We start from the raw sequence: 144,179 nt of genomic DNA on the forward strand, positions 1-144,179 counted from the left end.
TATAAATGGTTGCAATAAATCCCTGACTAAAGAACTCAAAGAATAAAATGCTTAGCACAATCTCTGGTGTGTAACATATGTTCAATATACACATATGAAAGAGAAAGAGTAAAGTGGAAGGGAAGAAGGGGAGGAGGAAAAGTAGGGAGAGGGAGAAGGAGGAAGATGAGAAGAAGGCTAAAACAGACACACACGTGAGTATATATATGAATATAGGGATATGAATGTATATATTCAATCAGAATAGTTTAATTTGCAGAAAGAAGGATACATCCACATTGGCATTATCTTAACCAATCAAGAGGCTCTTTATAGCACCTATGTCTGACAGAGACATCTCTAATACCATTAAGTTTATAAAGTCATAAGGCCTGAGTGGCAGGACAACTTGCCTTGTAGCCCAAACCGAATGCAGAGCCTTTTCTTGCTCTGGATGCCACTCAAAACTGGATACGTTGGGCCGGCCCTGTGGCTTAGCGGTTAAGTGCGCGCGCTCTGCTACTGGCGGCCCAGGTTCAGATCCTGGGCGCGCACCCACGCACCGCTTCTCCGGCCATGCTGAGGCCAAGTCCCACATACAGCAACTAGAAGGATGTGCAGCTATGACATACAACTATCTACTGGGGCTTTGGGGGAAGAAAAATAAATAAAATCATAAAAAAAAAAAAAGAAAAAGTTTAATGAAATCACTATTTACAAAGATGTGACAAGATATGGGGAAACCATGAGAGATGGTGGAGTACCACAGGGCTAGCAAGAGCAGGGGGCCATCACCATCTCTAAGCTGGAAAGGGTAGGAAGAGGGAGAGATTACTGAAACCAGTGAGAGCTGTAGTTGTAGGAGAGGGCTTCCCTGGAGGAACTCTGGCCTTTGTTATAGGAATGCATAACGTGCCACCCAGCAAAGAGGCAATCAAGGGAATAAATCTATCAGCCTTTCTCTGTCCCCCATTTTCCAGTCTCCTGCCAGTGCTGGCCAAACCTGACTGGAAACATGGTGAATGCTGTTGATAAAGGTCAGGATCTTGGGGCACAGAGCAGAGTGTGAAAAGATGGTGAATGGATCTGAAAGAGCAAGTAGAGACTTTGCCTCCTAATCAACCCCCCTTCTTCCCTATTAGCATTCACTATTATTCTTTTTTTTTTCTAGATGAAAAACTCATTTCTCCAAAATAGGGTACACACACAACATCCCATCAGCTAGTATAGCACCCTTGGGTGTTATCAATTCAATCATATTCTCACCTGAAATCTAAAACATTAGCCACCACCAGTGCTCTTCCTACAAGACTGCAAATCCTTAAAAAAGAAGGAAAAGGTTGGGGTGGGGTGAAAGGGGTAAAGGGACACATATCTACAGTGGTGGACAATAATTAGATTCCTAGGGGTGAGCATGATGAAGTCTATTCAGAAATTGATAAATAATAATGTACACTTGAAATTACACAATGTTATAAACAATTATGATCTTAATAAAGTTACTGGAAAAAAAAACAAAGCAAAAAAAAAAGAAGAAAGAGAAATGATCAATTAACATAAAACATTGCTGCTATTGTCTACAATGGACAATATCCAGCACAGTATAGTCCTCTGGCCCCTTAGTAACTATGTGACTCATCACTGGAGTGCTCTGAGGTAACTGAAGCTCTCCGGAGGAAAATGGTTATCAGAAGGAGATGGGGCCAAGAAAGAATTACGTACCAGGATAGCAGGGGCAGAGGGACAAACCAGGAATTTCTGAGCTGGGTTGTCTTCAATATCAGGACCCAATTCCAGAGATGTCAGTACTGATGAGCATGCTCAAGCCCATCTTTAAAGGAAAGTAGGATCCAGACCCAAAGAAGGGACCTAGTAAAATGTAGATGAGGGAGTCGTTAGAACTCCAACCTGTTAGGCTGGTATTCAGGGCTGGGTACTAATTCTATCTGGCAACAGGACAGAAGGTTGAGTAGACTAGCCTCTTCCAGCAGCAATTAGATAGACAGGGAGCAGCCCATTGCTCATGTGGCACCCTGTTAATCAACAAATATTGGGCATTATTATGTGCCAAGCATTGTCCTGAAACTGGAGATAATGATGTTCAAAAAAAGAAAAAGAAAAAAATCCTTGTCTTTACGGAGCTTCAGTAGAAGTGAGGAAGGCAGAGTTCAGATAAATTCACTCAAGTGGTTAATTAATTATTACAGTAAAACGTGCTGTGGAGGAGAACTGTAGGGGCATATCAGGGCATGCCACAGAAGACCCAACCTAATCTAGAGTCAGGGAAGACTTCACGGGGAAATAAATTTATCTCATGATCATTACCCTGCAAGTGTAAGAGGAGAAAACCAGTTCCGGATACCACTCCTTTGTGGTGAAAGAGCTCCCAGCCTTGCCTCTGCCACGCTCCAGGCCTGCCCAGAACAGAGGACAGAAAATGCTCTGTAGGTGTGTGTGCTAACATGTGGCGGCTCCAGTTCCATTTCCTCTGTGAGTCTAAGATTTCTATGTGTGTGTGTGTGTGTGTGTGTGTGTGAGAGAGAGAGAGAGAGAGAGAGAGAGAGAGAGAGAAACACTTTTATGTCCGTGTCTGCATTGCTATTTCCTTGTTTGCTCCAATGCTGGGTCTTTAAACCTGGAAACCAACCCCAGCAACCATTAAAATTGAGTCTCAGGTACCTGAGGCAAATGTAAACTCTCTCACGTTATTTCTGCCTATCATTTCTTTCTCTTCTTGGTTCCTGTGTCTGCTCAGCTTTTGACTCCTTGTGTGTTGTGGTTAAGAGCTCAAACTCTCAAGTCATATAAAACTAGGTTCCAATTCTGGCTTCCCCAGTTACTAACTGTGGCCTTGGGCAAGTTCCTTATTGTCCCTTAGCTTCAGTTATGAAAGGAGGATAATAATAGTACCTTCCTCACAGGGCTAGTGTGAGAATAAAATGAGATGTGCCACTGGAAGTGGAAGCTCTAATTACTATTCAGTTTTTCCCCTTTCATCCCTCAGACCTGACAACAAAATTTTCTCCTGAACTTGAACACTCGTCCTCCACTAGGACATGGGCTGCAGTTACTCCGAGGTGCTCCCCACTCAAGGCTGCTTTACATAAACACCTCATGCAGCCTCATTCTCTAATACGCCAGGAGAGGGTTAGCCATGACGTTGGTGCCCACCCAGGGGTATCAGGCAGCTCCTCCTCCTCTCCCTTCCTCTCTCCTTTCTCTCTCATTCCATAGACTGTTCCTAATGTGGATAGAAGGTTTTTGTGGGTTTTTTTTTTTTTCATATTTATGGAACAATTTTATGTAAACTCTTCTTAATTTTAAAGTCACCTGAGGGGCCAGCCTGGTGGCGTAGTGGTTAAGTTCACGAGCTCCGCTTCGGTGGCCCGGGGTTCATGGGTTTGGATCCCGGGCACGGACATATGCACTGCTCATCAAGTCATGCTGTGGTGGCGTCCCACATACAAAATGCAAGAGGATGGATACGGATGTTAGCTCAGGGCCAACCTTCCTCACTTAAAGAAAAAAAAAGGAAAAAACAAGTAAAATAAAGTCACCTGAATATAATATTACACATTTCAATCTCTGAAAAAAAAACTAACAACCAAAATGCTTTGTACTAATGCTAACGTTTTTCTATGGGTCTATGGGCCTGGATGGGAACGAAACGGTTCCCCAGCCTAGGATGAGATGATCTCTTGAGGTTCTTTTAGAGATATGAAAAGCAAGCTAATGACAAAATAATGAGTTCTGCTCTTACATGATGTGCAAGGTATGTGCCCAGGCTCTGTTGATAAGTCCGAGATGTTGTTGGCTGGTATTTCAAGAAAAAAGAGTATAGTGGTCTACATTTCTTTATATTTAATTTTTTTTTAGGATTTGTTTATTTACGCTAGTTTCTTGATTTCTAGATTCAATAATAAGGCTCCTGATTATACACATATTTTTTATTTCAACACTGAATGCATTTTATCATAACACTTTTTTTAAACTTTTCATTTTTGAAACAATTTAGATTTACAGATGTTACAAAGATAGTACAAAGTTACAAAGTTAGTACAGAGAATTCTTTTATAGCTTTCACCCAGCTTCCCCTAATGTTATTACACTGTCTATGACATTTATCAAACCTAAGAAATCAACATTGGTACAGCATTATTAACTAAATTACAGACTTTATTTGAATTTCACCATTCTTCCCACTTATCCTCTTGTTCTGCTCCAGGATTCAGTGGGATACCACACTGCATTTAGTCATCATATCTCTTTAGTCTCTTCCAATCTGTGACGATTTCTCAGTCTTTCCTTGTGTTTCATGAACTTGACACTTGAAGAGCATTGGCCAGATATTTTGTAGAACGTCCCTCAGTTTGGGTTTGTCTGATGTTTTCTCACGATTCAACTGGGAGTATGGATTTTTTAGAATACCACAGAGATGAAGTGCCCTTCTCATTGCAACATATCAGGGATACATGATATCAACAGTACTAATCAACTTATTACTGGTGATGTTAACCTTGATCACTTGGTTAAGGTGGTATCTGCCAGGTTTCTTCACTGTAAAATTACTATTTTTTCCCTTATCATACTCTATTCATTAGAAGCGAGTTACTAAGTCCAGTTAACACTCAAGGGCCTGGGAAAATGAATGACACCTCCTAAGGGTAGGAGTATCAAAGAATTTGTGGGCATATGTTAAAACCACCAAAGCTTTAATAAATATTTTGGGGGAGAAACTTTGAAGCTGTGCAACTATTCTGTTTCTTTTTAAAATTTCATCCACTAATTTTAGGATTCATCCCTGAATCTTACCCACAATTATAAGTGGTGTTCAAATAGTGATTTTCTGTTGCCCTCATTCCATCTACATTTATTATTTGGAATTTTGGAATTTTTCTGTAAGGAAGAATTTTCCTTTTTCTCCATTTATTTATTTATTCAGTCATTTATTTATATCAGTATGGACTAGTAGATATTTATTTTATTCTTTGGGTTATAATCCAATGCTATTGCTGTTAATTTTGTTGCTCAAATATTCCAGGTTTGACCAATAAAAGCTCTTTTTATTTCTATATCATCTATCTATCACTCAACATGAATTTATACTGATGTCTTTGATTCATCTAACACCACATGGTTCATGCTAGCCTTCCCTCCTTCGCTTATTTGTAACTTACCTTCTCTCACAGTGAAAAACATGACTTCCAATATCTACAATTTATTTGCTTATTTGTTCAACCCTAGTATACTTGTAAAGCTGTATCAGAATTGCTAACCTGTACCCTTATGTGGATCACAGTTACCAAGTAGAATATTTGTGTTTTTCTACAGTTCTTTTGTCTTTAATCTTACAGTTTTCAGTAAAAACACTTTTCCCAAATTCCTTAGGTCAGCTCCTCCTTCCACTTCCCATGTAGTTATGTCACATATTTTTCATACAGTTAGATTCATTTGTCATAGTCAGTCTGCATTCCATCTTGAGGTCCCTTGACATTCTGATTTATTTTATAAAATTTGCATGCAGTGAAGTTTACTCTTTGTGGTATACAATTCAGTGGGTTTTACCAAATGCATAGTCATGTATTCATCCCCACAGTACCATACAGAACAGTTCCATCCCCATAAAATCCCTTGTGCAGCCCCTTTGTAGTGAACTCTTTCCCCTGCCCTAATACTTTATAATAACATTTTCAAGCAATAAAGGATATTAGCAATCAACTTGTCCCAAACACTTATATTTTATAATTTTTGATATTTTTTAAATTTATGAAAGCAATACATACACATTTTTATTTAATGGTAGAGAAAGGTATAATATGAAAAACAATTCTCCATGAGTTGTTTGCATGTATGAATATGTAAGGGCTGTTTACCTCCAAGGCTCTTTTTATCTCCATTGGTATGTTCTTAAACTACTAGATGTTTAAATCTAGTAGTCTCTCCCAGTAACTAATGGTTTAAGCCCCAGTATTGACCCTTTTATTTCACACACAAGAAAGGTGAGAATCAGAGATTCAGGTCAGACAGTTATTTATGACAAAATTTAAGGTGGAACTCAGACTCAAGACTCCCAGCCCATTGGTCTTTCTACTTCCTGGTGTTTTTGTTCAAAGGCATGTACTCAGATCAATCTGCAACCCAAATATGGATGAGTGTGAAATGGATAACTTGTAAAACACCCATGAGGTGCTAAGTAGACACTTTGACTTCAGCTGCTGGGGCTATAGATAAAGGGACATTTGGGTGTTAGAGAGGGTCTCAATCCAGATGATTTTTATTTTCCATGTTATACCATGGAGGGCTATAAAAAATCTCTCCAGGGGCCAGCCCTGTGGTGTAGTGGTTAAGTTTGGCATGCTCTGCTTTGGTGGCCTGGGTTCACGGGTTCGGATCCCAGGCACGGTACACCACTTGTCAGCCATGCTGTGGCGGTGACCCACATGTAGAATAGAGGAAGACTGGCATAGATGTTAGCTTAGGGCTAATCTTCCTCAAGCAAAAAAAGAGGAAGATTGGCAGCAGATGTTAGCTCAGGGCGAATCTTCCTTGGCAAAAAAAAAAAAAAATCTCTGCACTCTGCCTGCAGCAGGGATTTAGCAAGGATTCATAGAGAAGCTCACAGACAGAAGGCATCAGCAAAGGTTTTCTCATGGAAGTCCCTGTTTTGCAAAGATTTGAGCAGTAGCAATTCGAAGCACAACATTCTAGAACAATAAAAGCATTATTAATAAAATCTGTGCTCTTGAAACTGAACTTTGAGGAGCTGAAGAGATTGAGAAACTCCAGAATTCGTATACTAGCTGTGATAACAGGAAGGGACCCCGGGACTGGACCAGTGTGGCCCTCTGAAGCAAAAGAGATGGAAGAGAGAATGCGCAGAGTCACCCTGGCTCAAGAGGTAGAGCTGCCACAGGACGGGAACAGGACTCACGCTACCACCTCCTGGCCGAAGCCCTCACCAGCCTCGAGAGGAGAGCAGCTGCTGCAACTCTAAAACTACACCATGATCATAGCTGTGAGTAATAGAAATATGGCACGGATAGTTAAACTTTTATCTTTTCCATTGTGCAATTTAGTTTTTCTGAACTAATCCTCTTATTGCTGGAATAAAATGAACTCCTTCAAGTATTGTTCAAGATAGATGCCTGAACTGGATGGAAGATGTTAACGTGTAGTCACAGCCCTGGCTGGAGCCCAGCGTGGGCAGACCGGGACAGCATGCTCAGGACAGAATGGTGCCCAAACAGGCCTCAATTCTACGGAGACGTGCCACTCCTTGTATCTATAAAACAAAAATCGCAAGCAACAAAATCTAGAAATCCTTCCAAGTACAGCAAAATATGCATGTTTCTGGATTACAAACTGATTAGTTATGTTTTGAAATTAACTGGACGTCCCATAGGACATTCTTAAACATTCTAAAGGTTCTTGAGGGAAGGTTAAGAGAAATAAAGGTTCTTGAGGGAAGGTGAAGATAAATTATTTCTCTTCCATGTTTTCAGATACCTAGGTCTTCTTAAGATAAATTATTTCCCTTTCAATTTTATTTATTTTATTTATTTTTCCCTCAAAGCCCCAGTAGATAGTTGTATGTCATAGCTGCACATCCTTCTAGTTGCTGTATGTGGGACGCGGCCTCAGCATGGCCGGAGAAGCAGTGGTTGGTGTGCGCCTGGGATCCGAACCCGGGCCGCCAGTAGCGGAGCACGCACACTTAAGTGCTAAGCCACCGGGCCGGCCCCTATTATTTTCCCTTTCATATGTTCATCCACCCCAGGTCTTTCTCAGGGCACATTGGTCTTAACACTGGAACAAATTCCTGGGATGTTTAAGTGGATGCAACTTCTCTTTCAACCTGACTTTACCTTAAGATATCTCCTTTAAAAAAAATAATTAGCTTGTTTGTTTATTCATTTGTTCATTTAGTTGGAGTTATAACTTACATACCATAAAAGCACAAATCTTAAGTGTTCAGTTTGATGAGTTTTGACATTTGTAAATACTCGTGAAACCACAACCCCAAACAAAATATAGAACATTTTCATCACCCTAGAAAGTTCCCTCATGCTATCTTCCAGTCGATTTTACCCCACTTCCTAATGCAACCACTTTCTGGCTTCTATCATAAATTTATTTTGCCTGTTCTTGTACTTCATATTCATTGAATTGAGTAGTATGTTTGTGTGTGTGTGCGCATGCGCGCGTGCGCGTGTATCAGTAGTTCTTCCTTTTAATTGCTGAGTAGTATTCCATTATATGGATGTACCACAATCTGTTTACTCATTCTCTTGTTGATGGGCACTGGGGGTTTCCAGTTTTAGGCTGTTATGAATAAGGTCACTATGGATGTTCTTGAATTAGTCTATAATTTTTCTCTTTTTAAAAAACTTCTTATTTTGAAATAATTTCAAACCTACTGAAAGTTGCAAAACTTAAAATGGCACAAAAACACTAATATGTTCTTTACCCAGATTTAGCTAATGTAAATATTTAACCTTTGCTTTATCATTTGTGTGTGTGCTCTCTCTTTTTGTATATGTGTGTGTGTTTTCCCTGAACCATTTGAAGACCTTTTACTCCAAATTTATGGCTCTTTACTCCTAAAGAGTTCAGTGTATATTTCCTCAGAATATGGATATTCTTTAATATAATCAGAGTATAGTTATCAATCTCAATGAATTTAACATTGATGTAATACTCTATATTCCAATTTTGTCAGTTATTGACCCAATAATGTCCTTAACAAAGCCCCCTACTTCCCCCCAATACAAAATCCAGTTTAGGGTTAGCTTTTAATTGTTATCTCTCTTTAGCCTCCTTTAATCTGGACTATTTCTAAAGCCTTCCTTTGTCTATGTGACATTGACACTTTAGACAAATACAGTACTCCTCTCTTTTAAAAAAAAATGTTCCCTATTTTAGGTTGTTCTGATGTTTCCTCATGATTAGATCCACATTATGCATTCTAGACCAGAGTACTGCATAGGAGATGTTGTATCCTTCTCAGGGTAGCACATTTACAGGCATGGGACATCCATCTGTCCCACATTGGTGATGTTAATTTGGATTGCCCAATCAAGATGTTGTCCCATTTAGTCACTGTAAAATTACTATTTTTTCTCTGTTGTAACTAATATGTGGTCCATGGGAAGATAATTTAGGATTATGAAAATATCCTTTTCCTTATCAAAATCTCCTCCTAGATTTAGCATCCATTCGTGATTCTTGCCTCATTCAATCTTTACTATGATTGTTGCAAAATGATAACTTTCCAATTTGTGTACTCCTCCACGTTTACCAGTCGGCCCTCAGCATTCAACATAATCAAGAGCCCTTTCCTCTGCACTATTATTTATTTATTATAGGTATGAACTCATTAATTTCTATTTCTTCAATAGCTTATAATTGATTACTGTCCTTATTTTGGTGCACAAATTATCCCAGATTTGGCCAAGAGAAGTCTCTTCAAGATGGTTCTTGTTACACACCCCCATCATTTTTTTTTATCATTTCCTTATTTTCTGGCATAACTAGATGTTCCAGGCTCATCTTATACCTACCCTGCTCCATCCCTGGAATTAGCCATCTCTTTGAGGAGCACTGGTTCTTAGTGAGTTTTCGTTAAGAATATTAAAGACCTTTTTGCTATACCTTAAAGAACTTAGATAATACTAAAAGTATTAAAGACCAAGATCCGGGTACTAAGTGTGATCACTGCCACCAGAGTCTGCTTGCTTTTTGGCCTCTTCAGGGCACAGAATTAAGAAATATATAAGTGTACATACACATATATACAAATATGTATATACATATACCTGCAAATACATATACATACATACTTATACACACGCACTTACATATACATACACACACCACCAATACGTTTTAGAAATCATAAATTCACACCTGAGATTTCCAATTCCCATTCATCCCCTCAGGGTTCCTTCTTGTCTTCCTTCTTTCCAGATTTGGATGTCCCTTCTTCCTCCGAGAGATCTCAAGCTCCCAACAACATCAATACGTTTGCTCAATCCTAGAATATATTTTAAAATAGCTTCAGAATCACTTTGCCCATACTACTGCAATAAACAAATCTCTCAAACGAGCTCGGGATTCCCTTGTAATTCCTTCGTACCTTCCTGCCCAAGACTGAGGGTGTACAGTCAAATACTTGTTTATAAGTTACTTGGCTTCCTGCCTGCTTTGCTTCCTTGGCCCTTTTCTTCCTTATTTTTTCCTTCCAGTGTGTTTATGGTATTCATTTGAAATACAATTAGGGGGCCGGCCCCGTGGCTTAGCGGTTAAGTGCGTGCGCTCCACTGCTGGTGGCCCGGGTTTGGATCCCGGTCGTGCACCGACGCACTGCTTCTCCAGCCATGCTGAGGCCGCGTCCCATATACAGCAACTAGAAGGATGTGCAGCTATGACATACAACTATCTACTGGGGCTTTGGGGGAAATAAATAAATAAAATTAAAAAATAAATATGCTTTTTTAAAAAAAAAAGAAATACAATTAGGTTCATTTGTTTTGTTTTGCTTTTAGTTTTTCATTTTTCCTCTGGTTTTAGTGGTTGAATTTAATTTTTTAATATATGGAACATAAATATGCTTTCAAGAGCCAAAATTATGCAAAAGGTTTTCTCAGAAAAATGATACTCCCTCACATCCCTTCCACCTTATTCCCTCCCATCCCTTGTATACCACCAATTTCATTGTTATCTGGTTTCTCCTTTAGTGTTTCTTTTTGTAAAGATAAGCAAATATATGTATGTATCCTTATTTTTCCTTCTTTTGTGCAGAAGAGGCAGCATCCTGTATAAGCTTTTCTGCTTTTTTTAACTTAATGGTACCTCTGGAATTACTCCATCTCAGTTCATAGAAATCTTCTTTACTATTTTTTACAGCTGCATAGAATTGTGTGCCTGTACCAAAAATTTTCAATCCATGTCCTATGCTTGAATATTTGATTATTTTCCATTATTTTGCAATTTCAAATAATGCTGCATGAAGTAATCTTGCGCCTATGCATTTTTATATTTCTGGAATTGTATCTAATTCCTTGTACATCCAAATTTCTAAAGTAGAATTGCTGAGTTGAGGGGTGAATGCATATATAATTTTGTATTTGTATTGCCAAATTCCCCTCAAATTTTTTTCCATTCCCACAGTGATGTATGAGGGTGTCTGTTTGCCCCAGAGCCTTGCCACAGAGTAACATTGTCGGGCTTTTGAATTTTTGCCAATGTTATGGGTAATAAATGGACTTTAGTATAGTTCATTTTGCATTTCTCTTATTATGAGTGAAGTTGAACATCTTTCAGTATGTTTAGAGGCCATTTTTTATGTCTCTTTTTGTAAATTGTCTGTTTTTGCCATTTGCCCATTTTTCTACAGGATTTTTTATCTTTTTCCTTAAATTTTATAAGTTCTATATAAGTTAGGGATATTACCCCATTATCTGCAATGTAGGTTGCAAATATTTTCTTCTAGTTTGTCATTTGTCTTTTGACTTTGCTTTTGCTATTTTTTGACATGTCAAAGTTGTGAATTTTTTATTACTTATATTTATCAATTTTTTTCTTTTATTGCATCTGGATTTTTAGTTATAGTTAGAAAGCCTTTCTGATACCTAGGTTATAAAGGAATTCACCCATGGTTTTTTGTAGCATGTGTATAGTTTCATTTTTTACATTTAGATCTCTGATCCGTTTGGAGTTTATTCTGGTGTATGGTGTGAGGAGTGGATTTAAATTTATCTTTTCTCAAATGGTTATCCAGTTGTCCAAATGCCATTTATTAAAAATATATATATTTGCCCCAGTGATGAGAGATACTACCTTTATCATATACTGGATTTTTATATGCAGTTGGCTCCATTTATGGATTTTCTATTATATTCCATTGGTCTGTCTATTCATGTGCCAATACCACACTTTTAATTACAGAGGATTTATAGTATGTTTTAGTATTTGATAGGGCTAGATCCTTTCTTTTCAGCTATTCTTGCATGTTTATTTTCCCCTATGAACTTTAGGATTAACTTATCTGCTTCCACAAAAAAGCTCATTAGAGGGGCTGGCCCGGTGGTATAGCAGTTGAGTTCGCATGTTCCGCTTTGATGGCCTGGGGTTCACAAGCCCGGTGCAGACATTTGTCAAGCCATGCTGTGGTGGTGGCCCATATAAAGCAGAGGAAGATGGGCACGGATGTTAGCCCAGGGCCAATCTTCCTCAGCAAAAAAATGAAAATAGTGAGATGCTGCCTGCAGGAAAGAAAGAAAAGTATAGCTGTGCCTCTTTGCATACCAATGAGGTGTTTCAGAGAGTGGCAGCCTGCAATGTACGCCATGTTGATTTATGATAGCAAGTACATGTTTGGCAGGCTGAATCCACATCTGCAATTTAAATGACTAAATAAATAAATCTCATTATTTTTATGAGATTTATTAAACGATTTAATATAAGGATATAACTAATTAAATGTATCTTCCTTAAGAAAGCTATGCATAGGAAAGTGGACTTCACTGCCAATCCCCGATCATTAAGATGGTTTTGATTGTTTCGTTTGAATTTTTTGGTTTTTGTTTGCTTATTTTTTGCTTGGAGAGTTAGGTTCATCTTTTGGTCTATTTATTCTATTCTCTTGGTCTTAATTAATTGTTCCCTAAATGTCCCTGATAGCATCTTGGACCAGCTTTGTTCATAGTTTTATTTGTGCTACAGAAATGGATGGATATTTTTTCAACATGATGAAGTGTATGAACCTTACTCCTAAAGTCGGCCTCTTACTTAATGAGGAACTCGAGCAGCATGCGCGCTAAAGTCAGGAACAATAAGGATGCCTGCTATCTCCACCACTATTTAACATTGTCTGGAGACATTACCCAATGCAATTAGACTACAGAAAATAATCAGAGGCAGAAGAATTGGAAAATAAAAAGTAAATCTATCTATTTGCAGATGACATGATGGTTTAGCTGGAAAATCCTAGAGTAGGAATCTGCAAACTATGACTCACAGGTGAAATTCAGCCCTTCACCTGTTCTTTAAATAAAGTTTTATTGGAACACAACTATGTCTATTCATTTGTGACTTGTCTATGGCTACTTTTGCACTATAACAGCAGAGTTGAGTAGTTGCATTAGTGACCATTAGACTCTCAGCTCTAACATATTTACTCTCTAGTCCTTTACACAAAATGTTTGCCAACCTCTGCCCTAGAGAATCAATGATAAAATTATCTCAAACAATAAAAGAATTATGAAAGGTAGCAAGATATAAAATATACATAAATAACAACCAGTTAGAAGATATAATGGATGAGAGAACCCCATTTACAGTGGCAAGAAAAAAGATAAAGTATTTAAGAACAAACTTAACAAGAAATGTTCAAAACCTATATGAAGAAAATTATAAAACTTTCCAGAAAAACACAAAAGTAGATTTGAACAAATAGAAAGACATCCCTGTCTTGGTTAGGATGTTTAAACATCATTGGTATCAGTTCTCTCTAAGTTAATTAATAACCTGAATGCAATTTCAAGAAAAATTCTAATGAGGTTTTTTGTGTGTGTGTGTGAGGAAGACTTGCCCTGAGCTAACATCTGTTGCTAATCCTCCTCTTTTTGCTGAGGAAGATTGGCCCTGGGCTAACATCCGTGCCCATCTTCCTCTGCTTTATATGGGCCACCACCACAGCATGGCATGACAAATGTCTGTGCCGGGCTTGCGAACCCCAGGCCATCGAAGCGGAGCGTGCAAACTTAACTGCTACACCACCGGGCCAGCCCCTCTAATGAGCTTTTTTGTTAATCCTAAAGTTAGTATACCAGGTCAGCCAGATGCTAGGCCAGAAGATCTCAGCCTCATCCAAGATCTCCTGGCATGGAAGGGACTGTGCAGGCTGGGACAATGACACTTCAGTCACAGCTAGTGCAGATGGCAAATAAATGGAGGGCCCTCTCAATGCTTTAGTGATGTATTAGACACCAGAACTTCGACACATCCCAAAAAGAGGAAAGCCTGAGAAGATTAGGTTTATCTATTTGCTTTATATTTAAAAATCATCAAGAAAATATAATAGGTTCAAAAATAGTTCTGTGACAACTGGATATCCACATGCAAAAGACTGAAATTAGACAACTACTCCATGCCATGTGCAAAAATTAACTCAAAATGGATCAAAGATCTAAATGTAGGAGCTAAAACTATAAAACAATTAGAAGAAAACATAGGGGGTAAATCTTCATGACCCTGGAGTGGGCAATGTATTCTTAGATATGTCACCAAAAGCATAAGCAACAAAAGAAAAAATAGATAAACTGGACTTAATCAAAATTGAAAACTTTTGTGCAGTAAAGGACATTATCCAGAAAATGAAAAGACAACCTAACGAATGTGAGAAACTACTTGCAAATCATGTATCTGATAAGGATCTAGTATCCAGAACATATAAAGAACTCTTACAACTCAACAACAAAAGGACAAACAATCTAATTTTAAAAAGGCAAACGTTTTGAACACATATTTCTCCAAAGAAGATTCACAAATGGCTAAGAAGCACATGAAAAGATACTCAACATCATGACTTATTAGGAAAATGCAAATCATTACCACAATGAGATACTAATTCACATTCACTAGAATGATTATATTAAAAAAAAATAAGAGATGCTGGTGAGAATGTGGAGAAATTGGAACACTCATTCATTGCTGGTGGGAATAGACAATGGTTCAGCTGCTGTGGAAACCGGTTTTGTGGCTCCTCAAAATTTAAACATAGAATTACCATACGTCCCAGCAATTCTACTCCTAGGTATATACCCCAAAGAATTGAAAACAGACACTCAAGCAAATACTTGTACACACATGTTCATAGCAGCACTATTCACAATAGCCAAAAGGTGAACACAATGAAAATGTCCATTAGCTGATGAAGTGGATAAATAAAATGTGGCCTATCCATAAAAATTATTCAGCCATAAAAAGGAATGAAGTACTGATAAATGCTACAATTGGATGAACCTTAAAAACATTATGCTATGTGAAAGAAGCCAGACACAAACGTCACATATTGTATCCATTTATATGAAATATCTGGAATAGATAAATCCATAGAGACAGAAAGCAGATTGGTGGTTGCCAGATGCTGGGGGAAGGGGACAACGGGGAGTAACCACTTAATGATATGGGGTTTTCTTTTGAGTTGATGAAAATGTTTTAGATCTAGGTAGAGGTGATAGTTGCACAACGCTGTGAATGTACCAAATGCCCCTGAACTGTTGACTTTAAAATAGGTAATTTTATGTTATGTGAATTTCATCTCATTAAAAAATGTTCTTAAATGTAATAGATGATTTATTCACATGGTTAAAAACTTAAATGGTACACATTTATTCAGTGCAAAGTTTTCTTCCTGCCTCTCACCCCTACTCAGTTACCTTTCCTGAAGTCAGGCAATATTAACAACTTCCTGAGTATCCCTCCAAAGATATTATATTCATCTATAAGCAAATAAGTACACATTACTCCCCCTACCACTCCTTTTATGAATAATAGTATACTCTACATACTATTCTGCTCCTGCCCTTTTTTCTGCTTAACATTATATTTGAAGATCATTTCATATTAGCACATACAGAATTGCTTCATTCTTTTAATGGATGTATAATATTCCACTACATTTATTTAATCAGTTCACCACTGATGGGAATTAAAGAACGTTCCCAATTCTTTGCTTTTACAAACAAAGATGCATTATACCTATGACATTTCACTTATGTGAGAGTACATCTACGGAATCGATTCCCTGAAGTAAATTACTGGGTAAGAGAGTATGTGCATTTTTAAACTATTTTTCAGCTATTGACCAATTGTTCTACAGATTGTACTAATTTACCTGCCTCTCAGAAATAATAATAAAATATTACATAATGTGTTATCAAACTTTGGGATCTTTGCCAATCTGGTAGGTGAAAATTGTATTTTAGTGTAGTTTTATTTTGTATCTCTTATTATGTGTGATGAAAAGTGTCTTTTCATATGTTTGAGTCATTTAAATTTTTTATTCTATGAACTATATTTCATATGCTTTACTCATTTTTCTATTCAGTTTATGGCCTTTTTCTTACTGATTTGAAGGAAAATGTACCACTTGTCTGTGAACCACTTGTCTGTGAAATGAAGTGCAATTTTTTCCTATAGTTTTCATTCTGCTTTGTTTACAGTGGTTTTTTTGGTCATGAAGAAATTATTTTTAAGTAGCCAAACTTATCAAATTTTTCCTTCTATGGCTTCTGGATTTTAATACTTGTAAAAATCTTCTCCCTGCCAAGATTATAAGATAATTATTTCACGAATAATTCTTTCATGTTTTCTTCTAAACAGTTTTATGGTTTCTTTAAATTTCTTTTTTCTTTTTATTCATTCTTTAAGCAATTTGGAAGTCATTCTCTTGATTCTGTTCGGAGTAAGAGATATGGATCCACTTCTTTTTTTTCAGATGATGTGAGATTAAAGAAAAATCAGACTTGGCCCCTTCCCTTGTGATGGTTACTGTCATTTAAATAAATAAGCATTATAGGAGCTGTGACAGACATCTGAACAGGGTACACTGGGGACACTGACGAGAAGAAAGGGGAGTCCAGAAAAGCCTTCACAAAGGAACATATCCCCAATACTTACTGATAATCTGAATTAACATTCTGTACCCTTCTGGAAACTCTCTTCTATCTTGACTTCTGTGATCCTCATGCCTCCAGGTGCCCATATTACCTTTTTAATTATTCTCATTGTCCTGACTCCTTCTCCTTCCTCCACCTCTCAAAGGTAGCTGTTTCATAGGATTATATTCCACTTCTCAACCACACAGTCTTCTTTTTAATTCTTATTCAGTTCCAAGGATTTATCTATTTTGTATATGGAAAACCTCTAAATCCATATATATTTTTTCAAAATGTGCATTTGAAACTTATTATATTTGGAATTCTATATTTATTTGATTATTTGATTAATATCTGTTCCCCTTCCAGCCTGTTCTGGGTGACTGTTATGTTTTTCTCACCCCTGGCCCTAGCACCTGGTACATACTAAGTCATTAATAAATTTCGTATGAATAAATGTTTAGTATTGATCTTTTTTCCTAAGAACTAGGTCTTAATCTTCTGATTAACTGCTGGGCATTTCCACCAGGCATTCCTCTTAGTACCTCAAAATCAATTTGTTCAGTTTAGAAAACATTTGCTGAGTGCCAGCTATGTTCCAACACTGTACAGGGCCTGAGGATATACCTACTCTAAAGAAAGAAAAGCACAGTTGGGTGTGCATATGTTTGTAATCAGTATGATTTGCTTCATAAAAGTCACACATTTCATGTCAGTTATTTTTCCAATTAATTGCCCAATTTAGGCCCTTATTAGGAAATCCAGTATCTTACTCTTGAGGCTGCCTCTCTCACCTAATTCACCAAAAACCATAGGAGCTAATTCAGCCCAAAAAGGTTAGACTTATTTCCAGATAAGAGAGGGAAAGGGAACTGAAGCTTCCACGTAGTTGTTGACCGGATATTTGGCTATCAAAAATCTTTGGCTGCTAGCTGGTGTTGCCGTTGTAGGTTGGCTCTCCTCAGGCCCAAGTATCCTTGCTCCTCTGCCACGATGTCCTGGATGCACAGGTTGTAAAGTGGCTGAAGCACGGACTCCCAAGCTTTCTCTATGCTAGGGCTTTGTTTTCAAAGAACATAGGTAGTTCCTAGGAAACTGAATTGGGATGGCCTCATGGCTTAGCCATGTACTGTGCTGGAACCAGCTTTCCCTGTGGTCACGAGGCTCTGTTGTTGAACTAGTTCACCAGCCCAGACTTTCTATTTCTCCTACAAGTTTCTTTTTAGGACCCTGAGCCAGTGAGACAGGACTATCTCAGTCTAATAGAAAGGTTCTAATAATGCTGAACCTCAAAAAGAAAGAGGTTAAGATCTCAGTCTCTTTCCTCCCAGGAGGCTCTCCTGGGCAAACTTTCCCAATACTGGTTTGGGCAAACTAGGGCTATTTGGAGGAATGGTCTTGTCAGGATGTCCTGTTACATACTTTCCTTGGTGCAACGGGCACCTAATTCTCCTTCCATTTGTATCAGTAAGAGGGGCTTCTCAAGTGACTCTTTTGTAAGCAAAGAGGATCTGTTCCTGGTAACTTGAGGAGTTTACCTTGTCCGAGAAATGACTGGCAGTTTCTCTTACAGAAAAGTTTTAAGATCTGCCTCCCCAGACACCCTACTATACATTAACAGAATTATATCTGAAACAGAAGTAGTACAAAGGATGGAGTGATTAACTTAGTAAAGGGATAGGGGAAGCGGGCAGAAAAGACAGTTTGGAGTAGGAGACCATCAAAACTTTGTTTTAAAGGATGAACTGAGTTGGAAGTGAGGATGTTAGGGCTGGAAGGGATTGGTATTTCAGGTAGAAGGAACAGCATATTCAAGGCAAGAACACAGAGGCGAATGGGAGTGTGCATTTATCTCCTGGGGCAGAGGTAGAATACCTCTGTTGGAGGGGAAGAGTGCCAAGATAGGAATTCAGAGAGGTAGGCAGAGCTTATGTCATAATGGCCTTTGTGTAAGATGCTAAGGATCTTGGAGTTTATCTTGGTGATGAGGAATTAGTGACGAATTTATTCATTTGCATCTCATTATCTTCCCTGACAAGCATGTGCCACCTCTGTGCCCCTGACCTCTGGCAAATATCATTCTCCTCTCAGAAACTCAACCAGGAAATCTCAGAGTCAATTTAAAATTTTTCTTCCCATTAAAGAACAATCTCACCCATTTCACCCAATATGAATCCACCAAGTCCTTTCTGTTTGCTCTGTGCTGCCCTCAGATGTTCGTGACCTTTTACCTAGATTATTTCAAGTGTTCAAACTGGTTTCTCTGCTTGATGTTTCCTCCTCAATCCATCCTGCACACTGCTACTAGCGTGATCTTTCTTAGAGAAAAGCTGAGGTCACTATCCTTCCCAAAAACCTGCAATACTCCCTCTTACATGCAGAATAAAATCCCACCTGGTTAACTCGGTGTGTTAGATCTTCCACAAGTTGAACTCCATTAAACATTTCAACCTTTTCTCTCATTTCACACCCCTTCTTGAACCTCCATCCACACCACTTAATCATCTTCCTGAATCAACTTTGTATTTTCTTGTCTCGGTATCTTTGTTTCTATTATATCTTCTCTTAAAGTTCCTTTCCTCCATCTATTTTTCAAGGCTTGCTCCAAATCACATCTGCTGCATAACAAATTAACCCAAAATTTAGCGGCTGAAAACAATGGATAAACATTTATTATAGGCCACAGTTTTTGTGAGTCAGGAGTTTAGGAGCATCTTGGCTGAGCATTCTGGTTCAGGACTGCTCATGTAGGATAGTCATCCGAGTCTTGACTGAGGATGGAAGATCTGTTTCTCTTGGTGGGAGTCTTCAATTCTTCCACAGGGCTGTTCGAGTGTTTTCTGTGGCAGCTGGATTCCCCAAGAGCAAGCAATCCAAGAGACCAAGGCAGAAGCCACAATGCCTTTTATGATCTGGTCTCAGAAGTCACTTACCATCACCTTTGTGAAAAGTAATAAACAGAAACCTCATTTAAAATGGAGTTGGGAGGCCAGAAGTGGGAGCTCTCATGTCCTACCATGATGGCAGAGCCCAACAGGAGGAAGAAAGACTTCCTCTTCTTGCTGGCAAGAGCTCAGCCAATGATATGCTGTCACAATTTAGCCAATGAAAAGTCACTACACTTGGAACTCTCAATTCCTCCAATGGACTCTTTGTTTACAATAGCCTACAACATCCTCTTCCCCTCTGTAAAAGAATTTCTCCTCCCCTTTTTGCTGGGAACTTGCACATGACTTGCCATGGTTGCAAATCCCAAGTTGCAATTCTTTATTGATCCTGAATAAACCTATTTTTGCTGAAGAAATAACTGGCTGTCTATTTGTTTAAGGTCAACACCTTCACCATACTCTTGGTCACACAGACCAGCTCTGATGTGAGGGAAATTACACAAGAGCATGAATACCAGGAAGCAAGGATCATCAGGGACAATGTCGCAAGCTGGCTAACACAACAGCTCTTCAAGAGGCCTTCTAGATTCCCTGTCTCCTTATGCCCCTCTCCTCCCTGTTCTCAATAGCTCAAATTCTTTGAAAAGCAGAGCTCCTTGAGCTCTCTCAATACGATCACATTTCCTTAATTATTTAGTATTATAAAGTGTGCACCTGAAAAATCTCTTCGGTTAATTATCAAAAGACATCGTTTTGAGGAACCTTATTCTCTAAAATTCTAGACTCTCAGGAACTTCGTTGTTTGGAACTCACATTACTGAGAACAGAACATCCCTTTCTTGTCTGGTGGATGTATACCATCCAAGTCACTTTCACTTAGAGAAGCAGCCTCAATTTATAACGCAGAGGCTCAGATAAGGAGTTTTTGGACACAATATTCTACATTAATCTTAAATTTATGTTTCTAAGGAAATAGAACCTCGAGTTGGCTTCTCAACCCAGGTCTGATATTAACCCCTTTACAAACCCCTTTACATACAGATCTGATTTGCTCAGAGCCTATTAACTACTATTTCATTTAGATTCTACCGAAACTCCTCCCTTCCCCTAATATTATAATGACTCCTTTTTCTTCCCCTTTTTGGAGACATGCCCACAATTCCTCTGCTGTGTGACATCCTTTGCTGCAGCAAGTTAATAAACCATTTTGTTGAGTTACAAGTTTGTCCCTGGTGGTTTTTATCTGATCAGCTTTACGAACAGCTAAACATATTTGAGCTCATATTAACTAATTTCATTTTTTTAGAATCACCCATGCTTCTTGAACAAGGGTACCTTTTAGAGTATCTTGCCTAATGAGTCTTTCTTACCTTTCCTCTGAACTATAGTCTACTTCCTAAATATACCTTTCCTCTGAAATATAATCTATTTCCTAAATAGACTATTTTGGACTAACCTTGAATGCCCTTCCTTCACTGCTACAAACTCCAAGATGATACAGTCACTTTCTCCCAAGATTCTTAACACTTTTGCATTGCTCTGCAATTTATTAGTGAATTAGTAATTTTTCCTCTTGTTCCCCTAAGTGACTCCTTCTCTGGTCCTTTAGAATTCAGCTACAAAATCACCTTCTGTGTAAAGCCTTAACTGGAAGCTCTAGACAAAACTAAGCATTTTCTCTTTTGTGCTATTTGGCACTTACCACATTTATAATTTTTTTTTCATGTTTTTCTTCTCTACTAGCCTTGGGAAAATAGAGATTATGATCTGTTCATCCTTGTACCCTTGGTGCCATGCATACCTATTTACCTAAATGTTATGTAAGGTAATGAAAATGTCTACATGGCAAATGGAGAATCCTGTAGAAGCTCCACTTTAGCAAAATTTAGACAGTTGAACATCCCTAAACACACACACACACACACACCCCATCACTATATCCGGTTCTAGTGATTCTTGTAATCTGTAGGAAATTACCAGTTTAGATTGACAATACACCTAGGAAACCACTATTTTGTGGGCTATGTTAACACATGGGCTACTTTTTACGTGTGTTTATTATGCAAGGTTTTATGTACTTATTTTCTGACTGATACACTTGCTTTTCTCCAGTTTCCTCAGCTGAAGACAGGCACTAAGTTACTGTACATACACCAGCCTAAATGCTAGGAATAACTATTTCTGCATCATAGGGCCAGACAGGAGAAGAATACTATAATCCGTAAAGCCCTTCCGATTCTGGGAGTAAGGCCAGGATGAACACAACGCACGATTGTTATTTCTGAATGTCCCTTTGCAAAGAACAGTGTTTCTAAAACTTTTTGTTTGATCAAACCCACATGAAGAAATACATTTTATATCACTACCCGGGACACATAGATACAAAAGACTGGAATAAAAATTTCTCAAAACAACTCCGTTACACGTGATGCGCTCAGAGATTTTCCTATTGTGTTCTTTTTTCCCCTGGATTTCAATGAAAAAAAAAGTAGTGGTTTCCATCTACCAAACTGATTTCACAACCCCCATGGTTTGTGACAAGAGATTCTCACATATCAAGGTATGTGGGGTAACTATTTGGGTTCAAAACTGATTCAGCTTGAACTAAAAAGCCTGACTTGGCCTATCAAACATACAATGTACATCTGCTTAACCACTAAAGTAAAGAATGCACTCTCTTAAGAATGCATACTTCCCCTCCGACACCCTATTGGTAACACCCTGTTGGTCACGTCCAGATTAGTCCCTTTCCTAACATGATGGTCATGTTGATCTGCTAATTTGCAACTGAATACCGCTTTGAAATCTTCATGAAAACATATCCTGGGTGTGTTTAACATGTCTTCTTTATTCTAAAAAGATGTAAGATTGCACTGAAAACCATGCTTCTAGGGAACGCTTTCTGTGGCCTTCCCGTGTTACAATCCTCACTCCGGCTCAAGTAAACTCACCTTCTCTTAGCTATCCAACGGTTATTGGTTATTTTACATAGAAATTTGGAAAACGCTGGCTTGGAACAAGGTTTTCTTTTTTTTTGAGGAAGATGGGCCTTGAGCTAACAGCTGTTGCCACTCTTCCTCTTTTTTCTCCCCAGAGCCCCCGGTTCATAGTAGTATATCCTAGTCATAGGTCCCTCCAGCTCTTCTCCGTGGGACGCTGCCTCAGCATAGCTTGATAAGCGGTGAGTAGGACCCCGCCCAGGATCCGAACCAGCGAAGCAGAGGCCGCCAGGCATAATGCGCGAACTTAACCCTGCTGCGCCACCCGCCCACCCCTGGAAAAAGGTTTTCGATTTGTAGTCATTCTTCCCACATTTCCCGACACCTCTTAGGAGTTCCGGTCTGTTGTTTTCGTCTACTTGATTACTGCGCCCTCGGTTCTGTGTAAATGCTCTGTGATGGGGCCGTTCCTCTTCTTCCTGGGCTCCTTTAAGAGGGTGGTAACGGCCCATCACCGGGGATGGGGGGGGCGGGGTTGGAGTGGCAGGTCCCACTAAATTCCTGGGGTAGGCCAGGCCCGCTTTCCCAGTTCCCGTGAAAGCCTGGGCGTGTGTGCACGAAGGCGGGGTACAGAGGCAGCAACCAGACCCCGGAGGAGTGACGAGCAACGGACCTCTGCTCGCGCCTTCGCGGCGCCCCGGTCCCGGCGACCCCAAGAGAGTCCGCGCGTGCGCAGAGCGCGTCCCAGGACTGTTCCGGCCTCCGTGACGCCCGCGCGCGCTCCCGCCGAGCCAAAGTCCGAGGTGGTCTCCGGCGCGCGCACGGCGCGGCGGCGCGCTCCAGGGGGCGGTCCTGCGCGGCCGGCACCGCCCTCACTTCGCGCGCTCTTCTCCTCCCAGTCTACTCCGCGCTTCCTGCACTAAAGCGGTCTCTGCCGCGTCCCGTTCCCCGGCTCGCTCGTGCAGGCGGTGCCATGGCGGCCTTCAGCAAGTACCTCACGGTGCGAAACTCCTCGCTGGCGGGGGCCGCGCTCCTGCTGCTCTGCCTGCTCCACAAGCGGCGCCGCGCCCTCGGCCTGCACGGGTAAGAAGGCCCACGGCCGCGCCGCTCTCCCGGGCCCGCGCGGGCGCTCGCCGCTCGCCGCTCTCTCTCTCTCTCCCCCCGCCCGGCGCCCGGCACCCGGCGGACGAGTTCCTTTCCCCCGCGGGGTCAAGCGGGGCGAGAGCCGGCTGGCCTGCTGCCAGGCTCCAATGTCAGGGTGTCCCCGCGGGCCTGTCCGGCCCCTCACTCTGCCCCGGGAGTGCGATGTTTCTCCTGCGCCCGCTGGCAAATCTCTGCCTCTGCCCGGAGGCTGTCGCCCGCCCACCGCTTCCCCAAACCACCTCCTTTCTGTATCAACTTTCTGAGTATGTTCTAGTTGTGCTATCTCATCTGCTGACAGACTGTGAAGGATTTGCGTTGTGGTCGTGTGTGTGTGATATGGGGATGGAGATTGGACTTGCCAGGCGAGAGGCTGTTGGCTGAGGCACTTGGACGAAGGTTTGCACGATTCCCTAGTGGTTGCTGTTGAAAGACTCCAGGATGGTTCATGTGAACTATCCTGGGTCCACTTGGCAAAATTGCCTTCTAAAGTGGTGTCCCCGTGGAGTTGGTCAGTGAACGCCCTGGCATTTCATCCGGAAAGGCTGAAGGGGTTTTCCTGGTATTTGGAGAGCAAGGTTCTCTTCCCAGGGTCTGCGGGGGGGGAAGGTGAAAGTGTGCTTTAGGTGAGGATCAAGATCCTTTTTGATTATGTTCCACTACTTCCCCTGGAGAGAATTTTGATGTTTAGGTTTAACTTTGGGAGATTATAAGATTAGAGGAAGGGAGAGAATTGAGTTACTGTTGTGGGATTACAGACGTAATTTTTTATTTGCCCGGAGACACTTGCCTTCAGCAAATAAATGAGGAAAGGTTACTTTCCAAGCCTTCTTGCTAGTCACTGGAAATTTCATATTGCATCTTGGCATACTGCTCTCATGCATTTTACTTCATCTCTCTGGGCAGATACTGTTGCCTCCTGTATTTGATTTGCCTAAAATATCTGGTTAGTAGTAGACTTTGGACTAAAACACTGACAAGTGGCCTTTCCATCAAGTTTTCACTAACCTTCTCCTACCTTCCTTATCTTACTGAATTCTGGAGTCGTTTCATTTCCAAATCCGCTTAACAGAGTTAAAAATGATTTACATCTTTGTCTGGACAATACAGCACCTATTCACTTTGCTTTAAAAATGATTTATTCTGGAAAATATGAACAAATTTTTCTATTGGATTGTGTGCTTTCTGAGCTCCCAGTTACAAATAGAAGTTATTTGTTATCTGGGAATATGCCAATAGAAAATGTTGAATGCTGTAAGATATCTTTGAATTACATTTGCAGAGAAGTGTTTCAGTGCATAGAACAGGTGTTTTATTATGGGAGAGGACAGTCCTAACAGCTCTGGCTTACTTTTATGATTTAAAAAAAAAATTGCTTTATTGGAGTATTACATATAGAAAAGTACACATATAAGTGTGGAGCTTGAAGAATTTTCAGAAAGAGAACTCACCCGTGTAATCAGCACTCAGATCTGCACCCAGATAAGAACATTATCATCATCCCAGAAACTCTCTTCATGTCCCTTTCACTCACAGCTAAGGTAGCTACTGATGTATAAAACCAGAGATTATTGAGTAAGGAAAGTTTTAAACATAATCTAATGGGAAATAGTAACGAAACGGTATAATAGAGTCTGTCTTATTAAATAATTTTAGGTGTTTATTCACTGTAAAATGCTTTAAAAATCTCTTTTTGAGAAACTTTGTAAACTTTTTGAGTTAAATTATACAACAGTTAATTTACTGAGCAAAAGATCGTTGTTAATCTTTTGCATTGGCGTGAGTAAGGAAAATCTTTCTTTTACACATTAAATATTTTGTGGGAGGAGAATACAAATTATGAACAATTAAGCATGAAGTTTAAATTACTGAGATAAAATGAGTGAATTATTTTAAAACCATTAAAAATGGTGTTGAGTCTGTCTTTGTAGATGTGATACTTCGGGAATCTTTTGGATATCTTTCAGTAGATATCTTTGGCATCACAGTTTGAAGATTAGAAAATTCTAACTTTATATTTTACTGGCTTTTTGGGTATCTTTGGTAACAGGCTAATTAACTTTACAGTCTGGTGCTTAATTCAGGAACGTGTGGCTGCTCAGCCTTTTTTCGTCTATGCTATTAACCGTAGATTTTCTTAAAATATATTCCTTAGAATTGGATAGGTAATAGAGCTGGTAAAACCATGTTAAAAGTTACAGTGTCACATTATTCCAAACATTAGAAGAATGCGTAGTGTTCTGAGTTATGTTTTAGTTTTGTTAATACAGTTTTTTCACCCAGTGAAGTCATGTATTTGCATACACGACCCCCCATCTATCTCTATTTTATGTAGATATATATGGTTTTATATATGTTTTACTTTTTATTATGGAAAATTTCACACATATTCAAAGTAAGCAGGATAATATAATGAACCCCGTGTACACTTTGTCCAAGAAGTACCATGAACATTCTGCTATTCTCATTTCATCTAAAGCTCTTTGCTCCCCACCCCTTAATTTTGCAGATTTTAGGTAAAATCTATATATAAATAGTTATACATTTTTAAATAAATGGATACAACAGTGTAACACATCTCTATCATAAATTAGAACATTTTCATCTCCCCAGAAAGTTCCCTTGTATTCATTCCCCACCACCAGTGTACTAACTTTTTTCACATTAGTTTTGCCTAATCACACATCTTAGTTTGTTTATTATTTATGGGTAATAGTTTGTTTATTATTTATGGGTAATAGTGGAATCTTTTTACTCATGGATAAAGAAGACCATGTATTAAGTTCAAAGGAAGTATTCAGAATGTTGTATTACTGGGCTGGGTGCTATGGGATGGGGAAGGGGTGGCTGTGTGTGTGAGTGTGTGTGTGTGTGATACATTAAAAAAATGAATAACATCTTTTCTCAGAGTTTACGTTCTTGTTAGGGAGAAGAAATTTAAATGCAAATTAGTTAAAAATGTAATGGGATGACAAATGCAATGTATAGACAGACATGCCTTAGAAGTTCTGAGAAAGGAGAGATTAATGTGTTTGGGAAGTGTTGGGGAAGGCTTTATGAAGGATGTGAACTAAGCCTAGAAGGGGGGTAGGAATGGGTAACTGGAGAGAAATTGAATGTTAATAGCAGACTTTATCAGATTTTTGTTACATTTTATGATAGGAAGAAGCTTTGTGATGCTCTTTCAGTCCATCTTCCACTGCCACCAGAGCTTTGTTTAAGAAACGCAAATATGATCATGTTATTCCTTCATTAAAATCTTTCAGCTAGTCTAAAATACAAAATTTCTTAGCATGAGAGAATGGTGTTCATGAGCTGGTCCTTTACTACTTCTACTCATCCAGCAGTGTGGAATTCGCAGTGTCTGAGGGGAACAGGCTCTGCCCAGCCTTGGCAGTCTGGTTGTAATCACTGTCATCCCCACCACTTCTCCCACCCTTGATGGTTATTTTCCTTCAAGACTCACTTCCATCAGCACTTTCTCTTAGGTGTTTTCTGTCTTTTCCTGATTGCCAAACTGAGGTTGTTGTTCTCTGCCCTCATGATACTCTAAGCATTCCTTTGCTCCAGTAGTTCCTGCTCTGTACTGTGCTAGTTTGTTGTCTGGGCTCCTGCCCACATCAGACTCCCTGAGTTTCTTGAGGGCGTGGACTGAGTCATCCTTAAATTCCTAGTTTGCACATGTCCCAGGATAGACACTCAGTAAGTGGGTGGACAGATGGTATAGGATAGTCAGAGAACTTTTAAGGGCAGTTGTCTTACAGGCACTTGGAGATGTGGGACCAGTACAAGCATGAGTAGAGGGTTTATCTTCATAGAAGTAATAGTTGTGTACCTAGGGATGTATATCATGAGCTAAGTGGTAAGAAATCAGTGGGGCAATTTTAGAAGGCAGGGAAGGGATCAGTCTACATTGCCAGAGTATTTATGATCTTAAAAATAAACAAAGAACAAAGCAGTTTCTTACCCTTCCGGTGAATGCTTGTCAGAGTTCAGATTTCTCATCCTGGATTTCAGAGCCTTCCTCCATCTCGTCTCACCTTACCTGGCTAATCTTATATGCCGTTGCCTGCCAGTGAGTACTCTCTGTTCCAAATAGGCCAGTTTCTGCACTGATCTCTGAACAGGCCACACTCATTCCTGGCTTTGGAGGTTTTTTCATGGTATTAGCCATACCTGTAATATTTCTCTCTGTAGCCTCTGTTCTTCAGCTCTTTAAGGGTTTTTTTCTTTAAGTGTTAGGTCAGGGTTACCCCTTCTATGAAGTATTATTTAACAGCTCTCAATCTGAATGATGATCACCACTTTTTTAACCTTCTGAAGCATGAATTTAGGTACCTTTCTTATTTCATCTGTTAGTTGCTTGACTGGGTGTGATCTAGCTGTCAGCCGTCAGGGTGTAGCCAAATCCATCAGCCTATGGGGTGATTCTTCATCCTTTTCTAAGCCCCAATCTATAGATGGTGGGAACACAGTTTCCTCTCCCAAATATTTCTGAGCAGTTTCAGGGAGTTTCTGTTTCTCTTAGTCATGCCTTATTACTTCACTTCTTTGCTTCTGCTGTATTTTAGATCCCTCTTACATCTTGTTTCTTGAGCCTGTCTTTTTGGTATCTGCCTTGATTCCTCTAAAGCATCAGTCACAAAGTAGGTTTTTGTAGTACAGTTTTAGGAGTAGTGGCAGGAATTATATCTCAGCGTAGTGAACAGCTTAAAATGGAGACATTCTTTTATTTACAAGTTCCTTGGACATTCCCACTGTTGGGAATTTGTTGACTGTTTTTCCCTGAGCCTCAGTTCTGTGGCCTGTTTGCTGGATCTTTTCTGAACCCCTTGGATGTTCTCACATCTACTCCCTGCACTCTCTCCCCACTGTACTTTCCTGTACACTTCAAATTCAGCTTTCCTTCCTGAGATCTGCTCCTTTCAAATCAAGCTCTAGAAGGGGCTGGCTTCACTTTTCTGTTTCACAGGCCCGCCGCCGAATGTTTAGCAAAGTACAAGCATGATTCCGGTGAGGGGCTGGAGCTGCAGAGACCCTTAGGATGAACCATGAGTGGATGTTTTAGAGGCTGGCCTCATTTGAATTCTCAGAATAAAAAGGAGCAACCATAGGTGAAGAAGGCCTTAAAGGATTTGCCAGGGAAAGCAGCTGTGTACTGAAACCAACTGATGCAGGTCGGGTCTGGGAGCAGAGTTCTGAGAACTGTGGCTGTCTGTGGTCTGCTAGGGGAACAGGTACAGACTGTTTTGTTAATTACAATTCTCAGTTTTTGGCACGTTAGCATGGTGGGCCAGGCATTGTGTTTCAGGGCTTTTGCACTTGCTGTCCGCCTGCCTGGAATGCTCTCTCCCCAGAGAGCCATGATGCTTACTCCCTCCCCTTTTTGGTCTTTTTTCAGATGTCTTCTCAGTGAGACCTTCCATTGCCACTCAGTTTAAAATCGCATCCTCTGCACACACACTCTCCCCACTTTCCTGGCTTTACTTTTCTCCTTAGCACTTAACCACTATCAAATGTGCTATTTATTTTACGTATTTATCTTGTTTATTGTATGTCTCTGCTGCGAGGATGTAAGCTCCATGAGGGCAGGAATTTTTGTCTATTTTGTTCATTGTTATAGCCCCAGTGGCTAGAACTGTGGCTGGCATGTAGTAGGCACTCAGAAAATGTTTGTTGAATGACTAATTATGAGATGCTCATTTCTTAGGGCTGTGGTTACTGTTGTTTTAAATAACAAATCTTTCTTGCTACAAATGTAAATGTTGTCTCCTTAAGTATATTATGAGCTGCGTAGGAGCTGGGCCTCTTTTATATGCATGGGTAAAGCAAGTCTTAGGAATTTATAAAAATTGTTTTATTAGTATTTTATAATATGCTTTTGGCAGTTAATAGAGTGGAAACATTAAAGACAATGTAAAAAAATAAAAAATCATCCATGTCATCACCATAACACACGTATTGTTTTATTTTTGCTTATTACCTTTTATTCCTTACTTGTATGCATTTTTACATAGTTATGATGTACATGTTTTGCTATTTTCATTTAAAGCACAGGCATCTTTCATATGTTTTGTACATGAACTTCATAACTGTGCTTTTAAAGAAACACATACATAGTCCTTTGTGAGACTATATCATAATTGATTTTACCCTTAAAAGTTGGGTGTCTAGATTGCTTCTCTAATTTTTATAGGTAGTACTATAGATTTTGGCTTGTGAACATTTCCATATCTGTTGAATTATTTCCTTGGAATAAAGTGCCACAAGGATTAATGAATGGAAGGTTATGAACTTTCCTTAGCGTTTGTGGAAAGGATGTGAACATTCTTGAGCTATGCAAATTACACATATTACTTTTCAAGAGTTGTGCTGTAGAATACTGTGAATGAGTGCTAATTGAATTCTCTCATCATCATTAAGGGGTGTTCACATTTTTTTTTGACTACTTCAGAGGTGTAAATTAATGGTGCAAGATTAGTTTGCAAGAAGGTACGTTTTTATACACAGCAACTTGATCTTTATTATGGAGGCAGCTTGGCACAGTATAACGCCTGGTCTTTGACTTAGATACAGGTTCAAGTTTTTATTCAGCTATTTGCTACTTCTGTGACCTTGGTCAGTTTACTCAACCTCTTTGAGCCTCAGTTTTCTCATCTGTAGAACGGGGATAATAGTATTTACTTAACTCAGTAGTTGTGAGGATTAAACTAGAAAATTTTTTAACTCAGTAGCTGGAACAAAGCTCAATAAATAAAAGCTTTTATTCCTTATGCTTGCTAATGGAAAACTAAAAGGACAGCAAAAACATCCCATTGTTAGGTTCTCAAAAACTGTTGAGCCCTCCTAAAAATTTCCTCAACTGTGCCCATGAAAACTTCCCTAAAGAAGCCTTTTGAGGGGCCGGCCCTGTGGCTTAGCGGTTAAGTACGCACACTCCGCTGTTGGCGGCCCGGGTTGGGATCCCGGCGCGCACTGATGCACCGCTTCTCCGGCCATGCTGAGGCCGCGTCCCACATACAGCAGCTAGAAGCATGTGCAACTATGACACACAACTATCTGCTGGGGCTTTGGGGGAAAAAACAACGAGGAGGAGGACTGGCAACAGATGTTAGCTCAGAGCTGGTCTTCCTCAGCAAAAAGAGGGGGATTAGCATGGATGTTAGCTCAGGGCTGATCTTCCTCACACACACACAAAAAAGAAGCCTTTTGAATTGATAGAATCATTTACCTTCAGAGTTGGAAAGTATTTAAGTTACTTTTATGTGACATGGTTTCAGGCCTCAGTGTTTTTTGGTTGCTGCTTCCTGAATATGATACTCTATTTCTCCGCTCCTTAAAGAGGAGGTCTGAAACTGAATTCATCATTCCAGGTGAGGTCTGACTGACGCTGACTGTTACTTGCTTTGTAGATCCTAAGCTTTTATTAAAATAGGTGAGATTATGTTCATTTTTATGACAATCAATATTCTTCACTCACATTTAGCTTACATGGTTGTTTTCCCTTCCTTGTTCCTCCTCAACTTGTTGTGTTTGATTTTTAAAACTGAGTGCAGGTATCGGCGCTGGCCCGGTGGCGTAGTGCTCTGCTTCAGCGGCCCCAGGTTTGCAGGTTGAGATCCCGGCTGCGGACCGAGGCACCACTTGTCAAGCCATGCTGTGGTGGAGTCCCATATAAAGTGGAGGAGGATGGGCACGGATGTTAGCCCAGGGCCAAGCTTCCTCAGCAAAAAGAAGAGGACTGGCAATGGATGTTAGCTCAGAGCTAATTTTCCTCACACACCACACACACGAAAAACCCAAAAACTGGGTGCAGGTATTTATGCTTATCTTTGGGTACATCACTTCCTCCTTCTAAATATTTTTTGCTCCTGCACATTTAATTAGGATTCCTTCTGTATGTTTTCCCAATAAATTAAGTTATTGGACAGGACTAAGTATAGAACAGTGTGTTTACACCACTATAACCTTTCTATTCATTGATACTCCTTGGGTGTCGTACTGGTTCTCATCTTTAACTTACCTAGCACCTTTTCATACCTTTCCTTCTGGTAGTCACCTGGCACTTTGGCAGTAGGGCTAGGCATCTGACCCTTGCTGGGCTGGAGTCCTTCTTTGGGATGTTTCTGCTGGAGCCAGTGGGGAAGGATCTTTCTTTTCTGGTCATGGAGCTATGAAGATGAGACCCTAGAGCTGTATGTGGCATTGGTCTCTTTTACATGGAAAAGGTGGAGAATCCCTGATTTGGTCCATCATCAAATGTTTTGTAGCATTCAGAGAAGAGAATGAGTTTGGTCTGACATGACTGTTTGGTGAACTCGTGCTTGCTCCTAGAATTTACCACTTTCTTCTAAGTCCCTCTGCCATAGTATCCATTTAGATAAATAAATTGTAATTTTTTCCCGGGATCAACATCAAACTCATTCTTGACTTGATGAATATCATCACCTTCTAATCTGTTGCAGTAAAATATAAGCTGGAATTATGAAGAAGAAAGACTCTTTATAATTTTCTTTAGAATTATATATTTCAAATTATATTTTATGCAAAATGGATACTGTATTTCTCTATTGTTTTTTCTTTTGGAATGATTTTTATGGAATTTTAGAGTTGTTTAAAAATGGCATTTGTAGTCATTTCTACAAAAAATTAGGCATCACGCCATTACTTAAGAACATGACTTTTATCATAACATTCTTTTTATGAGGAAATCACCATTTTTATGCATCTATCAAGAATATAGTCTTCCATAAGCATAAGGATAGAATGCTTTGGGTAACTCATGGTTGTACTCTTTAGTGGGAACAATCATACATATTAAGATCGTTTGAAGCCTTGTTAGGTAAGGCTTTAGTTAGTGTGCTAAAAGTGTTTTCTTAAAAACATGCATTTGTTATCCTTTTGCTAGATTAGCAATCCTGAATAAATGTAATTAATAAAATATATAATAGAAAATAAAACTCATCAAAGCATAATCAGCTAATTTGATGTCTGTGAATAGATGTAGCAATCTCACATACCACTATAATGGTATCATACTACTAGATATAAGCGTAGAATATGATTTACTCTGTGCTTAAGTTATCTGTTGGCATTAAAAATAAATGCAGTGTGGAATGAGGCAGCTTCTCAGGTAAATAATAGTTTAGTCATTTAATCATCATGTGTCTATACATCATGCGTGTCACTATTTAAAACATATTTGTACACTTTCATAAACTTGTGAATAAGCAACATGAAGCATGATGTCTTAGCAGAAAAAAGAATAGTCCTGTAAGTTTATCTTACTTTAGTGAGTAGGCCTAGACCTAACAAGTTGTTTTAAAATTAAATACTATTTTCATGCTTCATAGTTTTAAAAATTAAATATTTTTGCATTATTAGACTAAATATACACTATGGAAAATTTGAATACTAGAAAAAAGAAGGGACAAAACACCTATCATGGTTATTGTCATATTTCATTGATTCTAAGATGCATTGTTTTTCACAGATATCCTTTTTCACATTTCAACTTCTCTGAAATTAGGGTGCAATTTACAACTGATGCATCTTAGCTTTGATTAATATGGTATTGGCATATTGTTGCATTTCCTTTTTACTATGCATGTTTTTAACTTGCTTGTAAAAATACTACATGTCAACTTGTGTCAAACTCAGTCTTCTGACTTCATATTCAGTGTTATTGTGGTTTTTTTCTTTAGTATATCTTGGAGGTGAACTTAAGTTACAGGAAAAGAAGAAACTGAGGTAGAATCAGATTTTTTTCCTCATTCCAGAACAAGGACTGGAGGAAGTAGTTGGCCTGGGAATCAATGAACCACTCAAAGAAAGGAACCTAAAGATCATGCACTAACTGCCCACTGTGTGTCAGATGCTGGGTTTTCGGATGTTTGGTATGGAGATGAATTAAAGGTCCTACTCTCAAGAGTTGGGGAGTATGATACAAGTCTGCACCTTAATTCACCATTTAGTGCTAGGTGCTAAGGACACAACGGTAAATAAGACAGACAGGTCTCTTTCCTGGATGGATCTTGTAGTGGGAGAAGACAGAACCTATTTCATGCTAGTTTTGTATTGGTCACTTGGGGAGATTAGAAATTAAATAAGATTTTTGCTGTTAAGAAACTCATAGACTATTAAAAGAGAGAATCCTATGTCTTAACATTTCACACCAAATTTCTAGTTAAAAAAAAAAACCTCCTGGTATATTTTACTTAAAATATTGTTCTCCAGTTACCTATGAGTACAGTTTTGTTGCATTAGGAAATAGATTTAAGATGTTTTCAATTATAGTATTCATTTGCTTCCTCTCCACCCCCCAATAATGCTGAAGATGTGTTGTTCAGTAAAGGAGTTGGGGCGGGGAAGGGAAGCAAGTGTAGGATAGAATAAATGGGATGATCCCATTTCTTGTATAAGTATCACAATTTTCAATTTAACTATTGATGAGTGAATACATTTCTGTATGTATTTTGTCACTGGTTCAACAAAATATCTACTTCCCTTCCATCCATTAGAGAAAATATCAATGTGAAAGGAAATATAACATTTATCCAGTAAATTCTATTGAATGTTGTATGGCAGTAGGCTAGGCACTGAGATACCAAATTGAATGAACATTATTACTAACTCCAGTCTTGTGGGGAAATACAAATAAACATAGAAAATGTGTACAACTCGGTATGACTAGACCTGTGGTAGGAACAAAATTCTGTGGAAGGGACCACTGAGTTGGGAATGTTTAATTCTTCTGGTTGTTACTGGGAAAGTTTCGCATTTGTACCTGACGGTTAGAAGTATGTAGTGTTTTGCTCAGGGGTAAAAGACTTTCTAGGTAGGGGAAACAGCATGAGCAAAGGCATGGAGTTAATGGAGTTATTATTTGAGATGAAGGGGCATGAAGCCGGAGATATTACTATTAACTATTTATTGAGCACTTACCATATTTTAGGCATCATTCCAAATATTTTACATTTATTCCTCACAACAGTCTTTTGGGATAATTGTTTTATCATCTTCATTTTACTGGAGAGGAATCAGAAAGGTAAAAATGGTACCTGATTATAAGAGTTCTTAAGTTTGAATTAGCCATATGGAAGGTAAAAGACAGGATAAAGCATTTTTATCAAATCCTTCAGATGGACTTAAATTCAAAGGAATAGTTAAGAATCGTTCAGGGGTTAAAAAAAAAGTCTTATGTTAAATTCAAAGTGAAGTTAATTGTTAAAATTTCATTGGTAGTATATTAATATTAAAATATTATACTCATGGTAAAATAACTCTAAGACTTTTTAAAACCTTTTTATTATATATTATACCACAAATACAGAAAACTGCATAAAACATGTATATAAGTTGATTTTTTTTTTTTTTTTAACAAAACAAACGCCCTTGTAACTGCCATCCAGGTCAAGAAATAAATCTTAACGATCTGCTCCAGGAGCCTTCCCCATGCCCCTTCCCAGTCACAGCCCCTTCCATCTCCCCTACTTCTAACTGCTATCCTGACTTCTATATTAGTTGCATCTTTGCATTTCCTTAAAGTTTTATCACCGGAATGTGCATTCCTAAGTGCTATAATTTAGTTGCCTCTGTGTTTTGTTACTTTGTTTGTTGTAAATCGCTGAATCTACATGTCTCCATGCCATCTCTCTTTCCCCTTTCTTTCTTACAGTTTATTTGTTCAAGCAATGAAGTATTTTGACCGATACAAATTCTGCAGTCTGGATTATGCCAATTGCATAATTTTTCTTCATTGTCTGTATTTCCTATAAATTGGTAGTTGGATCTAAAAGCTTGATTAAGTTTAGATTTTGTTTTTGTTTTTTGGACAAGAGTACTTCCTTGGTGTTGATGTGGTGTACTCCCCATCAAGAGGTCTATAGTACATAGTGTCTCATTGTTTCTCTTTGTGTGATTTCAGCTGCTGCTGATGCCTGACGCCTACATCAGTGAATTTATTAGGGCTTGCAGAAGAGTGAGATTTGAATTCTCTTATTTCTTCATTTATAATGTGGAATGCTTCCATAAAAAGACACTTTTCTTTGTCTACTATTTGGTTACCCAGTGGTACAGTTCAGTTTGGAAAGGCAGCATAGATATTTGCTTCTTTCTTTGCCAGTTTTTAAGATAATACATTAGTTCCCTATTATTCTCTGAAAGTCACCAATGAGTTCTTCTTAAGTGTCATTATGAACCTATTGATTTACTACAAGTAAGTAAATATTTAATGCTCATTATTTTATAGATGCTTCAGAGGAACTCTATTTTATGAATGGAGTGAATCTTATAAACAAAATATGAAATGTGCTCCAGTTATCAGTTCTTGCATTGGTATTACATCTATAAAAATTTTATAATTAGGATTTTGGGATTTTGATGAGGATTGCTTCTGATCTATAGATCAGTTTCTAATATCGGTTATATTGCCCTCTTTTTTTTGCTCAGTCTTGCCATGAGTTTGTAAAATGTGTTAATTTTTTCAAAATCCAACTTTTAGTTTTGCTTTACCTTTATTGTGTCTATTTTTTATTTCATTTTTTTTGTTTTTATCTCTATTCTTTTATTCTTTTTACTTTCTTCAGTTAGTTTTGTTGTTTTTCTGATGTTCTGAGATACATTACAATTTTTCACTCTTTCTTCTTTTCTAATGTATGCATTTAAGGTTATACAGTTCTCTGTAAGGACTGCTTTGCTTGCATCCCACAGGTGTTTTGATATATAAACTTTATCATTTTGTAAACTTACTATTCGATATGTATATCATTCATTTCAAAATATTTTTTGATTTCTTTGACCCATGACCTTTCACAAGCGTATCTCTTTATTTATGTCAGTTATCTATTGTTGCATAACAAACCAACCCAAGACTTAGTGGCTTCAAACGGTTATTTTTTCCCCTCAGTTGAGAGGATGGCTCAGCAGTTCCTCTGCTGGTTTTGTCTGGATTTGCTTGTGAGGCTGCATTCAGCTGGAGGGAGGATTGGCTGCACTGGAAGGTTCTTATCTGGCGGTTGGTGCTGGCTGGTGGCTGGGTGCCTTGGTTCTCATCTAAGTGACTTTTTGTCATCCAGTAGGCTAGACCAGTTCCTCACGTGATAGTCTCAGGTCGGTATTCCTAGAGGCAAAGGTCAAAGCAGAAAGGCTTCTAGCACATTCTGTTGGTTAGAGCAAGTCACAAGCCTGGCCCAGATTCAAGGATGGGAAAATAGATTCCTCCATTTTAGGAGGAACACAAATTTGTCTCCGTATTTAATCTACCACAATTTCCAAGCGTTTGGGAATTTTTTCTTGTCTTTTTCCTTTTTATTGTTTATTACTAGCATAAGTGCTTTGTGGTTAGAGTATTCATTTTTTTTTTCATTATTTTATTTTACTCCTTCTAGTAGTTTGGAAGTTAGTCTATATTTTATTTTAATTTTTTCTTTTCCTGGTTACCCTAGAAATTTTAACATATGTTTAACTTTTCAAGTCTAAACGTTAATCAATAATACTTCATCACCCAGACAGTAAAAGGACTTTAGAGCAGTGACTCCACTTACTTTACTCCTGATTCATATGCATGTTATTTTTTTTTAAGTACTATAAGACATTATTATTATTGTTTTATATAATATTCATTTAGAGTTAATTACGTACTTACCACTTCCTTTGCTTTTCATTGCTTCTTGCAACCTGCACCTTCCAACTGGGATCAAAACCTCCCACCCCAAGCAATATGTCCTTTAGAAATTCCTTTAGTACAAGTCTGCTGCTGATGAACTCTCTCCATTTTGTCAGATGTCTTTACTTGCCTTCATTCGTGAAAGTGTTTTTTTTTTCCTGAATATATAATTCTAGATGGGCAGTAATTTTCTTTCTGTATGTTGAAGATTTGATTCCACCACTTTCTGGTTTCATTATTAACGTTGAGAAGTTAGCTGTCAGTTTGGCTGTTGTTCCTTTGAAGGTAATCGGTCTTTTTTTCTCCTCTAGCTGCTTTTAAGGATTTATATCTTTGTCTTTGGTTTTCTGAAGCTCGTTAAGATTTGGTTAGGTGTGGATTTATTTATCTATCCTGTTTAGGATTCACTAGGCCTTTGATTTTGTGGATTGATGTCTTTTTTCCATTTTGGAATATTTTTAGCTATCATCTATGCTTTGTTCTCTTTCTTTATTCTTGGGCACCAACTAAGTTGCATTGTAACCACTGTCTCTTACTTTTATTTCTTTGTTTTCTCATTGCTACACTCTGGATAGTCAATTCTAATTTAGCCCCCAAATTAGTAATTTTCTTTTCAGCTGTATGAAATCTGCTAAACCTATTGGTTAAATATTTAATTTTAATTGTCGTACTTTTTATTTTTAGAAATTCCATTTGGTTTTCTTAGGTCTGTGTAGCTACTTCTAATTTCCTCATCTTGGTAGGTATCTTAGTTTTATTTTACGTATTTATTTCTTTAAATATGGTCTGCAGTTTTTTATAGGATGTGTTTGGAAATTCCAACATCTGAGATCTTTTTGGTTCTGCTCTGCTTCTGTTTTCTGTAATTTCTCCTGGTTCTTGGTTACGGAGTCTAGTTTGCTGTATGCTTGGTTATTTTTGATTATGGTCTGGAAATTTAAAATTACTTGTGGGAGTAATTTTGAGGTGTATAGGAAACATACTTTCCTTTAAGAGGAAAGTTTGCTTTAAGGTGCCTGGGAGCAATATCAGTCAGGGAACAACCTAAACCAAGTTCCTTAAGAGCACATTCTAAAATTTTTAGAATAGCATCCTAATAAACAGATGCAAGACTCATATTTCAGATTTCATATTCTTGTTTGCCAAAGGAGTTATATCATTGTATGTCTACATCATTGTCATGTTAATGTCTTTAAATCAACATCTCTACTCTTGAACTTCAAATCTAAACTTTAAAAAAATTGTCTTCTAGACCAGTCCATATAGTTCTTTTACTGGGACTTGAAATTTAACCTGTTTACAATGAGTCTAATCATTGTTTCCCTGAATGCTTCTTCTACTCGTTCTTTATTATGGTTAATGGAATCACTGTCCTCCAGTCACTGAGAGTGCAAACTGTTTGTGAGACCTGGGGAAAAATGATCTTAGCCTTTCAGGGCATCAGTTGGAGCTGAAGATTTCTAATACCTCCTCTATCTTGACATAGTTCTTTAAGTCTCTGTTCTTCTTCTCCTCTCATTTCCATATTTGTTTATAATTTTTATTTTTATTTATTTTTTCCCCCAAAGCCCCAGTAGATAGTTGTATGTCTAGTTCCCAGCTCTTATCTGTTCCTTCGCTCTGTCATTTCTAGCAATTTTCTTACATTTTTCTTTACATTCCCATAGTCACCGTCTTTTTTCAGGTCTTCGTCATCTCTGGGCCCTGATTGACTTCGGTCGTGCTCACACGCACACACTGTTTGATATGGCTGTGGAAATGAATTGGAAGAGAATAGAGATGATAAGTAAACTACTTAGAAATCAGGTGAGAAATTATATTAGTTTATGTGAGAAATTTTGATGGCCTGAATTGAGGTTGTGTCAATAGAGGAAAAGAAGAGCATAGAGAGAGATTGAATAGGAAGAGAATGAGGAAGGGAGGATGTCTAAGCATAATTCCCCTGTGGTTTGGGTAGTTGGGTAGATGAAGATACATTCACTGAGTTAGGGCCGGTGTTTAGTATGAGAAGATGGAAGAATAGATTTGGGGTGGAAAAGTAGTTCAGACATAGACATGTCGAGTTTAAAATGGTTTCAGTAGATCCAGGTACAGGTATCTTATGAAAAACCAGATATTCAAGTCAGGAGCTCTGGAAAGAGGAGGGAACTAGAGATTTGGGGAGTCATTAAAGAATGGGTGATAGTTGGTATCATGGTTTTGACTGAGGTGGCTTAGAGCAATATCTCTAGGGCCTGGAGATAATGGCTCTAAAGATGCATTCTTCAGGATCCTGAAGTTCTAGGACAATTTTCTGATTTTTCATTTTGGTGATAAATTATGAATAAATTAGTATAAGTACATTCTGGGTCATCTAAATGACTACAATACTAGTATTGCAGATTTTTGTGCCCATCTTTGTATTTGAATTGTTGTCATGTGATCATCAAAAGAGACCACATGTATAGTAAACAAATCTGCTGCATTAGAATCTACATTAGGTTGAAGTGTAATAATGTAAAACTAAGAAAATCATCTTCAACTTTTGTACTCATATGGAATTATTTTGCTATTAAAATTTTCTTTTGTAGTGATAACTACAAGTGAAAGGTATTTTCATAGAATTTCCAAGAAGCTGAAATCTTACAATGAAGCTTTGGTTTGAAATGAAAATGACATAGAGCTACAGAGTAATGTATTATTTTCGTTGTCACAGACTGATAAAAGAACATAGGACGTACGTGTAGATTATGTGTTAGGCCAAGTGAAGGCCTTATAAGATGTTATGGTACACTTTGAACAAGATATTTAATGGAAGTTTGAAGAGAGAAAAGCCATGGGAGAGCTCACTGATCATGTGGCCCGTTGTGGGTGTGTGTCTGTGTGTGTGTATATATGTGTGGGTGGGTGGGTATGTGTGTATGTATGTGTGTGTATGTATATATACACCAAACATAAAAGTAAATACTCATTTTTGTGAGCAATTCCATTGCACGTATCCCCATTTGTCTCTATAAATATCAACTTGTAACATTTATTGGCAGTAAGTAAATATTAAATATTCATTGACTATTTTAATTTTTAGAATTTTGTTTTGGGATATACTAATAAATTGATTATCCCATTAATGAAGCAGTGATTTAAAACCAATTCATTGTTTACAAAAGAAAAAACAATGAAGATTTTAAAAAAATCTTGGACTTCAACTGGAACATATAAATAATTCTTTCTGCTCTTTTACGCCAACGCTAGGATTAGTTGTCCCGATGTTATCTCACCTGTCACTGTAAATGAATGTTGATTCCATTTTTACTGGTTTTAAAAATTTTGCCTGTTTTTAAATGATATATTTTATTTTGTCGTTATAGAAGAGCTGTAAACAAAAGTAATGTATACAGGCATACCTCGTTTTATTGCACTTCGCAAATGTTGTGTTTTTCACAAGACCCTCCACCAGCAAAAAGATTACAACTTGCTGAAGGCTCAAATGGTTAACATTTTTTAGCAATAAAGTATTTCTTAATTGAGGTATGTACATTGTTTTTTTAGATATAATGCTATTGCATACCTAATAGACTACATTATAGTGTAAATATAACTTTTATATGCAGAGGGAAACCAAAAACATTTGTGTGACTTGCTTTATTGCGATATTTGCATTATTGCAGTGGTCTGGAATCAAACCCTCCGAAGTATCAATGTCTCTGAGGTATGCCTATACTTAATTTTATGTTTGTACATGTTTAAGGAAGCACCAATTTAATTTAAGGCAATGCTGGGGTCTTTAAGAATTTAGTTTCCTTCAGTAGAGGTTCATACATTACCCTGGGTCTAGGAAACACTGGCATAGAAAAATGAACTAAGTGAGAAAAACTTTAGGGTCAGAATTACTGTTCTGGTTAACTAAATTCTGATTAAAGTTTTCAGAATTGTGTTCTTCCTTTTTTACTTAGTCTGAAAGCTTTTATGTAAAAACTTCTATGTTTTAGTCTTTGGCAGTTTCTTTTTCCCAGTCTCATAGTTGGTCTCCTCCCATCTTTAGGGGAATTTCCTGCTTATTAATTTTACATGTTTTGTTACCGTTATTAAGGAACAGTTAACTTCATCTCCCTCTCTGTCACCCCTGCAGCAATGAAGAACAAACAAAATGCGCTATTCTCTTATGTTCTTAGGAAAAAGTCTGTCCTAGGATTTGGTCATTTTTTTTTATAGCTTTATTGAAGTGTTATTGATGTATGATAAACTGCTTATATTTAAAGTATACAACTTGCTGAGTTTTGACGTGTAAACACCTGTGAAACCATCGCTACAATCGAGATAACGAACATTTCTGTCAATCCAAAGATCCCTCATGCCCCTTTGTAGTCATTTCCGTCCCCGCTACCAGCCTGAAGCAACGACGGATCTGCTTTCTGTGACTACAGATTAGTTTTGGCTGCTCTAGAATTTCATATAAGTGGGATCATATGCTATGTACTTAATTTGTCTAGCTACCTTCAGTCAGCTAATGATTTTGAGATTCATCTATGTTGCATGTTATGTTGTATCAGTAGTTTTTTTTTTAATTGTTGAGTACATTTTATGGATATACCACAATTTTTTAATCCATTTGCTTGTTGATGGACGTTTGGATTGTTTCCAGGTTTTGGCTATTAAAAATAAAGCTGCTATGAACATTTGTGTAAAGTCTGTGTATGGACATACGCTTTCATTTCCCTTGAGCAGATACTTAGTGGTGGAATGGCTAGGTTGTATAGTAGGAGTACGTTTAACTTTTTAAGAAACTGCCAAACTGTTTTCCAAAGTGATTGTACCATTATATATTCCCATCAGCAGTATAAGAAAATTCCAGTTGCTCTACATCCTTGATAACACTTGGTATGACCAGTCTTTTTAATCTTAGCCATCTAGTGGATGTGTGTAGTGGTTTCTCATTGTGGTTTTAATTTGCATTTCCCGAGGAACTAATGACTTGGAGCATTTTTCATGTGTTTATTTTCCATCCACCCATTTTCTTTGGCAGAGTGTCTGTTTAATTAAATCTTTAAATGAATTGTCGTCTTATTTGATTGTAAGAGTTTGTTATGTATTCTAAATACAAGTTTTTTTGGATATATGTTTTGCAAATATTTTGTCCTAGTTGATAGCTTATCTTTTCATTTCCTTAATAGTGTCTTTTGAGAAGCAAACATTTTAAATTGTGATGAAGTCCAATTTGTTGGTTTTTTTCTTGTGTAGTTTCTACTTTATGTGTCCTATTTAACAAATCTTTGTTTAGCTCAAAATTACTAAGATTTTCTCCTGTTTTCTTCTAGAAATTTCATAGTGTTAGCTCTTATATTTGGGTCTGTGTTCCACTTCAGATTAATTTCTGTATATGGTGTGCAATAAGAGTTGAGATTCATTTTTTCTGCATATGGCTATCCAATTGATCCAGTACCATTTGTTAAAAAGGTTTTTCTTTCCCCGCTGAATTGCCATGGCACCTTTGTCTTAAATCAATTGGCCACATGTATGGAGGTCTACTTCTGGACTTTTCTGTTTCTTTGATCTATATTTTTACTCCAATATCAAACTCTCTTGATTACTGTAGCTTTATGATAAGCCTTGAAATCAGGTACAATTTCTCCAACTTTGTTCTTTTTCAAAATTTGTTAGTTATTCTAAGTCCTTTGCATTTACATATGGATTTTAGAATCAACTTGTCACTCTACAAAAATCTGATAGAATTGTGATTGGGACTGCATTGAATTTCTAAATCAATTGGGGGAGAATTGACTTTTTAACAGTATTGAGTCTTCTGATCCATGAAAATGATATATCTCTCTATCTAGTCTTCAGTTTTTCTATAACATGTAGTTTTCAGCATGAAGGTCTTGCACCTTCTTTTTTTTTCCTTTCCAGATTTATCCCTAAATATTTAGTATTTTTGATGCTTTTGTAAATGGTATGTTTAAAATTTCAATTTTCAGTTGTTCTTTGCTTGTATGTAGAAATATAGTTAATATTTGTGTATAGATGTTGTATCCTGGAATCTGGTTAGCTTTTTTGTATATTCCTTAGGATTTTCTATGTAGATGTTTATAGAGTCTGCAATAAAGATAGTTTTACTTCTTCCTTTCCATTCTATGTGCCTTTTATTTCTTTTTCTTACTTTATTGTCTGTGTCCTTCAGTAACAATATTGAATAGAAGTGGTGAGAGTTGGCATCTTTGCCATGTTCCAGATCTTACAGAGACTCAGTCTTTCATTAATAAGCATAATGATGGTTGTAGGTTTTTGTCAATGTCATTTATCAGACTGAGGAAGTTCTTTTTTATTCCTAGTTTGATGAGAGTTTTTATGATGAATAGGTGTTGGGTTTGGTCAAAGGCCTTTTTTGTATCTGTTGGTATGACTTTTTTTTTTTTTTAGGCTGTTAGTATACTGAATTACATTGATTTTTTCGAATGTTAACCTGACCTTCCATTTCTTGGATAAAATCCTCCTATACTTTTTATAAGTAGTCGGTTATTGGTCTTATCTTTTCTTTTTTTGTAATGTCTTTGCCAAAGAAAAATGAGAAGTTTGCACAAAGCACTTCTTGCAGCATTTTAAAGTACAAAGGCTGTCCTGAGGGAAAGCACTGGTGCGATTGAGTTGTGAACTGAACTAGCCACTTTTTTCGTGGAGCATAATTTTTACTTGAAAGAATGACTGAATAACTGTGGTTATTCAGCATTGAATATTGCAGACGCATTCTTGTAATGCCATCAAGGAAAAACAATTGGCAGTATTTTGAACATGTTGAATACCTTTATTTTAATGTATTTGGCTGATAAATTGATGTTTTTTTTCAACATTTTATTTAATACGTATTTATGTTAAAAACTTCGTGAGCTAGCATCTTAAAATGGAACAATAAGCAAAACATGTTGCTATATAACACAACTAGTATAAAACTCTGATTTGTTGTCTAAAAGTATTAGAGCAACTTAAGTAAAAGCTGAAACAATCTGATAGCATTTTACGACCAGCCTAAATCTCCAAGAGGAAAAAAATTAAAGTCCCAGGCTAACCGCTAAAATGTACCTTAAAGGAAGTGAAAACAATACGTTAAATATTAGACAGTTTAAAAATTGTTATCCCTAGGTGGCAGTGTTACAGAAAACTAGAACAAGAAGAATCATGCATCTTTTTCAGTAACCAAAAGGAATATACAAGAGTAGAAGAGATACATGTCTGTTTGTTTTAGAGCCTTTTTAGTTTCATGGGATAAAAATCAAGAAAAGGAAAATACTGAATTTTTGTTAGATTGAATCTGCCTGGATCATGTTTTGGGAAGTAAATTAACTTCTTTCCAGTCTTTAGCATGACATTTCAAGTGAAAAAAATGTAACTCATTATATAGGATCTAGTGTACTGCTCTGATGTATCCTAAGCGATCTATATATGTTTATATAGCTAGTATCTTCAAAATAGAGAACATCTGTGGAAAACGTTAAAGAATTCTTTACAAGAAGGAATTTAGAGAGCCTTAGAAAGGGGGGCTCATAGTTAACTGGGCACGCCTGAACATATATATAAAAAACATTTTCTGAAACACTTTTGCAATCTCATACAAGTTATAAAAACAGATAAACAATCTTATAATACAATTTAAATTAGAAACAATAATAAACATAGGCACTTTTAGAATAAGACCATCTACTGAATTGTAGTTAAGTTTGGCTTTCTAGCCTTGTCTAGTGACCTGGTATCTTATTTCTTAAAAGGTTCATTCTTACAGGTTGTTGGAGCTCAACTAGGTGTTGAACATAGAGGGTTGAGTAATATATGACCCCTGTAGTAGATACGGAAATGTGCTACCTAGATGCCCCTTCAAAGAAGGGCTTATTGTCCAGCTCTGAGGAGTGTGGCTCACCAGGTAACCCCTTCTGCCCACACCTTAGAGTCTGCGTTAGCTGCAGAGCCACCTACTCAGAGGTCATGACCTCCCTGGAGCAGCATGCATTTGCAGACTGAGCATGGAAGAGGTATAAACACCTGACCATTTCCGCCCATCACAGTGCACTCTGATGGACAGTACTTGCTTCAGGGTTTCCCACCTGGTTGGCCCAAATTTTGTTGGGCCTGCATCACAGTTTGAGTTCTGCCCAAACTTGCTTTCTTCGCCTTCCTTTCACAAGTGTGATCCCTAATAAACATTTTATACCCCACACACCATCTCTCCTTTACTTTGGAGAAGGCAACCTGCAATAGCTCCTGATCTCAATGGAACTAATTTCCTGGGAGGAAATATACATTAAACAAGAGACGTAAAATGTGACCATTGTTACATAGAAGCATAGGGTGCTATGGAAATGTGTTGTAAAAAGAACCTAAGCTGGTTATTATATTGTTTAGGAAGGTAGCCTGGATTAATAGTCAGGCCTGGGTTCAAGTGCCAGATTAACTCCTTTGAGTACCATGAACCTTGGGCGTGCTCCTGACTCTTCCAAGCCAGTTTTTTTCATTTGTAACATGGGAATGGCACATAGTCTTCTCATCTTTCAGGTAACTAACCTGGGATTGCCCACATGGCTAGGAAAAGATTCCCAGCAGTGGGAGAGAGGGCCCAATGCACAAACATTTTTCAAGCCCTTACTTGTGTCTATTTGCTTGTGTCCCATTGGCCAAAGCAGTTCACATGGCCAAGCCTTGATTCAAGGGTGGAGAAATAGACTCCACCTCTCCATGGGAGAATTTGTAAAATAAGTGTGTGTGTGTGTTTGTGTGTGTAAAAATTACCAACATAATGCGTGATAGACGATAGTAGTAGTTAACATTTATTGAGTACTTTGTATAAATTATGCTTAGTAAGAGGCAGCTGGACTGTTATATTTAATATATTCTATTTCTGTGTGATATGTAAAAGAAGAAACTCATTTGGAGAATTTGGTAAATTCTTTTGATATCCTAAAATAATTTTTATGATGGGAATGGTTTGCAAATAAAGCTCTCTCTCTCTTTCTTTTTTCTTTTTCTCTGCAGTAAGAAAAATGGAAAGCCACCATTACAGAACAATGAGGTAAAATTTTAAATCATCTCCTCTTTGGAATTTCATGCATTTATTTCATTTATTTTGTTATATAATTTAGAATTAGAATAAAATCATAGAATTTTAGAATTAGAAGGGAACTTAAATATCATCTCCAATCTGCTACATATTATAGGAATTCTTCCTGAAATAGGAATCCTTGCTAGGTGACTTCTTGTATTTACTTGAATCTGTTCGTTTGATGGAGAGTACTACCTAGGAAACAGCTATAACTGTATTTCTTCTAGCCCATGAGGAGATTAATCTTCCCCTCTAGCCTCTTAGTGATTGACTCTTACTGTGTCTTTTGTAGCAGCACAGGACAAGTTCGCTGTTTTCTCTAATAGACTTTCATATTGTTTGAAGGTAGTTGTATCTTCTGAGTCTTTTTTTTTTTTTTCCATGCTAAGCAACCATCATTCCTTCAAGTGTTTCTCACATGTCATGGTTTCTTTCTTTTTTTTTTAAAGATTTCATTTATTTATTTTTTACCCCCAAAGCCCCAGTAGATAGTTGTATGTCATAGCTGCACATCCATCTAGTTGCTGTATGTGGGACGTGGCCTCAGCGTGGCCGGAGAAGCGGTGCGTCGGTGCGCACCCGGGATCTGAACCCGGGCCGCCAGCAGTGGAGCGCATGCACTTAACCGCTAAGCCACGGGGCCGGCCCGCACATGTCATGGTTTCTGATCCTTTTTCAATTCTCTGTACCTTCCTCTGGACCTGGACTAGTTAGTTTCTCTAGACATTATGCTTAGAATAGAACGTAGTTGTCCAGATGTGGTCTGACTAGCATGGAAAACATCAGCACTATTACATCTCTTGATACGAAGACCATATTGCTAAAATTCAGCCTAAAATTTCTTTTACTTTTTTAGCCATAACTGCTGTTTACATTAAGTGAAGTTTATGGTAAATGATAATCTTCAGGTATCTTTCTGATGAACAGCTGTCATGAATGATCTTCTATATCTGTATTCATCAGTTGATTTCTTTATTTCTTTTCTTTAATGACAGTTTTATTGATATATAATTTATATACCATAAAATCCATCCATTTAAATGTACAATTCAGTGGTTTTAGTATGTTCACAGAATTGTGTGGCCATTACCACTATCTAATTTTAGAAAATTTTCATCTCCTCAAAAAGAAATTCCTTAACCCCCTTAGCAGTCATTTCTCCTTGCCGTCTCCTCCTAGCCCCTGGCAACCACTAATCTATTTTCTGTCTTTATTGATTTGCCTATTTTGGACATTTCCTATAAATAGAATTATGTAATATGTGGCTTTTTGTGACTGGCTTCTTCCACTTAGCACAGTGTTTTCAAGGTTCATCTGTGTTGTTGCATGTATCAGTATTTCATACCTTTTATTATTGCTGAATAGTATTCTATTGTATAAATATACCACATTTATTTATCCATTCATCAGATGAGGGAAATTAAAGTTGTTTCCTTTTTTTGGCTATTATGAATAATGCTGCTATGAACGTTTATGTGCAAGCTTTTGTGTGGACATATGTTTTCATTTCTCTTGGATATATACCTAGGAGTCTATTTGCTGGGTCATATGGAAACTCAGTTGCTTTCTTTTAAATAAACATTAATTTATCCCTGTAAATGTCAGCGTATTGGGTCTATACTATTAGTCTGTCTTATAGTATGTCTATACTATTAGTGTAATTTTGAATGTAATTCTAACATCTAGTATGTTAGGTAGAAGATATTATCTACAAATTTAATTTACGTTCTCTTTCTTCCTCAAAATTGTAGATAGTATCGACTAGGTAAGGACCAAAGAAATTCCTCTGTGGCATCTCTCTTAATCTTTATTTTTGGTTTTTTTTGGGTATGGTTTATTCAGCTGTGACTTTACAACTCCATTAAGGCCACAATAATTTTATAAGAAACAACAAATTCCTTGATTAATTTATTAATTCATTTATTAAGTCAGTCTGTCAGCAAATATTGATTGAGCCCCTCATATATGCCCGGCATTGTTCTTGCCTCTGAGTGTATAGCCGTTATAAAAATAAGTCCCTGTCCTCATGGAGCTTACGTTGTACATGTCAGCTAATATCCTTAACAAAGAAGAAAATTAGAATAGTTGACATGACTTATTTCTAGTAAACTCATGCTGTCTTCTAGTGACTATTTTCTCTTAAGTCTTCCTAAACCCTCCATATTAATGTCTGTTCTCTGAATATCATGGAGATTGACATTAAAATTGCTGTTCTTTAGTTTCCATAATCTTTTTCACAGGCTTTGAAAAACAGGACAAGATATGCTTATCTCCAGTCTTTTGGCATATCTCCGTCATCATTATCTCTCATATCTAAATTATATTTGAGTAATCAAAACTTAGTTACATTACTTAAATCTACTATCTACATATTATATCTGTAAGTTCTAGGACATCATTGTAACTAGTCAGTACAACTAAATTCATTTACCCATTTTTTAATTCTTCCTATTTTTTGTACATTTTTTTTTAGTGTATACTTATTTGCAAGTCATACAGTGTGGGCAAGATAAATTTAAGTTAGATTAAATGGTTGGCAAAAAAGAGGGTATAAGACAGTATGCACACTGATAGCGCATTTGTAAATTTATAGGAAGTGCACACACACACGTATGTGTTAGAAGGAAATCTGGTAAGATATGTGTCAAACATTAACAGTTGATACATCTAAATGGTAGGTATAGGCTCCTTATTTTTGCTCCTCTGAACTTTCTAATTTTTCTGCAGCAAATGCGTTATTTATGAGGGAAAGCAATTGAAAAGGGAATGTTTTCACTGAAATTTTTTGTAATTTTTGGTAGGATGAGTGGGGTGAGAATTTTCATAAGACATAAGATTTAAGAAGGAGAAAAAGATTTAGTAGAGTTATAAAATAGTATAAAGAAATAATTGATTTGCTTTTAAATGCTACTCATTTAATTTTAATGTAATATACATGGTATAAAGTTCAAAATATATAAAGATAAACACTGTGCTGGATTTGGTATGTAGCATTCCCATGCATATTCTTATACTTTTAGGGTGTGTGTATATTTGTATATCTCCATAAACAATATAAGTAGAAATATTTTTGCATATTTAAAAATTTTATAAATTAAATCATCATATGTATCATTCCACTTTTATTCCCAGCATGTTTTTTTAGATTCGTCTATGTTGATAAGTATAGATCTAGTTAATTTAAGTGCTCTATAGTATTCTATTGTATGAATATGAGCTGCTTCCCTTTTTACAATTGTGTAGAATTTTCGTTGCGTAAATTTACCATAATTTATGTAATATCATTATTGATGAACATTTAAGTTTTTAATTTTATGGTATTATAAACAGTGTGCAAAATTTTTTTCATTTTCGTGTTGAAGCATGTGTGCAGGAATACCTATAGGATAAATTCCTAAAAGTAAATTTGCTGGGTTATTTTCCATTTTATACTCAGTATAGATTTCATATTTTGATAGATGCTACATAGTAGTTGTACCAATTTATACTTTCCCCAACAATATACAGGAGTGCTTACACTCTTGTCAGTATCATATGGCCTTTTGTTTTATTTGCTGTTTCAAGCATCTATCTTTTTCAGTCAATTCTAGTTCATCTCCGCTTTATCAGTCGATTCACACATTAATAGAAACCTTTCATTGCCCTTTGACCATGCCGCCTCCTGAATGTTAGATATAATTTTTTTTCTGGTTGCATTATTATTTTATCTTCTTAAATGGTCTTTATCTAATAGTGTGTTTGCTTTTTCTATAATTTACATGTTAGATTTATATCATCAACGTGGGTGTTTTTTTTTTGTTTAAAAAATTACTGAGAAGTTTAGAGGTGGGGAAAGTCAATTGTGAATTCTTAGGCGAGACTAGTAGTGTTTCTGAAATATACTGTCTCTATAGGTATTCTCATGAAGTTTGGTTTCAGGTATTAGTTTTATTATGTATCAAGAAGATTAGAGCATCTTGATGTTTCTTCAGCCTTTCTGAGCCAGCCCTCCAGTCCAAGTGTCTTTGCAGGAAACACTGTGATGACTTTAGGAAGTATATCGTTCTCTTCATGGATTGAAATGTAATGAAAATCCAGTCAGCTTTCAGACAGTTTAAGAAACAGGAGCAGTGACAATAGGAACAGAAGAAAAAGAGGAGGAGGAATTTTATACCAGGTAGCTGCCATTATTTTAAAGTGCTTCATTGTTACTTTCTATGATTATTTTTTTTAAACATTCCTCATTGTTTGCCCTAGATTACTTCTTGAGAGCAGCTAGAAGTAGGTAGTCCTCTGTTTAAGTCAGAAGATGGCTGTTTCGCCTTGGAATTGTCCTAAGGTTCAAGCTAGAAATGGAGAAGGGTGTTGATTATAGGTGGGATGAGGTGAGGTAGGGAAGGCAGTGACAGGAGGAAAAAGTTGAGAGTAGAACTTTTTTTTTTAAAGGTAGTTGGTATGTATCGCCTTCTCTTTGTTCTTTTCTTCCTGTGTTTTCTCAGTTTGAGGAAGGAAAAGGGGTGATTTAGGTTGAAGTTATAAAGTTTGGCTTGAGGCGAATAGACTAGCTAAAGTAAATAGACTGTGAGTAGGGCTTTTTCTCTGTTTTGTTTGCTGGTGGGTCCCCATCATTTAGAACAGTGCCTTGGACCAAGTACAGTTGTCCCGCAGTATTGGCGGGGGGGAGGTTGGTTCCAGGACCCCCCAGGATACCAAAATCCGCAGATGCTCAAGTCCCTTGTACTATAAAATGGCATAGTATTTTCATATAACCTACGAATATCCTCCTCTATGCTTTAAATCATCTCTAGATTACTTATAATATCTAGTAAAATGTAAATGCGATGTAAATAGTTGTTACGCTGTGTTGTTTAGGGAATAAAGACGAGGAAAAAAGTCTGTACGTGTTCAGTACAGACGTAACCATTGCAGGCCTTTTGATCCGCAGTTGGTTGAATCCGGGGATGCAGAACCCGAGGATACAGAGGACTGACTGTAAATAGTATTTATTGGATGAATGATTGCATACATGTGTGAATGAAGTAAACCGGGCCTGTTGCTCAGTAGGAAGAGGTTTGCAGCCTTCACAAGGTTTGAAAGACCTGAACTGTGTTCCAGCAGTTACAGGGTAGGCAGATTCTTACCCAGTTCTTGCTGTTTTAGTCTTCCTGATCTAGCTCCACAAACACAGCGCCTTCAGACTTCCTTTCTTGGTCTACAATTCTGTCCTACACTCAGTGCCTATTTATTAGGATTATATATATATAAACCACTTAGCACGGTGTCTGACATATAGATGGCAGCTTATTATTATTTTAATTCAGTACAGAAACTAATTCACTTTAAGGCTCATCAAGTTAGGTATTAATTTAATTGAAGCATATTTACACCAAAGTTTGTCTAAATAGTAAAATTTACTGTACCGTGGGTGTTTGTTTATCAAGAGCATAGTAGTTAACAACTAAGTGAGCTGTGATTATGGGAGTTGGGGAAGGGGCTTGGCGGAGGATGGGGTCTCTCTGGAGTGTCTTGCATATTCCAAGAAGTTTCTCCTGCCTGTTCTTCCAAACAGTCAAAGGGTAATAAAGTAAATAGCCTTCATCATACCCAGTTCATGTCGCTTTTTCCTTATCTTTGCAAATGGTTTTATACCTCCATTTTCATGGATCAGTGAAAATGAAGGAATGTCTAAGGACAATAAGATTAATTACTGCTCTTAAATATCTTCAATGGTTTCCCTCTACACTGATAATATACTCTAAATCCTTACTATGGCTTCAAGGTGCTGCCCTTTATAGGCCCTGCCCACCTATTCAGCATCTCTCATTTTTGTTCTCTTTGCTTTAGCAGTTGTATCATCTTGTTCTTCAGTGTACACCCGAATTTTATTCCCACCCCTGAGTTTTTGTGCTCAGTGTTGCCTGTGTCTCACTACGCTCCTCCCCACAAGATGGTCACATGGCTTCACTTTATTTATGCCTCAGCTTAAATGTCACCTCCCCAAAGACACCTTTCATGTCATCCTTTCTGAATTATTCTTTTTCTCATGACCCTGCCTAGTCTATCTGTAACAATTTATCCATTTATTTTTATCTGTGTTTCCCCTACTAGAAAGTGAACTGTATGAATGAAGGAACCTTGTTTATCTTTGAATTTATGGGAAGAGAGAGTGAATTGGCAGATTGTCTATTGGAAATGATAAATGATAAATCTATGAATCCAAAAGTTTCCTGTAATTGATATCAGGAAAATTCTTGTGCAAGATTTTTTAAAAATTTCTGCTGTTCATTGGGAAGTAGATTATAAACCATCAGTAAGTGCTTGACCATTGCTTAGCTGTCTCTCTGACCTCATTTTCTGCTACTGTCCCTTGCTCACAGCTCCAGCCATGGGCCATTTTGTTGTTCTTCAAGCACATTAAACAGGCTTTCACCTTGGTAGCTTGCACTTGCTGTTTCTTCTGCTTGCAGTGTTCTTCTCCCAGATTTTCACGTGGATCCAGAACTTCTCACTTCCTTATTCAGTTTTTGGTAACATCTTATTTTCCTGAAAGCATGTTTGAATATGCAGAGCCATACAAGTCGGTGTTCTCTAAATGCAGTATCCATGTTGAGAGTTGTTTATATTGACATAGACGAAACGTGGTTCTTTAATATTATTTGTTGTAGATTTGTTATAGCTATCTTAAAAGATTTTTTTTTTTACTGTAGAAAGAGGGAAAAAAAGAGCGAGCTGTGGTGGACAAGGTGTTTTTTTCAAGACTCACACGGATTCTGAAAATCATGATCCCTAGAACATTTTGTAAAGAGGTAAGTCTTATAAAATTATAATGTGTTCAACTTTAAAGGTTATATGAGATTAGAACAATAAAATTATAAAGCTTTTGGTATACTACAGGTCAAATATTTTCCATGTAGGTAATGAAGACTACTACTAAATTTTTATCTGTAAATCATTTCTTGTCATGCAAGTACCCTTGTTCATTGCCAATTTTTAAATAGTTTTCTCTTGTTTATGAAATGTTATTTCATTATATTTTATGCGAAATACTAGAGTTCTTCAGTACAGCTACCCTAAACGGTGTTGCTTATTACAATATAATGAAACAAGATTAAATTTAGAAAGGCAGACCTTTTTATTACATTAACATGTTAACAAGTCACATTGATATGGAATATGTTTGAGGATTTATTCTTTATATTTGGTTAACTATGTTTTTAAGATACCAAAGTGATTTCTGGATTCTTCAAGTATTTTCAGGAAGTGAGCTGGTTATAGGAATAAAGTTTTATTATCCCTTCCTTTGCCCTTTTATCAAAATTATCTTTATCATTATTTGATAAGTATTTTTAATGATTAAAAAATACAATAATGCTATTTTCTCCATCTTTAATCACCTCAGTATTCTCCTTTCATACAACTAGAAATATCATCACCTTTGACTCATTCTTCTCCCCTTACCTCATCCTTTCAGAGACTGGGATCTGATCATTTTTCCTTCTGACTATTCTTACTTGGATATTATCGTGCTCTTTAATTAGTCTCCCTTCAAAGAATCTTCCCTTTTTAATCTTTTCTGCCACATTTGTCTTCCTAAAACGTAATGTTTCCTGTTGTTCACATGTTAAAAAGCTTTAGCTTATAATCTATTAATAGCATGAAAAGGATAAAATATTTCAAAAGCACAATAATTCCCAAAGAGGACGCACGTTTTTCCGTCACTCTGCACTTGCTCTCCTTCCTCCTCCTTTCAGCATCGTGTCTTGTTGATTTCACCCTTAACAAACTCTAAAAAAATAATTTAATACATGTTCCTTGAAGAAAAATTGGAAAATGCAGAGATATTTTTTCTTCTTGGTGCCCATTAGCCTCCCGCTCAGAGAGAACCTCTGCTTTATTTTGATGTGTAGTCTTCTTGTGTGTGAGCACATATTTTAATAAACATGGGATCACACTGACACTTTTTAAATCTGCTGCCTCGCTTCTAAGTGGTTTTTCCAAGTGTCCTTGAGTTTCTGTTAAATTAGTCTCTCCTTTTCCATTTCTACTATATCTTACCTATATTACTATACTCTCTTAATTGGTCTTTTTACTTCTCCTTTTCTAACTAGTCTTCTTTCTAAAACCCTAGTAAAAACATTTGGCTTCTTTTTTCTTATAGGGTGAGTCGTAACCTGACTTTACACTTCCTTTCAATATCGTCTGCTTAGAACATTCTTTGCTGTTTCATAGTCAGGCCCTATGCTCTCATGCTTTCATGATATATCTGTGACAACCCGCCCCCCAACCCCAGTGAAAGTATTTTTAATGATTTGTTTAATATGTTTGTTTAAAAAATAGCTTATGTTTATGTTTAAAAATATGTTTAAATATTTTTAAAAAATAGCTTAATGCTCATTATCTTCTTTGTGGCTGTTTCCTATGACTCTTCAGGCATAATTAATTGTTTTCTCATTCTACAACCTGACTTTGAAGAATCCTTATTTAAAATACAAGCTTTTCTGGAAAGATTCATATATTACCCCCTTATCAGTTAACAGCGCACTGCTCATTTAACTGCTTAGCAGGGTTTGCTGAATATAAAATGAATGTGACATTGGATAGATCTCTGGGAGTTAGTAAGGGGGTAGAAAGGCCTAACTTGGCCAGCCTCCCAGTTCTGTTGAGGTGTAGCCATGCCACTGTCATTTTATGAACCATCTTTGAGGATGTAAAGATCCAAGTTGAACCTCAGTTCAAGAAAGTGAAATAAACTCCCATAGAAATCACAGAAGATTGGAGGTAGCGATAGAGAGATTAATTGATTTATGAAATAGAGAAATGAAAATACTGCATATGAATATATGGAAGATCATATGTATCATAAGGTGAGGGACTGCCTAAATTAGTGCAAATCTTTAGTTTCTGGCATATTCTACAAACCCATTAATAATGGGAATCATGGTGATCTAAGGACATCCTTTGTATAAAGGCATTGCAGGACTGTCAGTGATCAAAGTTTGCCAGATTTTGCTAAAGTGAGACAAGTAAACTTGGTACTTACTTTAAGGAAAAATTAAGCCAGGAACATAAAGTGAAGGAAAAAAGGAACTATCTTCATCTAATGTTACCTTTATACCTCAAATGATTAATTTAGGATTGGGACTGTGTTTAAGGTCTGAATTAGAAGTTAGTATTAGAGTTAAAGTGATATCTATAGATAGCATTTATTAAAATCAATAGATTCTTCTGTTGTCAATTGAATACCTGACTTTGAGGTGGTGGGAGAGGATAGGAAGAATCCTTGCTAGCCCACTCTGGCAAACAGTGGGGTAGCAGCTGTCACAGCTCACTTACATAGACTTGCTTGGTCATTGTCTTCTTTCTTATGGCTTCATTTGTTATACTTTTGTGTTTGTGACTCCCTGCCTTGTCTTTCACTTAAAGGGCTATATTTTTAGTACCTTTTTTTTTTTTTTTAATTTTTTGTTGATGTCATAATAGTTTATAACATTGTGAAATTTTAGTTGTACATTATTGTTTGTGAATCACTGTATAAATGCATCCCTTACCCCCTTATGCCCACCCCAAACCCCGTTGGCCCCGGTAACCACTAAACAGTTCTCCCTGTCTGTGTGTTAGTTTATCTTCCACTTATGAGTGAAATCATGCGGTGTTGGTCTTTCGCTGGCTTATTTCGCTTAACATAATATCCTCCAGGTCCATCCATATTGTTGCAAATGGGACGATTTCCTTTTTTTATATGGCTAAGTATATTCCATTGTGTGTGTGTGTCACACACCACATCTTTATCCAGTCATCAGTCGAGGGACACTTGGGTTGCTTCCACTTCTTGGCTATAGTGAATAATGCTGCAATGAACATGGGGGTGTATAAGCTTCTTTGGATTGTTGATTTCAGGTTCATTGGATAGATACCCAGAAGTGGGATAGCTGGATCATAAAGTATTTCTATTTCTAATTTTTTGAGGACTGTCCATACTGTTTTCCATGGAGGATGCACCAGTTTGTATTCCCACTAGCAGTGAATTAGGGTTCCCGTTTCTCCACAACCTCTCCAACATTGGTTGTTTTTTGTCTGGTGATTATAGCCAATCTAATGGATGTAAGGAGATATCTTAGTGTAGTTTTGATTTGCATTTCCCTGATGATTAGTGATGTTGAACATCTTTTCATGTGCCTATTGGCCATCTGTATATCTTCCTTGGAAAGGTGTCTGTTCATATCCTCTGCCCATTTTTTGATCGGATTGTTTGTTTTGTTGTTGTTCAGTTGTGTCAGTTCTTTATATATTGTGGAGATTAACCCCTTGTCAGATATATGATTTGCATATATTTCTCCCAGCTGGTGGGTTGTCTTTTCATTTTGATCCTGGTTTCATTTACCTTGTAGAAGCTCTTTAATCTGATGAAGTCCCACTTGTTTATTTTTTCTTTCGTTTCCCTTGTCTGAGTAGACGTGGAATTTGAAAAGATCTCTTTATGACCGATGACCAATAATGTGCTGCCTATATTTTCTTCCAGGAGTTTTATAGTTTCAGGTCTCACCTTCAGGTCTGTGATCCATTTTGAGTTAATTTTTGTGTATGGCAAAAGGAACTGGTCTAGTTTCATTCTTTTGCATGTGGCTGTCCAGTTTCCCAGCACCGTTTATTGAAGAGACTTTCCTTTCTCCATTGTATGTTCTTAGCTCCTTGGTCGAAAATCAGCTGTCCGTAGGTGTGTGATTTTATTTCAGGGCTTTCAGTTACCTTCCTCTTTTTTAAAAGCAGTATTTGTTTTGCAAAAATTACGTAAATGATAGATGCAGTTGCCCCTCAGTTCCATAACTTGGAAATTAAACACATTATCCAGCAAGTATCCCTCCTGCCACACACCCTCTTCCCTGACCTTAGCTTCTATGGCAGGATGGAAGGTCTCTGGGAAGCAAAAGAGGGTTATAACATTAGATTCTTCCTCCAATTTAGAAAGTTTAAGGTGAGTTTTGAATGTGTGTGTGTTGGAGGGTAGAGGGTAGATTCTCATCTCACACAGAGAGACAGTTGACTCCTAGCCAGTCACTCAGCCTCTCATCTCTCCCCTCGATGATCCATCTTGCACAGCATTGCTTAAGTAATGTTGTCTTTTTAACATTTTGTTCTACCTAGAAGCTTGCGATAGTTTTATATTGCCTAAACTCTGCTCTATATGCAATACCATAATTCATATGGTTTTAATCTATTTCTTATTTTCCATTAAATCCTTCATCTTTTTTTTTTTTTAACTCATAATCCTCATTCTCTCCTTTGTTTTCCTAGGATTTAATGTATTTCTAATGTTATAACCCTCTTTTGCTACCCAGAGACCTTCCCATCCTGCCATTGATCATGTGAAGTGATGCAAATATACTCACCTACATCAGTCTGTTTTCTTATTTTTTTTTTTTTTTTTTTTTTTTTTTTTTTTTGTGAGGAGGACCAGCCCTGAGCTAACATCCAATGCCAATCCTCCTCTTTTTCTGCTGAGGAAGACTGGCCCTGGGCTAACATCCATGCCCATCTTCCTCCACTTTATATGGGACGCCGCCACAGCATGGCTTAACAAGCGGTGCGTCGGTGCACACCCAGGATCCGAACCGGCGAACCCCGGGCCGCCACAGCGGAACGTGTGCACTTAACCGCTTGCGCCACCGGGCCGGCCCCTGTTTTCTTATTTTTTATGTTTAAATCTTACCTTAATAACTAAGTTGAAAGCCCTGTGAAGGCAGGTGCACTATTAGAGAATTTTCTAACCAACTGAAGCAAATTTATTCTACTTAGTAGGTAAAATTTTAGGCTTCAGTATTTATTGTTTAACTGTATATTGACAGTTGTCATTTTTCTTTATTATTTTAAGACAATCACAATATACTGTGATTCAGGTAATCTAAGTTATACTGCTAGTTTCTGTCTAGACTAATTGTATGAAGACAAGTCATTTGACCTGCCTGGGATGCACTTTTGAAGTCTGGATGAGAAAATTAGATGAAATGATCTATAAGGCCTCTTCTATTTATATTATATTTTAAAATTCTTTTAAAATGATATTTAAAAATGGCCTATAGGTAAAATGTCTGCATTAAAGCTAGAATAAAGTTTTGAATTTAGGAACCAAAAATCTTTACCAAGGTAATGTTTCTTTTAACTTTCTTTTTTGTAAGAAAGTTCTTTTTTTTTTTTTTTTTTTTGATAATTTTATTTATTTATTTATTTTTTCCCCCAAATCCCCAGTGGATAGTTGTATGTCATAGTTGCACATCCTTCTAGTTGCTGTATGTGGGATGTGGCCTCAGCATGGCCGGAGAAGCAGTGCATCGGTGCGGGCCTGGGATCTGAACTCTGGCTGCCAGCAGCGGAGTGCAAGCACTCAACCGCTAAGCCACGGGGCCGGCCCCTAACTTTCTAAGATACATTTGTTTAATTTACTATACCTGGTTTATTTCAGACAGGTTACTTGATGCTTATTGCTGTTATGCTGGTGTCTCGGACATATTGTGATGTTTGGATGATTCAAAATGGGACTCTCATTGAAAGGTACTCTTCTATTTACTTTCCTCCATATGTATGAAGGGAATTTGTCTCATATTAAGCATTATCTTAATAAGCAAGAAATAGATTTTAAATTAGAGATAAATACATCAAATCATGTCTTTGTTCATTTACTTAACAAGTATTTATTGAGTGTCTCCCGTGTGCCAAACACCATGCTCCTCTATGATAGGGATGTCTTGGGGAACAGGAGAGGCCTCGTACCAAGGCCTGCAGAGCCTTTAGAGAGGGTTCGAGGTGATTAAATAGAAAATTAAAATGCGTTATATAATAAATGCTGTAGTGGGGGTTTAAAAAAGTCACCAAGTTGGATGTCTAAAATTAATGAGATAATTTGGAGGAATATATGAAAGCATTTCAGGGAATTACATTGAGAATGTTTATTAAAAAGAAAAAAAATTTTTAGACGTTTCCTATGTTTTTTCTATAGTCTTTCTACATATTATTAATCACTGCAATTGATAATTTTGAATTTAAAAACAAAAATAACAGTTGAGATATTAACATTTAACTGTTAATACCAATTTGAATTTCAGAGTAAAAAAATTTATCTTGGAATTTTGTTTCCTGGTATGCAAGATTTTATCAGAAAATTTCTTAAAATACTTAATCTAGTAAACTTTCTGAATGACAGTACTTAAAGTTTTTAAATGCTCTTAGATTTTGAAATAACCTATTTTTTCCTCATATCCTTGATTTGCTTCTTAGAGGATTTATGGGAAGAGGAAGAATGCTTTATGTGTATGTTTTCTGATTCATCTCTCTATGAGAGTAAAGAAAGTTATCTGTATAGGATTAAAGCCCTAACCACATGCCTCTGAATATGTGTAAATTATGTAGGCTTCTATATTCCAGCACAGGTCTCCCTGAAACCTTTGGTCAGTCCTGTGCCTTTTTATCAAAGTAATATATGAACAGCCTAAAAAGTAATTTGTGGACATAGCTTAACATCACATAGTCTTGAAAGCAGGCCAGCCCTGGTGGCCTAGTGGTTAAGTTGAGCGCTGTGCTTTGGCAGCCCAAGTTCAGTTCCCGGGCACGGACCTACACCACTTGTCTGTCCGTGGCCATGCTGAGGCGGCGGCTCACATACAAAAAGAGGAAGATTGGCAACGGATGTTAGTTCAGGGTGAATCTTCCTCAGCAAAAGAAAAAAGTTAGTCTTACAGGACTAATCACAAAAACATCAGTCCTGTACCCCATTCCTCCCACTCATAACTGTCATTCCCAGAGCCAGTGTTTTCTATTCTTTTTACTGTTGCATCTCTTTATCTCTGCATTTCAGTGTAACATACTTGCATTACTGTTTCCAGATTTTTCAGTTTTAGAGTATATATTTATTTCCTACTTTGGAAGGTGAGAATTAGCTCTTTTACACTCCTACCCACACCCACGCTCACCATGTTGTTATAGCACAATTTTTTTGTTAAATCAGAGTTTATTGTTTACATGATTTTGACTATTGTATACAGCTGAGCCACATAGTATACTTTGGTAGTTTCTTTTATATACAATTTTTTTTGTTCTTCCTGGCATTTAGAAATTGCAAGTTTTTATTTGTATGCTTTAGTTTTTTGCCTGCTTCTTACTAATTCAGCTCAAGCTTATTGACAGCACTGTAAAATCTTTTCAGTATTGTAATATGGTCAGACACACCAGGTCATCTGTCCATTTTTATCTATTACCAGCCCACCCCATACCTATTGTCAGTTTCCTGTCCTCCTGCTCTAATCAGGATTGATTGTGCTTGAAGCCCATTATATACCAGTCATGTTTGAATTTACTTTTATCATGATCTTGGGAATTTCTTTCATCTTTCTCTCTTGCATTAAATAACCTGTTTTCTGGATCTTTTGTTTTCCTCGTCCTCAATTTACTTTCTCATTTTGGCAGATAAAGTCTTTTTCTGAGAAAGGGTACAAGGGAAGTAAATTTTGAGACTTTGTAGATCTGATAAAATCTTCTGCTCATGCTTGATCAATAATTTAGCTGTATTTATACATTCTCGCTTTTAGTAAGTTTTGGAAAACATCACCCTGTTGTCTTTTGTAGAGCTCAGTGGTTCTCAACTTTGGCTGCAGGATGATTAGAATCATCTGGGGAGTTTTGAGAACTACTAATGCCTGGGCCCCCCCTCTAGAGAGTCTGATTAAATTATGCGTTACTTTTTGAAACATACCAGGTGATCCTAACATGCAGCCAAGGTTAAAAACTGCTGATGTAGCTTCCACCTTGGGAGTTGAGGCCCATTCCCATGCTGATTGCCCTTCCTTAGTGCTGGATCTGTTTTTTCCCACCTTTGGAAGCTTTTATGATCATCACCTACCATCAGTATGTGGTGCATTAATTTAATTGGTGATAATGGACAAGAGGAAAGTTATTATGTAGCATGAACCAACTTGTAACTCTACTAGATGGAATAATCAACTTGGGGGCTACTCAGTTTCAAAATTTAGTTATGAGATGTAGAAAAAAATGAAAAACAAAAGTGTTTAAGAGTTTCCAAAAAACATATTATTTTGATATAATTTAAACTTAGAGAAAAGTTGCAAGGATAGTACAAGGAACTTCCTTATACTGTTAACCCAAATTCACTGATTGTGAAACAGTCATTTTAAAGTTAATTAACTTTCTCCTTAATAAATATTTTTGAGCTTCTGCTGTGTGTGAGATCTTTGATATTTGGTCAAATTAAAAGTTTTAAAATAATTGTGAATTCATAGTATGGAACAATTTTATTTGAAAAATTAACACATTTCTCTAACTTGCTACTAAAGCTACACTGTTAATTGATTTATCTGTCTTTTCCTTTTTGCCTCTTCCAAAGTAGGTTTAGATTCATGTATTTCTGCTAAAAAAGAGTCTCAGAGAGACTTGTTATGGTCCTTAATGTACTTCATTTTAGTGTCCTTTACGAGGGTTATTTGTCAGCAGTGGCTAATGACTTTGGAGTGTGGGCAGATTTTAATAGGACAGACCCCTTCTTTAGGGTAGAAACTGGTAATTCCGTGATATGGAGGAGAATCCTTCATACCTTGTTGCTGCTATATGTAGTCATAAAGATATATTTTATTTTCACCCATTTGGCTATAAGCAGCATTTTAAAATTACCAAACTATCTTTTATAAAGATCCTTATATGTTTTGGAAGAAGTAATGATTGGGGCTACTGTAAAATTCCTCTATTAACTATTATTTCTCTTTTGCAGTGGAATAATAAGCAGAAATAAGGCTTTATTCAAGAAACCATTTTTTAAATTTATAGCTGCTACTCCAATGGTAAACCATTGCTGAATGATGGCATGTGCTTTACCAAAGTTTTATAATTTTGTGTGTTTCACAGCTTCGGCAGCACTAAAGCACTTTGGTTTTATGTAGTTTGGTTCAATTTTAATTTAAACTTCTAAACTTTTTGTACTGTTTTAATTGCTTCTTGTCTCTAATATTATTGCTATAAACATTTGTGTATGGTTCTATTTTAACTTTTTTCTAGTTCAACTTTTTAAAAATTTTTTACTTTTTAGCAGGTGTATCAAAATTGGACTATTAATTTTTCTATCAGTCTCAAGTAACATTTCCCAAAGTATGTTCTGTGGAATCCTAACTATGACAGAAGAAATGCTACATGCTACACAGCTCTCACAGAGAGTTACAATGCACATATTACACATTAAGAGCTTTGAGAAGGTCTTTGGTGAAGACATTTGGTAGCTCTGTTTAACTCAGATTTTCTCAAATTTATTTGACAATGGAGCTTTTTTACTGTAAAAGACCAGTTAACATCACTTGGCATTATTCACCTACTCCTTCATATAAAGCAAATTATTTCTCTATCATATACCAGTCATTTTTTGTGTATTGAGCTAGGTTTAAAGCATTTAGTGCAGTGTTTTTCAAAATATATTTTATTTACATTTGGGAATATTAATAAATGTTATTTGAAAAAAGAGTGTGTGATCAAATAAATTATATCTCTGCTAAATGATAGACATGGTACTCAAAGATCCTTTACTTATACGATGTAATGATTTTCAAACTTTTAAAAAAAGTAGTGGAACCCTTACTTTAAATAAGTTCTTAATGGAGGATTTTAAAAACAGATAAATATGTAAGATAGATTAAAAACAGATAAGAGAGGAGCTGGTTTAGTTGAAGTGCTAACAGACCTGAAGCCTCTACAGAACCATTCTGAGGCTCTGAGGAACCCTACGGATCTACTCTCTGATTTATCGTTTAGTCTCTGAGTCAGCAAACTAGGACCTTCAGGTCAAATCCCATTACCATCTGTTATGGTAAAATTTTATTAGGACACAGCTAATCTCATTCTTGGCTGTTTTTGCTCTATGATAGCAGAATTGAGAAGTTGCAACAAAGACCTTGTGGCCCACAAAGCTTAAAATATTTGCTGTTGGTCCTTTATAGTAAGAGTTTGCTGAGCTCTCATTACTCTATCTCCCTGCCGTTAGTTCATACAAATGAGAATCAGGATGTTAAAATATTTAAAAACAAAGAAATACTAGTTTGTTGTATCTGTAGTGACCCATTCTTGGATCTATAAAGTTGTTAATTGTTTTTGCCATCTGAACCCCTTTTGTGGCAGCTTATGCCTTTTTTTTTCAATTACCATTTTCACTTAGGAAAGAACTAGTTGTCGTTCTTACTGATTTTGCTGTTTATAGAGTGATTTTCAAGCAAGCTGTTTAAAAAGATAAATTTTCAAAAGTTGGAACATGTTTTTTAAGAAAATGTTTTCTACCATCTTTTTTCTTACTGATTCTTTTGAGTCAATAAAAATTTTCAAGAGTAATTTTGGAGCTTTACAGAAGTTTTCTTGGTGTTAAATGTTGCTTCTTTTGCAACTAATGCATTGCATGTGGTGGTTTGCAGTGGTATCATTGGTCGTAGCAGAAAAGATTTCCAGAGATACTTATTCAACTTCATCGCTGCCATGCCTCTTGTAAGTGTAATTCTTTAAAAATCTTCACATAGGGAAAAAATTGCATTGTACTAAAATCTTTAAGGATTTTTACATATTAAGTTCTTTAAAGATTTATGATACAAAGTTCCTATTTCGAGTTTAGTTTTGTAGCTTACAGCAGAATTTTTCAATATGAATCTTTACACTAAATAGAAAAATTAAGAGAAATTATGTTTGGTTCAATTTATTTGTATACATATATGGACGTATACATATGTGGATGATTTTTTTTTTTTTTAACCTTTAGGCTGGGGTTTCTTGAATGTTTAGTAGCATGCGGCAGTAGTACCCCGCCCCCAGCCCCCGGCCCAGTTGTGACAACCAAAAATGTCTCCAGACATTGCCAAATGTCCCATGAGGGCTGAGGCGGGGAGGGGGTGGGGGGTGGCAAAATCACCTTGGTTGAGAATCCTTGCTTTAGGCCATAAACTGTTATAATAATTTGAACCACTAATGTGCTTTAAATTGGAATGTATTATCTGAATTTATTAAAAATAAAAGTGTTTGGTTTAAATATAAGTGATTTTCTTAACTTGGTTCTTTATTTTATTGTCAGTGTAAGAATTTTAGTATTATAAATGTAGAAGTAAAAAGGAGGAGCTTGGTTGTAAAACCCAATTAATTAGAAAGTATAGATTTAATAAAGCTCGAGGATAGACGTACATGGTTTTTAGACCTTTTAAAATAAAAAGTTGAGATAAGCAGCATATCTTTCAAAGATTGAGATTCAGCAGAAGACCAGTGTTTCTTGAGAAAATTTTTATGTGAATGTGACCTCAGAACTATGGAAGAATTATTATTTTGTGTCTGTGCGTGTGAGGAAGATCAGCCCTGAGCTAACATCCATGCCAATCCTCCTCTTTTTGCTGAGGAAGACTGGCCCTGAGCCAACATCCGTGCCTATCTTCCTCCACTTTATGTGGGACGCTGCCACAGTATGACCTGACAAGCGGTGCGTCAGTGCACGCCTGGATCCAAACCCAGGCCGCCAGCAGTGGAGCGTGCGCACTTAACCGCTACGCCATGGGGCCGTCCCCAGTCCTCCTCTTTTTTCAGTTGAGGAAGATTGGCCCTGGGCTAACATCCATGCCCATCTTCCTCCACTTTATGTAGGATGCCACCACAGCATGGCTTGACAAGTGGTGCGTCAGTGCACACCTGGGATCCGAACCTGCGAACCCCAGGCCGCCGAAGCAGAGCGCGCACACCTAACCACTTGCACCACCAGGCCGGCCCCTAGAATTAATTTTAATATAATGATGGGAAAGAGTAGTAAGGATGACTCTAGAAATAATCTGGAAAATAGCATTAAAACTTATAGTATTTTTTTTTAACAAACGCAAGTACCGTGCATATAGAATTCCATTGTCTAGGGTTGTAGTGCTGGTAGTAGGAAACAGAAGATAGACTCATAAATGTCAGAACTCCTAAAAGCAAATCCTTTACATTGGATAGAAAGGGGACAGATTTGGCTTTTAGTTTGTTTACAGAAAAAAAGGTAGCAAGATGCTTCTCATAATTAATTATATTAACATATTCTAAAACTAAGTTCCAAGTGAATTTTAACAAAGCAAGTAATATAGGTTTATAATATATAAACCAGTTGCATTTGGTTTAGCATGTTCTCTTTGCATCTTTGTAATTTTTAAGTAAAATAGCACTGAATTATATCAATTTGAACTATCAATTATAAAAATCATAGGATTTGTGAACATAGCCAATGATAGAGAAATAAATGATAATTTAGTAAGTAGAAATGAAGCAAAACCAATAATATGTGTTTGTTTGTTTGTTTTAGATCTCTCTGGTTAATAACTTCTTGAAGTTTGGGTTAAATGAACTCAAACTGTGCTTCCGAGTAAGACTAACTAAATACCTCTATGAGGAATATCTCCAGTAAGTGATAACCTATTTTTTTATTAAAAATACTTACATTGAATAGTAATACTTAAGATATTGAGTTGTGCAAGGTTTTCTTTTTTATTGGGTGTGTTTTTCAAGAAAATTGCTCTTAGGCCCAGAAACATATAGGGAAAGACTTCAGCTATTTGGAATCTATCCTGGCTCTTCCATTAATTGGCAAGTCATCCTTCTCTGGACTTGCTTCCTCATCTCTAAAATAAATTAGGACAATCTTTAGGGCCTCTTCCAGCTCTAAACCTCTCTGTTTCTGTGAATTTGCACTACGTATTATAATGTGATTTTGCTTGTTTTTAAAATCATTTGTTTTAAAGTCATTTTCTTATTGCTATTTTAGAGCTTTCACATATTATAAAATGGGAAATCTGGACAACAGAATAGCTAATCCAGACCAGCTGCTTACACAAGATGTAGAAAAGTTTTGTAACAGTGTGGTTGATCTGTATTCAAATCTTAGTAAGGTAAGTTTCTCTCTTTTTTTTTTTATTATTCGTTAATTTGTTGGATTTTGAATCTAAGCAAATTTATATAGAATTGATTTATAGGACATAGCAGCATATAAATATTTAATGCTTTTGTAAGAAAATTAGAATTGTTACAATAGTTTCAACTATAGTTATTTAATTTTTATATTATTTGTGTGAGATGCTTTGGCCAAGAACTGAGAATTTAGTGTCTTATATACAGATTTTATATGGATTTTATAGGCTGATTTCAGCAAAGCAACAAATTTAAATTTTTATCTTTTGCCCTGTGTACTTTTGGCAATTGTTAGAAATTGACGGTCATTTGTATTTTCAGTTCCACGTCTATAACACAAGGCTAGGACTTTTTTTTCTCATTTCTCTGCTGTAGTATCTCTAATTCTAATGATCATTTAAGCAGTTAGTCAAAAAATTTTCGCAAGATATTAGTTTATTTCAGTTTTCTAATTACTGTTTTCCCCCTCTTCCAAGAATATTGCCAAAGTTCTTAACTCTGATGATAGGCCTTAACCAGTTTTCTTCCTGCTAATTTTCTCAGTTCTTACTTATCTTACTCATCTTATCTCACCACCCTTACAGCTTTTGCTACAGTCTTCTCATTAAGCCATCTTCTTTGCCATTACCTCCTGTGTTGGCTAGAACATGTCGTGGGCACCTATAAGATTGTCTACTCAGCATTTCTTTCCCTCTCCATCTTATATCTCCCATTTCCCACTCCAATCCACATGACTGCTCTTGGTCTGGGATGGGAACTTATAGTATGTTTACCGTTGGTCACAATTAATCCAGATATCTAGTCGTGAGACAGAAAACTATATACAAGGGGCTGGGTCACATTGTAAGACTAGGAATGCTCCCACTCAACCATGTGGATGGAGGAAGGATAGGCGGTTCTTGGAAAAATGATATGTATCTGTGAGAGCTTTCCCCTTGTGATAGGCCCACTACTAAGATACCTTTTCACTTCATGCCAGTCTTTGTTCTTTACTCAGCTCTCCAGAAGCGTTGCTAACTGATCCTAAACTCTGGGAACTTTGACAGCTACAAATTGTTTAGTAATTCAGCTTTCTTTTCTGCTCCTATTACCACATTTTAAAGTTTGTTTTGTGTGTGTGTGTGTGGTGGTGGCGGGGGTGGTATATGAAATTTTTCATGTAATTCTGTAGACATTGTTATATATTTTTTACATCTTGGCACTTGAGCAAGTCTATAGCTCAGGTTTTGTCACATCTGCAATAGAGAAAAATATTAAATTAATTAATTGTAGTGCTATATAAACTACAATTTGCTTTTTAAAATATCTAATTGTTTGAATTCTGACTTAAATTATGAGATGTTATTTTTGTCAATAACTTTTGAATGTCCTGGAATTTTATAATTATGTCTAGCTTCTTGATAATTTATAAGGCAAAAAAGAAAAGATTCATCTTAGTACTAGCCAATTAGTAAACCAAGCCACGTGTCGTAGTAATAATGCAGACGTTAGAAGGGGGTGGCTATAGACTCAAAGAAACTGACAGTGGAGACCAGTTCACCAAAGTGAATGAACACAATTTGGGTTTCTTGAAAAACACTTCAGAATATGTACAACTTTTAGTTCGTCAGTTGAGTTGTCTCTCTGTGTGAGGAGCAGTACGGTAATGTATTATTTTAGTTCTAGAAGCTTGAGTTTTATATCAGAAAATTAGATTCATAGGTTTATTCAATTATTTCAGCATATAGATGTTGTGATAAAGTAATAGAATCAAACAATATTAAGATCAGGAAGACCCTCATTTTACAGATGAAGGTACTATAGAAACCAGAAAAGCTGGTAGCAGATTTGGGGTTACAACTCAGGTCATTTTATTCAGTGTTTTTACACTACATGAGAAATTACTGAGTTACTAATAGTTAATTATTGCAGTAGAACTACCTTAGTTGATGGAAAGTGATAAATGTTTTTCTCACTTACTGGTCAGTAAACATTGGTCTCCATTGTCAGTTTCTTTAGCATAAAACTGTGTCTTATGTACTCATTGATCTACATGCTGTTACAACACATTATACACAGTGGGAACTCTACATGTCGACAATTATGTGTTAAATGTTGAATCGCATTTTGTATTTAACGTGGTGTATTAGCTATCAATCTAGGCAATCAATACTAGATTACCTAGTAGATTACCGATCTGCTAATTCTGTGCTTTCTAATATTTATTTTACAGCCATTTTTAGACATAGTTTTGTATATCTTCAAGCTAACGAGTGCGATAGGAGCTCAGGTGAGTTTACTTTTATTTTATCTTTTAAATCACTGTAATACTGTGTTGTGAATAGCTGGATGGTTTGTACGATTGTTTGTATATCTCAAAAACATGTTTTTACAATGTGTACCTAATAGAATCTGGTTATAAAAAAATACTGTACTAGAGATTTAAAAGGTATTCTAATTTGGTTTTTTAATTTTCGTTAAGTCAGATACTTGGGAAAATTTTGTGTCGTTAATAACCAGAAGTGCTTAAACATTGAACGTACACGTACTTATTGTGGCAAAGTAATGTCTAAAAAGAGATTTGGAGCCAGCCATTTTAATATGAAATTTGAAGGTTAAAATATCAGAAATACCTTTAAAATGGCTATAGCAGTTTCAAGAATATAATAGTATATATATTGTTGAGTATCTCATGAACCTTATTAGCCTGTGTCTCTGATATTTGTGTTGGTAAGAATGACCTTTACATTCTCTTTGAGTATTCTCATTGAAGTCTAGCTTTAGTCATTTAATGTGTAATTTTACTGTTATATATTTATAACACAATCGTATAATAGTGCAGTTGTCTTATGTTTGTATGTACATGTGTATGTATATACATTTTGTAGTTGATTAATAAATAATTTATATAGTGGTTTTTGTTCCTTTCCAAAAAACTGGGGGAAGCAGTTTTTTATTTGAATTTTCTTGTTTGTCTTCTTAACCTTTTGCTATCCCATGATCCAGGTTTAATCATTCTTATAGCTTGTTTTTACTAGAAGGAAGTGAATATGCCTAATCCCTCTTGTCTCTATGCTGTAATATTTTTATGGTGCTTATTATGTTTTTATAATACTTAAATATATCTTCATGTATTCCAATTATCTGATTCTGTATTTCTTGAAAATAGGAACTACATTTTAGTTATCTCTTTTGCCCATATTTGCAGTAATTGTTGAAATGCGTTGCATCAATCATATGTGATTCAAAAAATGTTGAATACACACTATATTCCACACCTATTGTGCCAAGTAGTAGGAATAAAAAGATGAGTAAGACACTGTTCTTTCTGATGAGGGATTACTATCTGTTGAAAGGGTAGATATTCAGGCAATTATAATGAGGAGTGATAAGTCCAGTAATAGAAGTTTGAATAAAGTATTCAGTGTCTGGGAGAACTGGAGGTGATATTTGAGCTGCTTTGAGAAGGATGAGTTAGGTGTCCATTAAATATGTCAGGCTTGCCAGGCATAAGAACAACTTCACTGAATGGCATGTTCAGGAAAAACAATTATGTCAGGATGGCAGAACATAGGATATATATGGGAATGAGGGAAGTGCCTGCTATGAGCTTAGAAAGGTAAGCCTGATGCTTCTCTCTTGGAATGGTTAATGGGTGATGAGGTCACTTACCAACTTAGAAAGTACAGCAGCTGGCAGTAAGATGTAGGAGAAGGGAAAGGCAGATTGAGCTTGTTTGGGGGAATTGAGCTTGAGGCTCTACAGAGTACTTGTTTGGAAATAATATCTTAGATTTTTAAGTGTTGGGATTAGAGATATAAATTTGGAAGGAGAAGAGCGGTAAGGAAGAAACCTCAAGGAATATTAACATTCAAAGTGAAGGTGAAAAAGAGATCTGAGAGTTATTGTGGAATCTTAAGAGAATATCCAGAAGAGTTCCATCAGAAGAGCTTTAGATGCCATAGAGAGATTGAGGACTGCAGTTCGGAGTTTTTAGGAGAGCAAATTTGGGAGAGCTGGGGGGTGAGCTGAAGTGGTGGGAGGAATAGATGAGTAGTAAAAGCATAGAGGCCTAGTGTGTATTTTCTCACAAAAGAAACAAGGGAAAAAAAATTAGTCAAGAGCAGTTTCTCTCGGTCACTGGAGTTAATTAAAGAAATTGTGCATGTTGCATCCAGTGAATTTATGATGATATCCTTGAACTTTGTATATCTTTCTTTCCCAATAATAATAGGGCCCAGCAAGCATGATGGCCTACTTGCTTGTTTCTGGGCTATTGCTAACTCGACTTAGAAGACCCATTGGTAAGATGACAGTAACTGAGCAAAAGTATGAAGGAGAGTATAGATACGTTAATTCTCGGCTCATCACAAACAGGTATGGAGAAATGTGTTAAATGCATTTAGCTGTACTAAAAATTCATTTTTATGGGTATTGATGTCATGTAAGTTGACTAGTAACACTGTTTAGCAGTCTAGTAACACTGTTTGTGAAATTATGTGTATTTACCTCTTTTGAAAATATACGTTATGAAGGATATCAGTTTTATAAAGTAGTAATCCTCCACATTTCTAACCCTTTTTCTTTTTAACTGTGTAGTATCCCTGATTCCCCTCTTCATGTCTTTATTGACTAATTTTCTGTTAATTTCACTTTAAACATAGTCAAATACAATTCAAATTTGCTTCCTTCTTCAAAGAAAATTTTGTCTGAGTTTATCCACAAATATTTTTATTTTGAGATTATGTTTGGAATACTCAGTAATTCATTCTTACTACATGTCTCTGCCTATTTCCCAAATAGTTTAAAAATCCAGAATAGGAAGAAAAAGTATTGGGCTTTGGAGCCAGCCTGACTAGTTCCAAAATCTACCTCCTCTACCTATCAATTATATATTATGTGACTTTTGTCAAGTTATTTATAGCCTTACTTTACTTGTTTATAATAGGTAGATAATGCAGGGTCATTGTGAGGATTAAATATGAAATATATATAAAGCTTCCAGTGCAGTTTTTAATATGTAACAGGTGCTCAATAAATTTTCTCATATATTGGCTGTCAACCTAAGTCATTTTGAGAGTCCTAATATTTATTTACTACTCTATAGGCATTTACAAAATTACTTAGGAAATTACTCTCTTAACAGTTCCCTCTTCCTTTATTGGCTTGCTAAAATGGTACCAGTTTTAAATAGAGTTTTTTGCTGTAGGGAGGCAGAGGAATAGATGGTTGAGTAGAGAGGTGATTTGCCAAGTGAATGAAAGATGGTATCAGCCAGGATGCTTTCTATTGCAAGAAGCAGAAAACTCTGACTCAGGTGGCTCCAACAATAAGGACATTTAGTACTTCAGTAAGAACTCTTAAGGTAGAGCAGTTCCAGGTGTAGCGTGATCAAGGCTCTGGCTCTTCTTTGATGTTCTCTTGGCTCTGCCTTCCTTTGTATGTTGCCCCTTTCCTCAGGCTAATTCTTTTTGTGATCATAAGATGGCAAAAGCAGTTCCGGATCTCACCAGGCCTCCTCCCCTGCAAAAAGTCCCAAAACAAAAACAGGCCATCTCTTCTGTTGTCTCTTGAAGAGAGCAAGGAAACTTTCCCAGAAGCCCCACAGCAGACTTTCTTTCACGTCTCATTGGACAGAATTAGCACTTGCCCATGCCTAAAGCAATTACAGCAAAGTGATTGGCTTAGACCAGTTGGAACTCATCCACTGTGGATGGGGTTGGATCATTCCTAAACCATTTGGGTACAGAGGAAAGGATAGATAATTTTAAGAAAATTGGAATTCTCTTAGGAAGAAGAACGTGGAAGAGAACAGATGCTGGATAGGCAGCCATCAACATTCTAAGATGTTCTGTCCTTTCAGATTTTAGATTGGAGCTAAAATGACTTAGCTCAGGAGTATAATTCTCACCTCATCTTCCTCCATAGGCTTAAATGTACATAAGAAGTAAGAAAAGTGATTAGAGATGTAGAATTGTGTTTCTTTCTTTTTCTTTCTTTCTTTTTTTTTTTTTTTTAAGATTTATTTATTTATTTTCCCCCCAAAGCCCCAGTAGATAGTTGTATGTCATAGCTGCACATCCTTCTAGTTGCTGTATGTGGGACGTGGCCTCAGCATGGCCGGAGAAGCGGTGGGTCGGTGCGCGCCTGGGATCCAAACCCTGGGCCACCAGCAGCGGAGCGCGCGCACTTAACCGCTAAGCCACGGGGCCGGCCCCAAGAATTGTGTTTCTTAAACTGGGAATCTGATACCCTGGGGTATCATTGTGTCAAGGAAACTGTGACGCGCAGATCAAACATGATTCATCTTTCTGGAAAGTTAATTTTGCTTGAAGGGGTTGAGGTAGGAACTGCCTTGTTTTTTATGATGGAAAAAAACACAGGTACATTTTGGAGTAGAATATAAAATTTACATAAATTTTAAGAGAAAAAAGACACTTCAAAGAAATGTTGAGTGTTTATTGAAGGCTGTTTTAACTGTGCCTTCTAGGCTCCTATGTAAATCTTTACTTTCCTCTGCTGTAAGAAGTACTTTGCTGGGAAGGTTCACATCATACTGAATAGAGTGGAAAGACAAGACTTTAGGGTCAGATATGAGTTTACATCTCAGCTGCTTGACTTGCTAGCTCTGACTTTTGCAAATTTACTTAACTACACTGAACATTTCTTCATCTATAAAAATGCCTTTTTTTTTCCTAGTCAAGATCTTTGTGGCCCTTGTAGACTCATTCAAGCCAGCTCAAGAAAAGAGAGTTATTGTGAGGATATGATGGAGTTCCAAGAATAAGAATGACTGTGCAGCTAGGCCTCTTGGGAGCTGGCACTGTGAAGCCATCAAGACTTAGTTTGCTTTTCTGTCTTTCAAAGGCTGTATATCATGGCATTGCTACCTATGTTTTTAGAGCTGTTTTGTCCTCTCCTACCTCTCTGGGTCTGTACTCAATTTGTAGTCTATAATGGCTGTCACAGCCCTGCCTTCCTGTATATCATGGCAACTTCTTTCTTATTTCTTTATTCAAATTTCTGAGAACTAGCCCAGCACACCTTTCCAGCCAGGCTACATGGGGCATGTGCAACATATGGTTGCAGTCCAGTCTATGATCCAGTCAGGTGTGTATTCCTGTGCTCCAGTCAGCGGAGCTAGGTATAGACCATGGCTTGACATGCACCCAATAAGCTCTTAGTCACAAAATGTCCATTTAAATACAAATATTCAGTCGTCAAATACTGTATTTCAGTTATTTTTCAGGCTTAGGTAACATTAAAATTAATTGCTAAATTATTTTCTTTAACAGTGAAGAGGTTGCCTTTTACAATGGGAATAAAAGAGAAAAGCAGACAATCTACTCAGTCTTTCGAAAACTGGTAAGGTAACATGCTTGAAGCTCACGTATTTATGGAAAGACTTTTTTTTTTTTGGCCTATGCCAAGTGTGTGTGTGTGTGTGTGTGTGTGTGTGTGTGTGTGTGTGTGTGTATCTTTAGTCTTTAAAATATTTATTTTTAAATAACTATAAAGGATTTTTTCTTAAAAATATGAGAATAAAAACTATCACATCCATATATTAAGTTGCCCAATTATAAAAATGAATGGATTTATTAAAATAATTGTCAGTGTATTTTTACAGATGTTGCTTAGGAGTCTTATTTAGTGATAAATTTAGTGATTTCTACAGAAAGAATTTGTTCCTGTAGCCTTCGTGAAAATACTGTGAAGATTATTAGAGCAGGGGTCAGCAAACTCTTTCTTTAAAGGGCAAGATAGTACATATATAGTTTAGGGTTTTCAGGTCTTATGGTCTCCATTGCAGCTGTTCAACTCTACCGCTCAAAGGTAGCCATATACTGTGGTAAATGGGTGGTGGTGGCTATGTTCTAATAAAACTTTATTTATAAAAATAAGTAGCCAACTGGATTTGGACTGTGGGCCATAGTTTGCTGACCCTTGATTTAGAGTATAAACATTGTTCCTTGTAAAAACTATACTTCAGTTTTTATTAACTTGCCACTTAGAAAATTTGAATTCAAGTAATTCATTATTCATTCAAAAGATACTGAGTGCCATCCAGGTGCTTATACTTGTTCCAGGTGCTAGTTGTAATGGATGAGCTTGACTGACAAAATCCTGCCTTTAATTTTAGTGGAGGTTTATGAAATGAAATATATATTTGAGGTGATTTAAAAAGATTAAAGAAGTTGTCATTTTAAGTTATTTCAGAAATTGCATTTTTGCCTTATTTATATTTAACAAGACTGAACTTGGATCATGCTCACTGATAAAATGCGTTTAAGGTAATTTTCCAGGAGACTGTTGTTCACTGGCTCGTTCTTCACATGGCTTGCTTATTCCTGTCCTTTAGATTTCAGCCCAAAAGTTATCACCTGCTGGAGGCCTTGCCTGCTCTGATTAGTCTATCTGAAATGGCCTCCACCAGTTCCTTCCCATTTTAATGATCTGTTTCCTTAAAAGCATATATTGCAATTTGTAATTATCTCGTTGGTTTACTAGTTTGTCTCTTTCATTAGAATGTAAACTCCATGAGCTCAGGGATCTTGTCTGTTTTATTCATTCTTGTATTTCCAGCATTGAGCACAGTATATAATATATGGCGTTTGTTGAATAAATGTTCCAGCTATTGTTCTTTTGCAGAAAATAGTAAGAGCAAGCTACTCTGTACTCAGGAAACCCACAGCTTAGTGGAGGAGACAATAAACATTTAAACAACTGGATATTTTATATGATTTCAGGCGGTAATGAATTCTGTGATGAAAAATAAAATGGGCTGAAGCGGTACAGTCTGATGGGGGCTGTTGCCTGGCTGATTTAGCTAGGATGGCAAGAGAGTCTTCTTGAGGAGGTGGCATTTTATCAGAACCCCACGTGAGGTGAGGGAATTAGTCACAAAATATAAATATCTAGGTATTCCTGGCAGAGAGAACAGCACGAGGAAAGCCTTAAGGTGAGAACATGTTTGAGGAACCAGTGTTTCTGGAGCTCAGTGAGAAGGAGCAAAGTAGAAGCAGATGAGGTTTAAGATAGAGCCCAGTGCCGGATCATGTGGGGCCTTGAATAATCTGATAGATGGAAAATTCGAGAACACTAAAAATGCAGAATAAAAAACATTTTCTGACTTGTAATTTTGAGATTATGCATGCAAGGATTAGAGCTACAGTCTCGGGCTGAGCAGCGTGGGTTTCCATTAGCGCTTGGTTCAAAGTGAAATATAATTCTTAGAGAAAGCTCAGACCAGACGTCTCCAGCTAAAGCAAAGCACTGAGTGCCAGTCTGGACAGCTAGTGTTTCACCTAAATTAGCTCATTCTTCTGTTCTTTTTATTTTGATTATTGATCAGTTTTAGCATATGTGTATCTGACAGTATTGTGAATACAATATCATCGTACTATTATATGCAAGGGACACCACGTTGACATTCTTTTTCTTTATGTAATTTCCATTCTGTTTGCATAAAAATGGTTTCATGAAGTTTGGCACTTGCTCAGCCTTGTGCTCAATGAAATGTGATGTATAATATAATCAGAAATCATAGGCACTCAGTAAATATTTGTTGAATAAATTGTACAATTTCTTTTATCCTCATAGTAGATTCATTTTTTTTATACATAGAAAATACATATTTTTTGTTTTTGCTTTCTGCCAGGTGGAGCACCTACATAATTTCATCTTATTTCGGTTTTCTATGGGCTTCATCGATAGCATCATCGCCAAATGTAAGTAGGTTTTAAAAGAGGTGGCAGGGGCCCAGCCCAGAGGTGTAGTGGTGAAGGTCATGCACTCTGCTTTGGTGGCACAGGGTTCACAGGTTTGGATCCAAGGCGTGGACCTACGCACCACTTATCAAGCCATGCTGTGGCAGGCGTCCTACATGTAAAGTAGAGGAAGATGGGCACAGATGTTAGGTCAGGGCCAATCTTCCTCAGGAAAAAGAGGAGGATTGGCAACAGATGTTAGCTCATGGCTAATCTTCCTCACCAAAAAAAAAAAAAAAAAAAAGAGGTGGCGGGATGGGATCTGCGGAAAAAGTGGAGGACTATTATTGTTTTAAGTTTTAACTGTTTTGTTTCAGATTTTGCCACTGTAGTTGGTTATGTAGTTGTCAGTCGTCCTTTCCTAGATTTGTCTCATCCTCGACATGTCAGGAGTACACATTCAGAACTTCTGGAGGTAAAGTAGTAGTAATCATAATAAATTGAAAATTTCAATATAAAAGTAACAGTATAAAATATAAAAGTAAAGAAAATCTACATTTTACTCTTAGAAATGTCAATGAAAATTAATATTTATTTCTGTTTAGGATTACTACCAAAGTGGAAGAATGCTTTTACGAATGTCCCAAGCTTTGGGTCGAATAGTCTTGGCTGGCCGTGAAATGACTAGATTGGCTGGGTAAGTAATATTAGTAATAATGAGCAATTGCAGAGTATAATTTTTAAAACTATGTTATCCTTAATGACTTGATTGTGCCCAGTTGAGGGTAAGATAAGGGGCAACTGAAGCCCCATTTCCTACTCCTGGAAGCTGGTTTTGATAGAAAATTAAGGAAGATTTTTCTCTGATAGTGAACTTTTCATGTTTCCTGAAGATAGCTGTTTTGAGCCTTAAACTAAGTTAGCGGTTCTCAAGCTGTCTGCTTCATGGACACTGGCATTAGATAAGTTGGGAAATGTTAAATCATGGCAATCTTTTCTTAATTCATAGAAAATTAAATTAAGGAATAGAATTTTGTCATTTGAACTTTTTTATGCCCCACCATACATTTTTTTTCTTAGATCTTTGATACTGGCAACCTAGCAAAAGATGAACCAAGATGAAGTTGATTTTAATGCAAAAAAATGAAAAGTTATCTTGTGGTATGTGTAGGTGCAGTTCTAAATATGGTCATATTGTCTAGTAAAATTGTTCTTAGACCATAAAATGGGATTAAATATTTCAGGCTCTAATATAAAGGGCTTGGTATGTTGTAAAAAAAACACTATAATGTAAAAAAGCAGCTTAAGTTTCAGGTCATCTGAAGAAATTGGATGACAAGATCTTTCCTAGGCCTGTAATTCATCTGCACATTTCCTCTTCTTTATTCTTTCTTCTCTTCTCCTGTGGTTAAGATCTTCTATCTTCTGTCAAGACAGGAGAAGTTGTAAACTACTATGAGTCGTCTCTTTCTCTTGAGAATGCTGACATTTTTCCTACTTGTTAATAACCTTTCTCATGCCTTTATAGTTCATGGCATGTGGGGTGCTTTTCTGTTCCTTTAGGAAGGTTTCTGCTTCTTATTCACAGACAAATCCTGTTTGCTTCTCTGACGTAGAGTGCTTTCTCTTTGACCATCAGGTCATTCTTATACTTCTCAACCTCTTGTCATTACTTTTGATTTCTCTCTGTTGCCACAGTGATTTCCATCAGTTAACAGCACTTCATCGTTTTCCCTCTTCAGGGTAAGAAAGAGAAGAATCTTCCAAATTCTTCCATATTTGCAGGGAGGTAGCATGCATTTGGTATACATGTAATAACTGCCTTCCTCAGATAGAGCCCAACTTTGTACATGGCTTTGTAGCCCAGAGTGCAGGAGCTCAGGGTCCACACTTCTTGGGTCGAAGAAATGCACTAGCGCTAGTCCTTTTGTAGTATCTACAGGAAGCTTCCTTAAAATTCTAGAAGCAAACAACCTTCTTGACTTACCTATTCATGAAGTAAGTATCTGTTGAAGTAAGGATCCTCTGAAACCTCTTCTCTTTTATTCCCATGTTCCTGCTCTCCTACTTAAACACAATATTAAAACATGCATACTATCACTAATACTTTATGTTGATGAGACTTCTTTTAGGTTATTTCATTTAAACTAAATTATAATTTTAGAAACTTCAGTTTGTATAAAATAGAAGATATGAACTTACACAATATGTGTGAATTATATCTCAAGTAAATAAATATAAAAATAAAAGATATGATAGCCTTTTGAGTTTTGATTATGGCTTTCTTTTTCTTTTTTAATTTCAGTTTTACTGCTCGGATTACAGAATTAATGCAAGTACTAAAGGATTTAAATCATGGCAAATATGAACGCACAATGGTCTCGCAACAGGAAAAGGGTAAATATGAATGTACTAGGTCACATAAATTGTTTGCTGACATAATATGATGCTTTAATACTTATTTCCATTTAAGGTACTGAAGGAGCGCAAGTCATTCCCTTGATACCTGGTGTTGGAGAAATCATTAATGCTGATAACATTATAAAGTATGTACAGAAAAAGGTTCTTTAATATTATAAATATTTGTTAAACTACATAGTAGCCTTTCTCTTTCAGCTACATTTGTTTAGTGTTTAATGTAAAATTGTCCTCTTTTTACTTTCCTCTCTAGATTTGATCATGTTCCTTTAGCAACGCCAAATGGAGATATCTTGATCCAAGACCTTAATTTTGAAGTAAGTTTTTAAATGATTGTATAAAAGCTAAATCATCTTCAAAATGTGAAATACAAAACTGTTGTCGGGATATTTTAAATAATTTTAAGGTTTGACTTAGTCTCTGAATCCACAAAATCGCTTTAAAAAGTAAGTCTTTGAAACACTTAGAAATCTGTTTTTCTTAATTGACAGGACTTTAATTGTTCAAATATTACTGTCAAAAAATCTTTTGCAAATGAAGTCCATCTCATGAAAGCCATAGGAGAGACAATTAATTGGAATCTCCAATGTAGAATGAATATTTAAACATGCAAATATAATTTTAGTCTGTTTAATTTCTGAAAATTATGGTTTGGTATTGTTTTGACTGTGCAGGAGGTCACATAAAACAAAACTATAAAAATAAAAGATAGACTTATTGCTATTGAAAACAGTGGAGGAGCAGCATAATAGCACTACAGATAGCCACTCACCCAAAACAAGGAACATCCCACGCCAGGCGAAGAGTGGTGCTAATTCAGTAGTCTGTTAGCCACTGGGAATGTGGCAGGCCAAATTAAAAAGAGAAAGCAAAAGATGAGTATTTTTGTATGATTTCTAAGACTCTTGCAAACCTGAGGATTATGATTTAGGTTATGTGTCTATCGTGGCTTTATGTGTAGTTCAGATCTGAAATTCTTAAAGATCACTAACAAATTCCTATCACATAGGCTGTCTCCCCAGTTCTGGATATCATTTCTCCAGAACAACACTGTCCAATAGAACTTTCTGCAATAATGGAAATGTTTTGTTTCTGTGCTGTCCAATATAGGGGCCACATGTGGATACTGAACACTTGAAATGTGGCTAGTGCAACTGAGGAACTGAATTTAATTTCTAATAAGTTTGACCTTAAATAGCCACATGTGACTAGTAGCTGCTGTATTAGCGCAGCTTTAGAATTCCTCTCCCTGTGCTTATGTATGTGGCTTTCTGTAATTTGTGTTGGATGCTGGGATTCTTTTCAACTGCTTTCATCAAAGGAATGTTGTGTGATAGTTTCTAAAATAAAGAGCATAATTATTGGATTTGTTTTTAAATTTTTAAAATCTTAGGTAAGTCTTCAATTTTTCTACTCTTAGTAATGTATATTTAAGTACATCTCCACTTTTTAAGGAACTATAAAAATTAAAAATGTTAGTTATGCGGAGTACTTTGAACTTATTCAACAGTGAGTATAGTACATTATCATATTTATTTTAAAGCCAGGTAACACAAGAGGAAGTAGAGAAGATTTAAATATAGTTGGTAAATATTGAATGACTGCAAGTATTACAGAACTGTTTTCTCATTTGGCTCTGGTACTTCAGTCAGTTTGGTGTGCTCCCTTGACACAGTAGGTAGCCACCCATCAGGCTTGATTTCAGGGTTAAAACAGAGCTCACAACTCCACCTTTGTTAGATTTCCAGTAGCCCCTTTACTGCCACAACCCAAGGGTGAAGTGGCCATGAGATTTCCCCTTTGAAGAATCCTCTTGGCCCTTTCTCCTGCTTTTCCTCACTGTCTTTATGCAGAAATAGATTCACCAACAATACAGATGCACACATGGCTTAAGCATGGTGAGAAGGGATTTGGGATCCGTGAGTCCAGATACATGGAATATCATGATGATGGTCTGTGATATTATTCATTTTGTCATAAGGTTACCACACTAAGCTGTCGCTTTCTATTTAGTCTAAAAACCCTTCTCTTTAAAGCCTCATGTTTGGATTTAATATACTCGGGCCAGTTCCTATAAGTTCACTTTCATAGTCTGAGAAAGGCCCCTGCTTTTTTGCTCTTTTTTTTGTCTTATTTGGAAAGTTGTATTTGAGTCTCCAGTGACACCCCTACTAGTTCAAGTTTTTTACTTCATGACCGTGCTCCGTCCCACCTGTTGTCCCTGTGATTCTTGTTTTGTTTTCCCCTCCACTGGGAGTTGTGTCTTTGATTTCTGTCCTTTTGGTTGACTGGAATGAATTCCTCTTCTGTCTCTTTCTGACTTAAGGTATTTTAAATTAGACTTGGCTTTTCTCATTTATGTTGTCTTTCTTACATTTTTCTTAACATAGCCTTCTTTTATTCAACAAACATTCTTTGGTTTTTTGTAAGCTTCGATTATTTTCTACCCATCTGGCTCACTTGAAAATAAAGATTCCTTTCTCTTGGAAAGAGGCATAATAAAACAGACTTGGCCACTAAAAATAAACGTTTCCTACTTTACGATTACTTTGTCTTTTGGGTTACATAATAACCAAATAATATAAGCTTCTTTGCAAGGAGATTTTATACCTTATTCCTTTATGAACTCCTCCCGCACAGGCGTATTTATCTATCTATAGACTGAACACCCTAAGAGCTAACAACGTGTAGGTTGTCAAAATAGTGCTTTGTAGTTTATTTAAATTTTTACCTTTTTAGTAAGGCACATTTATAATGTTTAAAGAAGCCTGCAAATCTTCATAAACAGTGTACTTTTATATAATTTCTTTTATGTAAATCATATTTGTGTGTAGGATATTTTTTGATGATTTATTATGGTAAATTAATAGGAAGTAGGATTTATCAATAAAAGTGTTATTTCTGGGGGAATATTTTAATTGGTAAAAATGTGGTTCAAAGCATTCATTGCCCCATTAAACCTATCCAGGGGCCTCAAAAATGGTATAGTGTTATTAAGAAGTTAATTTTCCGTGACAGTTACCCTTGGCTTTTTGGCTTAATTCAACCCAGAAAAAAAATATATTTTTATAAATCTTTAATGTGGAAAAATTATTATTGGCTCACCGTGACTGATGTCATAATTGGAAGTTTTGTCCAACATTACCAAAAGCCATGGAGTAAAGAAAAGTTAATGCTGAATCTAAGACATTTGAGCATAAGAGAGTACCTAAGGATGTCTGTAAGTCTAGTTGTTATTTTTACACATTATTACAAACTTGGTTTTTGGGTTTCCTGGCATATTCCAACAAATAATGTGGAGAAGTATTGGATACCAGTGAAAACCACAATGAACAGTTAAGGGCAGAAAAAGATATATAGGACTGACATTACCCAAATAAAGCACAGTAGTAAGGAACCATTTAATTAACAGCTTTCTGAACTTTAGGCGCCCCTAAGGACATCACTATTATAGTAGAGTAAAATTATTATATGTAATAACCTTGCATTATCAGGAATAATCATTATATTCAATTTTACAGGAAAAGGAGATAGGTAATTTCTTAGAAAGAAGTCCATGCTTTAAAATAATTTCTCAGAAAAAGAGACAGTTCATTCATCTGGCAGAGTCATTCAGAATAGTTCATTCTCTAACAGTGATGTGCATAAGATGTGGTATTTTATTGTAGATCAGCTATGTGGAAGGCTAGAAACTCAATCGTTTTTTTAAAGCTCATTCCTTCTCCCTCTTTTTTTGTTGTGGAAAAATGTACTTAAAAAATTTACTCTTGCAACCATTAAAAAAAATTTTTTTTTTTATCAAGGAAGATTGGCCCTGTGCTAACATCTGTTGTCACTCTTCCTCTTTTTCTTTTTCTCCCCAAAGCACCAGTACATAGTTGTGTATCATAGTTGTAGAGTTGTAGCTCTTCTATATGGGATGCCACCTCAGCCTGGCTTGATGAGTGGTGAGTAGGTCTTCGCCCAGGATCCGAAGCGGCGAACCCCTGGCCACTGAAGTGGAATGCACGACCTTAACCGCTATGCCACTGGGCAGGCCCCTAAAATTTTTTTTTATTGTGGTGAAATATGTATAACATAAAATTTACCCTTTTGATTACTTTGTACTGTGCAATTCAGTGGCATTAAGTACATTTACAGTGTTGTGCAACCATCATCACTAACCATCTCCAGAACTTTTTTATCATAACAGACAGAAACTCTGTACCCATTACGCTATAACTCCTCATTCGCCTCTCTCCCCAGCCCCTGGTAACCTCTGTTCTACTTTCTGTCTCTATGACTGTAACTACTCCAGTTACCTCATCTAAGTGGAATCACACAATATTTGTCCTTTTGTGTCTGGCTTATTTCACTTAACCTGATGTCTTCAGGGTTCATCCATGTGGTAGCAATTATCAGAATTTCATTCCTTTTTAAGACTGAATAATATTCCATTGTATGCATATGCCACATTTTGTGTATTCATCCGTCCTCTTGAGTGGCTTCCACCTTTTGGCTATTGTAAGTAATGCTGATGGCACTGCGTTTCACCAGAGTAAAAGCCAAAGTCCTTTCAATGGCTTACACTGCCCTTAGGGTTTACCTGCCACTTACTCTACCCCCACCTCCTACCCCTCTGAGCTCATTTCCTCTACTCTTCCTTCCTGCTCATTTTTCTCCAGCCAAATCAGCCTCCTTTCTGTTTTTTGAATAGGACAGGTACATTCTTGCCTCAGTGCCTTTGCACCAGCTTTTTGTGGGTAGAGTTGGGTCTGGAACAGTCGTCCTTCAGATAAACTCCTAATTCACACCTTCTTTCAAAGTTTTGCCCCGTTGTCATTTTCATTGAGGCCTGGCCTTACCACCTTAAAAATGCAGCCTCTTCCACCCACTCCCAAGTTTCCTTACCCTGATCTGTTTTTTCTCCATAGCACTTATTTTCTAACATGCTATTTTTTTTTTTTTAAGGAAGATTGGCCCTGTGCTAACATCTGTTGCCAATCTTCCTCTTTTTCTTTTTTCGCCTGAAAGCCCCAGTACATAGCTGTGTATCATAGTTGTAGAGTTGTAGCTCTTCTATGTGGGACACCACCTGAGCATGGCCTCATGAGCGGTGAGTAGGTCCGCACCCAGGATCTGAACCCTGGGCTGCCTAAGCAGAAGGCTCGAACTTAACCACCGCACCACTGAGCTGGCCCCCTAACATGCTATTTAATTTACTCATTTGTTATGCATATTCTTTATTGTATGTCTCTCTCACTAGAATGTAAACTGGTAAGGGCAGGGTTTGGGTTTTTGTTTGTTTTGGGGGTTTTTTGGTCTCTTGTTCATTAATGTAGCTCCATTGCCTAGAATAGAGCGTGACACTGAGCATTCAATAAATATTCATTGAATTAAATAACAGGAACCTAAGGCTCCGCATTTTAAAAAATTTGTGAAAGGCAGGTTCCACAGCTAGAGTAACTCGTATCTCTCTGTTGTCTTCTTTCCTGCTGTGATATGTTGCTGTGTAATGTTGTAAGCTATAATTATAACCCAGGTTTTCTGATTCTTCACAGGGTTGATTAACACATATTTATATAAGACCGTAAACTTAGAACTTAACTACTCTTCACATTTTCTCATTTAACTTCAGTATTGCAGAGCAATTGGGTGGCACTTGTAAATTTTTATAATGCATATATACTTTGATCCCACACTTCTAATTCCTAAGAATTTCTTCTATAGAAACATTTCTCACTAGTGTATAAATTTGCTTACTGACTTGGAGGTTCATTACAGTATTACCTAAAAGAGCAAAACAAAATGCTGATGACCTCAATATTCAACAAAAGAGGAGTATTTAAATAAGTTATGGTGCATCCTTACTATGGAATACACTGCAGGCATTAAAAAAAGGAATGGGAGGAATTTGAATATACTGACCTGGAAGACGTATTTTTGATAGATTGTTAAATAATGACAAATGTAGAACATAAATAGTACAATTCCATTTTTTTAAAAAAGATTGTGTACACATACTTATTGTTTTCAAGAATCCTTGGTTTTTTTAAGCTTTAGCTCTTTATATTCTGATTGAGATTAAGTTGATGATATCAATCAATAATGATTTTTAAATGCAAATAGGTAACTGAGTAGAATTTGAAAGTAAGCAAAAGTAAAAGGTCCCTTCAACCATACCCTCCACTGCTTCTACCTAGTATTACATTTATAGACAAAATAGAAAGTTTGTCATTAGCAAAGAACTGACTCCAAGGAAATGTTTATTGAGTGTATATTCACTCTATTTAATTAATTCATAGACTAATTTTCTTTCAGGTTCAGTCTGGGGCCAACGTTCTAATTTGTGGTCCAAATGGCTGTGGGAAGAGTTCACTTTTCCGTGTTCTTGGTGAAGTAAGTACAAGTTGACCTGAAAATTTTGCAGTTTTATTTTGCCATATAATCTACCACATTGTGAAATTTACAACTGCTCCTCGCCTCCCCACCTTCCTTTTATAGTTATGGCCTCTTTTTGGAGGACGCCTAACTAAACCTGAGAGAGGAAAGTTATTTTATGTTCCTCAGGTAAGACTTTGAGTTATTTTGTAATCTTTGGTTTAAAGATCTTTCTATTTATTTTCTAAGAATTCACTTCTAATGATTTTTGCTCTACTACTATCAGAGACCTTATATGACCCTAGGAACACTTCGAGACCAAGTGATATATCCAGATGGAAGAGAAGATCAGAAAAGGAAAGGGATATCTGACCTAGTAAGGAAATGTTTATATCCTAGACCTACTGAAATACTCTGTTTCAGATTCTTTATCTTAATCAGTTAAGTATTTTAAGTGCCAGGTAGTTTATCCTAACTTGTAAAGCCATCTAAAGATTTGTCATTAATTATAACTTTCCAAGTTGAGGTAGTATGTTAACTACTTTGCTTAACTGTGACTGGTTGAGTGTTGGACCTTGTCTTTACACTATTGTTTGTTTTCTCCTTGCCCTCATCCTTTAATTACATGCAATAGTTTTATTCTCTTTAAGCTACTAGATATATTTTGTCAAAGTTAGTGTAGAAAGCAAGTAGAGGGTTCAGGGCTACCTTTGTGCCACATTCTTTTGTGAAATTTGCCTTTTTAATTGCTATTGGCAATAGAATTGTAGTGATTCTAGTTTAAAAAATAAAGCGAGATAGAGAATGTTGGTTTGTAGTAAGCTTGATTTTATCTGTAATCATTTTGCTGAAAGGTACTGAAGGAATACTTAGATAATGTCCAGTTGGGTCATATCCTTGAACGTGAAGGAGGCTGGGACAGTGTTCAGGATTGGATGGATGTTCTCAGTGGTGGAGAAAAGCAAAGAATGGCGGTAAGTATACTCTGAAGACATTGCACCACAGTGCAACTGGTGCATAAAGCTGCACTTAGAGCCCAGCGTTTTTGACTTATTTTGATTAATCAAGGCACACAGTTTTATTGTAATCTTTTTATTCAGCAATTGTTATGGTGTGGATTAGTTTAAATGATAATAATAGTGCTTAAAAATGTATAACTTGCATGTAAGTTTGGAATTTGAAAAATTCACAAATTTTCCTGTGAAAGGAAAAGCTGCAGATCCAATTATATACCATAAATCCTTTTTTCTAAAAGTTGAGGAAACTTTGTAGCATAGTGATCTTGGGATATATGGTAATCCAGGTTGGGTTACAAGGTCTCTTTCAGTATTTTTTCCCTGTAGACATCTCTTTACCTTACTCAGATAGTTTTCTCTGTAGTAGCTGAAGGTATTAGAGATGATCAACTCTAATTTTGTTATCATTTTGTTCTTTATTCTGTTCTTGCCCTTTCCTTCTACCATTATATGTATCCTTCAGGGCTCAGTATCTACTACTAACGTTATTTAGAATTTTAAAATTTTCCTAGTATAAAGAAGCATTTGAAAGGAACTATTTTAATTTTATGATTGACTAAACTTATTCCTAATCAAACATGACTACAAAATGCTACATATTAAGGGTGATACTCTGCTAAGAGGGATAACTTTCAAAGAGTCATTTTCTAACTATATATACCATAGTTTGAGCAGATCCGTAGGAATTGGTTTTTCCAGAGGCTTGACCTAGTGGAAATTAGAGAAAACCGTAGCCAAGGAAAGACAGCAAAGGAAATGGCTGATTGCAGCATTGCTTACTCATTATCTTCAGGTTATATTCTACCTTTTTGTTGCCTCCTTTTCCTTGATTTTGCATGTTGTTTTTCCCAAAATCATACCCATTCTATATGAATTTAATATCAACCTAATATTGTGATTTGTCTGGCTAGTGCTGCAACATGAGATTAATCTAGAGTTAAGAATGAATCATAAACAAAAGAAAAGAGAGATGTCAGTCATACTTAAGATGGAAATTATGCTGAAAGGGTGAGAATTTGAATAGAGCATTTGATAGGGCATTTCTGGAATCAATTTAGAAGATGACTATAGAAATAACTGTAAATCAGGAGAACAAATTTAAATTCCTGTACTGTGACTCAAAGAAAATGGAAGGAAAAGTCAAGACTCACAAGTGGACACAATGGAAGCTCAGAGAAAGAAAAATAAATGTGCTTATTTAAGGAATCCTGTGTGTGTGGTATAAAGGTACAGAGGGGATAGTTTTTATTTGAAGATAAGAGGTTCAAGGGCGTGCCTAGAGGAGTGAGAGGATGTCTTGGAATAGTAAGGGAGTGGGGGAAGGAATCCTGTAAAACCAGATGAGCCGTGATGGAGTTGTTTGGTAAACGGAGGAAGCTCACCCAGGACACTGCTGCGTACCAAGCCGTTGACGGGGTGTGTTCTGTACAGGCCAGTGTTTGGGGAATTGAATATGAAGTTTAAAAGAGAGCATATCATTTTGCTATTTTCAAAGGGTTTGGAGGGAGAGAGCAAAGGCTAATGCAACAAATATTAACATTAATGAAGTTGAGTGAAGTGTATACATGTGTTCATTTTACTGTTCTTTCAGTTTTTTGTAGGATAGAAAATTTTCAAAGTAAAAAGGTGAGGGATGAGAAGACATAATTTTTTATAAATTATGAAAGTTTATAAATTATAAAAATTATAATTTTTAGGAAGAACAGACTTGAAAGGTCTATCCACCTAAAACAGTGAATCTATAAGAGTGAAGATTGGTGTAAAACAAATGAACCAAAGGAACTTTTGGGTAAAGAGAGTCAAGATTTGAATGTGAAGGAATGGAATAATACTATTGAATAAAGGGAGGTCTGGTGAACACGTTTCTAAAAGTTTCTTGAAAAAAGTCAGTGTAAATGCAGGAAAATAAGATTATTATTCTGTTTTTTAATGGTGAAAAAACTTATTTACGGTATGATTTCCACAGACTTCAGTATCAGGTGAGAATCGACTCTGCGCAAGGCACTGAGCCAGGTGCCTGCCCTTATAGTCTATTTAGGAGATAGATATTCTCAACTAGCTGTAAAGAAGGCAGTCTTCAGTTATAGCTATTCAGAAAGTGAATGGGATAATGATGAGGGAAAGATTGGTTTGAATGGCAGATCCTATTTAATTATTCCAGCAGCTCTGTGAAGTAAGGTACAGACAAGGGAAAGACGTGGAGACCCTAGACGGCTTACTAATTCCACACAGCTACGGCGATCCAAGGGCAGGTCAGAACTCTTGCTCTTGACCAGAGGGTGTACAGCCTTCCACGTGAAGGTGCACTGTCTATCCAGTTCTCTCCTCGCGTTGTCCCTTGAAGTCTCAAGTGACGTTTCCCTCCATTGCACCCATTTGGGCCCAGCCACCATCAGCCAGGTTGCTCCACCTAATGTCAGCAGTTGGGGTGTCTTATGTCTCTGACCAATGCTTATCTTTCCCACTCCACTATCTGCTCTTCCTATTTAGCAACAGGTGTTCTTATTTTGAATTATGAAGTATGTATGATAAAAAAGTTGGAATATTTATAAAGTATAAAGAAGGGCCAAAATCCCCTTACCAGAGATACCACTGTCATAAAATTTTTAGGTTTTTTTAATCCATTTTTATAAATCTTTTTCTTTTACCTAATTGGCAACTTATTCCGCTTCTTCAAGATCTTCACTGAGATCTCTTGAGTTTTGATCCCTCTCTTTTCTTACAATTGATCACTCCCCTTCCGACTCTGCCTCCTTTCCTGTCCAGTACAGACTTAATCATCCAGGGCCTGGCTTGGGGCCTAGCACACAGGAGATACTCAGGAGATGTTTCTTAAAGGAATGAACAATGGTCCCTTCCCCTTTACTTCCTTTTCCACTGTTTGCTTCCTCATGTTACCTAAACCCCAAACCAAGAGCAATTGTTTGCCTTGGCATTTCTGTACATAGACTTCTGAGCACAGCTGAAAAAATCAGAGTGGTATGATGTGGTGCCACCACACTTTCTGGGTTTCCAATCATACAGGGGCTCGCAGCATGGCTTGGCCATCATTTTACTTATTTTTGCCCCTCTCGATGAGAATCATTTAAAAACTACCAACCTCAGGCCTTCTACCTCATTACCTACTCTATATTCTCAGCAGAATAACTCATCTCCTGCTTCTTAAAGAAAAAAGAGAAGCTGTTGTTTCAGTTAAGTGATGGGTAATTTTTGTTGAGTGCTTTATAGATGATAGACAATGTGCTAAGCACTTTAGACGGGTTATCTCCTTTAATTCTCACAACAGTCCTGTGATAAGAAGTGTGAATACCCCATTTTACAGAGGAAATTGAACCGTAGTACAGTTAAGTAGCCTGCCAACCAAAGACAGCTAGTAATAGTTAAAACTGGTGGTGTGGGATAGGGGGAGGCTTGTCAAGCTCAGGCAGCAGTGTGACCACAGTGTTCATATAGCTACTCACTGTACAGTCTTCTTGTAGTGTGTTCTCAAGTAGCTGACAGCATAGTGGGAGAGAGAGACATGGTGAGAAAATTTCCACATGATGTGGTAAGTGTGGTGATGAAGGTAGGCAACGAGTTCTGTGGTAACACAGGGGAGGGACATCTGTGGAATGCCTTCAGATATCCACTCTTCTTTATTAACTTGGTGCTGGGCTGTCCTGACCTCCCTACGTCCACTATCTGTGGAGGGTATGTCATCCTTCCTCTTGAGAAAGGCTAAATGTCTTCAGCTGTGGTTTTGGACCCTCTCTCCTCTGACTTTTTCACATCGCTTTCCTTCAGCTATACACACACACACTCCTATATTTAATCTCTTCTAGTCCTTCTCTTTCAGAAGACATTTTCAGGTCTCTCTGATCCAAAAAACAAACTCTGCCTTAACCAGAGGTCCTCTGTAGTCTGTACCTTTCATTCTCTGCACACCTGAACTTCTTGATGGTCTATACTTGCTGCTTCTCCTTTCTTACGTCATACAAATAGATATAAACCCCAAGAAAGCTATTTATATGTTTTAGTCATTCATTTATCAAATATTTGAATGTTTCCTATATACAATTATTGGGTGCATAGTAAAGATTAAAATGGAGTCTCTGCTTATGTGAGTGTTACAGCCTAGGGAAGTAGACAAAGGAACATACAGTTCACATACATGCAGTGCTGCAGAGGTGTTACAGAGGGACCCACTGGGATTGAGGAGGTCAGGGTAGGTTTGTCTGAGGAGCTGATGTTAAGAGAAATTTGAAAGATGCAAGAAGCAGAGTAAGGTGTTTGAGACATAGGAAAGTGACGTGTACCAAGCCTCTAAGGCCTAAGACACCTTGTATCCTGGTAGTTGAGAGAAGGCGATGTTGGCTAGATGTTGAGATTAGAGAGTGAGTAGGAATAAGATTGTGCAGAGCCTTGTAGGCCATGGTGAGAAGTTTGAGGTTTATTCTAAGTGAAATGGGAAGTTGTTGAAGGGTTTTAAGCAGAAGAATGAAGTTCTCTGATTTACATTTCTGAAAGATTCTCTCTGGTTACATGGAGAATGGATTGGAGAGGAGCAAAAGAGGAAGTAGGAGGCTGTTTGTGGTCATCCAGGCAGGAGATTGTTCTGGGCTAAGGGCTGCTTGTGGAGACGGGGGAAAGGGAGTGGACTGCAAAGTTCACACGACCTACTTGAATGGGCTAAAAATGAGGGGGTGGGGGTGAAAGGGAGGAGAAGGGAAAGATCAAGGAGGACTCATGGCTTTCTAACTTGAGCAGCTGTCTGATAGTGTCATTTTCTGAAGTGTTTAAGGTTAGGGGGAATGGATGAATGGGTTTTAAGGGGAAAATCTAGAAAATCCACTTAAGTTTTAGATTTTTTTTGTGTGTGTGAGGAAGATCAGCCCTGAGCTAACATCCATGCCCATCCTCCTCTTTTTGCTGAGCAAGACCAGCTCTGAGCTAACATCTATTGCCAATCCTCCTCCTCCTTTTTTTTTTTTTTTCCTTTTTCTCCCCAAAGCCCCAGTAGATAGTTGTATGTCATAGTTGCACCTCCTGCTAGTTGCTGTATGTGGGATGTGGCCTCAGCATGGCCTGACAAGCCGTGCGTCGGTGTGCGCCTGAGATTTGAACCCGGGCCACCAGTAGCGGAGTGCGTGCACTTAACCGCTAAGCCACAGGGCCGGCCCCCTGAGTTTTAGATTTTTAAAGTCTGAGAGGCCTATGAGATATCCCAAGTAGAAAGATCAAATAGGCATTTTTATATATCAATCTGGAAATTAAAAGAGAAGTGTAGGCAAGAGATGTATATTGGGAGTTTATAAATGTAAATAATATTTGAAATAATGAGATTCCATGAGATCACTCAGAGCTATACAATATAGGCAAAAGAGAAGAGGACCTAGGAATTAGCCCTGAGGAACCCCAACATTTAATGGTCAAGTGGAAGAGAAAATGCTGGAAAAGAAACTGAGAAAGCAGCCTAGGAAGTAGAAGGAAACTTAAGACCATGGTTTCACTTCCACTTTCTCCAGGAGGGAGTGGTCATCTGAGTTGAATGTTTTAGAGAAGATAAATTGGGTAAGGATAGAAAAGTGTCAGTTGGTGCAACATGGAAATCATTGTTAGGGACAGATGACAGATTGGTGGATCTTTGAGACAAAGGATCAGAATAAAGAATTCCCAGCGCTGGCCCAGTGGCGTAGCCGTTAAGTTTTCATGTTCTGCTTCGGCAGCCCAGAGTTCCCCGGTTTGGATCCTGGATGCAGGCCTACTCACCGCTCATCAAGCCATGCTGAGGCGGTGTCCCATATAGAAGAGCTACAACTCTACAACTATGATACACAACTATGTACTGGGGCTTTGGGGAGAAAAAGAAAAGAATTCCCAGAAAATAAAATACATATGGAAAGTAAACATGAGAAAATGTTCAGCATTCCTATTAAGCAAAGAAATGTAAGCTATAACAATCTAGATGTTAATTTTTACTTATAAAATTAGCCAAGGCTTTAAAAAGTGAGCACACCCAGTACTGACCACAGGGAGATAAAACAGGTGCACTCAAAAATTATTGGTAGGAATATTAATTGTCAACTTAATATTAATTGTCATTACTTAAGCAACAGAATGTTTAAAAATAGACACAGTTTTGCCCCTGAACCATCTATAGTCTGAATTCTGATTTGATTAAAATATGTACCCGTAAATCTTATTTAAAGAATTTTCTTTAATGTTAGTTTAAAACTCAACTTCATCTCACATCAGTCTTAAAAGTTTTGTTTTACTCTTAATATTTCTCGTGTGTTACATTTTCCCCTTTGTTCAGGAAGACAATAAAAACAATTAGGTTTATTTATGTTGTTTCTATTTCTGGGAAGTAGACTTTTTGAGTTAGAATAATTTTCATACTTGCTTTACAAGACTGTAAACACATATTTAATTTAATCTATTTTGGCTTATTTATTTCTTTTTATGCTTCAGATGGCAAGATTATTTTATCATAAGCCCCAGTTTGCCATTTTGGATGAATGCACCAGTGCAGTGAGTGTGGATGTGGAAGGCTACATTTACAGCCATTGTCGGGAGGTAAGTGGGACAGGGTCTCAGTTTGAGGGTCCACGTTCCCCTTCCTGGTTTACTCTGTGTCCAACCAAAATCTACCCAAAGAGAAGATTCTGAGTTATTAAGTAACAAAATTACTATCAAAGGATGATATCTCACTTTAATAAAGATTTTAAACTGATAATTAGTAGAGCTCAATTACAGCTCCAAAACCAATATAAATTTACAAATTAAGTACAGACAAAACACAATTTCAAATTTGCAGCTTTAAAGAGACCTATGACACTGTTTTGCTGGAACTAAACTACTGGCTTGGGATTTAATTATGGAAAAATATAATCTGAGGTCCAGATCTTATATTTTGAATTTCGCTTATGTGTTTTGACTTAAGTAATTCTATTATAAAGAATGCAGTCAAGTTGAGATCTAATCCAAATTATTCTAGAATCATGAAAAGAGAAAAAATATATGAAGTGAGCTTTCAAAAATCAGATAAGGGTTGTACCATTGAAATGCATGTTTTATTAATCACTGATAATATACTAATTTTGTCATGCAGTTGCTAACCAATTTGAGAACCTTTCCACACGGCAGCCAAACTTATGACAACATTACAAGTTTTAAGTGATATTACCTTAAGTTATCACTTGGTACTAGCAGAAGTATAGACACAAACTTGGGCACTGAAATCTCGTGGTATAAGTAATACAGAATGTACTTATGCTAATTTTTAAAGAATTATCAAAATAAAAATAAAATTTAGAACTCATGGAAATTTCCTTGATATGTATCTGTCAGCCTTGAGAGATTCATTTTGGGAAACAGTGATCTAGAGCAGGGTTTCTCAATCTCATCACTATTGACATTTTGGGCTGGATAATTCTTAGTCGTGGGGGGCTGTCCTCTGCATTGTAGGATGTTTGGCAGCATCTCTGACCTCTGCCTATGAGATGCCAGTAACACTCAGCTGTGACAATCAAAAATGTCTCCAGACGTTGCCAAATGTCCCCTATGGGACAAAAACACTGACCCCCCCACCCCCACCCCAGTTGAGAACCACTGATGCAGAGCAACTACAGTTGTATCAAGTAGTGTTTTTTTTTTTAATCTGAAGTATGGATCTATAAACCATTATTCACAGTCTAAAATCCAGTAAGCTTTTAAAATTGAAAGATTTTTCATTATTTTGTTAGCAGGCTCACTGGGTAGCCAAACCTGGCCTGAACTAACAGAAGATATTTAAACTCTTTTATTTGTCTCAATGTTGATGTCCATGTGTGTTGCTGCAGAAATGTTCATGTGTTTAATTACAGAATTCTGCCCCAGGACCCCCTGGGAGTGGTAAACACTGCTTTTCCAAAATCTGAATCCCAAAGCACATTGCAAAACAAGGGTTTCCAATAGAGGATTATGACCTTGTATTTGAAAAACAAATTGACTGTAGACAGTACTATATTGATTTAATTTTCCTGATTTTGACCTTTTACTATTTTTACCATCCTTATATTCTTTTCACAATAAAATAGAAGATGTGCTAGGATATATGTTTTCTGCCCCAAACAAAATAATACACTTTATGCTAGTACCTGTTTGTTTTGTTTTGTTTTGTTTTGTTTAAAGACTTTATAGATACCTGTTAGTTTTTATTACATGATTGATGGCCTGTGCTTTGCATTACCTTGAACATTTGGCATCAGGTGTAATTTTTTCTCTTTGACATTGATTTTTTTTTTATAATTTTATTTATTTATTTATTTTTTCCCCCAAAGCCCCAGTAGATAGTTGTATGTCATAGCACATCCTTCTAGTTGCTGTATATGGGACACGAGCTCAGCATGGCTGGAGAAGCGGTGCGTCGGTGCGAGCCTGGGATCCGAACCTGGGCCGCCAGTAGCGGAGCGTGCGCACTTAACCGCTAAGCCACGGGGCCGGCCCTCTTTGACATTGATTTTTAACGATAGCTACTGAAGGCAGTCATCTTGAACAGCTTAAAATAGATAGACTAGTTTAATTTGTGGCTCTGTGTTACTTATATAAACCTTAATCATTTTCTTTGTATTAGGTTGGCATCACCCTCTTCACTGTGTCACATAGAAAGTCTCTCTGGAAACACCATGAGGTTTGTATTTCTTACATTGAATGGTACAACGAAAGTTTGTTTTATTTAAATGTGTGAATTCAGGTGATTATGGTTTTAGATTTCTTAGTGTATTTTCCCTTATAAACATACACCTTAAGGAAAGGTAATTCTATTTCAGTTTTATAAAATAAATTAGGGTTTTCTTGTATATTATTGTAGTTTTCAGTTTTGAAAGCTACAATATGTATAAACAATCCCTAGTTATATATGAGAGGTATTAGAGAATGAGTTAGTGGTTCTCCAGTTTTATAAATGACTACTGACTAATAATTGACTAAAATTTGCATAATCTTATCACAACTCTGGCTAAGTAAACTTTTTCTTACCTTCCCGTATTGACAGAAGGGGAAAGAGTCTTAAAAAGGATTAAGTGGCAAAAAGTTTAGGGACGTTTTCAGTGGAGATCAGGACTGCCAGGGGAACTGAACAGTGTCAGCCATTCCTCCTTGCGCTCTAGTCGAGTAGCGTTCGTGAGGTGGGCACTGCAGTTTACAAGGACACTGCCGTGAGGTTGCACCGGCACAGGTGTCGTCTTCATTCCAGTGCTCCTTCAGTGCCGTTCTCTGATGGCAGGTCTTCTCAGCTCTTAATGTAAAATCAACAAACCCTGAAAATAAACCCACTTTAATTCATTTTATTTTCTTTCCTTCTTTTTTTCTTTCCCATTCTGTATTTCCTTCCTTCTCTTCTTTCCTTCCTTTTTTTTCCCCCTAAATGATACAGAAATTTTAGATAAAAGAAAGGGTTTGAGAAAAATTGGAACAATGGTGGGTATTGTGTCCCATAAAATACACACCTGATTGAGCACCTGTTTTGCCAAGTCCTGGGCTAAGTGTCATGTGGGATCCAAAGTACCTTCTTAACCCTCAAGAACCTTATGGTTTAAATGATAGGGTACAAGTGATAAAATGAGGAGCATGGGATTTGAAGTCAGTAAACCTGGGTTCAGGTACCACTGCTTCTGGCCTCAGTTGCTTCCTTCATATAGTAGTTATTGATCCTTGCCTGTCTGTCTCAGATGACCATGAGGACCAAAGAGGCAGCCTATATGAAAGTACTTAATGAAGTGTAATGACATTCTCTATAGCTGTGTGACTTTTAAAGATAATTTTTATGTCTTATGGCATATTATAATTTGTCCATTTTTCATGAATTTAATGAGAAATTAAATAACTAGAAATCAAAGCAGTTTAAAATACATCCAGGCGTTTGTGTTTTGTCAGAAGTTCATGAACATTACAGCCATAGGACAGTTAGAGGACTTGGGTTTCACCTCCCCTCCTCTTCAGGTGGTGTAGGCAGGTAGCAAAATCACCATCAGGCCAGTATGTGAAGGAGGGGTGACACAAAGAATTGCAGTGACAGAGGCCAGAATAGCTAAGAAATAACAATGTAGAAAATGGAAAAACAAAAGTCTTTCTGTAAATAAAAAACCACTAACTGAAACAGGCTTTGTGACTGCTGTCCTAAGTGTTTTCATGGGGTGGGATATATTGGCACACTACATAGCTCTTTTCCTCCTGTGCTGAATCCAAAACCAAACAAACAAAAAGCCTTAAGTTAGCGGTTCCGCGCTGACCCAGGAAACCAGCTAAATTAGGAAGTATATTCAAGGCTGCCCTTGTGAACGGGCTTCCACTCAGTGCAGTTCGACCTACTGGTACCTCAGCCTTGGTTGTGGAGTTGTAGAAGCCTTCTAATTTGTGAGATGCTTATAGATGTGGTTTCTTTAAAATAATGAGGAAGTCTGATGTGTTAGTTCTCATAAAGGGAAGTACTCTGTCCACTATAAGCAGAGTTATATTGTTGCTGTTTTTAAAAAGAGCAGACTACTTCATTTAGTCTTACCTTGGAGAACTGTATGCATTTCTGAGTATAAACTTTTGAAGGTTTTAGTGGCTTAAAATAATTATTTCTGATCATTCTTGTATAAAAACCTCTACTTAAATTCCTTACAAAAGGAAATGCTCTTATGTTTCCCACTTCTTTCCCATAGTACTACCTGCATATGGACGGCAGAGGGAATTATGAATTCAAACAGATAACAGAAGATACAGTTGAGTTTGGCTCTTAGAATCGGAGAACTGTATACTCTTCAATGAAATAATTACAGAGTACACTTAGAAATACAAAGTACGTTGTAAGATCAAGTTCAGCTTGTTTTTTTTTAAACAAAAGCAACAAATGAACTAGATATAAAATAATCGAGAACAAGTTGTTAAAACGTTTAATATTATATAGGATATTGCTAATTGTGTATATGTTGATTTAATTATTAATATGTACTAAGAATGTCCTTATTCTTGTGGTTAAAAACCTGCCTAAATTAAATTGGGCTTAAATCAGTGTAACCTGATTCATCCTGGGATGTTAACCATTTGAAGTCAGCTAATTTGACTTTTATGGCTCTATCTTTTCCTTCAGTGAAGAACCCTATTTAAAACTGGGGTCATCACTTGTCCTGTTCTAATGAGATTGTCTTGAATTTCATTTTCTTTTGCCCCATGATAATGGGAAATGAACAAATCACATTTGTACATCACAAAGATGCACAACATAATTGCATAATAGCATTTATTACACAGTGGCAGATTTCTTTAGCTGCCACAATTATACTCATTCCTTGTATATGTCGTGGGGTACAGTTGACTCCAGGAAAGCCATTTGAATTTTCTTTGGCTAAATAATAAATGTGCCCCTCTCAATCTGCAGTATTGATTTGTTCTGAGGGTTCTTTGTGGTGATGTCACAAAAGTATATGTGCCATCTTGCTTACAAGGGGTGGTTACTACGTTTCACACCTGATCTTCCCAGTGGTTGGGATATTAAAATACAGAGTCCTGACGTGTCAAGGTCCTACAAAATTGTTAGCTTTTTGGAAAAATTGGATGGATTTTGTATATTAGAAGCCCATTCATTAGAAGTGTGGTGGTTACATGGTGTTAGACTCCCAGTGAGCCTGAGGAATGCACTACATGAAGTAATGCACTGAGTATGCAGTGTTATCACTCTCTTTGACCATGATTTCATGTTTGAAAAATATGTTATAAAATTATTATGCACAGGTGAATTATGTTTCCTAGGCACTGGTTTATCTCTGTAAATCTTTAATAACTTTTTTATATTTGAGGTATTATGTTGGAAAGAGAAATCGATTTCACCTCACCAAACCACCATTAATGACTGTATTATTTGTACAGGGAGAACTGAAACTGAATACTATTAATAAGCTAGATGTGAAATCAGTTTTATCAAACTGGAGTTCAGAAAGGGGCATTTTATGTTCTTGTTTCTGCGTAAGTGGTTTTGTTTTTTTGCAGAATTAATTATAAGAATCACCGGCTACCGAAGTAAAATTTGATGTACTGATTCCATGATATGTAACATTCAATTTTTATCACTTCTCTTTAGCAAACTTGTATACTTACTTATTTTCTGTTCAGATTAAAAAAAAAAATCAGCTATCCTATACAGTCTTTGCTCGTTCTTTTTACTTTGGTATCTAAATACTAGGTAGTTCATACAGTCCTGACTTGAAAAAGACAAAAAGAAACATTCAGAAAGCCCTTATAGCACCCAGAGTCTCTTTTTTTAGAAAGTTTTGTCAAATGTAACTTTAATAGAATGGACCTCTTTTTAGAAAAGCCAGATGAAACCTTCAGTGTAGCTCACAAATGCTGCCAAATAGCCGGGGCGCCTTAAAGGAGGTTGTCAGTCCTGGGAAGGCTGTCATGGCATGGGGAAGTCTGAGATTTTCAGATTTCTGGAAGTGTCCTGATCTACTATCTAAGTTACCCTAAATCTACTAACAGAAGTATTCTCCCGGCTGCCTCCCAGTTGTTTCTGTAATGGATTCTTGCCATCAAAAAAACTATTTTGTTCTTTTTTTCTTTATTTTTTCTTCCTTTTTTACTTTAACAAATATTAAAATGCCTCACTATTTGAGGCATAGAGGAAGTTCTTTCTGGGGAGTCACAGTGTATATTAATATAATGATGGTTCTGAGAAGGCCTACAATAAAGAAATCCAGGGTTTCTAAAACATGATTGACCATGGAACATTTTTTTTTTTTTTTTTTTTGTGAGGAGATCAGCCCTGAGCTAACATCCGCCAATCCTCCTCTTTTTTTGCTGAGGAAGACGGCCCTGGGCTAACATCGGTGCCTATCTTCCTCCACTTTATATGGGACGCCGCCACAGCATGGCTTACCAAGCAGTACTTCGGTGCGCGCCCGGGATCCGAACCAGCGAACCCCGGGCTGCCGCAGCGGAGCGCGCGCACTTAACCGCTTGCGCCACCGGGCTGGCCCCAACCATGGAACATCTTTATCCACATAATTCCTATTAGCATCCTCCATAGACTGTGCTGGGAAATGGCAGTTTAATTTGAAGAATAAGGAATAAGAACTTTCATCCATGAGCCAGCACACTGCTTACCAAGTATATCACTCTGTGTTCTAATACCAAGCTTTACTTTCTATATAAAGAGAAAATAGGGATGTAAACAAGTAGAGTTGTTTGCTCTGCATTAATAGAATAGAACATATGTAGGGTTTGCCTCTGTCAGGGAGGCAAAATTTTACCTCTGCCCTCTTAGGGTTTTTGGCTGGGCCTGAGAGTTAAATTGGCATAAGACAGATTAACAGGAGAAAAGCATATAAACTTATTGAAGTTTTATGTGACATGGAACCCCTCATAAGGAATAAAGGCCCAAAGAAGTGGCAAAACCTAAAGGCTTTTATACTAGGTTGAACAGAGAGAGGCAGTTGTGGAAAAGTGAACTACATGGGGAGGCTAAAGGAACATAAGATTTTTTTTTTTTTTGTGAGGAAGATTAGCCCTGAGCTAACATCCAATGCCAGTCCTCTTTTTGCTGAGGAAGACTGGCCCTGGGCTAACATCCGTGCCTGTCTTCCTCTACTTTATATGGGACGCCAACACAGCATGGGTTGACAAGCGGTGCATCGGTGCATGCCCCGGATCCGAACCTGAGAACCCCGGGCCACCAAAGCGGAGCGCGCACAACTTAACCACCTTGCCACTGGGCCGGCCCCAAGAATTGTTTTAATAAGGTTTGTATGGAATTCTCTCAGTCTCAACATCCTGTCCTTGGTGATGAGAATGTTACTTTCCTTCTAGTGTAGAGAGTACATCTTCCATATGGGGCTTTCATCTCCTGTTTTCAGGAAGGGCAAAGGGGAGACTCAGAGCACCCTTCTTGCACTTGCTGTTTAAGTCCCTTTAGCTTAAAATAGTCACTATACCAAAGCATATTTTGGGATGCTATATCCTGCCACCCTTCACATTTTCCTCCTCTCATTTGGCTTAAAACTGTGGTGAGGGCTGGCCTGATGGTGTAGTGGTTGAGTTTGCCCACTCCGCTTCGGCGGCCTGGGGTTTGCGGGTTCAGATCCCAGGCGTGGGCCTACACAAAACTCGTCAAGCCATGCTGTGATGGTGTTCCACATGCAAAATAGAGGAAGATGGGCACAGCTGTTAGCACAGCAACCATCTTCCTCAAGCAGAAAGAGGTTGGGAACACATGTTAGCTCAGGGCCAGTGGTCCTCACCAAAAAAAAAACCTGCTGAAATTTCCTTCTATAATTTTTTAACTTTTAAACTTGCTGTTTAAAACTATGGTTTGCCTAAAAGCAGAGTGAATTTACTTCTATCAGACAGACTTTAGCATTGTTAGTGTAGGAAACTGTTTACCTTTTTACCTACATCAGTAATTTTTCCTTTGTGAAGAACTGACATTCTGACCTATAAGCATATCATATGCTTGTCACTTTAAAAAAATCTAGTACCAAAAATTACTGAAAAACAGTGCCCTCCCCACCCACTAGGGGCAACCATTTTTAACTTCTAATTGTTTTGTGGTAATTACTTTTTATTTTTTAAACTATGCTGTATAGCTATTTCTTGATTTATCAATTTTACACATTCCTTACTGGCCATATTCCTATCACATCTTCTACATATAATTAAATCATTCAAAATATTTGTAAAATTTTTGCAGAAAAGTCCATAAATCTTAATCTCAATGTGTTTTTAGAAAGTGTGCATGCTCATTACCAGCCCTCAAATCAAGAAATAGAACATTGTCACACCTCAAAGGCTGGCTTCATATCGTCTTCCAATTATTAGCCCCTACAAGCCGCTACTCTGACTTCTATCATATAAGTTATTTTGCCTGGTTTTGAACTTTATATATATATTTTTAGATTTTATATATATTTTATGTATATTATATATATTATATTTTATATATATGTGTGTGTATATATATTACTCTTGTCCACGGCTTCTTTGCTTCAACTTTGTGAGACTGACTGACCCATGGTGGATGAGGCAATAGTTCCTTCACTTTTCTTGCTCTGTAATGTTTAATTCTATGAATAGACCATACTTGATTCATCTTACTATTGGTGGGCATTGGGTTTCCTGTTTGGAGCTATTATGAATAGTCCTTAAAAACATTCTTATGTGTGTCTTTTGGAATGGAATGTGTCCATCTTTGTCATGTACTGCCACACTGTTCTCCAAAGTAGTTACACCATCTTGACATTCCCACCATGAGTGTATGAGAATTTCAGTTTCCCAGTCCTTGCCAATACTTGGCGTTGTCAGTATTTTCTTTTTAATTTTATTTTTATTTACGTATATTTAGCCATCAGCAGTAAATCACTGTGGTTTCATTTTGCGTTTCGCTGATCAGTAATGAGGTTGAACTCATTTCATGTTTATTGGCCATTTGGATATCCTCTTGTTTTAAAGTGGTCATTTAAATCTTCAGGCCCACTTTTATAAATTGTCCTATTGTTATTATGGAGATTTTCCTGTATTCTACATTTGAGTCCTTTATTAGATAAATGTTCTAATATCAAACAAAGCAGACTTTAAGACAATGAGCATTTCTAAAAATTAAGAGGGGTATTTCATAATGACAAAAGGATTCATCCAACAATAACAACAAAAAAAAACTCATAAATACTTGAACACAATTAACCAGCTTGACCTAGTTGACATGCACCCAGCAACCGCAGAATTCTTCCAATCACTGAACATGATAGACCCCTCCACTTATTTAAGCCTTTAAAATTTCTATGAGTAATATTTTGTAGTGTTATGTGCAGAAATCTTTCATTTGCTTTATTGCTAGGCATTTGATGTTTGTTGATTCTAGTATAAATTGTATCTATTTAACATTTCATTTTCTGATTGTTGCTACTGAATAGAAATGCAGTTAATTTTTGTATATTGATCTTTGCGACAGATTGTATTTTCCAGGGATGGTCCCTTGAATATATATCTCATCCCACATGCTCTTTACAGTGTGGTATCACCATCCTCCACGGAGAGGTGAGGTCTACAGTCCCTCCCCTTGAACCTGCAAACCTTTGTAACTTCTTGTGGTAAGTTCGAGGACTTGAGGGGTGATCAAGGAGGGGAGACCGATTACGTGAGGCAGTAACACACTTTATCTGGGCGGCACTTGGACAGGATTGCATGAGATGGGAAGTCTCTCCCACGGACATAGGCTCAGCACACGTGAAAACTGACAAAACTCAGGAAAAATTCGTTCCAGAGATGATTGCATGGGACCACCACCCATTAGGGAAATAGGACAAGGGGACTCCTGGTGGGAAAGGGGAAATCAGAGGGGCTCACGTGTCCAGGAAATGTCTCTCAGCAGCAGTGGCCCCAAAGGGCCACAGTGGTTTGGGGCCTTTCATAGCTACAGGGTTGTCTTATCTATGGTTATCGGATGTTCAATGCAGTTTCAAGGGACATGTGAAGTAGGTAGGCTCTAATTGGCTAAAAATATGTATTTGGGGACTACATTTAAAGTAATTGGATGTGTGAGGATTTGGCATCAGTGGGCTTTGGGCTAAATTAGCCTGCTGTGAAGAAGTCAACATGGGGCCATTATAGGGGAATATGGAGGATCTATCTCTGGCCCATTTATAGAATACTTCTGCAGCCAACAGAATGCAGCGGAAGTTCTAGTTAAATCGTTTTAAGGTAACAATCAGTGTTTGCTTTCTGAGGAATGTATAATATTGTTCACTGCAGAGCCAAGTAGAGAACTGTGTTCCTTTCTTACTGTCTTTTCCCTCTAGTCTCTGGTGGCCTTCCTTTTTTTTTGTTTTACCTTGCTCTATCTGCCATACTTATCATAACAGATAGTAATCCTTAATTGTTTCCAGTTGTGCTACTATATCAATGTTCTATTACTTTCTGGAGATGTTCCTCCCAGGGTCTTCTGTCCTCTTTCACTCTGGTTCTCTGGGCTGGCTGAACTGTCAACCTGACACTGAGCTCTCCCACGTTGGAGCCCATGTCTTCGCCTGTTTGAGGTTTACTCTCTTATTTAGTGGAACATGTCCTACTGTAGCTTCCTGGGTAAGGGTGCATGGGAAGAAAATTCTTTGGAGTCTAGCGTGTCTAAAGATATTCTTATTCTGTTATACTTGGTGAGAGTTTCAGCTGGAATACTGAATTTAAGCTAAAGATTATTGTCCCTTAAATTTTTTATGTGGTCATTGTCCTCTTATATTTTTCTTATATCCAGTTTGCTGTTGAATAGTTCAATATTCTGATTCTTATTCCTTTGCATGCGACGACTTCTACTTTTTCTCCTCTCTCCCTCTCTGTTTCTCTGCCTCTCTGTATATCTCTCACTATCTTCCTCTCTGCCTCAAGAATATCCTCTGCCATATCTGGCAAGTCCTAGTGCCTGGGTCTCTCAAGAGCTCTATGAAGGCAAATTAATCTCCCCTTTTCCTCCCTAAACTGTTAATTTCCTCTCCCCTTTTCTCTTTTCCCCTATAGATTTAAACTTTTTAAGTTTACTCAGTATCCTGTCAGTAGGCTCTTGGGAAAGAACAGAGAAACATGTGTTTCATCTTTAACTGGAAGTCCATAAAGACTTTTTGAAGTCCCTATTGTCATTTTTTTTTTTCACAAAAGATTGCTTATCTTAGCAATACAAAAGATATTTAAGAAAACTCAAAATGAATAATTGGGCCATGATTCTGGGATGTTCTTTAGAGCATCATATTTCCAGTGATTATGTAGAGCAGATTCATGATGTTTAATTTCTTAGAACTTTCTTGGGTAAAGCTCCTTTTGCTAGTTCTTAGATTGGAAGAGCAAGCTCTGTGATCTGGTCATTCTGGTTCTTGAAAAATGCTTTTTAAAGCATTAACAATCATCCTATATAAAAAATAGCTAGAGCCAATACTGTAAAAGCTGTCTTTTTAAAAAAAGATAGATTTTAAAGATAAATTAATTGGCCCAACTCTTTATTTAGTCAAAGCCTTTCTGCCAAATGGCTTTGACCTTGGGATGCTTGAGGCAACACAAAACTCTGAATTTTGTCAAACACACATTTGTTTCTGGCATTATCCTGTGCCCAGTGATGTGAGCATTCCCTCTTCCTGGAACACTTCTCACACATTCTCCTCTCCCTGCACCCCTTTGCCTGGTTAACTGTGTCCTTCAGCTGAGATTTTAGATTCGCTCTTCCAAGTCCAGGTTAGGTGGCCCCACAAGTTCCCCAAACCCACTATACTTTCCTTATCATAATATTTGTGTTCTATCATCATTACGTGTTTGAAATTTTACCCTGCAAATACGTGAGCTCCTCAAGAGCTGAGGTTATACCTGGCGTATTTTAATCAAATCCATAATGCCTGGCACATAGTAGGTGCTTAGTATTAGAGTAAATTAATGAATAAATGAGTGAATTTAAATGCATAATCATGGCTCTTGCCAAGGACATTGCGATCTAGAGAAGGGCTATGAAGGTAAAGACCTAGTCTATACGATGTTAAGGGTCATAAGAAGGAGTTGTAAGATGTAGTAAGGAAGTGGCAGGAGTGCACGGGGAATGTGGGGGAGGAAAGCTCCTGGGTGAGACCCAGGAAGTACTATCAACTGTCTTGAAGGATAAGTAGAAAGAAGCAGGGCACGTGAATCGGTGCAATTGAGGCAGGAGAGCTTCTAGTCTTTAAAAAGCTGTGGATCAAGGCAGAGGTCATCCAAATATTGTCTTTGGGAAATGTGTAATATTTGCAATATGATCATGGCTCTGCTTTTACTTTTGGCGTGGATTAATAACTTGCTGATATTTAAGTTTCATAAATGGTATCTCCTCATCAAGGCTGTGTAGTTCTATCCATTGGTGAGGTGTCTGTTTCCCTTCTCCACCCTCTACCCCTCCCCTGCCTTTGGGAAATCAAGAATAGTGGGCTACATGGTTGGGGAAAGCACAGAGAGCAGAGCTTCTCAGACTTCTGTGTGTACGGATCACCTGGAAAATGCAGATTCTGATTCAGTAGGTTTGGGGTGAGGTTCAAGAATTTCCATCTCTAACTAGTTCTCAAATGATGCTAAAGCTGCTGTCCCCAGAGCGTGCTCTAAGTATCAGGGACTGGGGTGGGAGCTCTGAATGTGGGCTAAAGAGACTGTCACAGGCAGAGCTGCAGCAACTTGGAGAAGGTTCTCTGGTTCAATGACTCCGGCCACCGCTCCCCCTATGTTCCTTTTTTCTTAATCGTTTACAGGTGTTTTGGTTTTTATTTATGATTCCTTTACTTCTTGTATAATCCAGTCTATGAACATTCTGGTCAAGTTGTTAGTCCTTCTCAGAAACTGAAGATGGCACCAGAATCTTAGTCATCAAGGACGCTTCCAGTCCCAAATGCTGTTATGCAAGGGAAGAGCATTTTCCTGCCCCTCTGAATGTTACATTTCTTATTCTCTGGCCTGATTTTTGCTCAGAGAAGACAAGTTACTTTACAGATGGAGCATAGTTTTTCGGTGGTTTTTGAAAATCAGGCTGGATAAAGATTGTTATGTCCAGAACCTTTTTCTTAAAGCTTTTTTTAGAATCCTATTTTAAAAGTTTGTTAAGTTTTGTATATTCAAGATGAATTACAATTTCTGTTTAAAATACCTGATTTTTTTTTTCAGTATTTTCATTTCCCCCAGAGAAAGAGTTTTCTTTTTAAGTGCTTAATTACTGATGCTCTATCTAGTAACGGATAATCATGGAATTTAGGCTAAAAAGGGCTGAAGAGCTTTAGACAAATTAGCTCACTTGACAAAAGAGAAAACAGGCTTCCCGATTTTGCTTAAGTTCCCTTAAAAGAGTTTCTGTTCTTGGAACAGAAAACATCCTAACAGACCTGTATGTGACAAACCCTCTTCCAGGGAGTGTGTGGTCTACAGACGGAGGATCTTGTCTATGCTTTATGTGTTCTTAATTTGATTTTGGCCTCAGCAGGCTGCGTTCTGACCTCTCCAAGGGCTAGGAATGCCCCATTTGGGTCAATAGCCACTCCCAGCCTCTCACTGCAATAAATAATAGATGAAGCCAGTGGTTCTCAAACTTTATTGGGCATTAGAGTCACTTGAAGGGCTTCCTGTTAAAACACAGATTGCTAATTCAGTAAATATGAGGTCAAGGTTATGAATTTGCTTTTCTAACAAGCTCTCAGATGATGCCGATGCTGCTGGTCTGGGGACCACACTTTGAGAACCATTGGGTTAAGCTAACATTGGAACAAAGCAAGGGTTTAGAAGTATCCAGGAAAATCAAAATTTCTTCAGGGAATCAGATATGCACACAAGATTTAATCTTTGCCACCATGCAGACAGCTTCTCCTTAAAAGGAAATAGCCTGGCTTAGTTGTTCATAGGGGGACAAAAGAGGATATTAAAAATATGGACAAGTGGAAACCCAGGCGTGGAGCAAAGTGTAAACAGGATAAGCAGGGAACATAAGAAAGGCCCGGGGTCTGCCCTGCAGAGTGGCCGACCAGCATGTAGTTGGATTTAGGAAAGAGAAGGCTCCTCTTCCTCCTTCCCACCAAACCCCTCACAGCCACTGATGAGGGAAAGTCCACCATTACTCTTTTGTTCTGAGAGTATGACTCTTGGTAAGATATTATTATGCATCATTGACACTTGAATGTGAGTGATTTTTACGTCCTTTCTTTAGTTGGATTGGTGGAATGATATCCTTTGAAATATCAACCTATGCTTTTTTCCCTGGCATGTCCTCTGACCCTTGACCCTTCTACCCATTCAGTCAGTCCACAGTTCTGTGATCACTGTCTCAAGAAGGAATATGGCAGCTGAAAGCAGAGAAGAGTGGTCTCCTTTGATTCAAGACAGTCTGAACAGACAGGACTAGTGCACAGACAACAGGTTTAAAAGAAAACATGGCAACAAGTAAGAGGAGGGCTTCCCCACCCCAGCCTACCACCCTCCGACTAGGAAAGGATTTCCCAAGCTGGAGGGAGAGGCTAGTCAGAGGGGAAGTGGAGGGCCCGGGAGGGCAGAAACAGTGGTAGTGGCAGTGGTGACTTGGACACAACTCCAGGGAAAAAGCAGAATGTTTTCGGGGGAATCACCAAATTGCTTGGGGTGGTTTCTGCCAACTGTTGGAAAGGGAGCCTAAATTAAAAGTTAAATCAAGTGTTAGAAAATGAAGAAAGCTACAATTATTGTGTATATGGGCTATGTACTGCTATTTACACCGCTACACGGGCTGGTGTGTGGGAGGGCAAGAAGACGCATGGCTCAGGAGAAGGGAGTAAGGGCTAAATAGCAAGGGACTGGGCAGGCGGCCTGGTGTCTTGACATGAGTACAGCCGTGTTTGGCCGTTCCATTGACCTATAGCCACCAGCAGACAAAGAAATATAAAAAGCTGCTTTCTGTGTGGTGGGAACTGGCCCTTCTCCCATGGAGAGAGTTGCAAGTTGTAACATCTCAAGGCTCTTTGGGCGTCATAGCACGGGACGGACTGGCCATCTGTGCCAGGCTGGGACGATAACCAGAGAGAACAATGCACGTACACAACTACTGGGCTGGGACAATAGCCAGGGGGCTCAGTGCACGTATGCCACTGATAACCGTTTGTGCATGGGAACACTAAATGCTTGCTCTGCAAAACACTGTAACTGCTTACTCTGGAAATTACTGATGTTATACAAACTGCTGGAAACTGAGGCCTGGAGAGAGTTCCACCTGTACAAGGGACACCTTGCCCAGGACGTGTGATCCCTGCCCAGCCGTGTCGATTGACAGGACTCTCCCGGCAGTGGGACATGGATGTTGTGAGTAATTGATGTATTGTGAGCAATTGATTTATTGTGAAGTAATTGATCTAATGTGTTCTGTTTTCAGTCAAGCTGGTGTTTCTCTTTCCGGTTGATTTGTGTCATTTCTCTTTGGTTGATGTGGATGTTTTCCCTTTCCAGTCGAGCTGATGTTTTTCCCTCTTAATATTTGACCTATTCGGATCTATTTGCAGACTATCGCCTTTACTGTCCTCTATATAATAAAATATACCTTCAGTCCATTTGTTTGGAGTGGAAAGTTTCTTTTACGTCTCCGATCGATTCCCCTGAACCTCTCATAACATCTGGGCAGGGCAGGGCTGAGCAGGTGGCCCCAGTGCATGAACTGGCCTGCGCGCAGCAGCCTTTTGGTCCCCATGCTCCCGGGGCAGCCACCAAGGAATTGTGTGCTCTGCTCTGAAAGCTAGGGAGACTGGAAGGAAGGACCAGTGTGAGCTCACACCTACCTCTTCCTTGAAGCCTTTGTGGCTCCCCACAGAGGAATGTGGTCATTCCCTCCTTGGACTTCCAGAGAGAGACCTGGTGGAAAAGCCTATGGGAAATTGTTTCCTCTGCATCCGATGCAGGGCCTGGGGTCACTGTTGGTCAGCAGGATTAGAAGTCAGGAAGAAAGCCAGTCATAGAATAGGGGAGAGCGAGGACAAACTGGAATTTGCCAGCACCTCTACACCACCTCTGTCTCTCACCACCTCTGACCATGCCAACATTCTCCTGGCTGCTGCTTCACTGCTTCCGGCCAAATCGCGTGCACATTGCTCTTTTGGTTAACTCTAATCCAGAATCATAGAGGGAAAACAAACTCTGGGAAACGTGGTTCCGGATCAGCCAAATTGACACTCTATGAAACCCCCCGCAGAACCCTCTTGGAGGGTTTAGAACAGTATGCATAAAAACATAATTTATATTTTTAAAAGGATTACTCCAATTGCTGTGGGGAAAATAGACTGTAGGGAACTAATTTTGGAAACAGAGAGGCCAGCTAGGGGGCTATTGCAGTAATTCAGTAGGAGATGAGAGCGGCTTGAATTAGAAGGATGGCAGAGGAGGAGGTGACCTTTGGAATTGGGATATATTTTAAAGGTAGCGCTGAAAGGCTTTGCTGATGGGTCAAATGTGGCATGGGAGAAGAAAAGAAGTCAGTGATGACACCAAGCGTTTCGGCCTGACCCAATGGTGGTGCCATTTCTTGAAATGGAAAAAATTGAGGGAGAAACGAATTTTGGGGTTGGGGGAATTGCAGATTCTCTTTGGCCATATTAAGGTTGAGATGCCTATTATATATCCAGGTGGAGATGTTGTGTAAGTAGCTGGATCTACAGTGCAACTCGGGGGTGTAGGAAAGAGGTTGGGGCTGAGATGCACATGTGGGAGTCATCAGCATCTGGATGATATGGGCGTATAGCATGATCGAGCTAATGATAGGGCCATGGGCTTGGATGTATTACCCCGAGAGGGAGAATAGATTGGAGCCCTAAGGTCATCCAACATTTAGAAGTCTGAAAGAATAGGATGGTGTCCAAGAAGAGTAGGAAGTGAGGAGGCGATCCAGATGAGGGCTTCTACAAGGTTGGAGGAAGATGATTTTTTTTCGGATAGAAAATATTAGTATGTTAGTCTTCTGAGAGAAAGAGAGAACTTGATAGTGCTGTAAAGAAGGGATAATATCAGGGCGAGTCATTAGTTGAGAAGTCATGAAAATAGAGTGTTATATTATAAGCTTTTTATATTATAAGCTTACATTATAGGCACCTTTGTCCTCTGTTTATATTCCATGGTCAGTTAGGGTGCTTTTGACCGCAAGTCAAAAAAGTCAAGAAAACCTGCATGAAGCTTGCTTAAACCATCGCTCGGCTCCTGTTCTGTGGAAAGTCCATGAGCTGGGCAAGCTTGACCTGCAGCTTGGTGATGTCACCGAGAACTTAGTTTCTTTCCATCACTCTGCACTGCTCTCCAATATGTCAGCTCTGATTAAGGCTGCCTCCCTCTGTGGACTCAGGATAACTGCCAGCAGCTCTTGGGGCTATACGTTTCTTCATTATCTTCATTAAGAAAGAGAGTATCCCAAGCCAGCCCTGATGGCCCAGCGGTTAAAGTTCGGCGCGCTCCTCTTCAGCAGCCCGGGTTCGGTTCCCGGGTGCGGAACCACACCACTCACCTGGCAGTAGTCGTGCTGTGGAGGCAGCTCACACAGAAGAACTAGAAGAACTTAGAACTATACACAACTATGTCCTGGGGTTTTGGCAGTGGGGGCGGGGAGAAGGAAGGAAAAAGAGGAAGATTGGCAACAGATGTTAGCTTAGCTTAGGGCAAATCTTCCCCTGCAAAAAAAAAAATTTTTTTTTTAAAAAGAAAGAGTATCTCGATATTCCCAGAAAAAGCCCTGAGATTCACCCTTCCTGGACTAGGTTAGGTCATGTGCCTACCCCTAAACCAATTTCTGTAGCCGTGAGGAAGGAACATGCTGATTGGCAAAGCCAGAATCCCCTAGGTCCCCAGTGGACAAGCAGGGGCTATGGGAAAGGAGAAGTAGTGTCCACTGTAAGTGTCTGGATGAAAGTCACATTGTAACAGTACTAAACCCTACGAGGCCACCAGTGGAGAAAGATAACGCATGCTAAGTACACGTGTCCTAGAACAGGTACAAAGTGCATTTGGGAATGAGTTTACTTACCATTTGATGGATAGAGATAATTGTTCCTTTGTATATTTGACAGGTACTTAGATTATATAGGCCATCAGCTGTAACTAAGGTAAAATGTGTTTGGATTTCACAAGTCTTAGTTTCTTATATGTAAGTCAAACTTGGTCAATAATTTAAGGGGCTCGGCCCCGCGGCCAAGTGGTTCAAGTTCTGCACGGTCTGCTTCAGTGGCCCAGGTTTGTGGGTTCAGATCCTGGGCGCAGACCTGCTCCACTCACCAGCCATGCTGTGTTGGTGTCCCACATACAAACTAGAGGAAGATTGGCACCAATGTTAGCTCAGGGCTAATCTTCCTCAGCAAAATAATGATGATGATGATGATGATGATAATAATAATAATAATAGTAATAAAAGATGGTAAAAATTTCTCCTCAAAGCACAAAAGTTTAGTTTACTAACAATTAGCTTTATGTGATACGTGAAGGGCCAAGAGAAGTAATGCAGTATAATTTGGCCCACTGGAGGGCAGTAGTTTCTGGATACAGCCAACAATTTATAGTCTGGTTTTCTGCTCCAGGGCTAATTCCGGTGTGGATTTTGACTGCAGCTGTTTAGTGTCAGCGATAAAGAGAGGTGTGGAAACCTGAGGCATGGTTAAAATCTGCGGTATTGAAGCCTCCCCATCATTGCAGTGCAGCCTCATTCGAATCTGTAATGAATTCCTTCCCTGTGAACAGCCAGACACCTCATTACTACCCAAGACCTGCTTTTACTCTGCCAGTACTTTCTCTGGCGGCACGATTCAAATTCCTTAGATTATGAGGCCACAGAATTACATAATGCTGTAATTATTCCTGGTAGAGAAAGAGCAGCCTGATGGAAACGCCCCGTGAGACGCCCTCTCCGGGGAGCATGCAGTGCACTGAGCCCTTTTCTCTGGTAGCCCCACGTGAGCAGGAATACAAGGTAATGGCCAGAGCACACTTCTTTCAGGACGTGCCCCATGCCAACCTCTCTTTTGTTGCCTCTGCTGCAAATGCACCTCGCTTTCTCTGGCACAACACAGCACTGCAACAGCGTACAACTCAGCCTCTTCAGCATCGACACAGATGGATTATGGTAAGCAAACCAACAAAACCAACCCAGTGGAACAACCACTGGTCTGTTTCCCTGCATGTCTCCAAAATTTCTACCATTTTTTTCTTCTTTCAGGCTACCATTTTTACAGGGACATTAAAGGTTTGTTTTGCCCATTCTTCCTTAGAATGTGATGTTATAGCAAACATTTCTGTTTAGAGTTTTATTGACAATGCTTAGAGTTTTTTGGAGCAAAGAAACAAAATGGATTTGAAATGTATGAACAGCTGGACGAATCTTGGCTTATCGTACTGCTTGCTCAGTGTCTCCTGGATGGGATCACTTCCAGGTGGGTGTGCCATCTGGACGCTTTTTCTAGACTGCACCGGCCCAGCCTTCCACAGCGAGAAGCAAATGCAGTTGTGGCCCAACTAGGTGCCAGGAACCTCATTTTCATCCCTCGTTAGAATCCTCTTCCAATAGAGGTGTGAGATCAAGACTGTTCTGCTATCTTCTATTTGCATTTGAATGGAGGACTCACTGTTTCTGCGTTCTGGAGGGAGGTAATGAAGTCAGCTCCACTCAGCCACGACTAAGAGCCCACTGGCACGGCCACCCTAAAGGAACAGTAAACGTGAGCTAGACCCAGTGCTGCCGGCAAAGAGCGCTCAATCTAGTTTGCTTTTAATTAACTCTAGAGACCCCACTCTACTTATCTTATTTTGTCCTATTATCCAATTTTCTTTCAAGACAACAATCCAAAGAATTTTTCTTCCCTTCTTCTCTCCAACTTTCATGCGCAACTCAACCTATTGCCCATGGGCAGAAATCCCTCCTGCTAAGTCTGCAGTAGACTGTATCGTTTTCTCCCTTCCCTGTAACACTATGCTTCTCTGCCCATTGCCGTGTAACTTGTGGTGCTCCCCTGTATCCTCAGGCTTGGTTGTGTCTTGCTGGGGCCACGTGAGCAGAAGTGACAGTGGGACAGAATGGAAAAGAAATTTGGAGAGGTGGCTTAAAGCTTGAAGACGTGGCTGCCTATTTCTACCAGTTTTTGCTTTTCGCTCTGTCCCGATGCAAAGAGGGGCTTCACTTTTGGTTTGGGTCCTAGAATGAGAACATTAAGAAAAGCTGCAGTCAACCCACAGCCACCAGACTGTCATGCAAGTGAAAAATAAAGATAATTGTGTCAGAAGCCACTGAGAATTTTAGGGTCATTTGTTACCGCAGCAGAGCCAACTAATAAAGACCAAATCATAAATACTAAATAGAAGACAGAACAAATACAACCATCACAATTCCCAGTCACCTTTATTTATATAAAAGTATATTAAATAAATTATCTCAATATATACAAACAGAACAATATTACCTCTATAAATAGAAAATCCCATATAAAACCTTTTTTAAAAATTATATAAATATATACAATGCTGACCATAGAAACTTAAAGTACCTTAAATTATAAACTCTACGTAGTTTGTTTGTAAAGTAGTCTTATAAAAATATCGTTAGCTGTCAAGTGTTTCATCAACAGCACGTAAGTCAGTTAAAGTGCTAAACTGTAATGCATGTTGGGAATGTGCCCAAAACAGAAGTCTTCTGCATTTAACACATTCATATAAAGTTTGCCAATTGTTTTGAACCTCCAAAAGAACTGAAAAAAAAAAAAGAACCTAAAGACCGTATTACAAAAGGATAGATGTACATTAGAAAAGTCCACCCAATTTCCATTTTACTCTCCCACAGGGTTTGAAGTCAGCCCCTCGAGAGGTCTCCAAAAGTCCACCCAGGATTTTTGAAGGCATCTGTCCATCTGCTTTTCCTTAGATGACCTAGTTTCATCTTGAGTGTAGAATATACAGTCTAAAGCATGATATGTGCAAAAGGTGCGATAGTGTTAAAATAGAAATTTAAAAAACTCGGAATTGGCTGTACCGTTCACTACATTCCCAAGTGTCTAATGCTGATGTCGAAACCAGAATGCTAATTGTGAGAAGTGGTCAGATAAAGAGCTTTGAGCCCAAGGGTCTCCAGCTCCAAAACACTCATTTGTGTTTCCATATAATCTATTCTCTTAAAAGTTCTTGGTCACAGTGCAATATAAACTCTGCAGTAGCCGGCAGCTCCAACGAGTGTTCTTTATACAGTACTGAGGGGGGCGTGCTCCTTCCCGACGTGCCCCGCTCGCGCCTTCCTGCACTTGTACAGACACACAGTCAGGATGACGATCAAGATGATGATCACGATCACCACTGCTCCAATGATGATGAACGTTTCTGAAAAATAAAAGGTACCAAGTCAATTTAGAGAGAGAGCTCGAATCCCATTTACCAGTGGGCAGAACTGAGGGCATAACCCCAAATTACACCATCCTGCTTTTGCGTAATTTGAAATTTTTCCTCCACTCTTTCCACTACAACACATTTCGATTAGGAAAGAATTTGTCAAACCCTAGATGTTTTAGGGCAATTGACATGGCGAAAAGCATTTAATGGACCATTTAATAAACTGGATAATGCTCACAGTCTAGAAAAGATACACGTAGATGGAAGCAAGAACAGCTGTTAGAAACAAATGGCTAACAATAATGCTGAGTTTGGTGGCAATGATTACAGTAGAAGACGAACTATCAGTGCAAAGAGAGAGATCCAGAGTGCTACCAGGATTCAGGTGAAGAAGAGATGCTAGCTGGTTGGGGCAAAAGAAGGCTTCCTGGTGGAGGTGGCATTTGAAACAGTTCTCAAAGGACCCATTTCAGCAGATAGAGAAGAGGCAGGGAAGCAGCAATCTGGGGATGCACGAAGACAGAGAGGCAGCGGGACTCCAGCTGGCTTTAGGAAGATGGATGTGAGGGCTGTGGGTATGATGGTCCGGAGGGGTGCAGGACCAGAGGGAAGGAGAGCCCCTTCTTTCTGTCAGCGTCCATAAACAGGAGAGAATTTATTTAAAAATGTTTTTAAATTTTTAAATCTCATCTTAGCAAGGAGCTAGGTCATCATTACCATCCTATGACTCTTTTGTTCCCTGAAAGTACTCAGAGCACCTTCCCTATAAAGCTGGGGGGAGATGCACAGGCTTTCAGCCTCGTGTATGTGTTGGAACACCTGCAGCCCTTCCAGTTAGGAACCACTCCTCATACCGTGTCTGGGCCCTGGTGTGTGCCCATGCACGTGTTGGCCATGTGCACACACATGCACACGAGTGTATCTGACAGACTCAATCCCTTCCCTTCATGGGTTAGACTTTATATCCTCTGTGGCAACAGCCCACGGTGGGTGCTCAACCAGTGTCTATCGGATGCTGCTGCAGCTGGTCCAGAAGCTCTCTCCCAGCCCCCAAGGTCAGAATTTAAGTATGAAAATATGGCCAGAGAAATCTGTGACTTGATGCCAAATCCTAAACTTGTGCTATGTACTCAGCAGAGAGCTTAGCGCATGGTAGGTGCTCAAGAAAACACTTCCTACTACAAGAGAACAACATGGAAACATTTCTAAATGCCTAAAACAGTAAGAGTACCCAAAAAAAACCAAGACAGTCTCTCTCGGAACAAAAGTACATTCTGGTTGTGAGGGCAGAGCTAGTCCTCTGGAAGGCATCCACGCCTTCCAGACGAATGACAGGCAGAGCCACTCACCTCCAGACACACCTTTCTGTTGGCTAGTGCACTCAATGGGACTTTCTAGACTCTTCTGGTTAGTTCTTCGTGATGGAATCACTGCTTGAACATTGAAACAGTAGTCTTCTCCTTGATCCACATCAATCAAAAACTCATTAGTGTTTGTCTTGGCTGTTTTCTGTTAAAAGATAAAGAGTTCTTAATTTACCTGGGCTCAGAGTGAATTCTTTCCCCTTTACTAAATCACTGTGGAAATAAAAGTCTACATGGACACATGTGACATATAAAGGATTAGAAGTGACTTGGCTAATCAGTTCCCCCTGATAACTGCTAAGGATGCTTTTTCCAAGACTGAAGATATCCAATTTAGGTCCATCCAACCCAATTTAGCCCCTTTAGAAGATATTTGCAGTAGAGGGAAAAAGGAATGAAGTATTGTTAAAGGGAAAACAAATTCTGTCTCTGGAATCCTCAATAGAGGAAGAAATGTGGGAGCTGGCAGGAAGCTTAGAGATGTCTGGTCCAGCCTCTGGCCAAGCAACCTGGGTATTGGAGGGGGCCCTGCCCCAAGTCACAAGGCAGCTCAAAGTCACAGGTGGAACCAGGACAGTAGGCGCCCTCCCCTCCCCGCCACCACCCTCTCAACCACCTTGTTCTGATACGTTTGAATTGGGAAGAGGTGGGCTATAAAATCAAGGATCCACAATTTAGAACAAGTCATAAAAACAAATAAAAGAATTCTCACCTTTCCTGTACTTGAAGCTTTCCAATAATAAAGCGTATAACTTAAGTTCTTGCCAAAAACATCCCGGAGGCTCAGGTATGTGCCGTTCACTCTGAGTAAGGTACGTGCATCTTGTACGGTCACATTCAGTTTTGTCCCAACTTGTTCAAAGCTCTGAATTGCTGGCCGTCCAAGATTTGCTAAAACACAGAAAATGAGCATCGTTGGAACCAAAGAATTCTGTACAGAGTAGAATCCCATTTAGTTATCACAGTTAATAAAAACCTAGTCATCCCTCAGAAAATACCCGCATAGACTCAACTCCCTGACAGTAGTAAGCTAAGTGGCACCAGAGCTGAACTCGACAAATTCTATAGCAGTGCTGTCCAATGGAATATAATGGCAGCCACAGACATAACTTTAAATATCCTTGTAGTCGCATTAGAAAATGTAAAAAGGAACAAGTAAAATTAATTTTAGTAATATATTTTATTTAACCCAATATAGCTAAAATATTTTCATTTTTGCATGTAATCAATATAAAAACCTTTGGAGATATTTTTCCAAATCCAGTGTATATTTTACACTTAGAGCATTAGCCATACGTACCACTAGTCGTATGTGGTTAGTGGCTATTGTATTAAACAACACAGTTGCGTAAGATTCCATATTTTAGACACAATAAATTAGGAGCTGTGGGAAAGCCCAGGAAATGTCTTTGGTACCTCAAGGAACTAGTTTTAACCACTGGGTCTCTGCAATGGCTCAATGACCTCGTGTGCTTTGGTTAAACAACAGTAAAAGAAATCCCGATAATTTAACATGAATTATATGCAAGTATGTGTGTATATGTGTGAGCACATGCAAAATAAATATATGAAATATTTTCTACCTTGCACCAAAAAAGGATTTGAAGTGGTTTACAGAAAACTCAAGAACTATAAAAGGAAATCATGAGGATGCCATCGATGGAGGGCGCATGAATGTCAATGATGCTGTCGAGTTCCTAGAGGTGGCGTGGGTGTGGTGTCTATACTCTAGCTGAGAGGCACACAGGTAAAAGCACCAGGGGAGTTTGAAGACAGGCCCTGGCACACAGGGGCTCAGGAAGGCAGCCTGATTCACCTGGGGTAAGGCTGCCTTGTAGTTCCCCCCTCAAAGCACATGCTAGATGGGCAAGGTGGTTGACGGTCCCTCCCCCTCCTCACCATCCCTGCCCGAGAAACTGTTCCCTCTCACTGGGCCGTCAGAGGGACAAACGGAAAAGCACCAATGACACACTTTCATCCTAACCTTTCAATCGAAGTCTTCTCAAAAGAGCAGCTGACTTCCCTCTTCCTAATGTCCTACATGTGTTTATTTGAAACACCTAGTTCAGAACCACAGTCGTGACAAGAACATCTAAATCTCCTACTTGGCAGGAATCCTCTGCATTCCCTTATTAGATGCCAAGGTCAGCGTAACTTGGGCAAAGGCTGGCGAGGAAAGCATTCTGCATTTTCAAAACCAGCAGGAAGGCGCCAGGCTGGAAGCAGCTGGGCAAGTGCTGGCACATCATGGGATTCAACTCATGGTCAAGGGATTACAAAAGCTGACCAAGCCCGATTACGGGCTCAGAGGGAAACTGTCTCCGTGGATTTGTGACCATTTGTGAAAAACCCTAAACTGGGACTTCTGGTCTGATGATGGGACAGAAAATTCAGGAGGTGTGTGTGTGTGTGTGTGTGTGTGTGTATATGTATATAAATAAAATCTCCTAAATACATATGGAGAAACACCAAAAGCCTAGCCTTGGGGGATTTCCTACTCCCCCTCTCCCCCATCCAGCCAGTTATTGGTAGGGTCTGGGGACAGAGTGGTGGAGAAAGTTACTTGATGACACTGTTATGAAGTCCCAAGTTCATCTTCTGTGAACCTCCTACCACATCCAGAATGAGTGAAGAGGGCTGTGGCACTTACCCATTTCTGAGAAAGAAAATGTGTTTATGTATAAATACTTTTTATCTAGTGGTCCCTAAGGGTCACAAGCTCACGAGAATACTCAGAAGCTATAACAACGAGAATGACAGGTTACTACAAACCCAGCTACTTACTCTCCAGGTAAGGGGTGAACTCCAGGGAGTTTGTGAATGGAGGCTCCCCAGAAAAACCGGTGGCATTTGCCGGGTAGGAAGAGACCCGCGCCGTGTATATCTGGTTCACGTCTTTCACAACCTCATCGGTGAGGTCACACTCTGTGTTTGTTGTGTAGAAGCATTTTCTTTTCCAGTTTCCTGATCTAGGGCTAAAGGAGGAAGGAAGGAAGAGAAACAGGAACACTGTGATTTGCCTCCAACAGGACAGATGGCTCTCTGGCTGTGCTGTTGTGTTACAACAATAGCATCCACAACCATCCCCACCAGGCACGTGGTATGCAGGGCGCTTTAGACGTGTGTAAGTCCTCACAGCAACCTGGGGGTGACTCTGTAATTCTCTCTGTTTTTACAGATCAGGCAACTGAGGCCAAGTGAGATTGGGGGACCAGCTCAAAGTCACACAGCGGTTTGACTGCTGGGCCTGTGCTCTTAATCATTTTGTCAAGTATCATTCTTAAAATGTAGACAATTTGTCATGGTTACGTGGGAGAAAGAGCAATTTTCCATCAAAACCCAATTATTTATTATAGTCTACTTTATATTATATCATATTGCATTCTGTTTATTATATCACATTCTATATCCTACGTGGAATATAGTCAATGTAGTAATAACAGAGTCTGTATATCTTATATATTACATTCTATTGTGACCATAATTGGAGTGGTTATTTAACATTTATTGAATCCACTATACACCAGGTACTGTACTGGGCCTTTTACACGTTACTTCATTGGACATAATCCTTTCAAGAAGGTATTGGATCTTTTTCACACATGAGAATACTGAAGCTCAGAGATGCTCACTAGATGGTACAAGGTCACATAGCTGATTAGGTGAGAGCTGGGTCTGTTCATCTCATTACACTACCTGCCTCCCTCACTTTCACAATATGTGAATACATCTCATCAAAGAACACAGCATAATAATACAGGAAGTATCCGTCCAACAAAGTCTGAGAGACTAAGAGGCTAGAAAACATCTTTCTTTTGCAAGGCATCATTGAAGAGGAAATGATTTAATGAACTTCTAAAGATGAAATCATTCTAAAGGACGAAAACAATTCATAGATAAATGTCACTGCAACTTGATCCACACACTTCTGTCCCACAAAAAGTGACAGCTATACCGCTCTTCCCTTCAGTATCATCAACCCCCAGAGCGCTACCCATCATTCAGGGCCCCGCTTTAGTCCCATTGTCCCCAGGAATCTCCAGATCTCCTTGCTCAGAACTGATCTCCCCCTTCGCAGTCCCCCAGCGCCACTATCTCCATTAAGCATCTAATGTGAACACGGTCTACTTGGTACCAGGGTCCATGCCCTGGTGCTCGCCTGCCAGGCAGCAGGGTTTCAGGACTTCTACGTAGCCACGCCTTGCTGAGTATTAGATGGTCTGCATTTACAGGTTGAATCAGGGGGAAAACAAGCTGCCACTTGGATTCAATGTCTAAATCCATGCATAAGAACCATCAATACCTATTTTTTAAAAATTCAAATTAAATAATTAGGCTAAGAGGGTATGGATAAACACATTCTTTGTCCTAAAATTCACAAAGTAAGATCGATACAGAAATATTTTGGTTTCTTAGATTTCTCTAATTTTCTGCGATAAAAGTAGAGAGGCTGTCTTAATTCCAGAATGACCAAAATGCATTTTTAAAAATTCTATCACTTCTATTTTAAAAAGTGAATGAGAACATGATGACACTTCTCCATCGGTATGGTAAACAAGTCATTCAGATAAAAGGAGAGAGACTGCTGGGCTCTGTGGCCACATTCCATGTGAGAGATCCAGTAAGGGGTTCCTCCCAGCTCAGCGTAGGAACCACAGTGCTCTACGGCAAAATTCAGCACAAGCACCTAGATCACTGAAAGTAACAGTCAGTGAAGTCATGGGAATAGGTAACGAGGGGGCAATTCTGTACTAAGTTCTTCTGAATGCTATTACCAGCATTAACACTTTAAAAGCCTTCGAGGTTCCTCTAGGTATTGCAAAATCTCCTGATTTGAAAATAATAAAAGTCTCACCTGAATTACTAAAAAATTCCAACAGAATTCAGACTGAGCAGTTAGGAGCAGGTTGTTTTCTAGAAGCTTTGGAAGTTCAGTTTTAGAATTCAGAACATTTCCGTGGAATCATTATTGCAGGTGACGGTTTGGTGCCAGGACTTGAGCCAATAACACTTCCCAGCCACCACTGAAAACTGTTTCCCAAGGGGAAAAATGGAGCTGGAGTTCCCAGTCGGGGCTTCAGGCCCAGCAGTGGCGCCCCGTGGCTGGGCACAGGCTGGTAGTGGGTGCAGAAGAGGAGCAGCAGGTTGAGATGCTATCTCTAGTGAAGAAAAACCCGGAGGGAAGGAGGCCCGCTGAGGAGATGCAGTGGGAACAGCTTTCCTTCCTCCTTCCAGGTTTGGGGCCTCACATCAGACTGTGGCAGAGCCCCCTGAGGAGGCGGTCGTATGGGGTACTGGGAGACCTTGGTTCCAGACCCGGCTGGGCACTCACCATCAGTACAGTCATGAATAAACCCCTCACCTTCCCAGGGCAACAGTTTCCTCTTCCATAAAATTACTGCTATGGTCCCTTTCACCCAGGAATCCCGTTTACCCCTGGGGAGGTCACGGAAGAGTGCGGGTCTCCGGGGCAGAGGGACTGCTCACAGGTCCTCTAGCGCAGGGGCAAGAGTATAGGGCCCGCTCGGCAGGAACCCCCATGTCCGCAGGCGCCCCCAAGCTGCAGCTCTGCTCTAGGATGTTTGCGTATCAGGGGCCATGTTCACTTAACAGTAGCCTTCCAAAGTCCAAGAACTTAGGGTTAACAAAGGCTTATGTTTAAAAATCAGGTAAATTAAGGTAAATTATAAATGTTTCCACATGCTCACCCAACATAAGATTGAATACATTTAGGAGGTAAGTATTTCTCCTAAAATCTTATTTTCACTCTCCAGAAGGAAAGTGTCTACTAAGATAAACTTCTGCTCTGTATCAGAGGAATTAATTACTAATTCTCAACGAGTGGAATCTGAATTGACAAGTCTGGCCATAATCATTACCTGGGGTTATGAAATTCCTTTATTTCTCTCCCCCTTTCTCTATACGTGCATGCACGTACACACACAAATTCTCTTCCCTGTTCGTTTGGCGTCAAGTTCATTTTGAGAAACAAGAACATCCACCTAAAAGACCCACTCCATACCTAGGAGTTGCATTCCTAAGCCTATAAAAGGCTTGACGCAAGCTAAAACAAAACAAAACAGCAGAACACCTTCAATTTTAGCCTGTGATACTTTTGTGCCTTTACACAATTAGTGTTAAAATAATTTCCACAGCAGCATTTCTCTATTTATTAAGATCTCTACCAAGGCTCCTAGAACATTTTAGAAACCAAAAATTTGCCAAGAATATGGTGAAAACCATCCAGGAAGACAAGTGGCACAGGTCCAACATTTAGACTGAATATGCTGAATTACTGGCTCTTGGCGAGAGCTGTCAATCACAGATGAGGATGAATGAGCAGAGCAGCCTTGACAGCTGAGGGTGTAAACCCAGGAATATTTCTTTCCAGCTGGATGAGTAAGGAATTTGACCTCTTCTGAGATCACGTAGGCAACTAAATTTTGATTCATAAATCCAAAGATTAATGAATCAAACACTGCTTAAGGGCACTGTATAATCTGAACTCCACCCCACCTCTTCCCTAACACGTTAGACCCAGCTCACAGTCTAGACGGTTAGCAAAGGAAAAAGATGTGTGTGCTGAGATGAGAACAGTTATTACGGATCCAGAACCACATCTATCTTCAGCCACCTGCTCAAGAAGCTTCACCTCTCCATGCTTATACTCCACTTATGAATTTTCCCATCATCTCCAAAAACAATTAAAATGTTCTATCAATTTGAGGTCTGGAAGCATTGCAGGCTTGATAGAGTATGGCTCTGGCCAACAAATTACTATGAATGCCCTCTTCTTTGTCATCTGTTAGATAATCTCATCTATTAATCAGCTTTAAAGACATTTGCACTCAGCACAGAGGAAACATCAAAAACTTTATTTTTCTTTTTTTGGACCTAGCTTACCTTATCTCAACAGTGTAGACATGATTGATGGGTTTGGGTTCCCACTCCAAAATTGTCTTGAAATTAGTTGATTTCCAAGTTAAATTATATGCTGCCACTACATCTCTAGTGCCTTTAAATAACAGAGAAAGAGCTTTTATTACACAAACTTCTCAGCACATGATTGCAAGTGGATGCCATAAAACACCCCCCACCCCCCAATATCACCACAAGCCTCACATTTATTTTTTTCCAACCACAAAAGCTTCACTACTAAATTATCGAAAGAAAAAAACTTTTCAAATATTTTCTAGACCCAGAATTTCCTCATGGCAAGATCTACCTTGTAATCTAAGAAAACAGGCAAGGATCTTGAAATCTTTGAAATTATTCATGGGGGAAGCCCTGTGATAACTTGACCCGGAGGCACAGCCTGGGAACCATCAATGTCCGAGGGTGTCCACCGCCCAGCTTGGGAAGGGCAGGACTTTAGGGTTCAACTCACCAGGGAAAGTGGGCTAAGTAGGGTTTTCGATAAGTTATGGAAAGGGGCAAATCCCACATGTGTGAGAAGAGTTAAGACTGCATACAATGAAAAAGCCAAATCTTGACTTTTTCCATTTGTATCTAAAATGTCTCTATACTGAAACTTCCACAGACCCCCAGGCAGACGTGTGGCCTGTCACACCATCGGATGGACATCGGTTAGGATGCTTTATTATTAAGGCCTGCTTCGCCAATACTCAGCAGGTCATAGTCTCTGCCCAGCCGCACACACCGAGTAGGTATATGGGGCATGCACAATGTGGTGCCCGCTCCAATCCAAGCAACGTTTTGCAACATGATTGCCTCTAACCCAATCCGAAACAAAGACGATCAAGAGAAGACCGGGGGCCGCTTTTTATTAAGGGAAGCGCGCATATAATGAACGATAATCACAGTGCACGCCGACCTGTGCAGGCGCGGACCCATGTCCCACCACCTTCAGGGTCGCGACCCCCTGGGAAGCTCTTTCTAGACATTTAAAGCCGAGAGCCAAAAATCCACTTACGCAACAACAATGGACGCCCCGATGAGCATCTCGAGCAAAAGGGGCGGAGGGGACCCAGGCGAGAACTACCTACCCCTCAACTCCCGCCTGCGCGCCCCGGGGCCCAGGTTCATTCCAACTCGGCTAGGGGAGGGCATCCGAGTCCAGCGGGCGCGGGGGGCACCTCTGGACAGCCGGCTGCCAGCCAGGACTGTACCCCCTCCTCCGGCCAGCGTTCCTCAGGGCTTCGAGGGCGGGTGCCACTCACCTGCGGCTCCAGCCACCTGGAGGAGGATCCAGCCGAGCAGAAGTGTCCGGACGACGGCGGCCTCGGGGCAGGGCACCCGGGACCCGGTGGGGGTCGCCATGTCCATGAGCTGGCGGCGAAGTCGGCAGGACTCCGCTGCGCCTCGGAGGCTGGGGAGGTTGGACTGGGAGATTGGGCTGGACGGGCCCCTGGGCGGCCTTGGGCAGCTGCACTAGGCGCGGGGAACCCCGAGTCTGCGGGAGCCGGTGCCGGGCGCGTTATAAAAAGCCGCGGGGACGCGTGCACCCCGGCGCCCGCCCCCGCCGCTCCTCCCCACTCCCCGCCCCCGGCCCGGTCACTCGCCGTCGCGGTGGGCGGCCCCGGCGAATCCACACCCCTGCCCCGCCTCCTCCTGTAGGAAACTCCAAGACCCTGCAAGGGCTGATTCACCCGTGATTCAACCGCGCCGCCAAGCGCCGAGCTGCACTTCTGCGCTGGCGGCTCCAGGTGCGGCGCGGGGCCAGGCCCCCGGGCCCCACAGTCCCCCAGGCTCCAAGAGCCCTCGGCCCCCCAGTCCCCGTGCCCCTGGGCCACCCAGGCCGGCGACCCCAACGTCCATCCTGAGTGGGCAGCAGGTCTGGAGGAAGAAAGAGAGGCCGCGTTGGAAGGAGTTCTCGAGAACGGAGAAAGGGATCCTCCCCTTCCTTCCCTGTGGTGAAACGGTGTTGTCCGGCCGGTGGGAGCTGCAGCCCTTACAGAGGTTAATAGAAAGTCCCGGCTCCGCGGGCTCTGCTGATAGCGGAGGGCATTTCCAGTCCACGTGGGCTGAGCCTCGGAATCTGCAGCCAAGTAACCGCGTGAGGAGTAGGGCCCGCTCCCAGCTGCGGTTTCATCTTCTACCCCAAAGGCAATGAGACCTGGCCTTCCTACTCACAGCGCCCTTAGCGTGGGTCGCATTCTATAAAGGTGGGGCAAAGGCAGGTGTGTCTGCGCACAGGTCCGAAGGTCAGTTAGCCCAGGCCAACTCGGGTTAATGACCGAGGAAGAGCTGCCCCAAATCTGGCAGTTTGCCTTTGGGAGAATTCTAGCGTGACATCTGTAGCCCTATGGTTTCCGAAAGAATTGTTCTCACGTTGAAGACGACTTTTGTGGGATTGAGTTAGTTCCTTTCAAGTGAAGAGAAACCAAAAATGAAATTAAAAAATTAGTTTTTCTGAATTGTTTTCTGACTTCCTCTTCTGGGCTTTCCTGGAAAATTGTCAGACAAGACAATGTTATCTCTTATTTGTGCGCTGTCTTGTCAAAGTTCTTCCCATCACTCGTCTATTATTACTCTGTAGTTGCCTCCAAGACAGACTGGAGAGTTCATAGAGAGAGGATGGAGTCTTTCCTCTCTTTCTTTCACTTTTTTCCTAGGAAAATCAGCCTTGCATTTTAGTGCATACTGTATACACATTACTATATGGCCTGCTGAGCCATAGCATTACAACTCACTTTAAAAGAAACAAAACTTTGCAAAATTTTTATTTTTTCTCTTTCCCCCAAGCTGAAATAGCACGTCCAGGTTTAGCTCTTGTAGTCCTCCCTTCTTGGAGCTGAAAGCTACGCTTGCTGGTTTCCTCTTTGAGCTCTTTTCCAGCTCTAAAACCCACAAAGTTTATATTTGCAAAACTAAACCATGCAATCCTCCGTTTTGCAGTCTCTGGCCTGAGTCATTTTCCCTCTCAGATCTTTAGCCCCACCTGGGATGTGAGTCTTCGCACTCTGGAGTTGAAGTTAGTTAGGAGAAAATGCTACACTTCCATCAAGTGCGTTAGACTCCCCAACGAATCATTGCTCTGTCTACAGGTCATTGATTCCATTTGGAGCCACTGACTGTCCTGAAATCATAAAGGGCTTTACGCAATGTCAGAATCAGTAATTTATAAGAAAATTATGTTTCACATTAGATTGTGGCACAAAAGGTGCCTTAAAGGTTGATAAATTAGATGAACATTTATTTTGCATATTCACTAAAATTATCAGGTAGGGAAGAGAGGAATTTGGTGGGTGTTTCCATAGGTCTTTGAGTAGATATAGAATGATATTCTAGAAGATATGAAAAATGCTAAAAATTGTTACTATTTTCAAGAAGAGAGGAAGAAAATTGGTTGTGGTAAATAGCGTCTCATAGCAAAGTGTTTTTTTCCTGGTTGATCAGACTGTGGCCAGATAATTTCTAGATCAACTGCTGCTCAGCCCCGCTAGAAGTACATTCTTTAAATTTCACTGTGAATATTTATTGCAAAGGAACAAATCGATTGTTAAAATTACTCAGTAACCTTCCACAACATTTCTTTACCCCCTTCAGTAAAGTCGAACTTAGCAGTTACCCAAGTTCCCGCCTATATGATACATCTTGGAGACTCTGAGAAGTTTGAAAATTTCCTAAACTAGAGTGATACTCAGGCTGGCCTGACCAATCCCTTTATGATTAGAGCCTAGAATGTCAGAGAGCTGGATGGCACCTTGCAGACATCTCTTTGCAGATGAGGATCCTGCAGGTAGCTGGCCTGAGTGAAACAACTTGCCTAACCTCCCAATGCAGATCTGGTCTTCTGACTCCAGGAGCTTTCCTTCCACCACCATGCTTTCTTCTACTCCCAATGCGTGGAAGTAAGGTTGGGTCATAAGCCCAGGCTTCCTTGATTAATTTATTCATCCATAGGCACTCAACAATGCTCTGCGGTTGGTTTAGGAAATACTTGCAGTTTGGGGAACTCACTGTTCTCCACCAGAAATATCCTGAAGGTTATTCCTTGAAACACGCATGCATGGAAGACATGTAGAAGAGGTTGGTTGCCTTTGCATAACTGGTGATGAAATGTGGTTGATGAGTCTGAAGATGACTGGGGTGATGTTGCAGCCCTTCCTCTGTGGTTTTATAGTTCTCCCTAGCAATTTTACCTACTTGATTTCAACTGTGTTTCTTGTCTGTCTTCCCCACTAGAGCTCCTTGGGGGAATAAGGACTGGATTTTTTCTTTACATCTCTCAACACTTCACACAATTACCAGCACATGGTAGGCTTTTTAATACACTTTGAATCACTGAATACTTTTTGGAACCATGCATGAAGCCAAATATTTTTATTGGCATTCAAGAGATGAAATTTGTCATTGAAACTTTTCTGTCTAGTGGCCGGGCAGTGAATGTTCCATAATGCTCACATTGGTAAGAAAATACAAATCCATCATGGGTTGCTAGGCGTCACTTGATAGCAAGCTCCAGCATCTAAATGATCCTTGCTACAGCTAGGAAAGCTAACCAGGAGGGGAGGTAGCTGAAGAGCAGAAAACAAAGTTGGAATTCGGGAACTTTTTAGCATTTTTCTAAAAGACTGAATTCTAGGGTGATTCAGAAGATTTTCAGTCATATGGTGAGGCTGTTGATAGCTTTCATTGTATAGAAAGGCTTAATGACTTTTCAGAATAAATTGCACAAAATCTAAATCTTTCCATAAAAGGGATAGGTGAAGCTTTATGATAGTAGGTGAAATTGAGAGTAATTCATATAAAACTATTATAAGCATATGAAATGGTAAAAAGAGCAATGAAACCATTTTACCCAAAATTCAGATAAAAGGCAACGTATGAAAAAATAGCCAGAGGGAATTAGGAGTGGGAACACAGAGTTCTGGAAAAAAAAAAAGTGACTCAGCAGAACTTAAAAAACATCTGGCAGGGTGTAGTTAGTCATGGAAAAATTGGCAGTCATGATTATGCATTTTGTGAAAGTAATTATTTCCTAGTCCAACAGTTTACATTTAAGTGGAAATTAAATAGTTGAAAGCTCGTACAATGAAATCTATTATCTTGGTCTTTCAAAATACTTCTGTTAACTGTCTAGAATAGTTCACAGAAGTTTTACCAAATAAGTTATCATATAGCACCAGTATTCTGAAAAGTATAATTTTAGAGAAAAAGCTTCCAGTTCAAACCTTAGACAGGGTTAGTATTTTCAGCACACAACTATCTTGATTAACCTAAGGTTTATGAAACTACCTGTCAACTTTCATTTTGATGAACAATAAATATTATTTTTATTCTCTACATACAATGTTGACAAAAATAGGTAAATCATAAACATAAATTGTGGATATAGTTTTAGTAGCAAAAATTCCTTTAAAATGAAAACCTTTAACATATGTTCTTATTAATATAACAGATTTGTAAGTTTTTATATAATATCATTTTATGTTAGCATCCCTTGATTATAGCTGGCGTATGTGCTAAATTTGATGAACAGAAATTTATTCATTCAATAAATACTTGAATATCTGCTAGATGCTGAGTTCTCTGCTAGGCTCTGGATATACAGAATAAAACATATTTTTCCTATGAAATATATCATCACTCCTACTTACTGTCCCGATTTTAAAGGTTTGAATGATTTTCTGTCAACATTTTGGGTTGGATATAAAGCAATGCCAACAATGTTATGTATTATAAATTTTGTTTCATGTAAATAAAAAAATAAGATTTAGATATGTAACAGTCAGTCCATCAAACAAGTATCTTTAACTCAGAAAATTACGAGCTTGGAGTATTTTATCAATTCAAATGTATTGATTAACTTCCAAAGTTTTGCACATGGGAAAAAATATGCATCCCAACATAGAAAGACAACTCGCTAAAAAGGCAAGAAAAGATAGCTAGAAGAATAAAAAAAAATTAGTGAAATAACCAGGTTAAAAGCATGTGCATAGGAGGCTTTATTCCTTTTCAGATAATTCATTTGTTGACATTTTATAAAATAGCCTGGTTCGTAGATGCTCCAAAATGTTAGCCTGCCACCCATCCAATCACTTGCTGCCTTTAATGGCTGATGCTTCATCCTATTACACCAATTCCTCTCTCAGAGCTTTCAGGATGGGAAGTGATTCCTGAATAAGTGAAGTTCTTTCCACCCTGGGAGCGTGTTTGTGATATTTGCCCAGTTGTAATGCATCCTAAACTATTACCCTTATAGGGTAATCATTACTGTATTGTAGCAACTCATAGTTCGAAATCAACTACAAACAAAGCATGAAATGACTCCTACTCTCTGTCATGAGGGGAATAGCAGGACACACGCTATAGAGAGTGCTTGTGGGAATGTGTCAGTGGCCGGGTTTTCAGAATTTGGTAAAGTTTATAGATGGCTGTTAAAATGACCAAATCAAAAGGATTGGTCTTAAGCCTGGGCCTTAATGTTAAGAATAGTATTTGTTTTGCATCTCCTATCCTATATAGATTTTTTACCAAGATCCTGCCTCATACAGGTTGGTAAATATTTATTGAGGGATTACCATGTGTAGGGCAATGTACCAGGAACTATTTTATGAGTTCCTTTTCTAAAATATCTTGCAAGCTAGTCAGGGTGCTGAGACAAACACGTAAGCTTCCAGAGGAGAAGGCAGTATAGGTCACGTAGGGTAAGTTGCCGTGTCTCTCGTGAGTCAGTTGAAAGCTCTAGGCGAGCAGACACTGCTTTATCTGTTGCAATATCCCCAGGGCCTGGCACATGGCGTGTCCATATCCGTAAAGCTTTGTTTAAAGATAAAAGGTGTTCGAGACCTCTGAGGAGGGAGCTCACTTTCCACTGGGTGATGAGAGAATGTTCCCTGGAGGGAAGCAGTATCTGAGCTGGATCACAGAGAAACGGCAGAGAGGGAAAGGGAAGAGCCAAGGGCTGAGGCCCGTGTGAGCCAAGGGGGGTGTGCGTAATGGGTGAGGAGAGGAGGGGTCTTATGGGTGAGAAGTGTGGCTGGAAACAAGAAAGACGGCTCGTGGGCAGCTGGGTGGGTTCTGCTAAGAAGTCTGGACTCGATTCAGCCGACAGTACCTTAAGAAGCTTACTCTTCTGGTCCTGGTATGTCACAAGGATTGAGTCAGGGGGACACATCAAGAAGCTAAGCCCCCACCCCACATGGCGGCCAAGGAATAGAAAGGAAGGACAGCTGTAGGAAACAGAAGCTGCAGGACCAAGTGCCTGATTGTGGGTGGGGGCAGGAAGAAGAGAGAGCAGTAAGATCTTGGGGCAGAGAAAGGTGGCGCCACAGGTCAAGATAACCTGGAAGAGAAGGTTGGTGGCTCAGAAATGATGAGTTCTAGACATGTTGAAGCTGAGGGGCCCGGGGGGTCTCCAGGAAAAATGCCCAGCATAGAGAGTTGGAAATGGGGCTCCAAGGCTTGGGAAGAGATTGAGGCTAGGGCTAGAAATTGGAAGCCATTTGCCTAGAGGTCTGGTCAAAGACATAAAAGTGGACAAGGTCTTCAAAGGAGGGTCTATAGTGATAGCCAATCCATTAGCAAACAACGGCAACCTGCTCAGCCTAGCTCAAATTAAGCTGGAATGTATAGGTTTACGAATCTGGGATGCTCATATCCTAGTGGAGGGGCTGCAGAATCCAGGGCCTCAGAGACTGGTCTCTCTCTTACTCTTGCCTGCTCTTTCTGCCAGCTCTCATTTCAGTGGGTCTTCATTTTTTTCTGCAGGTGGACCTTACATGGTAGGACCTGGATGCTACCAACAGCCCCAGAGCCACATCCTCTCAGCTTCATCACACCAGAGTCCGGCCAGCAGGCCAGGGAGGTACTTCAATTGTCCCTGCTTGGAGTACATGCTCGGGTCTGGGTCATGTGTCCAGGTTTGGATCATGGCCACTCCTGGGATGAGGGGGCGGGTCTACCACTGGAGGGAGCAGGGTGATAAAGTTAGTGGTGCAACAGAAGCAGTAGCTACCACTGGGCCCAGGACTAAGGCTGGGAGGAAACCATGCTTTTTGCTGGAGGAGGAAGATGACCCAGGGCAAAAAACCCAGAGCAATGTCCAGAGAGATAGAGGAGGACAGGATTGGACCCTAACACTAAAGAAAAAGAGTTTTAATCAGAAAGAGGAGGTCCTGGCAGCCCAGAATGAGCAGAAAACCAGTTACATATGGAATTTTAATGGGTACTAAAGGACCCAACTCCTAAAAATAACTTGGCTACTGATCTTGTCAAGTTTCTCACTTTTGGGGGTTAAAGCAAGAAAGGCCTCCACAGTTGAATAGGGGAAAGACACCTTAGGTTTTATCAGTCATTCAGATCAATTCAACAAACATTTATCAACCTCCACCCTCTGTGCTAGGCAGGATGTTAGGTGCTGGGGCCAAAAATTGAAGGAGATGTATTCTTGCTGTGAAGATTATGAGACTAAAGGCAATATGAGACATACAACACAGCACAATAAGTGCTATATCCATTAATTCCATGAACGTTTATCGAGCACCTACTAGGTGGCTGACCTGTGCTAGGCAGAGCAGGGCACCTGATGGGGGGTCCAGGCCTGTTCAAGACACAGCTTTCTACCTGGTCAGTGGCCAGAATCCCGTACTTACCCTCTTACCACAATCATTGCCCTATACTGAGGTTACTTACGATGTCCTTCTCTTCTGCTCTGGTCCAGGCATCATGCAGGTGGGAATATGTCTGCCTGTTCCTCCAGTGAAGGCCAGTACCTCCAATGCTTAGATGCTACCAACAAATATTTACCAAATGAATGGACAATAAACTCGACATAGCCCTGACTTGATGTCACTTTCTGAGAATCCAGGAAATCTGCAAATTAACTTTCATTCTCTCTACACTTAGCCTTTTTTTCTTCTTAGCTAATGTCATGATGCCGTGGAGAAGCACTTCCACTTCAACTCCATTTGAAAATGTTCAGTGGCTCTCAGTAGCAATCTATTTCTATTACTTGTGACCAGTAAAAATGGCCAGAAAATACTACTTTAGCATTCTCTAGGTTTTAACTTGTTTAATCCTCACAACAGCCCTGTAAGAGGTAGGTAGAACTTTATACACATGAGTTAGCCCAAAGCCCAGAGAGATTAAGTAACTTGCCCAGGTTACACAGCGGGGAAGTGGCAGAGCTGGGATCTGAACACAGTCAGTTGAGCTCCAGGGTGCGCCTCTGTAACCACTGCACTATGCTGCCTCTCCACAGTGATAGCACTAAGGCGTGCACATTTCCCACTACATGGATTCAAGGCCCTCTTCCTTTTCCTCCAATGTTCCCTGCCTTGTGAAGCTGGCCCTTTCTGAAGTTCCTGGCTTCGAAATAAGGGGAATTTCCAAAAGAAAGCCAAGCCAAAACCAGGCTTAGTCAAGAATAAAAGTCTCCTTCTTTTGCTTTGTTTCCAACTCATTTAGTCCTTAATGTTGTTCCACATCAGATTTTTTCCTCTCCAGAGCAGGAAAAAGAGACTCTACCTGAAAATGGCATTTTTTGCCCTGATAACTTGAAATAAATGCTCCTCTGCATTTCTGTTATTCATTAAGAAATAGGGGTCACGGGGCTGGCCCAGTGGCATAGCGGTTAAGTTCCTGTGCTCCACTTCGGCGGCCCGGGGTTCGCAGGTTCGAATCCTGGGCGCGCACCGACGCACTGCTTATCAAGCCATGCTGTGGTGGCGTCCCGTATAAAGTAGAGGAGGATGGGCACGGATGTTAGCCCAGGGCCAATCTTCCAGAAAGAAAGAAAGAAAGAGAGAGAGAGAGGGAGGGAGGGAGGGAGGGAGAGAGAGAGAGAGAGAAAGAAAGAAAGATAGAAAGAAATAGGGGTCATGATTACAATTAATAAACTTGCATTTGGGTTAGGAGGGCCCTTCTGACCTCCTTCTTGCTGATGGCATAATTGAGCTGATGAGTTAGTTTAACCCACAATCCCCTCCACTTGTCTATCAGCCTTCCACCTGCCTTTTCTCACTTATGAATTCATCTCCTATTTGTCATCATCATACAGTGTCCAGGCTCAAGATGGAACTTGTCATAGATTCACTTACATTTCCACTGGCCTACGTGTGCGATGATTTCTCCTTATCTGAGAGCCCGGCAGGGATGCTTTGGCAGTTGTGCTCCCTCCTGTGGGACACAGGGGACATCTCCACTACTGACCTGACTCCTCCATTGTGCATCACTTCCCCAACCTGATCTAGGTTGCCTCATGCCAAGCTCTGAGCCTCCTCTGGAAGCAGGGCTGGTGGTACCAGGGCCTGGGTGTCCGGGGCCGTTCTTAGTTGAACAGTCACTACCTTTGTGCCTTTCCTGTGTGGTCATTTCCACATCACCTTTATTTAAAGCAGCTTAGAAAAATGTTGATGGTGTCTGAGAACCCATGACTGAGGCTGATCCCAGGAAAAATCATGGTGGGCTCTTTTCCTCCCTCCCATTAGAAATATTTTTATTGTTTGGTGCTCGGATTCCAATGATCATTAAGGACAGCAACAAGAGAAAACCCCCCTGGGGCAGCAGGAGTTGAGGAAGACAGTGTGTGTGATGTCAGGGAGTTGTGGCAGAAGATGGAGAGGGCTTTGTTTTTATACTGTGGAGGAGTTTGGAGCTGACAGTGTGCAGACGAACCACAAGTTCCCATAGCTGCCTCTGAATACCCTGGGAGGTATTTGGGGTATTTGAGCACCTTGTCCCCATAACTGAGAAAGTCACTTTGCCTCTGTCTCCATAGGCAGAAAAGTCAGGTGACAACTGGAGCTAATGCTGCAATTCTACCAGGCAATACTCATCGATTCTGATTCCCAGCTGCTGTTCAGCCCGGTGGGGTGTGGATGATTACCGCAAGCGCATGCAGCGATGCGAACAATAACAACAGGCGTGTGAAAGGGGCCATCTCCACGGTTCTCTTTCACAGAGAATTCCACCCACTCTAAATTACCCAAGACAGCTTTTCCCTTCATTGCAGCCCCAGCTCTGGCCACGGAGCTCTTTCCCGATAGTATCTGGTGCCGCCCCAGATAATCTCCACTTATCTCTGCCTCTGCTTTGGTCTCTAACCACGGTATGCTGGCCCTGACAGGGGCTCCATGCAAATCTGGTCCCGGATCTCTGACCTAGAGGCTTTCTGTTGCTAAAGAAGTATGCGTGCTGGCTCTTTGCTTCATCCTGTGCCTGTGACCTGTTGGGCAGGGCGCTAATTCACTAAGCCAGCATTTCAAAGAGAAGATTAAGAACAAGTTAAGGCTTTAGTTCAAATAGTTTAGTTAATCCAAGAGCAAAGCACACTGAGTTTCAAGGCCGCGTGAACTAGCCAAGCCTTAAAATCAAAAGTGGTCGTGGAAAGTGGCACACGCTCCTTCCACCAAGATGGAGAAATTTATATGTTGTGTGTCTGTGCGCACACATAATGTGTGTAAGCCATTTGCTTTGTCATGGTTTGAGTTTCCCCACCTGTAAAATGGGCACAATGGATCAGTGGTCCAGATCTCATGTTTTGCTATCTTAAACACTTGGCATGTGGGCCAGAGCTTATTTTCATGGCTTATATATGCTGGTTGTATTGAATAATTACTATTTCCAAATTTCTTTTTTTAAGTTTTTAATTGACAGTTATCTTCTTCTAAGGATTATAGCTCATAGTTTCTGTGAACATACTTTCTAAGCTGACTTGTTCAAAGCATCCAATATTTCCAGATATGGACTGATTATGAGAGGTTGAGACCAAATTCAGACCCACCATTTCTTTGTCACTGGCATTAACTCCAATATTAGGGGCCATTTCCTTTTGAGTCTGCTTATTTTATTTCAGCATGGGCACATGAAATAATTATGGTTATTGCAGTCTTAGCATTGTCCGTTATTACGGAGAGCCAGTCATGCATTCGGTGCACAATGAATGCACAGCTCTCAGGGCAGAATAACGTAACGAGGTACAGCTGTAGGGCACATCACACGCAGGGGACAGGGTAGGCGATGCCCTAGGGGAAGGCTAGATGGCAGCTGATTGAATGACAGGCTCTGCACCTGCTCATCAGCGTCCATCCCTTTCCAAGTTCAGCGGGGATGTGCTGTTCTGGGAAGGGCTTTGGGGAGGAGAGAACCTGAGAGGACAGCTCAGAGAGTGAGGCACAGAGCAATTTTCTGAGATTCTCCTACTTGCCTGTAAGAGTCTCCCAGGCAAACTCATCTAATTCTCCCTTCAACTAAGAGCTCCTGAAACTTCCATTCTTCAAAGCCTTCTTGATGATACTGGACCAGCAATGGTTACTTTTTTCCTGATACCCATCTCCTAACATTCCCATCTTCTCTAAGCACTGGTTTAAATGAGTAGGTTTCCCTTTGCCCGAGCACTTCATAAATAATTGTTTTACCAACACCGATGAACGTTTCTGTCTAGATCATTATGATTTAGTCACTAATAACGTCCTAAATGTTTTGAATGCTTGCCATGCACTAGGGTTATCTAATTTACTTCTCTTGAAAATCCCTGGATGCAAGTACTGTAATTGCTCCCTTGAGAAAGCTGAGGCTTAGCAAGGCTAAAGTAACTTGCTCAGGGTGACACACTGGGGTGCACAGAGCTGAGGCTCAAAGCAGATTGTTTGGCTCCAGAGCATGTACATTTGACCGTGACCCAGCCTGCGAGCACCCCATCGTGAGCAGCCACTATGTGCCAACTCAGAGTGAAGTACTGCAGGGGCACCAGGAAGATCAAGATGTCCCCCCCCCCCCCGCCCTCAAAGGGGCCTAGAGAGGCGAAGGCAGAAGTATGCACTATAATGTGGAAGACACCGTGCTGAGTCCATGACCAGGTAGAACAGAAAGTGCTGCAGGGGCCCGGGGGAGGAGTCGTCGGTTCTGGGTAAGGACCTGTCTTATCTTTTTAACCTCACCTGGCTAACTTAAAGTTATTAAAATGATGACTCTGACTTTGAAAACTAGAAAAAAAAAAATGCCTTTAGAGAAAAGAAAAAAAGATCGTATGGCTTTAAACAAAATTCCAGAGTCTGTTTTCTTATTTGCATCCCCTGGTAAGTGGTAGGCAGGAATATTTGGATGCTCGTCGGTTCGTTTTGTTGTTTTTTCTTGTATTGTCTATTCTCTCCAAGGGGGAATTCAGCTTCCTCTAACAGCTAACCTCATTCCTTCCCAAGGCATTAACCTTGATATAAAATATTTTAACTAATGCCAAGGAGGAAGAGTGGGCCCCAAGCTGATCCTGCCCTCCCATACCTGTTCACCTGCTCCAGCTGCTGTAATCAACAAGCCTGTCAGAGAAACAAACAAACCGAAAATCCACCCAACCCTCAGGTTCATCCCCAAACAGTTGTTGGATGGATGTGCAATGTTTTGACTTGGTTGCTCCGGCCAATGACAACAGTGACACTGTTTTGATCTTGTAGACAATGCCTAAAACCTCACTGATGTCTCCAGGTGTTGAAAGTAACAAAAACCCTTAGATGAGTGTCATGATCAGAATGCTACTTAGGAACAGTTCTGGGCAGACTAACTGTTTTTCTAGACAAATTCATTGAGAATGAGGCAGCAGGAAGCCATGGGGTAAGGAGGGTGAGGAGGTCTGCCCTGGGCCAGTAGGGATGAGAGGTGCTTCCTGGGCAATCCCCCTCTGCTCCAGGCTGCAAATCGGGGTGGAGGGCGGGGAGGCCCCAGCAGCACTCCAGTAGCCCTTATCCCTTCTGGAAAACACAAACAGATGGAGGGCTCTGTACAAATTGCTATATGACACCCAACATCCTGTGGCTGAGTAAACGGACACTTGGCTGGCTAAGGCCTTGATTATGCTTGAAATTTTAACTTTTCAAGGCAAACAAATATTCCAAGAAGCAGAGATTCTACATCAAGGATGTCCAGGTTTGGACGTGACTTATTCTCTTTTATGAAACAGAAATCTGCACTTTTAAGACACAACAGTACCATGCCAGGAATGCAATTCTGAGCATAACACCAGTTATCTTGAATAACGAATGGAATCTTCTTTTTCCTTATCAGCCCAGAGGAACACATTAAAAAAAAAGAAAAAGATGTACAATGTAAGAAATTTGTTCAGATGTATTTTTCCCCCTAATTATTAATAAGTCAAAAAGTAAATTATAGTACTGGACTCATGAAATTACTTAGGTGGTTTTTCAAAGCATTAATATAAAAGGAGACAATCGGACTGAAATATTCTAGTTTCCCCTCCCTGCCCCCTTCCAGATAGGGAGAGAAGGACTGTGAGTCCTCCCCGCCCCCTAAAACTGGTAGAACTTCCTCAGGCTCCTGCTGAGCAGCACAGGGGCCTGTCTCATGTCTGTCTGGCTGTTGCAAAGAGTTGACTCAGCTGCTATCCTGCCTGAACTTCTTTTTTTTTTAAGACTTTTTTAAAATTAAGACTTTATTTTTTTGAGTGGTTTTAGTTTCACAGTAAAATTGAGCGGAAGGTACGCAGATTTCCCCTAAGCCTCCTGCCCGCAACACATGCATAGCCTTCCCTGTTGTCAACATCCTCCACCAGAGCGGTACATTTGTTACAATAGATGAACCTGCAATGACATATCATTACCATCCAAAATCCATAGTTTACACTGAGGTTCACTCTCGGTGTTGTACATTCTAAGGGTTTGGGCAAATGTATAATGACCTGTATCCGTCCTCGCAGTCTCATACATAGTATTGCACTGCCCTAAGAATCCTCTGGGCTCCACCTACTCACAGAGATCTGAAGTGTTTCACGAATTTGCATGTTATCGTTGTACAGGGGCAATGCTAATCTTCTCTGTATTGCTCTAATTTTAGTATATGAGCTGCGAAAGAGGGCACTGAACTTCTTTTCATGAGGCAAAATCAAAAAGGCTTTCCCTGCTGAAATTCAACCCTCGGGCGTAGTGAGTGGCAGGCTGCAGAGCTGGCCCAGGTCGGCTTTGGTCGCCCTGAGGCCCTGACTGGTCATCCTGACTGGTATCACCGCCACTTTGCCCTGGTGGGGAGACCACTCTCCAGCCTCTGCAGGAACCTGTGGAGGACTCAGGTCTCTGGCAGCAATACCCAGATTTGCAATTGCATGGATTTACCATCCCTACCATGCTGAGGGCAGGGGCAATGCTTGCTAAGAAAATGTTCATCTCTGTAGCTCCCTTTCCAGGCATAGAATTGGCACCCCATAAATGTTTGTTGAGTTGAACTGAATAAACTAGAATGCAAGAGAAAATATCATTGTTCTTTATAGTGATATCTCTATTAATGAAGCAGATGTGTCCCCATCGCATGTTTAACTGCCAATAATATGTCTACCAGAAATAGGAATAAGAGAGGTAGGGGTTGAGAGTTCTCTCTGACCAGACCCTGCCAGGACACTCCCTCCTTCCCTCCCTCTCCTCTGGATGGGGTGGACTGTATTGCTCTGGCTCAAGTGAAGGGTTGGTGTGTTCCTATTATTTGTCTGTTTTTTCTCTGCAGTGCTTAGAATATTGCCTGGTACGTTGTAGGGCTTCAATACATTTCTGTGGAATGAATGAGTAAATGATGGTTACTCACCCCAGGGATGGGAGGGCCTTGCATAGCTGCATCCTGGGCAGTGCCCTCTGCAATCCTGGACTTAGATGCGTGGGGGTCCAGACGTACAGCCTTCAACCCTCCGCCAGAGCTGGGGCTAACTCTGTCCTTGGTTTAACTGCTCCTCCTTAGTCAGTTGCTGCTGCTTTCAATCTCCATCCTTTTAGACCAACTTTATTATAATGAGTTGTGTCTACAAGAAGTTAGTTCTGTGCTGCTTCTAAATCTTCTATTTTGCTAACCAAGCAGGCATTATTCTTTACTACTTCCTTGGAGCTCATGCTTCTTGGATTTTAGCCCATTCTTAAGGCTCTCTTCCTGACTTTCCTAAAAATGCTTTAATGTATTTGATAATCACTTTTGCCAGGGATGAGCAGAAGGAAATCCTTGCATGCTACCTACACTTCTTTAATCAGTGGCCTGCAATAGTACTTCCAATCTCTCCTTTCCCCACCCATAACCATATTTGCAGCCTATTTACCACCACAAAATTGTTGATTTCTGCATAGTGCGTGTTTGTCCTTAGATTCAAGATTGGTCCCTCTCTGTCCAGCCCTGTATGGTAGGGAAGTGCATTTCCCAATCTTCCTTGCCCTCTAGCTTCTAAGGTCAGTCATTGGGAGGAAATGGTAGAAGACTAGAGGGGGAGAGCAAGGGAGAAGCCAGGGTATTTGTCTCTATCGCAGCCCCCACTTTGGTCACTAGCCCACGGTTGGCTGTACCTCTTCCATGGACCCAGCAAGGCAGTCCTACCCCTGGGATCTTGTAGCACCACCTATTGTCCCTCCATCCCTAGGGCTAGTAGCAGATATCTGCTCTTGTTCCTCTTGAGACCGCCTCCCTGTGTCCTGTTTGGTTTCTCAGCTCTTCCATTACTCTTATAACCTATTCCCCGTATCAAATCCACTCTGTTTGAGAAACCTAAAGTGGTTTCTGGTTTCTGACTAGACTCTAACAGATACAGCATGCAAATACTGCTGACTTCATGTGAGCTCCTCACTTCCCTTCCAACTGGCCCGTGGAATGAAGCACCCACCTCACAAGATATTGTCATAATCAGTTGTTTGTGGAAGACCTCTGAAATCCTGGAACGGCTGGTAAGTTATAAGTAAGAGCAATATGTGATTAATTAGCATTCATCCAAATGCTCTCTGCATGATAAAGAATGTTTAATTTCTATTTCTTTTGGAGTAGCCATTTGAAAGATCCCTGGTTGAAGAGACTGGAGCACTCCCTTGACAGTGGTTTTGCTTGCCTTCCAAGCCTAGAGATCCCTGTGGTTCCTCACTTGTCACTTACTTAATGCTGGGCCGCCTTGTACCTATGCCAAAGCTATTTGTCCCCTCAGCTTTGGGTGCCAGTGTGCATCCCGGGTCCCGCTGGTGGATGTCTCAGGGCTGCGGGTTTGAATTGATGAGGCTCATTGGGAAGAGCATAGCCTGTGGGGCCAGACACGCCTGGGTTTGAATCCCAGCTTTGCATCCCCTGAGCTGTGTAAGTTCGGAAAAATTATCTAACTCCTTTAAATCTAAATTTTTTCTAACATCAAGCGGAGAGAAGAAAACTTTACGTCAGGTTTTACATTGGGTGGTTGCCTCAGAGAAAAAGACCTGCTGTGAGGCCCCAGCCAACGTTTGCAAATCTCAGACTTGGCTGTTGAGAGCTGTTCTTCTCCTTTCCCATCACCACGATATGGAAGGTAACTCACGTTCAGTCAGGTCTATCGAGATCCCGAAGCCTGCTCCTATCCATTTCCAGATATGCTCAGAAGTGACCCAGAACCTAAGACCTTTCAAGGAACACAATACCTCTGTTTCTCCTAAAACATCAGCCTCCTTAATTTATTTCTTTTCTCTGTTTATTCGTCTTGCCCCTTTGTTAAACACATGTTTGATTGCTTAGTCTTTGCAAATAGGATGTAAAAAGGAAGAGATCAGGAATATTGAACTTTACGTAGCTCTGAGTCAGACCTGATAAATATTAGATGATGTTGATAAAATACAGGGCTTGAATGTCTGAGCTTGAGGGACCAGACATGTGTTTTCCATTATGAGATGTAGTCTAAGTCCTGGTTTGACCAAACTGTAAGCTGGAGGGCATCATATCAGGGTTATGCTTTTGTTTTGAGCTCCCTTGAAAGGAACTGATTTCTGCTGTTTGGCGGAATGGACAAACTACACCATTAATTTTATTTAATGACTGTTGAATGTTTTTTTGCCACAGCTTTCATTACTTAAAAGGGAAAATGTAGGCCAGTCAACTCACATTATGCTCTTCTAAAAAGCAGAGCCCAGTAGATAGATGGGAAATGTGGAGGAGGAGGAATTGTGCACCTCAAACCACCCTACCAAGTGCTGATTTGCTAGATTTGAAAAGCTCGATTCGAGAAGAACCTGGAGCACAGCTTTGTCAATGAGCTCTTGCAGAGCTGAGGACTGAGATGTCCTGAGATTAGCAGGTGCAGAGCTTCAAGGCTCCTTAAAGAGGGACTTTGCTATGGGAGGTGGCCAAGGGACTTGGGCAGCTGAAAGGAACCTTTCCCTTTCTTGCCCTTTGAGAAGGGGAGAGGAGGAGGGTGGGCCAAGGGTGTGAAGAGTTCTTCGTTTGTCGGAATGCAAATTGATAAACAGTAGCAGAGACAAATTACTTCTGACTCTGAAACCACAGTTCAACAAGCAGCATATATGTGGGGACTGGTCCTAAAGTAGCTCTTAATGAGAATACAATGAGGGCCCAAGTGAAATTGCCCTGATTTAGAGTTGATGTGGTTAGTATGCTTAGCTTCTTTTTTCAGCTTTCTTCCCTGGTCTGTAGGGTCTTCAAACTAGCCTTACAGAATGTGTGTGGTCACCTGTTTACTCTCATGGGCCTGTGCTCGAAATGGAAATAAACCAGACAACACTCATTTGAGACATTTTAGTTCTTCAATCTGTCCATCAAGTGCTCTCGGTTCACCTTACCCTACTCTATTGTCATTTAAAAAATTTTAAACAACACTACTACCTCTTTCCAAAATACTACATAATTTTTTTAAATTACATATATCAAGAGACATATTAAGAGACAATCATCTCTTCCATACCCACCTTCCTAGACACTGACTTCTTTGAGAATAGATATCTCTGTGTGTCTTATTCGCTGACATATGTCTCCAGCACTTAGAACAGGGCTTGAAACGCAGCAGATGTTCAATAAATATTTATTGCATGCATGAATGAATAAAGCACAATCCTGGCTTTATATTTTTACACATTAAAAGGCTGATAATAGAGACTTATGTTTTAAAAAATTAAAGAGCCGTCTTTGGGTAAGTAAAAATTCAGCTCAGTATCTTTTCCTCTCTGAACACCTATAATCTACACAGCTGTCCAAAGTGTAGGGCTGTGGTCAGCTGATTGAACTTGCAGACTCCAGGTTGGTCGTCTTAGCCAGATTGGAATGTTATTCTTTGTGTTTACTGATGAAGATTATATTGGAAAGCAGTGGAATTCAGTAACACAGGGGAGTCTCAACAGGCGGGTTACACTAGTGAATTAAGTGAACTTAATTAAGTGAACTTAGTGACTTTATCACTTGAGTAAGTCTTGTAGACTCAGAGACACCATTCATTTACGTGCTTCATTATGTGAATGAACTCCATGCTTAAAAACTCATAAGAGACAACTATCTCCAACCACAAACCCAGTTAACTTACCAGGCTGGAAAAATATAACTCTTAGGCAGACTAGATAATCAAACTGAGCTCACTAGCATGGTCTCTCCTATTGAAAATCTGCACAGGAAGCCAAATTATCAGCCTGGTGATACTGGATTCAGAACCAGGGAACATAGTTCTAGGACTCAGATGTTGGATGGCCCAGGCTCTGACAGCTGGAAGTGTCCTTCTCCACAGCTGGGACCTCCATGCCCTCCTTGGCCTCCAGGCCACCTCCAGTCAGCATACCCTCTCATGTCTTGGGATGGTGCCAATGGGCACAGCTAAAGTCTGTTTCTGAAACTCCCCCTTTTCTGTGCTTCCACCGGTGATTAACACAGTCCTCCATGAAGTATGTTACTACTTCAGTTAAGTCTTGCTCTGGCCTGGGAATTGTTCTGTCTCACTAACTCTTAGATTAGATGTTCATGCAGACCATAAGTATTTCTTAAGTGTTCATTCCAAGCTAACCAATGCAAATGGCTCTTCTCTGACCCATTGGTGATTTGACTTTATAGTTTAACTCTTCAAAGGCTATCCATTTCTCTCTTTTCCAAATGTTTGGGATATCCTCCTATCTTCCCTATTCACCACCTTTGCCTATCAAGCAACCTCCAAACACTGATGGATTTGCTCTCCTGAGCAGCCTCTCCCGTGGAGAACAGAATGAAGTGACTCTCTGACACAAACATTCTGATCCCTGCCGATTTGTTTCTTCCTGTGAATCAGTAAGTTGTCTTTTCAGTGTGTATGGCTACCTCTAATGAACTTGAACAGTTCAATTTGTTCCTCTGGAGCTCGATCATTCCTGGGAAATGAGACGTTGGAAAGTCACTGTAGGATTGAGAGAAATGCAGCCTGAGGTAAGTTCACATTAGTGCCGTCTCTACAAGGGCTCCCACCCTATACTCACACCATAGCCTCGCTTGTGTACATCCACCCACCTTGAGAACCTCTTGGACCCTACCCTGTGTAGTGGGTCTGCCCTATAGCTTTCAGTCTCCTGCATGGGTATGGGGCCAAATCCATGATGTAGATGCCTTTGGGAGGTGAAAAGATGAATTAGCGAGAGGCCATATAGAATCATAGAATGACTCAGAAAAGCCTGTCCTTCTGGAAAGCCACTGTTCTCATACCAGCTCTTGAGAAATGTGTACCTAAGATCTCAGCCAGGAAACCTATCAAGTTCACGTTCTGAACCTGTGAAGCTGAGAACCCCAGGCCAGCGGCCCCTCCAAGGGCAGTGCCAGTGTGGGAGAGCCATTTTACCATCTTCACGGCAATGGGGCCGCTGAGAAATGTTTAGAACAAAGCTTTGATTATGCAGAATCATTGACGTGCTCACCACGTTAATTCAAGTAAATTCAATTACATTAGTTATACCTTGCGTGACTTTGTTTATTAAAACCAGAAAACGTACAATACATTTTAGAAAGATTTTCAGCAAGTCTTGAAATGACAAAGGATTTCTTTGTGTAGTTCAGTTTATAATACCAGCGCTATTTATTAGAAATACAATGCAAGCCACAAGTGTGAGCCACATACGTGATTTAAAATTTTCTAGTAACCACATTTTAAAAAGTAAAAAAAAAATTTCCTACCTACTTTTGTCGTGTTATAGTAAAATATAAGCTATGGGAAAAAAAAAAGTAGAAAGAAAAGGGTGAAATTACTTTCAAGAGTATATTTTTCCAGTCCCGAGGAGGACTTGCCTACTCCCTGTCGTGGAGATAAACTTTAGTCCCAATATCTGGATTCCTTGAGCCCTAAGGCAAGTCTTGTTTACGTCCATCACCGACAGCAGGGGATATTCAGGATTGAACCCTGTCACAAGGAACAATCAAGAGGCCTTGGGGACCGGAGGGAACAGGAGAAAAAGGAACAGCCTGTAACCAAAGCCTTTGACTTCATTTGGAAAATACGGTCTTAAAAGTGAGATTACTTTCTTTCATCATTACTTTGCCAAATTAACTCCTTTAAGAAGAGAAGCCACATTTTTCTTGTTATTGCAACTGGTCTGTAGGTCGCTCTATGAATGACCATATAAGACAAACTAGATCTTGATAATTCTCAGAACAGCTTGCCAACAGCTTGGCATTCATGGCCTTCCTTTCAATACAAGATCAAGCAGTTACAAAGCACATATTGTGTGACTAACAGGGTACTGGGCCTTGTAATGTATAAAGAAAGAAATACAAGCCCTTGTCATTTTACTGAAGTTAGGCTTTTGCTAGAGAACAATACAATATCTAATAAAATGCTAACTTGTGTGACATACTCGCTACATGTAATAAAGACTCTTAGGAGAGAAAAAGAAGAGAATATCTTTTACTTAACCTAATATATCCAAAACGTTATCATTTCAGTATGTATTCAGTGTAAAATTATTAATGAGATATTTCACATTCTGGTTTTTGGGGTATTTTTGGTACCAAGTCTTTAAAACTCAGTGTAATTTATACTTATAGAACATCTCAATTCAGACCAGCTGTATTTCAAGTTCTCAATAACCACATGTGGCTAGTGACAGCTCTATTGGACAGCGCAGTCTGTCCCATCCCACAAACTTGATGATTAATTGAAATTCTACGGTTTTGAATTCTGACTCAGAACTCTTTATTAACTCACCTTGACCTGGGCTTCCCAGGATAGATGATGAAGCTCATGGTAATAATGTGCTAGTGATCTGCCTCCCTAGTCTCCTCCCTCGGCTCCACCCTATTTTGCACACACAAGCCAGAGTGATCCCTACAAAGTCTAAGTTAGATACTGTCACTTCTCTGCTCAGAACCTTTCCCCTGCTACCATCCCAGTCCTTTTGTGGCCTACAAGGCCCCACTCAATCTGGCACCTGCCTACATCTCTGGTCTCATTTCCTACCATTCTCTTCCTTGTTTGCTCAGCCACACAACTTTGTTACTTTTCCTTGACTGCGCCAAGCACATTCCTGCCCCAGGGACTTTGCACCTGCTTCTCTCCTTCTGCCTAGAACCTTCTCCCTCAAGTCTTCCCAGGGTTTACTCAGTGCTTTCTGCACAAATGTCACTTATCAGAGG

General features: G+C 39.1%; 2 protein-coding genes and 1 non-coding gene across 5 annotated transcripts; 1 reads left to right on the forward strand and 2 right to left on the reverse strand.

The window, feature by feature from the left end:
* The first annotated feature begins 22,644 nt into the window (after nucleotides 1-22,644).
* Nucleotides 22,645-97,878, forward strand: ABCD3 (ATP binding cassette subfamily D member 3). 3 transcript variants are annotated; one of them, XM_058538572.1, is made up of 23 exons: nucleotides 22,645-22,709; nucleotides 46,265-46,301; nucleotides 53,018-53,116; nucleotides 58,768-58,856; nucleotides 63,758-63,827; nucleotides 65,647-65,744; nucleotides 66,106-66,229; nucleotides 68,461-68,517; nucleotides 70,462-70,604; nucleotides 73,523-73,592; nucleotides 75,886-75,955; nucleotides 76,312-76,409; nucleotides 76,540-76,631; nucleotides 78,240-78,331; nucleotides 78,408-78,480; nucleotides 78,606-78,669; nucleotides 84,653-84,730; nucleotides 84,836-84,901; nucleotides 84,999-85,088; nucleotides 85,567-85,686; nucleotides 92,179-92,283; nucleotides 94,322-94,378; nucleotides 96,396-97,878. In XM_058538572.1, the coding sequence occupies exons 3-23, from the start codon at nucleotides 53,090-53,092 to the stop codon at nucleotides 96,471-96,473; spliced, it is 1,761 nt and encodes a 586-aa protein (XP_058394555.1). In that variant the 5' UTR covers nucleotides 22,645-22,709; nucleotides 46,265-46,301; nucleotides 53,018-53,089; the 3' UTR covers nucleotides 96,474-97,878. The 3 variants fall into 3 exon arrangements, 2 of the variants coding, with proteins under 2 accessions (XP_058394555.1, XP_058394554.1); XM_058538571.1 differs by lacking the exon at nucleotides 22,645-22,709 and adding an exon at nucleotides 23,302-23,550; XR_009219740.1 differs by lacking the exons at nucleotides 22,645-22,709; nucleotides 94,322-94,378; nucleotides 96,396-97,878 and adding exons at nucleotides 23,297-23,550; nucleotides 87,426-89,275 and having other exon boundaries at nucleotides 92,179-92,258.
* A 14,689-nt stretch (nucleotides 97,879-112,567) lies between these two features.
* F3 (coagulation factor III, tissue factor) lies at nucleotides 112,568-123,341 on the reverse strand. The gene is made up of 6 exons (XM_058538573.1): nucleotides 123,104-123,341; nucleotides 121,827-121,938; nucleotides 117,708-117,898; nucleotides 115,636-115,814; nucleotides 114,909-115,068; nucleotides 112,568-113,550 (listed from the first exon to the last, which is right to left on the reverse strand). Exons 1-6 carry the CDS (start codon nucleotides 123,207-123,209, stop codon nucleotides 113,414-113,416), a joined length of 885 nt encoding a protein of 294 aa, XP_058394556.1. The 5' UTR covers nucleotides 123,210-123,341; the 3' UTR covers nucleotides 112,568-113,413.
* Nucleotides 123,342-136,590: 13,249 nt separating this feature from the next.
* LOC131405058 (U6 spliceosomal RNA) lies at nucleotides 136,591-136,697 on the reverse strand. The gene has a single exon (XR_009219920.1). It is a non-coding gene; the product is annotated as a U6 spliceosomal RNA (small nuclear RNA).
* Nucleotides 136,698-144,179: the final 7,482 nt, after the last annotated feature.

The sequence above is a fragment of the Diceros bicornis genome, chromosome 4 (genome assembly GCF_020826845.1).
Source record: "Diceros bicornis minor isolate mBicDic1 chromosome 4, mDicBic1.mat.cur, whole genome shotgun sequence".
Taxonomy (NCBI): domain Eukaryota; kingdom Metazoa; phylum Chordata; class Mammalia; order Perissodactyla; family Rhinocerotidae; genus Diceros; species Diceros bicornis.

Bases quoted from the DNA above. Each gene is read 5' to 3' on its own strand.
- F3 (XM_058538573.1), bottom strand. From the start codon at position 123,209: ATGGACATGGCGACCCCCACCGGGTCCCGGGTGCCCTGCCCCGAGGCC. The intron at 121,939-123,103 runs GTGAGTGGCACC...TGTTATTTAAAG, and splicing joins CCAGGTGGCTGGAGCCGCAG to GCACTAGAGATGTAGTGGCA. The intron at 113,551-114,908 runs GTGAGTGGCTCT...TTTATTTTTCAG, and splicing joins ACAGAAAGGTGTGTCTGGAG to AAACGTTCATCATCATTGGA.
- ABCD3 (XM_058538571.1), top strand. From the start codon at position 23,441: ATGGCGGCCTTCAGCAAGTACCTCACGGTGCGAAACTCCTCGCTGGCG. The intron at 65,745-66,105 runs GTAAGTGATAAC...TTGCTATTTTAG, and splicing joins CTCTATGAGGAATATCTCCA to AGCTTTCACATATTATAAAA. The intron at 73,593-75,885 runs GTAAGGTAACAT...GCTTTCTGCCAG, and splicing joins ACTCAGTCTTTCGAAAACTG to GTGGAGCACCTACATAATTT.